The sequence below is a fragment of the Xiphias gladius genome, chromosome 24, assembly GCF_016859285.1.
Source record: "Xiphias gladius isolate SHS-SW01 ecotype Sanya breed wild chromosome 24, ASM1685928v1, whole genome shotgun sequence".
Lineage (NCBI taxonomy): Eukaryota > Metazoa > Chordata > Actinopteri > Istiophoriformes > Xiphiidae > Xiphias > Xiphias gladius.
In genome coordinates, this window is record NC_053423.1 from 4,495,032 (window position 1) to 4,624,255 (window position 129,224).

General features: G+C 40.5%; 5 protein-coding genes across 9 annotated transcripts in view; 3 read left to right on the forward strand and 2 right to left on the reverse strand.

Annotated features, from left to right (window-relative positions):
- Nucleotides 1-73, reverse strand: part of LOC120786926 (stathmin-like) — a 3,592-nt gene extending 3,519 nt beyond the window's left edge. Inside the window, exon 1 of one of the 2 annotated variants that reach the window (XM_040122719.1) lies at nucleotides 1-73. This exon is cut by the window's left edge and continues 18 nt beyond it. The gene's annotated coding sequence lies outside the window, so the exon portion shown is untranslated. The other variant, XM_040122720.1, reaches the window with a different exon arrangement.
- Nucleotides 74-18,208: 18,135 nt separating this feature from the next.
- pkib (protein kinase (cAMP-dependent, catalytic) inhibitor beta) lies at nucleotides 18,209-46,641 on the reverse strand. 2 transcript variants are annotated; one of them, XR_005706676.1, is made up of 4 exons: nucleotides 46,405-46,641; nucleotides 21,103-21,256; nucleotides 19,752-20,075; nucleotides 18,209-18,886 (listed from the first exon to the last, which is right to left on the reverse strand). XR_005706676.1 is itself a non-coding variant. In XM_040121567.1 (3 exons), exons 1-3 carry the CDS (start codon nucleotides 46,510-46,512, stop codon nucleotides 19,993-19,995), a joined length of 345 nt encoding a protein of 114 aa, XP_039977501.1. In that variant the 5' UTR covers nucleotides 46,513-46,641; the 3' UTR covers nucleotides 18,209-19,992. The 2 variants fall into 2 exon arrangements, 1 of the variants encoding a protein (XP_039977501.1); XM_040121567.1 differs by having other exon boundaries at nucleotides 18,209-20,075.
- serinc2 (serine incorporator 2) lies at nucleotides 46,233-59,463 on the forward strand. Its single transcript, XM_040121566.1, is given in 11 exon segments — nucleotides 46,233-46,386; nucleotides 48,006-48,167; nucleotides 48,511-48,664; nucleotides 48,667-48,697; nucleotides 49,757-49,836; nucleotides 50,576-50,713; nucleotides 51,259-51,428; nucleotides 53,011-53,101; nucleotides 53,270-53,432; nucleotides 56,378-56,593; nucleotides 56,691-59,463. Coding segments are annotated over 11 exon segments (1,383 nt in total). The 5' UTR covers nucleotides 46,233-46,347; the 3' UTR covers nucleotides 56,830-59,463.
- Nucleotides 59,464-60,204: 741 nt separating this feature from the next.
- Nucleotides 60,205-98,196, forward strand: hivep3a (HIVEP zinc finger 3a). Of its 3 annotated transcripts, none has more exons than XM_040122709.1 (7): nucleotides 60,205-60,269; nucleotides 84,517-88,742; nucleotides 89,137-89,318; nucleotides 91,661-91,830; nucleotides 91,915-91,989; nucleotides 93,356-93,975; nucleotides 96,882-98,196. In XM_040122709.1, the coding sequence occupies exons 2-7, from the start codon at nucleotides 84,897-84,899 to the stop codon at nucleotides 97,428-97,430; spliced, it is 5,442 nt and encodes a 1,813-aa protein (XP_039978643.1). In that variant the 5' UTR covers nucleotides 60,205-60,269; nucleotides 84,517-84,896; the 3' UTR covers nucleotides 97,431-98,196. The 3 variants fall into 3 exon arrangements, with proteins under 3 accessions (XP_039978643.1, XP_039978642.1, XP_039978644.1); XM_040122708.1 differs by lacking the exon at nucleotides 60,205-60,269 and adding an exon at nucleotides 80,390-80,499; XM_040122710.1 differs by lacking the exon at nucleotides 60,205-60,269 and adding an exon at nucleotides 80,390-80,499 and having other exon boundaries at nucleotides 97,061-97,213.
- An 8,940-nt stretch (nucleotides 98,197-107,136) lies between these two features.
- Nucleotides 107,137-110,655, forward strand: edn2 (endothelin 2). The gene is made up of 5 exons (XM_040121060.1): nucleotides 107,137-107,321; nucleotides 107,998-108,151; nucleotides 108,370-108,483; nucleotides 109,070-109,153; nucleotides 109,268-110,655. The coding sequence occupies exons 1-5, from the start codon at nucleotides 107,255-107,257 to the stop codon at nucleotides 109,350-109,352; spliced, it is 504 nt and encodes a 167-aa protein (XP_039976994.1). The 5' UTR covers nucleotides 107,137-107,254; the 3' UTR covers nucleotides 109,353-110,655.
- The last annotated feature ends 18,569 nt before the right edge of the window (nucleotides 110,656-129,224 follow it).

The following is a 129,224-nucleotide window of genomic DNA, read 5'->3' on the forward strand; positions in this document are numbered from 1 at the left end:
GCTGTCCTCCTCTCTCTCAGAATTTACCGCGAGCCCTCTGCGCGAGCGTAGCGGGCGCGCACATAAATGGACCAAAGCCAGTGCCGTCACGCCGTCTGCTGCCAGTCATTGGTTGAATCCCGACTCCCAGGCGCTTTAGGGAATTGTAGTTTTTTTTTTTGTTTTTCTTTTTTGACTTAACGTTTAGACAATGAAATATCTCAAATGTAGCCACTTAATGTTTATTTCTGCTTTGGACCTCAAACTGGGTGAAGCAACAATCCATAGTAATCTACTGGAAAGCAGTTTATAGGGAAAAAAACCACACACATTTGGGTTTTAGGGTCATTGTTCCCTCTTATGCTGATTTTTTTTCATGGCTCCACCCAGTCACTGATTGAGGATTTTGGAAGTTTCACTGTCACAAGTGGTTGTATTTTGGCACAGCCATAGGTTTTAATTAACTTTATCTCCCAATACTCAAAAATGTGTTTTTCTTGTTGTTACTTTGCTCCAGTGTTTGGAGTTCACTGTCTAGAACGATGTATGTGCAGAGTCTGGTACTCAAACGCTGTTTCCACATTCATCTCCTGAGAGTGGAGAGTCTTCATCTTAAATCGGAATTACTTACATGTGCTATAAGAATGATTTTGTGACATCAAAACTAATCGGGAAGCCGACATCGTCTCACTTGCAATTTACACATAGAAATGGACTTTTCAGTGTAGCAGGAGACATCTTGTGTCCAGTAGTTAAAGTTTTAAAATAAATATTAGCATATTCATAGATTCTAACTTTTTAAATGAGAGAATAGTAGAATTGTTAACTTAGTAATAATATGTTTTTTCGAGGGAAAAAAACATGCCACAAGTTATTATCCATAGTGTTTTTATATGTCTTAAAACATGAAATCTTGCAAGTTACATAGCAGCAAGCACAACTTGACATCATGTCAGGGTAACAGGAGTAGAAACTAGAATATATAAAAAACATAGCATAAAAAAATAAGGAAGACCTATTTCACAATGAAATAAAATCAAAAGGAAACCAATCCCATACACAGGACATTCTTAACTATGAATAAAATCTAAACAGGCATGATTTCTCTGTCCAAAAATGCCCCTGAAAGCGATCCCAACTTGAAAACTACTGAGCTTCCAAATAGAATCATAAATGCTGTCTCTCGCATTGCATTCACCCAGTCTTTTAAACCTGTGCTTATTTTCCAAAGCCTTCAAATAACTGAAAAAAAAACAGACTTTGATATATTCGATATTTGAAATTTGTCCCCTTGTCAAAATCAAATGGCTTCACATTTAGGGACTAGATATTGGAACAGTCAGTGAAAAGAGATAGTAAGCACATTCAGCACCAGAAGACACTGCTCTTGAGACAGACCATACAGGTTCAAGCCCCTATATCAGCAGTCTTCCACTGTGGTGAACTGTCCTTGATCCCTACCAGCTCTGACTGTGACCATGTCCCCCTTTTATGGGGGAAGGAGGGGAAAGAGGATGGGGTAGCAATAAGGAAAATAGAAGAAGATAGACGTTATCCTCCATTTAAATGCATACAGAAACTTGTATATTTAAACTGTGACATGAATCTAGGTGACAAAAGACTTCAACACAGGAACATTTAAAGATTTTTTATTGAAATGATGACATGCTGCTGTGTGCTCACGGTGCTGAGCTTCCATTCCTGATCCAGTGTTTGACTGAGACGTGCAGACAGCAGAAAGTCAACTGTCGCACAGGAATCTTTCGGGAGCATACATGCCAGTAGCATCAGCACACACAGCCTGAACTGTGTAAGTTAACAAAGCTGAATTAGCAATAACAACTGGTGCATGATTTAAGGGGAGAACTGCTGCATTTGGAGAACCACTGTGCTGGAAAGGGACTGTTGGAGTGGAGAGAGGTGAAGTTGAGGTATGAAATAAACCCAGTCCGTGAAAGGTGAATGTGAAAGGGGAAAATGTCACATTTACAAGATGTCAGGGCTTTAAAGAGCCACATGACAGTCAAAAACTGCATCCATGGAAAAACAGGTCCGCAGTATTATGTAATTTTGAAGTGAGCTGACAGTCACCCTTTAAAGGACTGGCAGGGTGTGGGAGCAGGGCTGAGAATAAGTTTTGAAAATGTCCTCAGGTGACATGGTTTTTCTGAACTTGGACAAAACTACTTCACTGTAGAACTCCTGCTTTTACACCCTGAGGCGATAACGCCAGAAAAACAGATCACAGGCCACAGAACCGGCTGGAACAACGGGAAACTCCCTCGTTTCAGAAAAGGAGTTGTGTTTGGTATTAGCTTTTCTTATTCCTGCTATCGCTGTAATGCCTCTTTTGTCTGTAAATGCTCCGAAATCAGAAATCCTGATCCTGGTCTCCCTTTGTTAAATGTTCTGTCGCTTTAAGTCCGATTAATTATCAAAGCTGTGGGCCGTCTATGTTGCATGGAACTTAAAGTATCTCTTGCGCGCTTCTTAATTTATTTACGTTCAGATCCAATCGGAACGCTAAACAGTAGGTTCTAAGTGATACCTCTGAGTCTTTGTGACTCTCTGCTCCAAAGTTTCATGCTAGGTATTATGTAAATGCCAAAGCTTGGATTGAATTTAGCTTCAATCGACCAAACCTGGAGTATTTGATTTGACTATTTTTAGCTTAACATTATTCTGACGACAGGAGGAGCAGATCAGTGTTTGTTCCATCACAGTGATGCTGTGCTGAAAATATTTGGAGCCACAAGGCCTACAGTAAGATCTATTTTTACTGTTGCCATGTGGATAGCATTTCATCTTGTGTTTTGTGTTCAGCGTGTTGAAGTCACTTTCAGTGTGATGAGGGAGACAAATCAGCCCGCACTGCACACTGGATGCGTGTGGAGACCGTGGGTCACCGAGTGAAGCTGCGGCCCGACTGATCAGATGGGTACAGACAGCCGGACTCAGTCCCATACTCGACGCCGGCAGAGTCACCAACAGGGCTGCATGGTTTCACAGTCTGAAGTGAAACATAATTACTCGCATCAGCCCGCAGACGTGATTCTTCATTCACCAAAGTTCACTGGTACAAAACCCCCCGAGTCTGGGTGTGAGAATTGAAAAAATAGCACACAAGGTGCCTTTGGGAACTGACGCTGCTGTTACTGCAGTTGTTACTGTAGACCTGCGCAGCGGTCAGCAGTGCGAGTGCAGTGCAACGAGTTATAGAGCATATCTGAAAAAGCAATAGCAAGAGTAAAAGTAAAAGCTTGTCTGACTGACCTCTCTGCTGTGCAAGTACTCTGTAGTACCTGAATACAGAAGTCATATATTCAGGGTCGGTTCACCTAAATCACAAGGAAAAAAATCCTGTTGGTGTATAGTCGTGACAAGGGCTGGGGTGATATGGCTACAATCACAATATTAATAAGAATATTTTACAATATCGGTATATATCATATACAAATATATGCAAAATTGCAAAAAATAGTGAAACTTATTTTCAAAGCAATAAAGTTTGTTCTATTGTTCTCTGAACTTTGAGCTCTTCATACAGTAAGTTAACTAAAAAACTTTAAAGAACTAATATTGCTACCTTTTGATTATAGTCTGTGCGGAATCATTAATTCCAACAATGTAAATTTTAGGATGATATCATCACCATATGATTCCACCAAAAGCTGATAAATGATAACCCCGATAATATTGCCTTTTGACAGTTTTAATTGGGACTATTTTGTCTGGTAGTGAATGTGATGAGACTGTTCAAAGTGAGATCTGTGGACAAGGGCATCGTTTCTAGAAAGACATGCTGCTGTAGAGTTTTTCAGATTTCACTTTTCTGGGTTTTCACTTCCATGATATTGTATATTTTATATAGACATATATGGTCTGTCTACAAAGCCCACAAGGGTACGTAGGCAAACCTTTGTTTTTCAAGTTTCCGGTGCACACCAGATAAATAATGATGTACTGTATATCCCTTTAGGGGCTCCGTATATAGCCATATACTGAAAGCCTATGCACATTTAACTACCTGTGAGGCTAGTTACTGGATAAATGAGAATATATGTTTTTTGGTGTTTTTGAGTGTGTTAATTACTTAAAATACTATGTTAAACTTCTATATTTCAAAAAAAGCAACAGATATTAAAAGGGTTCCTATTAGGAAATAGTTTGACAGCTAGATTGATACCAATTTCATACCTGTCTGATTTTGATGAAGCCACAGCCAGAAGTTGTTAGCTTAGCATAAAGACTGGAGGCAGGGGGAAAACAGCAGAGAAGCAAAGAGGTAAAACCACAATGTGTCATTTTTCCACCTCAGTTTTTGTATGCATTAAACATCCAGATATGACGTGTTAGTTGGCGAGCTTTACTGGTGCTGGGAGGCTGATTTTTTGAGGCCTTTTCCTCAAAATATCAAACTATTCCTTAAATCAGGAATGATTCGTTTTCGGTCTATCCACTACAGATGGAGCATTCTTACTGTAAATTAGCTTTCTCAGCTCAGCCATGTCTTACATTGTTATGCAGAATTATTTAAATTACAGTATTTTTCACCCATCAGTCGGAGCCTGTTGTGTCCTGCGTGTTCAGTCCCAGTCAGTTTATTGTGGCTGAGCTGCTCCGTCTTAGTGAAGAGGACCAGATGGTGTTCACGGCCTGCCTGATCTGCGTGCTGCTTCACGGGACAAAGATGGGCACATGAGAGGCAGAGACAGAGAGATGAGGAGGGCAGGGGGGCGCGCAGGAGGGCTGTCTGTCAGCACGGTCTAGTGGCAACACCGGCCAAAATTTGCAGATGTGTGTGTCTGTGTGTGTGGAAGAGGATTTGGTCTTGTCTGGGGGAGCAAGTTTTGGACTTTGTTTATGTGTCTGGTTGTGTTGCTGATTATCTTTTCATAGATTCAGCCTTGTGGCTGAGATTTTAAAAAGTCAGTTTTGGTATTCATGTCATTGCTTTGACTTGGGGAATTTGCTTGCTCATTTGCATTTTTTGATGAGTTTGAATCAACAGAACCCAAACATTTTCCTTTACTCACTTTTCCAAAAACAGCTTGGCAGAAATGATTCGTGGTCCAATCTGATCAACAAGAAGTAAAATCTGCTCTTGCATAGGTTTCTTCAGATATTAAGTTCTAGTTTATATGTTTACAAGAAGTTTAGCTTTGCCTTATTCATGCTGTGTCCTCAGAAAAGAGTTTCCTACATTATGAAAATATTGGAAAACATATTTCTAGGTAAAGAAAAATGCTGTCCGACGAAGCAGTGGATGGGGTTACCTGCATGGAGATTTCAAAGCTCTGTGATAAAAGAAAGGACAAGTGGTTGCATGATGGGGGAACACGGGGGGTTATGATTAATCTATACATCTCCTACTGGGCTGCAACTGTGTCCCACGAACACCAGCAGCAGCAGCTGATCCACAAGAAGCATTCCTCCTAAGACGGCGGAGGAGTGGGGCCCTCCTTTCAGAAGCACTCATCCATGCTGGTGTGTGCTGGCACTGGAGCTGGAAGCCTGACCCATTTTTAGTCCACACAAACACAGTGCGGGCCACCTCCCTGCTGCCCCCCCCCCGCCCACAGAGGCAGTGAGATCCAAAAGTTAGCAGATTACGGAATTCGGGGACAGGGAGTCCTCCATGTTTGTGCTGTAACTGTTCTGATGGGAAGCCTAGCTGGTGTAATGTTTGTCTCTGGGGTATGCAGAGAGGAGGCTGTTACCTGTGCAGGTAGCTAGAACACAGCAATTAGAAATATCCCCTTGAGGTTTCAGTATTGGAAGAGAGGATCAACAAAAACAGTGACATTTGCTGCTTGTGTTGAACGCTGATAAGGTACAAATTCAACCCCCTGAGTAACCAAAGTCTGATTCACAATGAACACAAAAGCCTTTTTTTATAAATGTTGCATGCAAGATGATACAGTATGTCCTCTGTTACCATGACTCGAAATCTATAGGGCGGCCATGTTTAAGTGTAGTGATAACTTTTATGTAACTGTGGGTTACATAATCACCAGGCGAGCTGCTCTCTTCCCTGGGAGCCTGCAGGCTGTCTAGAAGTGGTTTCAGCATCCCTGCCCCCACCCGCCATTGGCTCCGCATGTGTGTACTCCGGGCATAAGTGTGTGTGTATGTCTGAGGGATGGCTCCTCACGTGCAGAATGTACTGTAGAGATGTGTTGAGTTGTCAATTCGAAACAAGGGGAACGTTGTCATCTTTTTATAAAAGTTGATAATAAAAAACATTTACAATATAATACTGGGCAACATTTGTGAACTATCAAATATTATTGAACTATTGGTAACTCTTATTCTTAATCTTATTGTTTTTCTAAAGCAAGTACAAAAAGATTGTGCAAAGGTATAAGAAAAGGAAAACACCAGAGACACTCTTCCTGGAGTGAAGCCCAGTATGTAGCCCAAGACTGTAAAAAATGCAAGCAATGGTTAAAGCCTTCTGTCTCACTGTCGGTATTAGGCGACACAGAATGCATGCATGCATTAATTTTTTGATTGTGCACTTTACTCACAGAATCAGTTTATATTAGAGAAAAATAACACAATTATATAAAATAATATGACATAATGGGTCTTGTTAGCAGTGAGTAGCTGGATGGCAGCGTGGTTATAGAGACCAAACAAAGATTTATTTACTGTATACTTGATACAAAGACTGCACTGTATAGGCTATAGAGATAGAGAAAGATGGGGTCACAGTTTTGATTGACTGTATTATTCATAATGAATAAATAGGAAGAGAGTAGATTTGACCCATTAAATGGCATTTAATATAATATACATTTTCATAGTGACCAGATAGAGGCAACTGATGCTTTGGCTATCTTAGGGCCTTTAAAACCAATGTGCAAAGTATAGGTGAAAAAACATACAAGTGAATAATAATAATAATATTTTTTTTTATTATTACGTGGCCTACTGACCCTTGAGGTCAAAGCAATTGACCCCGTCAAGATCCACAGCTGCACGCCTAAGTTGCTGTGCCATTAGCTAATCCTTGGCCTCCCAATGGCCTGTCGCCACAACAGGCACACAATAGTCCTGTTTTGGGTTCTCTCCCTAATGAGGCCCAACAGATGGGACTCACACCCACTAAAATAGCAGGAAGGGACAGAGCCGAGCCCAGAGCGAATAATAGTGCGTGTCACTGTGCAGAAGTTTGTCAGCTCTGAGAGAACATCGACCAGGAACAAAACACTGAGCAGTGACTTGACATTAGCTTTAAATGACTGGATTAATAATGTATGCCAGCAGCACAGAGGATAATGGCATTATGTTGGCTTTGCCTCAACGGCAATTTTTGAAAGTAGACTTTACAAGTCTCGCTATAAGAACTTGGCCTTAAAACAGCTTTGATTGTTCCCATTTATGAGTAATCACATCTAATCTAAATGTTCAGTGAATTTTCAAATGTACACTCAGTCTCCAGTTACACTCCTAGCTAAAAGTAACCCTGTCTCACACAACGGTCCTGCGATAAATCATACCTTCGCACAGACTATAACGTTCAGTTTTTGTTCAAAATGTTTTGAAGAGGTGTTAATTAAACTTATGCTCATTTTGGAGGATGTAATTTATGTTGAACTGTTGAACTGTACTTAGTTATATTGAGAGTTGTTTCTAATAGTTCATCTACCTCAAATAAAGCAAAAACAGACAGTATATCGAGAAACCATAATAACATACAATGTAATATTAAAATATATTAAATATAGTAAACCCAGCCTTAATTTAGCTGAATTTTATATTAATCTCATGTTTGTGCATTAATTACCGAGCTGGAGCTGGGAGGCGATTGGCGTAGCTTAGCATAAATCCTGGAAGCAGGTGGAAACAGCTTGCCTAGCTCTCTCTACAGTTAAAAATATGCCTGCACTAAAGCTGTCCAATTACAACATTGTGTCCTGGTGGTTTAATCTGTACCCAAATGGAAAAATAAAATGACAGTTGGTGATTTTTTTATGAGAAGATACATGGTGTGTATTTTTTTGGAGAGCTTTGTGGTAATATTTGTCAAATCTGACACTCAATTATAAATCAGAGCTAATGCCATACGTATCTACAGCAGGACTCTCATTACCCCTTTATAACAACAATTTAAACTGGCTTTACAGTCTTTATGCTAAGCTAGGCTAATTACCTCCAGACTCAGGCTGAGAGTGGTATCGATCTTCTCATCTACTGTAACATCCGAAAGAGAGCAAATAAACGTATTTCCCAGAATGTTAAACTGTTGTGAAGTCACCCAAGTGACTGCAGCACATTGTGACGCTATTTGTGTTTAGCATAGTCAAAACAGTCCTTTTTTTAAGTCTTTCGTTCTTTTTGAAGGATGCATCGTTAAACTGATGTGATTTTAGATGATAATACTATTCGGACAATATCTTGGCTTGAAATGTTTACTCAGATTTTTCTTTGTCTTCCTTTGTATACATGTTTAGCCTCACACTCCATTACAGAAATAGCTCCAGCTTCTGCCATGATGATGCCCTTTCACACCTCTTAACTTCTAGTTTTACTCTTCGTTTGAAATTTCTTTGCTGCAAGTGAAAAGAATGTTCTGACACTAAAATGGGAGGAAGTCTAGTCTGCAAAGAAGGTGAAATGTAGAAGGTAATACTTTGATGTTCCCCTTTCATATTTATGCTTTAAATAAATATTTCATTCTGGTGATGCACTGACGTTTCCCAGTAATGTTTTGTAGCTGTCCTGGGCACAGCCTAGGGTGAAATAAGAGCCCTGCCCACTCGGGAGAGCTTGTTTTCAGCACAGTAAAAACAGTCTGAGCCCCAGAGCCTGCTTAAGGCCGGAGGGGTGGGGGAGATGCGGGGACGGGGACAGTGTTGAAGGGATGGGTTAGATGGATAAAAAGAAAGATGAAGAGAGGGAGGCAATATAAATGGGGAGCAACCACTAACTGAAAAGTGGTGCAGGGAGGGGGCATAGATGGGACTACTTGGTGCTGAATCAGAGCTTGTTACCATCACATAGCTCCTCTGGGACCGTGATGTCAGCCCCGGGACAGAGAGAGGAGGGGAGGCAAACAAAGGGATGAGAAGGACGAGAGGGGGGTGGAGTCGGGGAGGGAAAACCACAGGGGGATTGACAAAGAAGACCTGCAGAGATGATCCACAGATGGCTGCTGAAAGCTGCAGGCAAATACTGGATGTCAGCGGAGATGTATTCGTCAGCTACAAATCAGATTTTTCTCCCCATGATGAAATTATTTTTATGACTAGAATGATTTCTTGTTATTGATTACTGTTGAACTGGCTTAAAGAGTTGGTGTTGCAACACGTAATTACTTGTTACTGATTGGGAACATTGACATGTTTACTGTTAGATTGCTCTGAGGTATGGACTCTGTGGAAGTCTGTTTATGTGCTGGTGAGCGATAATCATAATCCCAAACTGGGCGATTACTGTTATACTGATATTATCCTACCAACATCCACTTATACAAGCCACATGTCTGCAAGTGAGACTCAGCTCAGTTCATTTCGGAGTTTTATCCTGACTGTCCAAGTGTTTTAGTGGCCCTTAGCTCTCGGCTCTCAGTTATGACACTGATCTCTTTAGCCAAGCTGTGGGCTAAAGTATATGTCCCGTTTGACTGTAGCTGACGAATGGAAATGAAATACAGGTGTGGAAGGAGGAACTAATATCTCAATCTTGACACACATGTTTGACTGCGTACCTCTAACTGCAAACATCTGCAGTCAACTTATGTTCCTACAAGTGTCGTCGACAGTAGATGAGGATATTTAGTATCAATTTCAATAACCAGAGTTGACATTACTGTAAGGCATGACAGGTGAAAATGGAAATATTGGATGTATTTGGTACTTTTTTAGGGTTTTCCCTACCATTATAAGATTTAAGCGCAGCGCCTAAACCAAATGAAACGGAAAAAACTATGCTCAGAGTTCTCCCACAGTTCCTCTGGAGAGAAAAGATACTGTATTGGGCAGAATATATGATATTTTTTTTCTGCAAATTAGGTTTGAAAAGTTGGAGATCATCTTATAGTTTAGGACTAGACAATTACACGTTCATTCATTGTATCAGATATTTTTTTTGAACAGACAGTGTACCTGTGTAAATACGGTCTTTTACAGAGTTTTGCATTATGGGTTATTTGTAGCCTTATGTTGCTAGGCTAATTAGTGTTTCCAAGTCCATCTAGGTGAGTCTTTCAGAGTTAATCAGCCTTAAAAGTGTTTTGTTAGTCCAGTTTCTGAAGGCTGCTGTAACATGTTCTGCTGCCACAGAGGAAAAAAAATTTCATGACGTGTGAAAACGAGTTCTTAGTGTCTCCCGACGTCATTACTGCAGAAATGAACCACGGAGAAAATCTATCAAACAGCCAAGAATCACAGCTCTCCCAGACGATGAGCTCAAAAAAACAGAAACCCCCCTCCCAGAGATTTTGTTAAGTAGTCAACGCCGTTACATTATTAGATGGCTATGGGAGGATGAGAAAATTGCCTTTCAAATCCATTCACCATAAGTCTTGGTTTACCAATGTTATTTTGTATGGCACACAGTGCGATCATTTAGAAAAAAAAGGGGAAGGATTATTTCAGGACACAGCGCTCACTTTATCAGTGAGCATATGTGTTTCGCTTTTGTTATTGCTAATGTCTGAGTGTAGCGAGGAAAACAACAACCTGTGCTGTGGTTTTATAAATAGTGAATTGATAATGGTCCAAAATTATGTGAAAATACAAAATTTGAATGCCTTGAATGCCCTCCAGGAGAGACTGTCTGAAGGTGTGCGCCATTATCTCCATTTTTAAATGATAATGCCATCCACCTCCCTCTATGACGGCCGTCTTTTCACTCTGCCTTTTAGTGTGACCTTTCGGATCAGGCATAAACTATTGCCTTTCGATGTGGTCGGACAAAACATCATATGATTGACTTCTTTTTGAGTATAACTCGACCCTTAGTTTCGTTCTTATATTGATAGATAACTAGTCAAACTGCAGCCAACACGTATTTTCAGCGATGCTACAGCGGAGCTTGACTCTATTCCATCGAGAGTCATGCATAGTTAAATTCATGGCAGAAGAGGTAGCTGCATGCAACCAAAAAAAGCTTTCAGCCACTCCTCTCTGCATCCACAAACTCCCATCTGACATGCTCAGGCAGGATCAGGAACACTGTCTGGGTACTGAAAAGCATTATGGGAAATGTAGGTCCTCATTAACTGAAATATAATTAGGTGAGGCTCTTCGAGAACATCAAGTACATTCTGTACTCAACAAACACCCGGGGGGGGGTTGTCGTTCCTTTGAGAGGGAACTGCAGTCAAGTTTCTAGGTAGTTAGCATGTTTTTGAGGTAGAAAACATAACAACAGCGCTAGTAGTTCAATACATATAGGCTCCAGCCACTAAAAATCTATAAAAGGGAGTCCGCAATCTATAGAGTGAATCCACTGACCTATTACTGTGCAGAGAGAATATTGATGACATGGGACAGGGACAGGGGCAGTTCTCCCTCAGAGGCTGTTGTTGAAGATAACCCATGAAGAACATACTTCAGCTGAAATTCAGAGGAGAGGTCAAGATTTGGGGACAGGGAAAGCCTTTCCCTTTCATCTGAGTATTTATTTATTTTTTATCAAGAATATGTTGGAGAAGAAGGAGGGAGACGGAGAAGGCCAGACATGACCGACCGCAGAGATAGCAGCACATAATGTTTGTGCAATGTGACTTGGTCTCCGTGAGAATGGGGTCAGGCTAATGCTCATTTCAGATTATTGGGAGAGAGTGATGCCAGGCTGAGCTGTCTGACAGAGAGTTTACGGAGGGAGTGGAGTTGTGCTATCCCACTGTGTGTGTGTCTCCGCCCAGTCACTGCTTGGGTGATGTCATATGTCTGTGTGTGTGAGCATGTGTGCGTTTGCAGCCTTGTGATCATCTCTGGACAAAGAACGAAGTCACTGCCAAGCTTGGATGCAGTGGAAGGAAGGGAGAGAGGAGGCAAATTCATAAAAACATCTGACGGCAAAAAATAAACGAGTTGACCTCATTTTAAGCACATTAGTTTGCTCAGTTTCATCCCCCCTCATTTCTTAACAGTCTTGGTATCTTCCATACATTGAGGATGGAGGATCAGAAGGATGTTTTGGCTGCACTTACTCAACTTGGTTGACGTTTGGCTTGGCACTCAATGGCCTGTGTCTGGATTACACAGCGAGAACGGTCTAATCACTGACTGTCAGTCTGTTAAACTTTGAGGCACAAAATGCTTTGAGTTGACTTTTTTTCCACATTATTAAAGAGGTCTGGCATTATTGTATAGTTTTCTTATATTCATGAAATCCAAGGAAAAGAGCAGCAGCAACAATATGTTTCTGCTGAAGAGATACATTTGTAAAAAATGGTCACAAATATATAGTTTCATTTTTAAAAAAGAGCTCAGGAATTTCCTAATGCATTTGGGCGCTGTAGTTTTTAGCAAATGTAACTCAAACAGGAGGATATAATGCAATTGTTAAGAACTATTTACAGCTGCTAATTAAAACACAATTATGATGTGAATACTGATGTGTTTTAAATAGTTTTTTTTTACAATGGAGCTCTGGCAAAGAGGAATAGATATATCAGGTTTTGAATACACACACATTACTTGTTATTGGGATACATTCACTGAAATTATTTTCATGAGACCTGTTAACATGAAGAAAAATCAATTATTTCACCAGTATTATGATTTCAATATGAGATGCCCTGAGGCTCCTTAATCTATGAAACTATTCCATGGGGCTTCAACAGAAACAGCACACGTTCCTTAATAATGATGACTCATGACATTTACGTCCACGGGAATCCCTTTCTTGTTTGTGGTTTTTTCCTTCTACCTTGTTGAGGGTCAATTGGACAAAACAGGGTGTAATTATAATGGAGATAAAACGTCAGGCACAACTCAAGAAATACATTTGAAGGGGAAACATAGAGCAACAAGACTAAAAGTCTTCATCCACGCTATAGCAGCTCTGTGAGGCTGTACTTTGACACAACAATGCTTTGGGCTAAATGCTAACATTGGCATGCTACATGTAACTGTTAATGTCAATACTAACACGTTGATATTAAGCAGCTATGAGGTTTACCATGTTCTTCATCTTAGTTTAGCGTGTTAGCATGCTAACCTTTGCTAATAAGCACACAAAGTACAGCTGAGGCTAATGGGAATGTTAGTAGTTTTGCAGGTAAGGTTTTAGGATTCACCCCGCGGGGACCATGAATTTCATGGCAATCCATCCAGTAGTTGTAGAAAATATTTCAATCTTGACCAAAGATGTGGACAAACAGACTGATAATGCCATCCTGTTAGCCATGCCGCTAGCATGGCTGAAAAAGCAGGCCAGGGAGCAACAAGATTTTTGTCTAAAATGGTATGTGGGTGACCGATGTCTAAAGACTAATCACTTGACAAAATAAGCACACATCTTCTTTATTTTGCTCCACAGAAAGGATAAAGGAGAAGGCTGGCACTAACTTTATTTTTCTCATTGTCAAGAAATTCCATTGAAAGACCAAAACCAACAATGAATTGATTCTACTAAAATGAGAATAATGCTTTTGAGAAGAAACATGGTGCAACATGTCTTGTGGGCCTGTGTCAAACGAGGTAATGTGAGAAGGAGGGTTCAAAACAGAGAAGAAAAAAACAACGTAAAGTATAAAACAAACAGCCGAGTGAACGTCTCTGAACAACCCCGATGCACGTTCCCCTATGTGCAGCACAGAGAAGCACCTTGCTGCTTTAAGAAGTATTGCGTGTGTATCCAAAGCTTCCTATCACTTAGTCCTCTGTGACATAGAGCTCCATTGTTGTCCAAAAAAACATAAAAACACAAAAATGAGCTACAATGAACCTGGAACCTGAAGGTAATTTTGGACAAATTCCACATACACCGTCCTGCTGCCGGAAATACTCACTAGCACACCAAACGTGTATTAATCCAAAGCTGAAAATAGTCCACACGGATGCTCTATTTTACTCCTGTTTTAGTAACATTTGTTAAAAAGTAGAGTGCCCAGCCGTTTTAGGAATTTACTGATGTACTGAGTGCCACAGACAAGATGGGTAAATCTTATGGCATGAGGAAACAGCATTGTTAGTCTAGGATTTGTTGACAGTAAGAAAAAAGTAGAAAAAATAAGATCCTTTTCCTTTAAGTTGAGATGAGCAGGTGTGGATATTTTGGTAGTGAATGATGACAAATTTAGCAACATTACCCTGGCTCAGTAATATATTTCCTCCCACTGCACAGTTTGTGTATATTCTCTCTCGCTCTCTCTCCCGTTCTCTTATGTCTTACATCTTTTCTCCTTCTCCCCATCTTTCCTCCTGAGGCTCCTGTGTGTCGGAAATGGCACGTTCACTTCCACGTGAAGGCTTTTCTATTCGTTGGGCCGCCTGCATGCTTGTCTGGCATCCTCTGCGACCCATGTTGGCACGGCTTTAGTGCCAGCCTCACTACCCACCCTCCCTCCCTTTACGTCTCCCCGACGCTTGCTGTCTCCTCCGCAGCGGCCGAATCGCTCTCTCTTCGGCCTGGTCACCGGCGGTGAGAGAGATAGAGATTCAAAAGGAGCGAGTAGTGGAGCACTTGAAGGGCTGTTGCTGCCGCTCATTCACTTAGCTTCGATTGATAACACAGCATTTGGAACCAGAGTACATTTCTGTGAGGCAGTTACTCAACCATTTCCTTGAGGAAAGCCAGTAGCAAACCGCTTATACCATGCTCTTCAATTATGTAAGAAGACAGAGAGCTTTCCTCTCCGCTGCTCTTTTGTTCTGCAGAATTAGAAACACTCCGTTTTGTTATTTTAGATCTATGAAAGTGTTTACACTCTGTCATGTTAACAGTGGAACAGATTAATGTGGATCATGGTATTTAGGGCTGGTAATTCACTACACTGAAAGCTATTTTTAGATATTGCTTCCATGTTTTGGTTTATTTGACTGTCTTTTATTATAAATAATTAAAAACTACAAGGTCCAATTTGCACTCACTTGAGGCTAACGGGACCCCACACCTTGCAATACCCAGCTGACATCATGCATGTGCCTCCTGTACTCACTGAGGACAAAGCCTTCAAATCAATTCTCTACCCTCCGTCATGCACTAAAAATGCTTGATTGCATACAGTGCAATAAGGCCAAAGCTTCTCTCAAGGCGAGGTTACCCTAGCAACAAGTTACGTAGCAGCAGTCTGGGCGAGGGAGCTACCTCAGAGGGGAGGAGGATGCCTGAGATTGGAGCTGGAGACTAACAGGGATATTTCAGCAAAAACAATCCTCAAAACGGTGACACTTTTCTGTTTTGCTTGAATAAATCACAGAGATTAATACATACATTTTAGATATGCAGTAGAGCCAGAGCTTTGTCTTTAAGAATTCATGTTTCTGTTATGCAATCGATGGACCACAGCATCAGCTCAGAAAACATCATGTATTACACACATGTGCTTCATTGCTCTTGTGTCTGCAGAGGGACAAAGAGCCCTTGGGTGTATGTCTGTATTGTCTCATCTCCTGTCTGTGGGGATGCTGGGACGCAGCCGGACAGGCAGCCTGCTCGATCAGAAAGGTTCATTCATGGCTTCCAGACAGACTCTGCACGAACGCGCATCCGTCATTATCCGCCTCCATCTCCACAGGTTAGGAGATGGATCTCATTTGAGGTGACTCAACCAAAACTAACTGAAAAAAAAAATCGTCTTTTTTTTTGTTGAATTGCTTCTCACTGCTGTACGAGCATCGAGACGAGACTGGGTGTGTCCAAGTCAAACTGCTCACTGGGTTTGACATTGAAAGACATGTGCAGGAATGTAAAACCAAAACCCTGAAGTCGCAGTTTCAGTCACCATAGCTATGTAACTTAAGGTGTTCATATTAATATTGCGGTAAAAATTATTGCATTGCAGCTATTTTCTTACCCAAAAAACGCAACAAAGACATTCTCCTGTTGGTGTGGAAGCTAGATGTGGGTTGCATGATGATTTAGTGAATGTCTCCATCTGCTGCGCACCCAGAGGAACTGCTGCATTATGTAACAGGTGTACTAACATGGCTGTTCTGGAAGGAATGAGGAGAGTGCATGTCTTGCCTTGTGCTGCCTTCACGTGTTCATTAGACTCTCTTACTTTATTACACTTTTAAAGATGTACAAAAAAAAAAAAAAAGACTGGTACCATTTCAAGTGCCTTTTTTCAGAGACAGTGGCTGTAATCAAACAGTGCAGAGCTATGTAGTGATTAGCAGAAGTTGAAAAGGTAGAAAAGTGTATAATTTATTTTTGTTATTTAATTTGCCACAAGCTTAATACATCACCTCCAGTGACCCAGCAACCACCACCTTCCGCATGGCGTTGTTGATGTATAACAGGAAATGTGCATTATCTCTGCATCATTACAGAGAAAAAAAAGGCTGGGTCTGATCAGCAGATTAAGGTATAACAAGTTAATTTTGCATCATCTGCTGTAGTTAACGTGAAAGAAGAAAAAAAGAAATTCCATAGTCCTGCTAGCATCCACTGGCTGCAATGATCATTATACCCAATATAAAACTGCTGGATGTAATGAACTACATAATGACAACTGTGAAAAGCGACGGGGGCCAACACATTCGAAAAGGGTTCATTCTCTGAAAAGCAGGAATATGCTCATCAAAATACATGGCAGCCTTTCTTAACTGAGATATCGGGGGTTCAAAGTTGATGTCCATGACTGAGAATGATGCTACAGAAAAGCTCACGGACCGTCTGAAATGGGAAGGATTGGTCCTCTGGTGATTATGAACACTGTTACGGCAATTTGTCCATTAGGTTTTGAAACCTCTTTTGTAGAAGTGACACTTACTAAAAAGCTCTGCACTCCAGAAGGTCTTTGACAAGTGCATTGGATCATGAGCTCTGACTGTGACAAAACCAAAGAAACAACCTTCAGTGTTGATCACTTGTACTCACTTTATTTACATTTACATTTTGGTGCTTAGACCTTCATCAGGTAAAATTCATGGATTTTACCGTGAAACCATGGCAAAAATTTGAGGGTGACGCCTGATTTTTCCCACAAAATTGCGGATTCGTGAATTTTACCTGAGGAATTTTACCTGAGGAAATGCGGTTAACAGTGAGAGAGATCAACAGTGTGCAAGATTCTTTGTTGTTCTTTCACTTGTGTAGAAGTGAAACATTTGGCCTGATTGTAGGACTTTGACCTGATGACTGAATGAGAGGAAATGTCATCAAGTATTAGCAATCCTCCGTTAATGTCAATATCAAATGTCATGTCGATCTGGCCAGGAACTGTAAAGATATCTTGCTTAACCCGTGTGCATGTTGGACAGACTAGTCCATCAACACCAGGTCCCTTTGCTTGTAGGCCTTAAAACACATGACTTTAAATGCCAATACAATACATTTATTTAAAAAAATCATCAAAACCATCATTATCCTCACTGAACACGCCGCCATCATTTTCGTCACTTCTACTAAAAGCGAAAATGAAACTACATTTTAAAAATGATTGCAGCACAACTAGAAATACTGGCTTTTTTATTCTACACGTTCTTCCTTGCTCTCTCAGACATATGTAGCGGCCTACAGAGGTCTGGTAAGTTCACTTCTTCCTAACTCCACACCCCCAGATTTTGTCAAACTTGCAGTCTTCAGTCCAACCCACGCGGACTCACGTCACGTCACTTGAGGACGTCTGTCCCTATGCAGCCCCAAAAGTCTTCATGCAACTGTTTTTCACATGTGCGCTCGTACGCCTCAAGACCTGTGCATCAGACTTTGATATGTAAAATTGGTGGAGCTCCCCTTTAAGTTTGGCTTTTGCTGATTACTCCTTCTCTACGTGCCACTTTAACTACTCGGGATGCAGGACCCATTCCCTCGTCAACAAAATGAGTTTACCATGGTGACAGCGGCTATAATGAATTAGGGGATTTATCAACTACTGGTCCACGTAGACAAAAAAAATATCTACAGCCACGCGTAGCGGCTCTGTGAGGCTGCACTTGAGCACAGCAGGCTAAATGCTAATGTCAGTATGATAACATGCTCACTGTGACAATGCTAACATGCTGATATTTAAACATATGTATTCCCAAATATAAAAGCCTTACATAGAAATGACGCTATGCAGCACTCAGTTGTATTTGTAAAGCTTGTGGGTTTAATATGGCAATTTTCACCACCAGATAGAATCAACATTAGGGATTCAATCCAGCCAAGTAAAATACAGTATATGCACCACTTAGAGATCAGGACACTACAAAATACACCTCTGTTTCATCAACCCCAAAAAAACGTTGATCATACTTCAGATAGACCATGACCATCATTTCTACTCGTGTACAGCATCCAAAACAGAGGCCGGGCAGCAGCACACCAGGCCTTCTTGTTGCATTTGTGAAACACATCCACATAAAGACACAGCCACCGGCAACAGATCTTCAAATAGCAACAATTACAGAACATTATTTCTTTGTGGTAATCATACAGATAGCATGTATGACACATGGATTATACTACAACACAGTATATATACAGTAGCAGTGAGTTGATAGCTGACAAAATGGACTGTCGCTGTGTTTCTTGCTCTTGGACTTGGGTCCTGGTCGCAGCTCTACTTATGTGTTGATGAGTGTGAACAGACTCTGGAGAGGCAGAAGGCGAATGTGCTGCCATTTTCGGCACTTGAAACACATTGTGGCGGTGGTGTTGCTTGATGCTTTGCTCCCGTAGCCAGGCGGCGAGCATATGCCATTGACACTATAAGAAGCGCTTGTGAGGTGCAAAGAAAAGCCCTGCTGAAGTTTAAGCAAAACTCAGCGCCCCTCCTGATGAATTGTAGGATCTGCAAAAGCAGGTTTGCAGAATGTTAGGAAAGTGTTTTTTCTTTTTTCATTTACAGTTCAAGCAGTAAAGATGTGTTATGATACCTCCTATTAAAACTGAGGAAATATCAGTAGCCCAAAAGAGTGAATAACAGTACTTCACAGAGAAAGAACACGACACACTTTTTTGGTTGTTGAACTGCCACTAGACACTTTTTCAGAGGTTTGGAAAATGAGACTTCTAAAAGCAGCCTTGAGCAGAAAACAAAAGGACATCACAGATTTTTTTTCCAGTATTACAACGAAGCAGTGTTGTTGGCAGTGGGACACTATTCTCTACAGGAATGTCTCAAGATATGGACGGCTCTTCCACATTATCATCTTGCACCACATGGACTCCTACAAAAAAATGGATCGAATCCCTGGTTGTTGTTGCTAGGATCACAACAGTCTGGGGAAGAGGGGTAAAAACTGTACATTTACAACGTAGATATACTGTACAACGACTGCAAATTGGAAAACATATAGTAGATAATACACATTAAGTGTAAAAGCATAAGTGAGCAAAGCAAAGAGTTCCCAGTTTTCTTAAATCTACTGTTTTCTTATGTCAAATGTACCATTTTGCTTCCTAAAGAGCTTTGAGCCACAGCAAGCTGCTATCAAAACCCCATCTTGCTAATGTCAATGTAAAATGACACACATCACTATAAAACAAAAATCTGCAGGAAATGGAAGGATATGGTACATATTACAGTTTGACTTATGAACTCCGGTTTTTCTTTAGTTTTAAATAAATCATACAAAAATAGTAGTGTACAATATACAATCTGTCATGGTCCCTTTGATTCTTAGTGTAGTGTCCACAGTGAGTGTATAACTCACACACACTCAGTGGTTCATAACTAAGTGACGTCTGACTCTGAGTCCCAGAAGGTCCTAAGCTCCCGGCTTCAGTCCTTGGGGAGTCGTCCGTCACTCTCCCTCCGTGGCTCAGCTGCTCCAAAAACCGACTGACTCTCCACAGATCATCACACTTTCTCCCATAGGTCGCCCTCGATCTCGCTCCTCATTCCGTCTCTCAGGTTGTCTCTGCAGGTCTCCGGGGAGGCAAATAAACAAGTCCCTACGATCCCTCTTTCCCCTCTGAGCTCTCCGGCGATGCTGGAGGCTCCTCCACTGTGGGTGACTGGGCCCCTCCCGGACCATCTGCGCTCAAACCCAAAAAGACACAATAAGAAATATGTTTTTGTTATTTTCAAGGGCAAAATGAAATAACTAGGCTATCTAAAGCCTTTGTTAATCAATACCAATAACTTATTGATTACTACAGCACTAGGTGCTGACCTGTCTTGCTTTTGAATCATTTTACAGCTGCTATTGTGGGAGCAAAGCCACTTTCAGATCCACCAAAAGTAGGATAGCACCAATTGCTTTAAAAATCAAGTGCGTTTCTCAAACATCTCAGACTAATTTGGGGCAATAGGGAGAAAATGCAGGTGTCCAGAACTCAAGATCACTGGCAAACAAGTGGATGCATACTCAATTTAGCTAGTATACGAGACACAGCGTATAAAGTAGTTAGTTAATTGACAGAAAAGCTATTGCGCAGGCACAAAACGGAATTGGTAAACACTCTGGAAGTAAAAATTTCAACTTACACAGACATGGGCTTGAAAGATTAGAACAAGAGTGATGAAGCCAGAATAATATGCCAGTCGCGATGAATTGGATTGGCCAGTTAGCCCATTCCCAAGTGGCAATCCTAGCTCGAAAATGGCCCAAATGCTTCTAACTGAAGCTGACTCTCAGACCAAAACAACTCTAAGTCCTCCTCCCCTAAATCTTTGCCATATCTGGCAGCCACATATGGAGCTGAGCTGGGCCACACTCAGTTAGCTGGTTAACTAGCAGTGTCAAGCCTGAGTTGGGTTTGAATTGGAAAATGAAGTGTCCTCATGTTAGATTTGGCTATTTCCTGTCTGAAACACTAACTATGAATAGAATGTATCCCAACAAGTTAGACCAAAATTCTTGGCAGGTAACCTTTCGCATACTCACGTAGTCAGAAACAAACAACTGGAGGAAACAATCGAAAACTGACTGATTTGACTGATTTCGAAGTGTGTATGATATCAGGATTTGCACTACAAATTCAATTTACAAGATGATTACAGGTTCAATTTGACTTGTGCTAAATATTGTAATAATAAAAAAGACAACTAGTGTACTTTACCTTTAAGGGACAGCTCAGCGAGTTTAAGAGGCAAGTCTCCAGGGTTTACGCCTGCTGGAGAGCCCAGGATGTCAGGCAGGGCATTTCGCCTCCCCGAGCGTCCCGAGGAGGCAAAGTCCAACACTGGCTCTACTTCCGTCATCTCAGGACCCCTCTACGGTAAAAAGAGGGAAAGGGTACAGTGTCAAAATTTGCCTGCCCTTGACAATAGTGCCCTCCAACAATAAAGAAATAGTACTTTGTGGTTAGTTTAGTGGTTCTTTAAGAATAATGACTCAAAGACCCGCCTGGTGTGTATGTGGCAATCTGGACTATTTCAGATTGTCCTGTTTGATTTGGCGACACCTGTAGTTACTGGTGGTAACAGCAAATGGGGTTTAATACTACAGGTCACAGAATTCTGGTGGAAGCAACACAAATTGTCATTGTCTTAATGAACAAAGTCAGGCGATAATTGGCCTTTTTCCGTAATTCTGTGAGCAACTGTGATCTGAATTTCTGCTGCACACGGCACGAGTCTGCAAACAGCACGGCACAGTGAAAGGAGTCAGTTACCTGGCTGAGAACTTGGAGGTGTGCAGCCTGTCGCCTGCAGCTCTTCATCTAACAGCTCGCTGTGGCTGCTCCTTCTCGTTCCATTACTTCTTGCTATAAATCCAACTGATCCACTGTCCAGAAATGCCCAAAGTGACCGTTGTCTTATTTTGTAGACACGTTTTTGATGAACGATAGCGGTAAGCGCTAAGCTCACTTAAGAACACATTGCATACTTCAAGGCTTTTAACGTGAAGCTGCAGCAGTAGCACGCGTTCGGTTTCCATTAGCAGTAACGTGATACAGCATTTTTTCTGGGAATGTCGCGACAGACACCCAGTTCGTAATACTGCTAATATATAAATATTGCAATAATTCATCAGTGGGCCCTCGGCTCGATCACCAGTGTGTTACATCATTCAGCGATAGATAGTGACTTAACAGACATTTATTTAAACGAAAATCTTTAAGATTGACGCTTTAAGGATATGCATTTGATATATTTTACAATGAAATAAATTATGGTTCACTGTCTAATCTTCATAACTATTAACATTCTTGTTCTTTTGCCCTTTTAGCAAGCAAGTGCATTTTAGCCCGATGTGTAACAGATTGACATAAATTACACAGGATTCAGGTTCTTATTTCTATAACCATCAAATTAGTATGCGTACTTTTGTCCCGTTTGCATGTAATGTGGGGAAAACCCCTGTGTGGCACAGTAACTAAGTTCTTCTCCAAGTACATTTTGAATGATCTGGTTAGCCTATATTTTTCTCTTAGCTAATGTTTACCCCGGTCATTTTGCTGACATCATTTTTAAATGATTGATTTCAAAACATGAACATTTTGGGTAATACAGAACCCAGCAGTGTCCATTTATCTTGACATGATGTACGTCAGAAAACAAAATATGCCTAATGTCTGTAGTGATTTGAACGTCAAGAGAAAAGATTTATTATTGAAGCGGAGGATGTGTCTGTCTGGGCTCATGGCAACCAGCAGCTGGGGAGTCGACTGTAGGCTACACTGGTGGCGAGCGAAATTACATCGCTTTTCACACACACACACACACACACACACACACACACACACACACACACACACACACACACACACACACACACACAGACAAAATACAGCGAGCCGCTGTTGCTATGGCAACAACACGGAACGCACCACTGGCAGGTAAACATATCACTCGAATCCATTCTCTCACTATCACACGTCCTCGTCCCAGTCTCCCTCTTTTGTTGTGTTGCTTTGCTTTAAACAGCCATACCATTCTGTCGAGCTAAATCCCATTTCCCATTGCTCTCTTTCAACAAAGGAATGGCATGTGAACTAATGTGTACTTGCAGCTGTAAACTCACACACATACACACTTGAACACGCACACAATCTAGCTCCCAAGAAAAAGGGCCAGAGGTTGGCTATCTGTTAGCTTCAAGTGCTATTATACCTCAGACAATGAGCTCATATAAGCCACAGCAGATCATTGTGGCCTATATCTTTGAATATCTCCAGAAGCATAACCATATTTCCTCCAGCACTTGGACATCATTGCATGTTGACCACTAAACCCATGACTGTGCACACAGAGGGAGGAGTGACTGCTACGGGCAGGACAATGTAAACAAAATGACATGGTTTTGTTTGATTGAAGGTAACAGACATAGCATTCTTGAACCTCAACATATAATTTTCAAATTAACTGTGCCAGCTATGATAACAATCAATGACTGATAGCATTTCTTTAACAGAACACACACACAGCAACCCCTAGCTTTACTGAAAAGGATAAACATACAGTAAGATACTAATAATTAATGCAGTAATGATTTATTGATGACAAAATGTTGTGGCACCTTTATAGTTGTGCCCATCTTTATCACCGTACCCCACTATATTTGTAAGTTTGACGGTTGTTTTTTTATTATTTCAATTTTTTCATATATTATTTAACTGATTCACCGTTCAATTACACTGTCTTTATTTTTTATTTCCTAAAATAAATGTACAAGTCCTTTTTCAAAGACTACACATTGCCAGGAATAAAAATCTTGGGTTTTAAATTCTGAAACCTTTTCATTATTTCTTAGCCTATATTTCTTTGTATTAAAGTTATATTTAAATGTACTGAGTCAAAAAAAAAAACTGTGATCATCTTATAGAATATCCTCCATAGCACTGTCACAACCCATACTGCCTATTCCTAATCTATGTCGTAGAACTGACGGTTCCGTTCAATAGCCGTACTTCCGCTGCCTCACTTCAGTGACAAGCTACCATTACTGTAGGACAATTGCATTTTACAGGGTTGGAAAACAGCATTGCCTTTATCCACATCCATTTTCTTAGCAACGGTGGGTCTATGAGTGTAACAAACAGTTCTGTACAGTCTGGGAACACTCCCCACTGGAGTACAAGACTGTCTATACAAGCCTGTATTTTGAATTTGAACAGATGAGTATAGATCGATTTCGTTTTCATTCTGGAAAGGTGGTTTTGAATAAACAGACAGCCCTAATCTATCATGAGTACACTCTCAATTGTAGAATGTAAACTCCCCCTGAGCTGCTTCATACCCCAAAAGGACAAGGCCACCTTGTCTTAGCAACAACCAGTCCAATTTCAAGTCTTTGAATTGAACTGCTCTGTAGTGAATTGGTTCGTAGTTGCAATCTTAAATTAGTAGGATTGTACTGTAGGCGTCCAGGGAATCTAGAACATTGTTTTCCTTTTCGGGGCCCACATGTCAAAGCTGCCCTTTGTCCTGGATTTGAGCAAGTAACAGAAAGAACACTTGGCACAGCTTGTCTCTTCTTCCTGCTTCTGTTGTCTGAACAGCTGATTATCAACGGAAAGCTAGGATTTGACCGTTAATCTGGATAATTAAAACTACACTTTGGGTGATATATTCACTGGCTGTAATGTCAGGTCTATATTGACCTTTTATTTAATACCAGATACAGGCCAAAAATCCCCCGTTGCTGATATGACAGCTTCCGGTAGGATGTGGGAGGATTTTCCTCAACAGCTTCAGGGTTTTCGTCTGTAAAACCTGCAGTGGATGCTTCCTCAGTCCACCTTAAGAAGCTGCTTCCGCACCTAAAAATTCTGTAGGCTTTGTTTTATTATCCACTGGTGATTTAAATGTAGCTTAGAGGTTTTCACTGTTTGTAATTTTTTAGGTAAATATTAACAGCTGAACATCATTGCAATACATCAGCTTAGAGTGTCAATTACAGCCTTGGAAAACCACCAAAAGTCTGGTCCTAATTAGGACATCCGATGGGTAACTTTCACTAAGCCGTCGGATTAAACATTGAACAGGCAGTGATCCATCATCTGAATAGATTTATTTTAGCTGTTAATCCAACAACACTTTAGATGGGATTATCTTGTCAAGAAAATTGACCTAGATACAATGATGTCCACACTGGCTTAGTCAGACACAGGAATAAGCCTCAGGTATGTTACACAACAAGGTCGAGCTATTAAAGCCTTTTGATGGAAGAACTGTCAGAGGTCAAGGGTTATTTGAATACTGGGTGCGCAGATGCTGACAAAAAAAGAGGATGAACAGGCCATCTTTCTGTCTTCTATCAAACTGCAAACATGACAGCTCTGCAATTTAATAAGATCTTATAACTGCTGCAAATTTCTACCTTGGCTATTTCTACGCATTGACCTCTATAATTTAGTATCAAATTGGACGTGTGCAGGTGAAAAAAGCCCTTTCACCAATGCCGTGAAAGGGCTTTGTGTTTAGCAGAGTAGGTACGTTGTATCGCTGAACTTAAACAGTCCATCACATTCAATGTTGAGGGGGAATTTTGACCACAACAGTGCAAAGTATTGTATCTGATCAACCCTCACAGTTCTCTAGACACTAGTGAGAGCGTCTCTATTCAGAAGGAGCCTTGCTGGCATCTTGAGAGAGCGCCAGCTACTCTGAATGAAAGCACAAGTCCAAGAACCCTGAGCCAGAAAGCTTGTCTCAACAGACATTTTCAGGGACAGTGAACGGAGGCTTTCAGCACCATGGACAGAGATGAAATGAGCTGCTGAGAGCTCCAGAACTTGGACTTTGTGCATCCAGGCAACCGACACAGACATGTTGTTGCTTCTGTTGTGTTTAGCAAATGTCAAACCCAGAATCTATTCAAGGCCGTGGCATGTAAATATTCCCCTTGGAATTAACAAATGCTACACACCTTGTAGAACATGACTGGAGACCTTTCATAGTTAGGATTCCCCCTTCAGCTGATTGTCTGAAACTAATGCACCAAGATGATCTTATATTAGTAAAGTTTCAACTCTTAGAACTGGTTTGGCAGCAATGGACGGCAATTTAACAGTAGTTCTCCATCAATTGTAAAAAGGTCAAAGTGTGTAGAATTTGTAACAAGTCTAAGAACATGAAGTAATTTTGACTGGGGTATCATTTGAAGTACCCGTATAAAAATGATATTTTTCAATACTTTACCATGAGTAACCTAAACTTTTTTTCCCCACAAAAGTTTTTTTTTAAAAGAAAAGTAGCCACAGTTTGCAAGTGTTGACTGTTCTTAAAACACAAGCAGTCGTACTGTAACCTTGCCCAAATATATTCTAAATTTAGCAAAAGAATGAATAAAATCAGAAACTTTAAAGTAAAGAAGAGTACGAATTTGACTGTACCAAAAATGTATCGGTTCAATACCTTGCCCTTATAACAATTCTCGGTAACATATCATATTATAATACTTTTGATTCATAATCAATTGGTTGTTAAACCTGGATTCATTCATATTTTGGCCATTTGGATGCAGCGCAACAAGCTATAAACACAAGACTGACACATTATCAGGTTATGGCTAAGCTGTTCACAGTTTCTCATTTAGATCTCCAGCATACATGTGGAAACATAAGCATTCATTTGGAGTCATGTTTGTGTCCACCTGATGAAACTGAGTCCAATATTCACTCTCTGTTTTGGTCTACACCAACTCTTGACAAATATATCTAGCTCTTTAGCTGCTAAATGCTCCACTACATTCACCAGCTAGCTGCTATGTCTGGGCAGGTAGAGCACATGGCTTATCTGAGCTTTTTCTCTAGAAACAGCTGCCTGCTGCTCCTGAAAACGCCACTGATGGAAGTGGTGAAAGTAAAACGAAGCACAGGAACCACAGAAGCACAGAATACCAAAACAATGAGTTCAAAGTTGCTAAAATGCTCTGTAAAGCTGACGAAAACTGCAGTCAGTGATAGTTGTCATTGGATTTGTCATTATGAATAACTTTAATAATACTTTCACAATACATGTAGTCATTTGATATATTATGAAAATAAAATATTGATTGGAGCAGGTTTAACATTTAGTTTTACTAAGTTATGAAACTGATTTGAACAAAATACAAAATTGCTAGTATTTTGACAGATCATTCTGATCAGCTTACTGGTTTCAGGCTTGTAATCGGGAACAATATCAAAACTATGACCAGTTTAGTGGACAATTTGAGATGGTTCAGTTGCATGAAAGAATCTTTTAAGGATTCAGCTGCTGTACAAAATAAATGCATAAACAAAGGAGGCTGAAAATGTCATGTCCATTACAATAATGGGTTATGTCAGAATAAATGTGACATGTTTTCTGCATTCACATCTCCTTGACTGATTGCAAACACTTGGAAACAGGGTTGTGTTCAGCAATAAATCAGGACAAAGCGCTGGGAAAACCGCTCCCTAAATGGGTCAGGAAAACTCTGATGTCTGCCTCTCAAGTCTCAGAAATTACATTTTCAGAAAGCCAAACACTGCAGTGACTTGAAAACAGAAGTGAAATGCACAATATAAGGCACGCCTTCTTTTTGCTGGATTGAAAATGTATGAGATCATGACACAAGCGAAACATATTGAATCAAACCAAAAATCTTAAATAAGTTTGGTTATCTGCTCAACTTTTTCCTAAAGCTTTGGGCTGTCTCTCTTCAGCAAATGAAACTATATGAACTCCCACCTACAGACCCAAATTCCATACTTAGGTCACTTAAGGACACCTGAGCAAGTTCCATTTGCCGAAGAAGGCCAAGCAATACGCTCAAAAGCCCCGGAAAATTTTTTAAAAAGCTATTAAGTAAACCTTGCATGTAGAATATTTTATGCTAAAATAAATATGTATTTGCACGAGGTTTGGTGTTATGGAAAGGATGCCGTGTTTAGAGAAAAGCACTAGACAGAATAAACACACAACCACCGCTGGCTGATGAAGAGTAAGTATAGTATAAAAGTAACTTACAACCTTGGGCCCAAAGGGAGAATCTCTCATCGAACAAAGGGACCAGGCACAATTTATAATTTTCTTGAAGACAGAGAAACCTAACATAGTTGGCTAATTGCCCAAAAAATATATAATATTGACCAACCCACAAAAATCATGCATTAACTTTTACACTGGAGTGTGTTGCATGCATCCTTCCATGTTAAAACACCTCAGTTATTATGGTATTTGGATATAACACACACCAACTATGACTAACACAGGATGCCCATGCTTTCAGTCACAATATGTCATGATGACCTTGCCTTACTTGGTAATCAATTTTTCTTGACTTCAGACTTCATTGTTCTTCTCTTATCCTTCGTAGGGCAACCCAATCTCAAACATCCTCCTTAAAATCCTACGGATACATATCCTCTTGTTGTGCACGTGTATATTTTCGACATTCTCAGATCACGTGTACAAAGGAGAGAGGTTTCAGCTCACTCCAGGTTAAACTCCTTTTATAGTTTTGACTTGTATTTATTTTCCAAAAAACTTCAACACTGTAATATCATGTAGGTCATAGAAGATACATCTATTCAAACGAATAACGGCATAATCATTTTCCTTACATTTCCTAATAACCCCAAAAAATAAATGATAACAAAATGATTCATACTAATTTTATTTTCAAATTGGTATGCTCTATTTTACAGGTCCATAATTTTCTTAAAATTTCTGCATAATTTCTTAGGAAGCTTCCTGGAAGAGATCTCATAAATGTGGTACTAATTAGAGGGAAAACGCAAATGTGTTTGAAAGAAAAGCTTGACTGAAACCCAAGTATATATTTATTCATTAGTCATTTAGTATATGTTGGGTTGCATTTAGACAAATTTCACAGTCTTGCACGTTCAGCTGATCTGTGTTGCACTATAACCTGAACAATACTGGATTTTTATCAATATCTGCGCAGCTATTGATATTTGGGTGTTTAAAAAACTTGTATAGCTAAAACTTATATCTTGATACATATCCCTTATATATATATATATATTCATACATACATATATATATATATACACACCTTTATATACATACATATATATGTGTATACATATACATATACATACATACATATATACACACACACACACACACACACACACACACACACACACACACACACACACACAATATTATATTGACTGTCTTGGGAGTCTACAGAATGAACAATGTCTCTATTAGCCCAATGATTTGCTTGAAATGTAGTTCTTTCCAGAAAATTTCTTGGAAAAACATCTGAAAGTACAAATTTTAAGTTTTAGTGTCATAATCATTAAAAACATGTTCAGGGGCTTCTTGGTTTTAGGTATTAAAATGGTTATAAAATCTTTACACATTTAAAATACTAGCACAAAATATAAGCTACTGGCAGTTTCAGTACAAAAATATCAGCACTGGTGCTGGCCTTTAAAAAGCCCTATCCATCAAATCTTAATTCTCTGTAAACAGGAGACAATGATAGATATCAGTTCTCGGAACCAAGCAGCCTGGCCTTGCCTACTGCCTGAGGCTGACCTCTATTCTTTGCTCATCAGTCTCAACACTAGCAGTGTGACCGCCAGAGAGGAGAAGCCACAGTCGTTGCACAGACTACAGCTTCACTATAGTCTATACATTACAAATCAGTGCATATAACACACGGAGCGTCAGTGATTAAATTAAACATTATCACACTTTCTAGTGATTTGTGACATTGTTTTGTTTAATTACAAATTGGCATTTGTCCTTGTGGATGTTGCATGTGCACATCTCATTCTCTGTTGTGCTGTCGCATTTGTTACCCTCGTGCTTTTTTCTAATAATAAGGAAGTAGGAAGAATAATTGCTTTTCCTCACCAGACAGTCTCACCACAGCAAATCCAAAACCTATATGTCCACCCAGGATGTGTTGCCTTTGTGCTGCCACTGTATCCCCCTCTCTCCTATAGTCATGGTATTACCAAAACTGTGGGGGTTTAGGTCCGAAAAACTGCCTACCCGCCTGACAACGAACCGCAGAAGAAATTATGTTTACACAGCTGGCGCAGACACGAGAAGTTTTAGATGAATAAATAATGCCTGGGATTAAGTCCCTTGCTATTTTTAGTCCCGCATACCCTGTGATTATTCCCTGTCCTTCTCCCCAATTTTTTCACTGTTACCTAAAGCTTAACATGCTCTAGCTGCCATGGAAACTGCACCATTGTCATCAAGGCAGCTATATAGTGGAGGAGGGGAGCCAAAGAAGACGCAGACTATCTTCATGCTGCTTTGGTATTGGTTTTTTTTCTGCTCATGTAGATGTCTCTTTATGGTAAAATCCAATTTGATGTTAAGATTAAGTTGTTGGATTGTTGCTGCAGCAAAGCAATGAAAATAATACAGAAATACAATTAAAAAAAACTGTTAGGAATGTGGAATGTAGGAATGTCTCATTAAAAAAATTATAAATCACTATTAAAATCGATTAAATAGAAAAATATGAAAAAAAAAGCATGAAATGAGATGGATGAAGTGCAAAACTATCAAGTTACGTATATGCAAAATGTAACCACTGAGAATATGAAAGAAAGAATATGAAGAAAGGAAATGGGCTTCATTCATCATATTCACATTAACAGGTGCACAGAAGGTCAAACATATGTGCAAATGCTGGAAGGTTAGGCAGGGCTCTGATATCAGCAGTTGATTTTCAGAAAAAATGTGTTTTTCTTTGTGAGCAGCAGCAGTAGGGAGAGAGAGAAGCAGAGAGGTGAGACTGATCTAATGAGACAGCGTGATCACAGCCTCCCCTCAGATCTCAAAAACATCCCAGTCAGACCCTCCCGTCTTCTCGGCGCAGATCTTCTTCCTCACTATGGATGCCTGCTTTCATGTTTCAGAAGCCGGTAGTCGCAGACAAAAATGCACCAGCGTAGGCTTTTACTCTGTTGATAATTGGCTGGGTGGGCGGAGGGTGGTGGGTGGGGGTTAGAGAGAAATAGCCAAGGTCTTGTGAGACAGGTCTGGCCATGTACAAATCTTTAATCTTTGAGAGGATTTCCATCCAAATAATCATTTAATTCTGTGGGAATCATTCAATTGATTGTTTGCTAAAACTCCTTCTCCAAGTAGCAATTTTCCAATCGTGGCATAGCAACTGTAAGCGAGGCATGGCAGGTCTTCCAAGCTTTGGATTTCCTGTCATGCCAAAGAGCTGTGAATGATTACTCTAGTGAGAGAGATACTCGCTGTTACAAAAATACAAGAGCTAAAGTGCAAAGAATGGAAGAAAACAGCGTGTTTGCTCTAACTTAAGCTGCAAGCGTTAGCATGGCTGGCAAACTATCTTACTAGTAACCCAGTCTTACTTCCATAGCCAGGGAACGCATCATATGTTAACATAGTTATTATAGTGCTAACATACTGCAGGTAGAGCAGATACGTTTGGTGGTGTTGGCTTATGTTAGAAAAAGCCCTGTTCAACACCAGAACCTGCACCAAGTGGGAACCAACGCTGCCTTGTCAGATTTAAGATACCGTTAGCCGCTTTGTCCTGCTCTTTATTTGGTTTGACAAAGTTTACACTGCACCAACTCCAGCCAAACTTGTTACTCGACATATCATTATATTTGCCAAACCCATTGGTTACTGTTCATTCTCAAGTCCTTGTCTCTGGTAAAAGTGAAATACTGTTTGTAAATACACACAATGAAGCATAAATGTGGTGGGTTTTTTTTTTTTTTTTTTTTTGCCAAAGTATGTTTCACTATAGTAAGGATCCAAACAGGATTATGTTAGAACAAGTAAAATTTTAATTTAATTTTTATTATTAATTAATAAACAATTTTAAAGGGTTTTTGCTTTAAAGGGAATCAGCTCTAAACATTAAGATATCAGCTGGAGACAGGAGTTTTCAGCCAACTCATGAAGTTAGCATTAGTTAGCTAGCTACAGCTGATACAGCAAAATCGATGTTTGTCAGCTAGAAATGTGAGCCCTGGTTTTCTTTATTCTGTGTGAAATTTTGAAAATTTTGGTTATTAAATCTGCCACGTTATTACTGTAATCTGAATATGTGACATGCTAGACTGGAAAGGTTAACAGGCCTAGCGAAAGGTCGGTTCTTCTCTCTTATTTTTTTATAATCTAAAAAACAGTGAAAAAGAGAAAGTCTCAATCCACTGAATACATAGTTACTGAACTTCAAAACTAGTTTCAAAAACTACCCACAACACTAAAAGGAGGTTACAAGCACTCACTGATAGCATTCAGCTAAACTGTTTACTGGTACATCGATCCAAAGAGCACCTGCTATTGCAGTCTTTCAAATAGCATCTAAAAGCAAACCGCCCTCTCTGTAATTGACTGCATTTAATGTGCAATAACAACAAGCCATTATACAAAATTAAGCCGACAAAGTGGCCTCCACGTCGCTAAATAGCAGACAGATTGAGCGGCTTTTCATAAGGGTCAATCACAACAACAGAGCACCCAGCTATTTACAATAATTAGCACACTTGACAAGGAGCCGTAAGGAACTGCTGGCAGGCAGCGTTGGCAGAGGCCTCAGGGATGAGCTGAAGCACAGAACATGTCAACTAAGAACAGACTGTTTTGGAGCATGTACAACTTTTATACTTCATGTTCGGATTCAGCGCTGATTATAACTAATCCCGACCATACACAATTGGCCCCTCCAATTTGCTCCATTAGAAAAGTCAAACATGAGAAAATCATACTGTCGTAACCCTTCAAGAATGTTCTACTTTTGCCCGGTGGAGGCTGCACATGCGACACCAATGTTGCCATTGATGTAAAGTCTAATTAGACTGAGTCAAAGTAAGCAGTACTTTATACAGCAACTGCAGAGATTTTGCGCATCAATGCCAGATTACCTGTCAATAGAAGAACTACTAAGCTTGTGAAAACAGCTGTATAATGTCTTCCTTGAGCTCTGCATGAGCTTTGTTAAGTCAGAGAAAATAACCCTGGTGATGTCATCAGGGTTGTCTTGGCTTTGGCTTGCAGAATATATATTTATAACGGAAAAACCTGCCTTACAAACTGGGGTGTGGAGTTTGTTAAGCATGGCTTACCAGGCAGAGGGGGTGTAACAAAATTACACTCTTGAGTTGCATAATGGGAAGTGTAGGATCCTGCCTCACTGGAGCTTCATCCATACCCGGAACTTAAAGTCTGAACTAAAAGTCTGGATCTCTCTGCCTTTGCTGTATCAAGTTTGACAACTCTTAAATCTGTCTCTTGTGAATTCTCCAACTTTATGGAAATGCAATACTAAATCTCTGGAGCACTCTCAATACCAGAGTGATGCCAATTATCAATCATTTAGACTGCAACTTTAATACCGCAAAGGATAATGAATTATTGAGATGGGCATAACTATAAAGCTCCTGTAAAAAGGGAAGTTGTAACTGCAAGTAAGTATGTATTGTGAGTGTTTTTGTGACATTGCATGCTGTATTTAGTAAATTAATTAATCTTCAATTTCAATCACACTTTTCGCCACAATTCACACAGGCATGCTGGAAAAGCATATCACTATCATTACTAAGAATCGTCATACTAGCAGCACCAGAGTTTTAGTATCCTATGATAAGGTTTTCTAATCTGACGAAAATGTATTTCCAGGGGAGACATTCAAAACATTCATTGTAATCTTTTGCATATTAAAACCTTGAAAATACTGAAGATCAGTTCACAAAAATTTCAGTCTAAGGCTTAATATTGTTGGGTATTGTGTGAGATTTTTTGAAACTGGTGCAAATATGATATCTAAGTTTAGGTACTGACACAAAAATAATATATTTTTTAGATAGATTATTTCAGATGTTTTCAAACTGTGAGGCTCGCTTCCCCAGGCAGGTGTGTGAGACTTAAAGTGGGAGTGCAAAAATACTGCCTGAGATGAATTAGAGTCAAAAATCGTACTCTTTCTCAAAGTCATAACTCAGTCCAATATGAACACACCCAATTTGTTTCAAAGTAATCCACTGATAGATGTCTGTACATTTGTGGGTGCATTACAAAGAAGAACAGCTAATAGCTAATTCAACATACTTTTAATAGTGCCTTTGGTGCACAGTGTCTGACTTTGAAAACCCCTGCATTACTTTGAAACATAGAAGTTTTTTTTTTTTTTTTTTTTTTTAACTTTTTTGTTTAAGAAAAGGTCTACCCCCATGCAGCTCTACAACAACAAAACGTAAAAATTGTGTAAAGCTGTCAAAAATTTAAGTCATTCATATCAGGAATCATGTTATCAAAGAATAAAACGACCAAAGTGACCAGACATTCAATGTCAGATTTTTGGTACTTCACAGTATGCAATACTTGGTGCAACAGACACATTTCAGTAAGCATCCAAAAAGTGAGCTTTAATATTCGTCCCTTGGACTTCGAGTAACAGTTAAGTCCATTACCAATTCATCTAACAATCATTTCATCAAAAAATAATGGAAAAGCCATTAGACTTCCCCAGAGCCCAACGTGTCTTCTTCAAAGTGCTAATTTTGTCCAACACCCCAAAACACAGAGATTGAATTTTGATATAAAACTGGGAAAGGCAGAAATCTTCACATTAGAGAAGACGCAACCATAGAATGCTTGGCATTTTTCTTTATAAGTGACTTCAGAAATTCAGAAATAAACATTCTGAAAAACATTTTTTTGGTCATTTGACTAATTGTTTCAGCAGGTTTGTAAATCATAACTAGTAGTGTCAGCCTTCAAAAGCCATATATCAGTTGCACCCTAGTACCAGCAGTAAGGCCAAGAGAATAAATCTATTTTATGCGTCACACATGTCCAATACATGTGTGACACTAGGACAGTGTGTGCTGCCATCACATCAATATTTCAGCAGAAAGCCCGTTGTTTTGAAGAGTGTAACCGAGGCTGTCCTCCACCCCGGGCACTCTCCGAACTAGACCATCATGTCAACAGCGATGCGGCCGGGGTGGCTGCAGCTGCACGTGCTGCTCATGCACGCTGGCTACCACTCATGGGCCTCTGGCCCTCTCTGAGAACAAGCCTGGCAAATGGGGCATCGGCTGAAATACACAAACATCAAAAAATTTGCCAACACACACACTGCCACCCTGCATCAGCAGAAGTGTCAAGCTCTTGTGTTGTGTTTGTGATTAAAGCCGCACTCAGCAATGGCGATAAAAGAGGAGCTGCAACAGAAGAGGATTTCATCTCTAACCGCAGAAACCCTGGGAATTCCACTTATGTATCCATCCTGTTATTTTCCAAGTCCAAACTTGACAGAAAAGGAGTGACATCCTTTTCCTTAACATTTCCTTCATCTCCTCCTGGGAATTCCCAAGGTGTTCTGTTCCACAGTTGGACGTGACAGGAATACCTCCGCAGGGAGGTGTCCAGGACCCTGATCAGATGCCATATCCACCTGAACTGGCTCCATTGGAGGCAAAAGGACTAGGAAGAAGGAAACCTGTGATGTTGCCCAAAAATATTCCAGTGTCATGTTTGGTCTCTTCTCCATCCGCAAGAAGAGGTGACTCAAAACTGAAGCGAACCTTCTTCAAACCTTCTTCGAGAACAAATACCACATACAGAGACAACTAAACTCACCAACATCAGATCTGCCTGTGGGGCTGCAACTATCAATTACTTTCATTGTGGATTAATCTACCAATTACATTCTTGATTTATCAATCAACTGAAGAATAATTTGGTCCAAATGATGTAAGAAAATAGTGGTCCTAACACCAGAGTTCAAAACTGATAATAAATTATTAAAACCATAATTGTATAACCATAATACAAAGGTGCATAAAAGTACACCTTTACAGCTGCAATTACTCATTTTTTGGACATTTGGGGGCAGTAGAACAAGCTCAAAAACACAGCATTTCAACTATTGTCAGCTCATAAAGTTGTCATGGCAAATGTGTTAGCAAACAGCGCTCTATTTACAGTAGACACAGAGCAACATTACCATTCATTTAGAGTTGTGTTTTTGTCAAACTGATGAATGTAAGTCCAATAAAACCGTAACAATTTAAGGATGTGTAACATTGGCAGGTGCTACTATAGAAAGGCATCTTCAGTGGAAACCCTGCTGGTTGGTGCCCACTGAAATGCAATTCAAACAGCATTTGCACCTCTCACCCTCTCACAGCCACTCCATTTGCCAATCAGCAGAATGAGCTCTTCAGATGGTTGATGTCTGACAAACCATTTTGAGATGCTCTGCCTGTTTCTGGGACAGACGGAATTCCACGCGGTAATTATGGGGGAAAAGGAAGCCGCTGATTCTATTGTGTGGTCTGATACACTGAAGAGGTCACTCATCTGTGGACTGAATGGATGCCTTAGGAATTACAATAAACCTTTTGTCTCCACAGAGGAACCCTCCCATCTCACCTACTGTTCCCTTCCTATCCAATCAGTACGGAGAGGCTGGCAGGAAGAGAGACGACATTGACGAACCACAGTCCTTTCCCATAGAACCGGGCAGAGGAATGCTGGGGGAAGTCTATTGAGTTACGCTGCCACCCCCTTGGCTCTCGACAGGCTGAGCTTTTTGGGAAAATGGGCACAGAGAGGTTGAGGTCAGACAGTCTAACACAGCTTCTTAGAGGAAACAGGCCCTCTCTGTTCCTATTATCATCCTCCGTCCTCTACATCTCTGCAAAACATCTCCAGTGTCTCATATGTTCCCCACACCCAGGTGTGGGAAAGAACTGACTAACATGTTTTAATGGCAAAGATAAAAGTAGCCATAGCCAAATGGCAGCTAGATATAGGTGAAAGTAAAGGGCAACGAGCTTTACAAAAGCACCAGCTCAGGCTGAACTCTTATAGTTCACTGGTCAATACAGAGGAATAATGAATGACTCGCATTTAGCCTGGCAAATTATTGTTTCCATCCTCAAAGTGGCAATGCCCCAAATCAATGGGAATTGAATTGGATGCCGGGTGGTAAAACTGTGACAGGCAACACTTGGCTGTCATTTATCTTGTTGCAGAGAGACACATTTCAAAAGTGAAGAATGCCTCTTCTTTCTTTCATTAGCAATTTTACAGAAGACCATAGATGTACAAAAGGCCCAAAACAACATGTGTTCCCCCACTTTTCATCTCAAACACATGGCACTCACTTACTTTCAGGGATATAAACATAGATTTCCACAAAACCCATATTTTAAATTTAACAAAAGCCAAATTTCTCAAATGCTAAACTTCGTCAGAACACAAGAACTTCAGTGAAATAAAAAACAGTCTTAAAGATGCACAATAATGGCCTGGTAATCTGTGTCAATTGCCATTTTGTTTCACTTTACTGTTGATTTTTCATGTCAGCCATTTTTTGTCTGGAAGGGTAGTTAGTTGTCTCTGTTATATTGAAATGTTGCTCTGGTGTCTGACTTTTGCCTTCAGTTTGTTTTTTGATCCAGTGGTTGTAAAAGGGATATGCGTGCTCTAAACTCTATTCAGTTGTCAGTTAGCACAACACCAGACCGATTTGAATAGCTGAACAAATTGGGCATGAAGGCAGCTACTCAAAAGTCCGAAATCATGCTAGCAAAATTTAAATTTAAATCAAGAACCATCACATTTGCTTTCGGTACTTGACAATATTTGATACTTGGTGCCACGGACAAATGTCAGTCAGTAAAACTACTGAGGTTCAATAACGAGACTTAGATTTGAGAAAGAAGTGTTGTTGGTTGGTAGTAATTTGGCAAAACCTTCCAATTAACCGAAGTCTGTTTCGCAGAATTTTGAATATTTCTTTTTTATTTTAGTCCAAAAAATGTCAGAAAAATTGTGTCCAACACAATTACCCACTTAAACTTGCTGTGATGTCTTCAAATTGCTTCTTTGCCTATCTATCTAAACCGAATGTGGAGCAAATTTGACAGATGAAAACCAACACAAAGACATGGTAGACTCAAATTGATGCCAAATTACACTGTGGAGCACAAATTGCGGCAAAGATGCCTCTGTGTGAGTTGAAAGTATTGAAACTGGCAGGCAAACTCCACACGCACAGTTGGTGCGTGAATTTCTAGCTAGCTCTAGCTAACCTCTGTAAGAATCAGCACACTGGATATCTGGGGGGAATAAACAAAGACTGAACCAACAGTTCTGCGATCAAATTCATGCTAATCACGCATAGCAAAATTTGTTTGTTCCAAAACCCAAAGATATTCATGTTATAATGACAACAGTGACATGAAGCCCTATCTCACATTTGAGAAGTTAGGAACAGCTTGAGTTTAGGATGTTTAGGATTTTTGCTCGATAAGTGACTCACATGATAAATTAGTTATCAACATTTTTGTTGATTAATTTTCCAATGATCAACTAATAAATTATTCAACTATATTTTAGCACTAAACTTGTTAGGAGCTTCGTTATTTGATACTGAAGCAGGATACGCAAATGGGTGTTGTACTGAAATATCAACACAAACAACATCGGCCTTTACAAAAATATCATACATGCATACTGTACACACTACTCAAGCTCTACTTGAATACACCCTGTTCATCTGACCAACATGGCTCTTTAATGAGGGAAACTGTTGGATAGGGAGGGAAGATAAGCTGCTCAGTAGTGTCGAGGCCACTCAAGATTAAACAGATTTTATGGGTAAAGCAGTTACCCGTTTACTGATTATAGTGGCAGACTTTGTTCCCTGTAAAATCTAAAGATAAGGCTGATTTAGGCTGTTCAGGAGGTTAGTGATAAAGGACTGAGCAGCCAGTTACGTCTGGCACCTCTGGGACTCCAGAATCAGAATGGGTGGGTGGAGGGCACGCGGTGCGATGTCATCATCTGTCTGCCATCGTCTGTGTTAACACACAGTGACATGAAGCCTGATTTCCAAGAGAGAGCGGGATGCGGAAGGAGAACAGATGATAGGAAGCCGGATGATTCACCCAGTGGTGAGAGAATAGAGCAGCCTGCCTGCAACAACGGTGTTAGCAAGGTACCTTCACTTCCCATGACTAAATATTAACTAAGGGAGTTTAAATATGACTGGAACTGATTGTATTGGCATGACTATAATGCTGCTGCTCCCCCACTGCACCATAAAAATAGTTTCATGGGCACATTTGAAAGATTTAGTATCTTGATCTTATTTCTTTATTGCTAATCTCAGCGCTATTTGGGTCCGTCCTTATCTAAAACGCTTCTTTGATACATTTATATTATGTTGTGGGTCAACTTAAAGCTGCACTAACTATATTTTTTATTAAGTCATTATGTGTAATGTGAAAACTGACACTCATAGTGACAAACCCACAGAAGGTTATCACCCACTTCCCTTCAGCTCTACGAAAACTTATGGTTATTGTTTTGGTTTTCCTACCCACAAACTTAACATTAGTTTCACAGTCATTGCTCTCATTAGCCTCTTTTCTAGCAACAGCAGGCTGCTGTTTTCCGGAAGAAAAGGTCTAATAAACCCACTTTACACTACCCACCCAGCACCCAAATGGCAGACAGACAAGATCAGAGACTAGCTGGTAAAGACAGAGGAGCATTTAGCAGCTAAAGAGCCAGATATGTTTCTCAGGGGTTGATTGACACCAAGACCAGGACCAAAAGAAAATTGAATTTAGGACTAATATTTCTCAGGTGGCCAGAAATACGACTTCAGATGACTGTTAATGCTGCTGTGTTTTGTTTACAGCTTGTTCCGCTGCAGTCACAACTAAAAAAAATCTTTTACTGCAGCTTTAAAATAATACCCAATCTATTTTTATGACATTAAATTGTATCTATAGTACATTTATCTGATGTCAAACATTAATGGTTGAACCTATAACCAGTTTATGAAATCTTTAACATTTATGTTCTTAACAGTTTTTCTAGTAGGTTTTTCCTTGGAAAATCGCAGGAAGTGATGCGTTGTTTGTTTTTTTTTGTTTCGCTTCAACAAAAGAAGAACTTGGAAGTTAGCATCAGCAGTGAGAACCAGCATGGTTGAACAGAAAGGCCACAAAACCTAGACACACAAATGTCAGCAAGATGAAAAATTGAAAGAAAATTTAAGTCCCAGTATTGCCCACACTGTCCGATTGACAGGTGATTACCGCATCACAGAAACAACACAGCAGCCGGCCACTGAGCCAAGACCAAGAAATGAGACTGATTTTCAAATTCGACCTCATGCAGATCTTCACCATAGGGTGAAATCATAAAATTAAAGGAAGGGCCTTGGAGCTAAACCGAATATTAAAAATAGGGAGGAGCTGCTGGTACCCCAGAAGACCCAGGCTTCATTTTCCTTACTTGACATTGTGTATCACAGTGATGAATCACTACAGAGCACATTCAAGAAAGCAAGACTACATGAAGACAGACACCCCAGCGGCGTTTTTCAATTCTCTGCTTTTTTGGGAACATTTTCGGCTTCAAATTCACCAAAGCATAGAGACTGCACACATGTGGAACTGGCGCCTGTCTGAATATGAATAGATGCTCTCCTAAGGATAAGGACATACAGGGGATAAAACACACACGCTCATGCACACACACACGCACGCACATATTAGACGTGTATACCCACACACGCACACACACACACACACACACACACACACACACACACATATATATATATATATATATATATATATATATATATTTTATTTTATTTTATTTCATTTTATTTAATTTTCAGCGAGTTTAGCAGATTTAAGGGTTTGCAAAACAACGTTATAGTTGGGGTCATTAGTTTCATCGGAGGTTTTAGTTTTTCAGTGTCTAATTTTGGCCTAAGCAGAAAATTATGTCTATTTCTAGGAATGCAGAGTGGTCCCATTTAATACACTGCACACCGGCACAAAATGGCCCTTAGCTTTTGCCCTCAGAGGCTGGCACTGACTGAACCAGCTAAACTACTTTTTAACTGCATTCCTACTGTAAATCTGACAAGTCGTATCGTATTTTTTCCCTATGCGTTCCGTGTGTTACCACAGACTCTTCTGGGTGGCTTCAGCTATTCCTTTTTTCAATGCTGGTTTTAGACTGGTTAATTTTGACCGTGGTTTCCATTTCACAGTTCACCATATCAGGAGCAGCCATCTGAAGGTCACGGTTTATGCACCTTAATAAACCAAGGCAGATAATCCAACGCTGTGAGCCCGTAAGGAGGTGACAGGCAGGTTGACTCTAGCCTACTGCCGTAGAATACCGTTAAATATTAACAAGCCTTCAGCTGATGATGCCACATATGTTTGTTATTGGCTTATAAGTTGATGACGGGGATTTGTTTTTCTGCTCCGGTTGTTGTTGTTGTTTAGATTTTTTTTTTTTTTTTTTTCAGCTTATGTGTTGATTCTTCCCTGCAAGCCCATTGCCTTGCTCCATTGTAAGCAGCAGCTTCTTCTCCACCGCTCATTCCTCTGCCTGCGTTCGGCGGGCCGGTCGCCGTGTTAGCGCGCAGCAGCAGGAGCCAGTCTTGTGTCCTACCTGTGGAGCAGAGCAGGTGACGGCGTATGTGCGCAACGACGGACACTCACCAACTGACTTCAGTGCGCTTCGCCGAGGGGGAAAAACCAAGGAGTCCGAAGCTGGGACTAGCCGCCAGACACCATCTTCTGCGCGTGCGAAGACGAGAAAGTGCGGAGTGTCAGGGAGCCCGTCCGGTGCGACGCATCACACGGCTTCATTACGGCTGAAGCGCCGGACCCGCGGCATAGTGGACTGGACGGCGCCGACACCGCACGAAGAGCCGAGCGCTTCACTGTGCGCTCGTCCCCAGCCGCAACAGGGAGGAGCGTCAAGGTGCACGCAGTTAGTCCGGAGTATACGGGAAGAGAGGGGATTTGGCCTTCAAAGTAAAAGCATTTAACTTCCGCTTTAATAAGGAAAAATGGAACATTACATCAACAATATACATATATATATATATATATATATATATATATATATATATATATATATATATATATATATATATATATGTGTGTGTGTGTGTGTGTGTGTGTGTGTGTGTGTTTGTACCAGGATTTGCAGAGAAAACAACCACAACAACTATTATAAGCAAATTTACATTACTATATAATCATAAATCGTATGAATATAGAACAGATTCTATTAATCTTTTATACCACAAATAACAATTACATCAAAAAGAATCAAATATATCTGTGAATAATGAAAATATTTTTCTCAGACCTATACATAATATAGGGTATTTCAGAATAAATTACCTTTACAAAGTTCAATATAATACCTTGCGTTGTATCATGCTCTGTATGCATGAGAGATAAGATCATTTCATTGATGGATTTTCTGTCTGACTTGAAGCTCTCTATGTACCATTAGTAACACAATCACATCTACACACAGAACATCAGGTTTTTCTACTTTTTCAGCTGGAAATACCACTTGCATAGTACAATTTAGTGTTTTCTGGGTGCTATTTGACCTGTTTCGAATATTCACTAATTCAGTGATTAGGAATACCCTGTAGCTCTTTTTTTAGTCTACTTTTTAGTCTAAATGTTACAATGATTATTGTCGTTATTACTAGCATTGGTGCTGGTGAAGTATTTTTTTCCTTTCGCGCATTTCCTTTTATTCTGAAGTCGGACTAGCGCAGTTTCCCGTGTAATTCACGTGGAGGCCCGACCGTCTTGCCTTGCCCCTGCTGCTCGAAGGTTCGTACCATTGTCTTTCTGCTAAGGGGTGTGCACCTCCTCTACTCAGCCCTCTCGGAAATGGAATCGCCTTTTCACCTGTCACTTGACCGAATCCAGCCGCCCGGTAATTTGTCCCCAGCCCTAAATTGTACGGACAGTGCATTCGATCAAACCTGGCCTCGGTATCAGTAGAGGGGTAATAAACGCTGAGGCACGTTGGTTGTAGATACTAGCACCTTCAATTAGAAAACCGAGACACGGAGCTGGAGTAATAGCAAAGCCGACTGGGATTAAAAGAAGGCGGGGGCTGCCTCGATCAACAGGCTCCCCCGTACGTTCTCATTGTTGTGTCCTGCTCGGACGATAAAAGCCGGTGACGAAGCGACGGGCCATTAGGGCGCTGATCGGCGCGTAACGTGCGTCACCGTGAACTCACTGCTACCAACAGGCCCAGTGATGGGGAACATACTGTACTTGTAATTCTACTCACCACTGAATATAGCACGTAAACAGAAAGGAAATGTCAACGATAGAGAGCGGCAGGACGGTGACTTTAACCGATATCATGGGACCAGAGGACTATTTGGACCCTGGCATAACATGATGAGGCTGTTACCTGATTAACGCCAAAAGAGCAGCGTGATAATGCTCCTTAAACCCATGCGTCTATTGGAGCCCTGATTCTGTAACTGTCGCTCTTTGGGCTGTGGGGAAATGAAGGTGCGCAGGAGCCGAGGCTTTGTCTTTGCACCGAGCCCGGTTACTCACAGATGCAGACCTTCCCTCTGTTTCTGAAGGTTAGATGCAGACAGATGGCAGTTTGCCCCCTATCGCTTCAAACTCACTGTCTGACCTTCCTTGTCACTCATGCTTACACACCGAGTGCTTCCTCTGCCTCTTACTCCTATTTTGCTCCAACATGGCCATAACATTTGGACACACAGTGACTTTGCAGTGGTCTTATTGTGGATGTGGGCCAGCGGTGCTTTTCCCTAAAACTCCATTGTTGGTGGCGGAGTCCGCCATTGGCTGGCTGGGTTCAACTTGCCGGCCTACGCACAAAGGATTCACAGGAGACAACGTGTGCCTGTAATCCAGCATTACTGTGTGGTAACTCTGTCTCATTCATATCCATGTTTACTCTTCACCGTCCTCTCAGTCGCGTCAGAGCTGTATTAAGTTACTGTTAACGCAACCGAGGGTTTTGCTGGTTCACATTTAAGGCATTCAGCTGGCGAAACATGGGGTGCCGCTCATAACGAAGGAGTCAAGCGGGAAATGCAGTGTATTTGTCATGATGGCACCGGTTACTGACTGACTACTTTATGAAAACAATGAGTTTTTGTTTGGCCGCTGCGCTGGAAACGGATACACCAGCCGCCCCTCTGTCGTATTTCTGACACACAGAAGCTGTTCGCTGCCCCAGAATTCTGGGATCGTACCAAACTTTCCGTCACCACGGGTAACGACAGGTGTGACTCCATCTGCCAGGATTTGCGTTCCAAGGAGTACAACGTCTAAGCTGATACTGTTCTGCTGTGAGGTGTACGCTGTTCCTCTAAACATAACACATCTTCACACAGTTGTACGTTGGACATTTGGTGAAACTAATTGTGGTGATACTTAAAGTTTGCTGCGTTCATTTGCATTCTGAGAAGAGTGTCGAGAAGAATCCTGAAGTTAGTTAACTGAGTTGAATGTCAGATACCGAGTATCTGTCTGCCACGAGCTACCGGTCCCATCAGACCAAGCAAAGCTGCAGCAACAAATACCTCACATAGTTTATTGAACTGAACTAGTTATTCTTGAAAAAGCTATGCAGCCTCGTTTTAAAGCAGAAAACAGACCTTTCTACTGCAACAGTGATACAGTCCATATTGGCCTGTGCACAACTCCCGTGCAAAGTGTGCTGGGTCTTTTAACAGAACAGGGTTCAGCAAGAGACAGGCAGTCAGAACGGGCAACCAAAGCAGAGCATACAGTTTGTTGGCAGCCAAGGGTCCAAAACTGAGGCGAGGGTAAAAGAAGCTTGGTAGACAGGACAACTAAACAGCAGGCGAGACCGCTACGGCGGGGGTGCCCCAACTGACAATCTGGTGGAGCATTATGGGTAAGGGCAGTGGTGGAAAGTACAGTTACTCAGTACTGCGCTTAACTACAATGTTAAGGCACTTGTTTTTTGCTTTAGTGTTTCCATTTTATGCTACTTTACACTTCTACCCCACTTAATTTGAGAGGGAAATGTTGTACTTTGTTCTCCACTTTATTTTTCAGACAGCTACTGTACAGATACAAGATACTTTTCAGATTAAGATGTTTCATTAAAACAGCATATGGTATGAAATTCAGTGCACTGTTAAAGCTGAAAGCAGTGGTTCCCAGAGAAGATGTCCACCCCATGATCGGCTTGTACGAAGCAGCAGTGTCTAGATGTTTCAGATGTCTACGAGTTGTTAGAAGTTACACCAAAGAGTGATTTCCCAACAGGTGGTTTTATTCAAGCAACTGTTTGAGGCCAGAGAGCTCAAATTATCCAGCACTTCACAACAAGCAAAGGTAAGAGAAAAGTCCAAAAAAATGAAAATGGTACAATTGTGTAGCCGAACTTTATTTTTCCTTCTTTCCGACTCCATTTTTCATTTCATGACCCCCCAAAGTTACGGCATCAGCACGTCAGTCCAACCGCACTGAACAGAGTCAGGTTTACATGGAAAAACCAGTACCCTCAGTCTTACACTGCTGTATTCATTAGTTTAACAACAAGTTATACAGAATGGTTTGAATTTTGTGCAACAGTCCTTTTACCCAGGCGCACTACTTCCACCATGGTTCTGTGCCTGTAGTTTTCTATAGTCTTTGGCTTGCTCGTTGCCTGTGTTTCCCATACGTAACCAAAGAGAAGACCCCCCGCCCCCCGCCCCCGTGACCGAGTCCTCTTTTAGAGGACAAGCAGTATGTACGAATCAGAGTGAGAATGTTTATTACTGATGGAAATAAAAGTGGAAATAACATTTTAACAATAACATGAGTAATAAATACAATAAAGTCGAATTGCAGTAATCTTTGCCATACAACATAATAGGCTTCATGTGTTTTTCGTTTTTTTTTTCATTTTGTTGATTGTTTAGAATTAATTGCTTTTGCTTTCTTTCTGTAGGTGACATTGCGAGTTCAATAAACGATGTCGATGAAGATAATAAACTTCGCCTTAAAAAGTGTATGTGGTGGTAAATGATTGGACTTCGCTTTTGCGCATTAACACGCGATTGGTCAAACCGTTGGAGCGAAGACTCACTGACCCAATCACAGTCTGGGTGTTGGATCACAGCAGGCGAAAATAAAGGCTCCTGATGGTTAACAGCAACGCCCTATGCAAAGTGAACTCGCAGATGTAATTTTGTCGGAATTTACCCAAACAATACTGGAAATTGAGTGAATTTGCCGTAAAAAACAACAACAACAACAAAAAACATCGTCAACCCAGACGTTGTCTACAACAACAACAACAACAACAACAACCTTTATCATCAACACTCCGTTGACTCTTTGTACCCCATAGGGATAATGACCCCAAAATACATAAATGAACAAACTGAGAGAATTTGAGGTGTCAAAGTAGTAGTGTAAATGCAGACATGGGTTAAATCTTTTATTTTGAAGGAAGGAGACGGATTTCCGTCTGTTCTTTTTAACTGACTTGACGTCGCCACTATAACTTCGGTGTCTTCCTGAACTTTTCTAACGTTTCCGTTTATTTCCATTGGACGTGTGAATTAAGTCAGTATGGGTGCTTGTTTGGCAGTGAGTTCCCTCGCTAGTTGTGTGAGTACATACGCCTACCGGTCTCGTTGTTACTTTACGCAACACGTAGACTTGTGATTTCTCACAGTTTCGAGGCTTCATGCGTTGCTCTGGCCGAGACGTTAGCGTAGCCTGCTTCAGTTGCATGTTTTGATATCGGCGACATGACGTCAGTTGAAACTAGCCATAGGGACGTGGTTTACGGCTGCCTCCCGGCGGGTGTAGGCACACGTCCCGAGTGGCACCAGATTCGGTCTGGACAGCTGAATACTACCTGCCGTTAAGTAAACCAGGCAACACACTGCGTGGGGCTGTTGTGGAGCTGTACAGAATGTCAGCCGTCCTCCCGTCGTTTCAGAGTTGTGATATGAAGCATCCCATCAACGCTTAAAGCGCTTTACGTGTATACCCATCAAAAAAAACAAACGCCGAGCTATTGCGTGAAAAGCCTTTGGCGAAATTACGTGAGGCAGTAACATGTAAGGCGGCAGTGAATTGTCAGATTTCGAAATATGGCTTGGTGTGACAGTAGGGACAACTCTGTGCTGGTCTTTCACTTTATATATTAAACTAAGTTTGACAATTTCTACAGTCAACAGGTAACGGGAACAAACTTTTTTCGCTTTTGTCCGTCAGACCTGTTAGATCTGCAACTGGTTTTCCAAGAAGGCGCTATTTCCGGGTTTCACCCAGGATCGTACGCCGTCGCCCTTGAATAGTGCGTCACACTTTTTATTACTCCTTATTTATCGTCATTATTTAACAAATGAAGCTCAGTTTCTCAAATGTGAAATGGTGTTTTAACACAAGGAACCCCACCTAAAGTTATTATACAAACCGGCAGAATTTTGACCTAAATCAGAAAGTATTAGATCCCAGCCCTCAGTTCGGTTTGTACCTGAAAAGCATTGAGGTTTGATACTCAGCCTTTTTCGGTGTTTTAAAATAAAACTTGTAAAAGGCTCTTTATGTGGGCACCGTCATTGGTAATATCCCATGTTATCACTGTGAGTTCCTTGTGATATTCTCAAGTAAACAGAGTATTTCTTTGTGCGGTTTTCGCCTTGACTGTTTAAAATTGACTGTTAGAGGTTAGGATTAGAGGTTTTTTTTTTTTGTTTTTTCGTTGCCAAGGCTGTATGGCATGGGCCAGTCTTTACCATGGAAACTAGATTCTTCTCGTTACGGCTGCAGTGTTTACACCCAAGCTGTGTGTGTTGTAATACTCCGGTTTAGTGAAGGATGGTCGATTTGAGCTACAGTCTCTGCCTCAGCGCCTCACACACACCTCTCAGCGGTCTGCATCTGAGTCGTGCAGGAATCCTCTGTGATCCTGTTCGCAGTGCTGGATGAGAGACGGAGAGAGGGAGAGATTTGTTGTGATGGCAGCTCTAATCGCAGGCCTGACTACTGCCACTGTGAATCATCATTTATCTCTGCTTTTCTTGAAGCATGCAGAAGGAGGAAGATTGTTGTGCTGACAGCAGACACAGTGTTATCTGTTTGCCCCCCCCCCAGTCATTGCTAGCCATGCATGCATTACCCTGATTATCCCACAACCCAGAGCCCGGTCCCTGCATTTCATAAAATATCAATCTGCGTGAATGACATGCCAATTGCTTCCCTCGCCTCCTCTGCAGGCGTCCTGTTTGTGCGGCTCAGCCCCCTGCCTCCTGTCATCATGCTGCCCTTCAACGTACAACTCCACCATGAGCCGGCTGGCCTTCTCCTTCCTGCTGCTGCTTGGGACTCTGGTGTCTGTTGTTATGATTCTCCCAGGCATGGAGGAACATCTTAAAAAGGTATATATGATAAGACCATATTAGATCAAATTTAATTATCCACATGGGGATGTGGTGCTGTTGCATCAGGTACTGTTAATCATCTCATAAGGCCCAAAGGTCATTAAATCTTTCTGAACCCATGTCATTTCCAATGCGAGTCAAAATAGGAAAATAATTGAGATTGCTTTCATAAGGCCTTAACCCAGCAACAGTGATATTGTAGAGCAGCTGGACAGGATGATTGGATTATGTGTTTGTTAATTTTCTTCCAGAAATCCAACAGGAGTCATTTCACTTGACCCAATGTAATCCTGGTCTGTCTTCAACCCATTCTTTCCCTTGTATGCTTTCATGTTGACAGATCCCAGGTTTCTGCATGGGTGGCACAGCCATACCTGGCATAGAGAACAAGGTAAACTGTGACATCATCGTGGGCTACAAGTCAGTGTACCGCATGTGCTTTGCCATGGCCTGCTTCTTCTTCCTCTTTTTCATCATCATGATCCGAGTGCGCAGCATCATGACCCCCGAGCTGCCATCCAAAATGGGTTCGTACTACACCTTCAGTACGCCCTCAGTACAGCTCTGTATGATGGGAGAACGCTGCACTCTGGTGGCCAAACATGGGCACTGCACTTCTTCAGATTATGTTTACAACATGGGTCTCCAACCCTTTTTAACTCTGAGAGCTACTTTGAAGAAATGAAAGTGGCTGAGAGCTACTTGCATTAGTTGCATTTATTGACATATCGTAACAAAACACTGAAGTTGTCACACATCAACATCCAAGATTAACATTTTGTACCAACATCATCTGAAACGCACATCAGGAGCACATCACATCAGTGTCACTTTTTGTGTCAGAAATTGACATAATTCAGTCAGACCTGAACACACAGACACGATGCACATATATTTAGGTTCAGTGTGACTCACACTTTCCAAGAATGCAGTTATGTCCGATGTCCATTGCAAATAAGCGTCTATAAAGAAAGAAAAAAGAAGCTCCAAGTAATCCAGTGACAGCTGTCAGTACATCCAATGGTACATAGCAAAGAGGAACTTATAATAGCTCATTCGGGATACTTAATTTTCCAAAGTGTAAACAAACATAGCCAAAAAAAAAACAAAAAAACGGGGCTCATGTTGTAGACCACAGCATAACTCACTTAATCCATGGCAACATATTTCCTGTTTCTTGGAAAAGTTTAGTTTATATCTGTTCATATAAGTGAAGACTTTTAACTTCAGTGTAACATTAACCAAGAGAGCTGCTAAAACTGCACGTCGCCTATGGCTTACCTGACGTAAACAAACCTGCCAGCAGTGCAGCTCATTTGACAGATAACTGTTCAACAAATAATGATTCTATGTTGGAGAGGGGGTATGACATCTATTTATTTGGCTGCATTTGGAGCAGATTTACTGAGTGAAGTTGTGCTGCTTAATGATTGCACTATGCATCCATGGTTTGTACATACTGTAGTCTCTGAACCTTTGGGTGAGCCACTCTAAAATGTGTTGGAGACCCCTGGTTCACACTGAGTAAAAAAAATTATTGTTACTTTCATTCATACTTAGAATAACTTTACTTTTTTTCTTCTCAGTTTCTGGTTCTTCAAGTTCCTGGTGCTGGTTGGCATAACCGTGGGAGCTTTCTTCATCCCAGATGGCTCCTTTAATACAGGTAGGAAGCCAGGACATGTGTATTAGAGCGGAGCCAAATTTGATTGCAGTTCTTTTCATTGCCAGGTTTCATTTTATCGAAACCCTCCAGCAGCTCACACATGTTCAGACAAATAAGACACTACACTGCCTGGTTCAAGGTCAGATCTGCGGACTCTGAAGTCAAAAATCAAACCTCTGTAGGTCATCAAAATTTGTTTGTACCAAGTATCAAAAACAGTTGAGTGCTGTTGCCCAGATTTCTACTTTTTTTTTTAACTTGTTCTTTTATCAGAAAGTCCGTGATGCAAATCATAACTTTCAATTTTAGAAAATGTAATTTAGGGAGAGTATTAGTACAACTGTTTGTGGTCAGATAGCCTAAGTTTTGAGAGCTTTGGCCTCTTTTGTGGAATTTTTTCAGAGAAAATTAGTTTCCTCAAAATATAATATTAAAAGAATTGGGAATCTTTGCTTAGGGGTACCTGAACTCAGGTATCATCAATCAAAAAATATCAAACGATACCCAGCCCTAGTTACGGTAAGACTGTAACCAGTTTTTGAGGGTCAGTGCTTATGCTGATTTTGAGGGCGCAAGTGCAGGATGCGTTCAATGTGTTCTGTGTTCCGTCCTTTCGTCTTCACGGTAAATAACCACTCGTAACCATCAAATAAAGTTCCTTTAAGAGTTGGTCCTGAAAATCGATGCCTCTGGCACTGCATAGCCAGTAACCTTCTACGATTTTTCCCTCTGGTCTCAGTGTGGCATTACTTCGGTATGGTGTGCTCTTTCATCTTCATCATCATCCAGCTCATCCTGCTGGTGGACTTCGCACATTCCTGGAACCAGTCTTGGCTGGAGAAGGCAGAGAACGGAAACTCCAAGTTCTGGTTTGCAGGTAGAAAGACCACATACTCCCCATTTAGCTCAGTAATCCTTTAAGTGCAAGTTCAAAATGTAGGGTTTGTCCAGTCGGGTTTTGAAGGCCAGTACCTGTGTTTTTGGACTGAAGCTGCCAGTAATTAATAGATTAAGTATATCCGCCCCGTTTTTATTCCAAAAATTATATTCCCCTTGCAATTTTCTCACTTTAAAAGAACTTGTCACCCTGCAAGAATTAATTATACTTCTGTAAATACATCATATTCATGTATATGTGGCTGGAATATTGAATTAGTTAATTCAGACTAGGGTTTTTGTGCAAGTGGAGTACTAAGACATTATACAGCCAATACGTAATTAAGTGTAGTTAATTACACTTCAAGAAATACACCACATTGTCTTTTAATGGAAAGTCCAGTGTTGCATAGAAGTAACAAGTGCAAACTATCTGATACTTTGATCAGACTCCAGTTGCCTAATCCTGCTCCGCCAACCAACACTTTAACCATCAGGTTTCATTTGTGTAATGATTTATACTCTTTGCTCATGTTATTTCCGCAGCTTTGCTGTCTTTCACCTTCCTCCTCTATGCCTTTGCCTTCACTGCTGTCGTGCTCTTCTACGTGTTTTACACCCAACCGGACAATTGCACGGAGCACAAGGTCTTCATCAGCCTCAACTTCATATTCTGCATCATTGTGTCCATCGTGGCCATTCTTCCTAAAGTTCAGGTAATATAGACTTATGTGTATATAGGTATTTAAGGACTCAAGCTACTAAATATTGATATTTTGTTCCCTAATCCTACATGTATAATAGTCTATCCTTGATGTATGTACTATATACAACAAAACTGAGTACACACCCTGGTCAATATCACTCAAATATTAAGTTATTACAAATCCTGTCAGTTTTTTTTTTTTTTTTGTGGTCAAAACTCAAGTAAACTGAAGTCAATTCATTAGGGAGATTCCGCTGTTAATTTATTTTTAAGTTTTTTTTATATATATCTTGTACGTCTGCCTTTGTTTTTGATGAAAGATTTGATCCTCCTGGGCATGGATGATACCAGTCTTTCACAAATCTGTGGAGAGATGTTCTGCCATTCTTCACAGATGATTGTTTTCAGCTGCTCTTTGCTGGAGGGGTGTTGTTGCTCTGTGTTCCGCTTTAAAATACTCCAGAGCTGTTCTATCAGATTTGTGTCATGTGACAGAGTTGGCAAGGTCATAGTTTTCTCTTTATTCTTTTATTTTACAAACTCTTGTGTGACGCTCATGCGGCCAAATCAGCACACTCCCACCTCCATGTTTCATGGTAGGCACGGTCCATTCACTGTAGTAGTCCTGGCTAGGTCCATGTCAAATGCTGGACCCCATCTGATCCGACCAGTTTATATTGGTTTCATCTGACCAAAGAATGTGCCGCCACTATTGTTCATGTTGTTTGGCAAAGTTTAATCTTGCAGTTTTGTGCCGTTTTGTGAGCAGTGGTTTTCTTCTTTGACTCCTTCCGTAGAGGTTGACTTCATGCAGTGTCCTTCACACTGTCTTATCACTGAGACACCAGTTCCCACAGATAATTCTCGTGCCAAGCCAGAAGCACTTAACCGTCAGTTTTTCAATGCTAGGTTGCATGAAAAGCAATTTGTGCATGACGCCATTTTAAGATGACAGCTGTGCCTTCTGTAATCGGTAGTATGGGCTCTTCCTATGCCTCCTAACCAATGCTGCAGCTGCGTTGCAGCTACTGATGCTCTTGCACCCTCTCCCATCTTTTTGAGGATGCAGAATCTGGTTTCTTACTTGTTCAGGCAATTCCTTACCATGCGGAGCCATGCTGCATCAGAAACAACACAGGCCAAAACTGAGAAAGATGTGGGTTGTTTTATAACCTTCTTCATGCTTAAATGGAAATCACAGGTGTGATCAAATTTGTTGCTTCGAGGTTTTAACTTTGTGACCCGTGTTTTCAATGTCGTCTATCTGACCGTTTTGGTTTTGATTTTACATAAGATCAATTAGCCTACACTTCAACTTAAAAATATTACAATTATTGTAAGACAATACAAATTTGAATCATTTGGCATTTAATGATATTGCACTGGGGAGCACTCAGTTTTGTTGTATATTGCATATTATTAATAAAATGAGGATACCAGTCATTAAAAGCTAGTAATAAGTTAACATTTGATCTAATTGTGACCTTTTGTTATCTCAGAGAAAGGACAAAATGACTGAACCAATGAAGAGAGTTTTGTTTTACTGGCACAATGGTTTATTTTCTGACTCATCCCATGCCATGTCTTCACAGGAGGCTCAGCCCAGCTCAGGCCTGCTCCAGGCCTCTCTCATCTCCCTCTACACCATGTACATCACCTGGTCAGCCATGACCAACAACCCCAGTACGTTTAATGAATCTGAGTCACAACACATCTGCATTTTATTCAGAATTCGAACCAGATTAACTGACTGTTGTTAAAACTTTTATCAGAACTACAAGCCCCTGTGGCTTTAATAGTCACTTGTCATATTGTCAACTGTTCACATTTGTTTGATGTTTCCAACCTCAGACCGGCAGTGCAACCCTAGTCTGTTGAGTTTGGTCCAGCCCAGCAGTGCAACTCCACCCCCAGGGCCTGCTCTTCCTACCCCAGCCCCCGGAAATGTCCAGTGGTGGGACGCACAAGGCACCGTGGGATTGATCATTTTCTTGTTCTGTACTTTTTATGCCAGGTATTTGATTGTCACTGCTGTACTGCTTTCATGTAATCACAACTGGCCTTTACGAGAAGTAGCCATGTTTAGAAATAGCTTAAAACACATTTATGTTATGTATACATTACTACATAAGTTGCATCTTTTTGCTGCTGTCAGAAAGCTCACATTACCACCAGAAGAGGCGTGAGTTCAGTTTAGCATGCAGCTTTTGTCAGTGCGGGAAGACTGCAAAAGTAATTGCGTATTTGGAACTGCTATTGCTCAACGTTTGCAAAATGTTGTAAGGTGAGACTGATTTCTGTAAGAGAATTACCCAGATGAACATAATGGAAGTTTATCTTATTTTTTCTATCTTTTAGAAAGAAACACTGGCAAGAGATACAGGAAGCTGCTTGGTTTCAGCTTGTGCTTAGAGTCAAGTAGTTACACTTTTATACTTTTCACTTGACTCAAGCTAGCTTTAGAAAAACAAAATGAAAAATATCAGTGCTTATTTTGCATTTTGAAAATGTATGTAACTATTGTAAATACACTCACCTATATAGATACTGTGAAAGCATGAAAACTCTCAATCCACGGAGAAATGCACGCAGCCTGTATTCAGACACTGTGCCTTCAAATGAGATGTCAGGACTTCCGTAACTTAGTGATGTCACAACGAAACAGTGGCCGCCCACAGCCATGCCCCAAGTACAACCCTACAGGAGCCACCGACCAACCTTGGAGGATTTGGTTTCTCAGAGTGTTTACCTGAATCTGCTATATTATTATTCCTTATTTTGCTTTTTCATCGATCTCTATCAAGGACCGACTTTTGCTGCTGTTTTGTTCGGCCTCTCCAACAATCTTCTCAGCTTCTTATTTTTTTTTTTAACACTATTCTTCGACCAGTCGTTGGATTACTTTAATCTTGCTGTTTTAAATTCAGTTTTTTATCAGTCGTGTGGTTTTTTTTGAGTTACACTTGGACTGAAAACCAGCGATCATTATGGCTGTGTGCGTGGACCGCAAACTTGCTTACTCACAGTTCAGGGATGGCATCCAACGCCTGGAGTCAGAGCTCTGAAAAAAAGGATAAGCTGCTTGACGGCTTTGTCTCTGTAGCTGCTGCCCAGACAAAGCAATATGCTGTCCCAGCTGCCGGATCACCAACCTCCAAGGGCTCCCTGATGGTCTCGGATTCTGTGGCCACGCATGCTCCCCATGGCTGGCCTGCGTACTGGTACCGTACCGGTCCTCCCGGAGGGGTCTAGCAGTCGAGGAGAGTGAGCTGGAGGCAGGAGCCACGAGATCCACCACTCCTGCATTGGACGTAGATGCTGCAACATGGCGGATTGTCACCCCGACGTCGCCAGATGATCCAGGGGTTTGCGCTGGAACCAGGCCCAAGGCTTTGGTGTATAGCTTCACACCAAATCCAGCCAGAGCATTTTAGTTTGAATTTTACTGTCTGTTCAGATCATTTCGCTGACTGACCGTTACCATTTGGATTTACTGGTGAGTTACAATATTAGGCTACAATTTGTTACCTGTTGTTGGCTTTGCCATGTTGTCACTCAGAAGACAGCCAGGGGCTCTCAATTTCTCTTCTGAGCCCCTCTGGTTCTTGCTAGAACTCCAGAGAGAAGTGTGAGAGAGGAGATTTAAACTACAATCAGATGCTTTTTGGTACTTAAAACCACAAATATATCTTCCTATGGATATCAAAACTTCAAATAAAATGCTGGAAAAGTGTAAAAAATGGGACCTTTTATGTTCACATCAAACATCAGAATGATGGAAAAATGTGATCTCAGGGACTTTGACTATGGCATGATTGTTGGTGCCTGATGGGCTGGTTTGAGTATTTCTGAAACTACTGATCTCCTGGGATTTTCACACAGAGAGTCTCTAGTGTTTACTCAGAATGTTGATTAAAAACAGAAAACATCCAGTGAGCAGCAGTTCTGCGGATGGAAACACCTTGTTGATGAGAGAGGTCAGAGGACAATGGTCAGACTAGTTGGAGCTGACAGAAAGGCTATGGTAACTCAGATAACCACTCTTTACTACTGTGCTGAGCAGAGAAGCATCTCAGAATGAACAACACGTCGAACCTTGACGCAGATGGCCTACAACAGCAGAAGACCACACCGGGTTCCACTCCTGTCAGCCAAGAACAGATGAATGCTTTAGTGGGCAAAGGCTCACCAAAACTGAGTTGTTGAAGAGGGTAAAGATGTAGCCTGGTCTGACGAATTTGAATGCCACAGACTGAGTATTGTTGCTGACCATGTGCATCCCTTAATGGCCACAACTTCACCATCAACACCATCTTCTAATGGCTACTTGTAGGATGATGATGCACTATGTCACAAAGAAAAAGTTGGATGTGGTGCAATCATGCCAACATGGACCAGAACCTCAAAGGAATGTTTCCAAAATCTTGTAGAGTCAGTGCCAGTTTAAACCGAGGCTGTTTTGAGAGCAAAGGGAGGAACTACCCAGTATTAGTATGGTGTTCCTAATAAAGTGCTCAGTGATGGTATATGCTCATTATGCTCATATTGTCCACCTATATTTCATGACATGACTTTGCCAAAATGATAATGTATATCTGTTTTTTTTTTTTTATAAATTTACAACAGGAGATTAGATTGTAGTTGGATAGTAAAAAAACACAACTTTGGATATAAATGTACCAAAAGGATGTAACAAAGTTTTTCCAGCATTAAGAAGTTCCATAAGTAGACAAATATCATGACCAAGTTGAACCTGGAAACAAAACTTACTTTAACTTAATTTAAACTTAATTAAGAAGAATTTTCACCATGCAAACTAAGAAAAACAAGGTTGTTTACGGTCATTTTTTAAAATTACAATTAAATGCAAATGTCTGAGGCAGATATTTCAGATGGTGTCATGTCCTGTCATTTGCTACTGTATGTCAAGATGAGTCCTTGTGCTCTCAACCACCACAGTATCCGCTCCTCCAATAATGCCCAGGTGAACAAGCTAATGCAGACTGAGGAGGGCCACGGTCTGACCACCAGCGACGACGGCGCCATGGGGGAGGACGGAGTCCGACGGGCGGTGGACAATGAAGAAGAGGGAGTCACCTACAACTACTCCTTCTTCCACTTCAGCCTCTTTCTGGCCTCTCTCTACATCATGATGACCCTCACAAACTGGTACAAGTAAGTGTCTGTTAGTTGTTCTTCTTGGCCAACTCCTTAGACAGGCTGACTTTCCTCCAACACTGACTTCCCTCTGACTTTGTTCCTGGCTCACCAGGCCGGACAGCGACTACCAGGCCATGCAGACCACCATGCCGGCCGTCTGGGTGAAGATTGGCTCTAGCTGGCTTGGCTTGGCCCTCTACCTGTGGACCCTGGTGGCCCCGCTGGTGCTCCCTGACAGAGAATTCAGCTAAAAACATTGAAGTCTGTCAGCATTGGTTGATAGCCTTTTGCTACCTGCACCTTGAGGAAAGTTAGCTTTAGCTTCAACTATTTCTTCTCTACTGTTTGATTTGCTCAAAACTCCACATTTAAAAGTGGAAATTGAAATTGTTATATGCTTTTGTTTTTACCTTAAGCCATTGCACATGTTACCTAAGAGTTGATTTTTGTGGCTCAAGCTGAATGTTCAGTTTTGCAGAGTCTGATTTTAGCTTAAATCACATAGTCCAGTTTTTCGCCTCAGGTTATTTTTCTATTTTTCTTCCACTGTTACAAAATATTAGAATTGAGAGCACTACATGCCTTTATAGAATAAGACCAAATGATTTTGATGAAATTGATGTTTTGGCTTTATTTCACTACATTTACGTTGCCTTTGTACTTTTTTTTTTTTTTTTGTAATTGTTCCCTTTAAATCAGTTTAAGTTTATGGATAGGTGCTTTCCAAATTTCTGAGATATAGTTTTGCTTGTTCTGCATTTTTATTGCACAGCTTTGTTCTAGTGCCCCATTTCATAACAAGAGGGCTTTATTATATTTTGCATACAAGCTATTTGGAGGGACCATTTTTGATATCTTTAAAAGTTTTTTATGAAATTCAGTTTTCAGTGTAAAGTTTCTTCCTCAACATATGTTCACTTTTCATTATAATCAATAAAGTTGACGTTCTGTTTAATGTCTTTAGAGTTAGGCAGTAGTTCTGTCCAGTAGGTGGGGCTGTTGTCCATCAAATTAGACTGTTTCAATTGGGGAGAAATGCCAGATTTCATTATATACAATTGATTCTGACATATGAGGTGTAAGATTTCTAAACATGTATAGTGGCTTGTTCTTTTAATACATAATACCTTGTGAATTGGTCTGTATTATTCAGAAACAGCGAACAAAATGTCATCAAGTCTGGTCAGCAGGTATTTCCAAATGCTTCACTGCCCTCCCTCTGTTAATCACATGATCCTACTAAATGTGATTTATTGTGTTCCTACTACGCAGGATTCCCTGGTGCCAGACACACACACACTTGGCAAGTAATGTAGAGGGAATGTGCTTGCCGCTATCACAAGATCAGCATGAGCAGAGGGGCTGAACACAGCACTTCATTATACTTAACAATATTCATTCAAGGCTTGTGTTGGGGTAGAACGACAAATGATCGGTCTCTAAAGTTGTGCTTGGACATCTGGTAGCATATCCCATACATTACACCCGCAACATTACTGTGCACACTTTTACCCACGCAGTAACAATATCCTATTTTCTCACACGCATTTGAGGTCTCCAAGCCTAAGGCAAAAATAACTCTGGTTAATTTTTCAGATTTACGCTTTAGAGTCAGCTTGATAACCATTCGGAACTGCTGTATCATTTCACTTCATTGGTCAGTCTGTCATTCTCTTCTTCTTCCGTTGGCTGTTTAGGAGGGTTATTTGGCCCTAACTGATGAGCAGGTTGCTACGTTTTTTTTGTCTCTTCGGTCAAAGAAATACTCAGATTCAAGAGTTCTTAGCCTTCTTTTAACTTCAAACTTTTAGTCTTCAGCACCAATCAATGCTGACTCAAGCGACATCACTTGAGGCAATTTATCAGATTTTGCCCAGCCTCCTCTGGAACCACAAAAGGCTTTTTACAGCTTTTTTCACATATGCAGTAGAACTCCCCCCAACACCTGGTAACAGACTTTGATGTGTCAAATTGTTGAATTCCCCTTTAATATACCTACAAATCTCTGATTGGTTCAGCTGTTTTTCCAACTGGAAACAGCAGTCAGTGACAAACTCCAGACCTATTTGAGTTACTGAAAAGGGCAAGGCTCGGTTGGAAAAAAGGTGATGTCACATACATCTGTGCACCGATTTAAAATTGAACAGCATCTGACTTGGGATCTGCATATTAGGAAGCATTCAGAGACAGTTTTCCCTCTATGCTGTTAACATATAGAAAATCAAGCAGGTAATTTAGCACAGTGACCAGTTGTGTCAGGAATCCAACGCTGGTCCAGTTCATCTCTGGAAATTCAGCCTGACCATGCCTGTAACACTTGGCTTTTTAGTTGCTAATGATATTATATGTTGGGACAATGGCAATCCTGCTGCACCTTGAGACTATCTCTACACAGTCAGGCCACCTATAAACAGTATATTCCTGGCTAAGGTTGTGATTTGTCCCACATTGTTATGGGTGACACTGAGAGTGGTAGTCCCTGCGAGCGGCCTAATGCTGTTATATAATTCAGAATGAGTCTCTGACCAGTTGCATAAGACAGTTATTGGGGGCTCATCACGCTTCTCTGCCTGTTGTGGTTTGGAAGGCCGGGCCCTGCTCTAGGGGACCCTCACTGTCATCATCCTCTTCACCATCATCAACAGCAACCACACCTCTCCTCCCCGGAGCGGTTCAAAGCACCTGGCAACCCAGGTGGAAAAACAAGCTAAATGGAGCCCTGACACATGAAGGTTTTTAATGGTTGGCCCCAGTAGTCTTCATTAGACAACTGTATGAAGATCCTGTCACATTTGTTATCACAGGTTTAATTGTGCGAGGACAAAAGTAATGTCAGGATACACCCCATAGTCCTGGAAAATTATGACAGTGTGTTCAGATATTAGAGGGAATGTTTTGCATTTTAAATTTCCATAACCAAATCAATAAAAAATAAATTATACAATCAAATATGTGTTAAATAATTGAGTACAACTCTCCTGATTCTGAGACCACATTAAGAATGAGATCATGTTCAGCCAATTTAAAAAAAAAACTAATTGTTTTTATGATTCATCTTCTACCTGTGCTGCATCTTACACATTATTTTTAATGTTAAATTAGACCGTTTTAGACTCTTAAAACTCGTAATACATATTAAGAATCTGCCCCAGTCTGACGACTTCAAATTTCTGTGTGAAAAACAACAGATAACCTGATAGTAATAATAATAATGGCAATAAAATGTATGAATGATGAAAAGACAAACTTAAATACCTGTTAGAATCAGAAATTAGCGAACGGATTTCCGGGTTTTATGTATTTTTTATTTGTAATGTTACTGTAAGGGGGCGGGGTCTCGCGGTAGTGCGCGTGGGTTTGAGGCACCAGAGTGTTTGTCTCGCGCTCCAGCTGTGGCGGGATGCTGACAGTAGTCAAGCTAATATGAATACGGCACATACAAACCGGAATCTCGGCGATTCAGTCTTCAGAATAATTGCGCAGAAATTCGTTCGGCCTTTTTGAAATACATTTACGGGTGTACTGATTTACATGATTCGTGGCACTATATAATACATTGTTTATAATAATAATTGATTTAAGTGACAGTACCGAACTTAGTTTATTGTCATTTAAGCTATTCTGTCATTGTCACATCTACCATTTTGTATTCATTCATACATTTGGATTTTATTCTACATTAACAGCTAAAGTACGTTGTTTATACTTGACCACAAATGCTTCCTTATTTTAGCTTCACAATTGAAGGGCTGTGTGACTACGTACGTTGGCTTTTGTTTAAAAGGTGTACCCGGAAATGCAATGTTTTCTGTTTACCGGGTATTAACAGTGGGGATGATAGCGCGGTAGCGAATTGCGGCACCAACTTTCGGGAGGATTGGGGATTCTTCTCGCGACCACCAGAGCATCCAGACTGGACCGCTCACGTTATTAGCTGGTAACAACTGGGCTACTTCTCTGTAATACTCTGGTACGAAGCAGAAAGCTGCAGCGTTAGACGGCGATATCAGCTGCTGGAGATGTTATGGTAAATTAGCATAATTACTGTTAACTTATGTTCCGTGTGAGGTGGTGCTGAAGATGACATTATCAAGCTAGCTAGAATGAAATGTGGCGTTTCCGGTAAAAAATGTAACTTTCGGTAATCAAGATAAGACGCACAGAATAAAGTTCTGACCGAAAACAGTTGGCTGGGTTTTATTTAAAACAGCAGTTAAAGCTACGTATACGTTGACAAGATGACACAAAGACAGGAATAGCGTATATTGCTTCAGTATTTCAGCTCCACTACAATTTTGTCAACGCTTCAAGGCTTGTACCTTTCTGCTTATACTTTGAAAGCCGCATTTGAAAATTTCCTGTCTCGTCTTGAGGAACCTCGGTCGACTTGACGAAGCTTGTGAATCCGTGGCCGCACCGCAGAGAAGTGAAGTTGAGCATCCCGTAGGTAATGTAAGCTAATACATGGTGTCAGCGAGCCGCTGTTGGACATATTGTCGTGTATTTGTAGCCGTGCTTTACTGCAACATTTTACATGGGGTGGCAGGTTGGCTATTATTATCTGGAGTGTTTTTCTTGTCGTTATTTGATCAGAACGGTGAGATAAAATGAAGCTAACGTTTAGGTGAACCGCGTAACCAGAGCTGAGAGGGAATGCCCCCCCTCTTTCTGTAATGTCTTTTGGCTAACATGTTGGACGGCTGTTGAGCTACCTGAACGGGTCCTGGGCTTGCCCATGCCCCAAACTGGCTCCATTCATTGTCTGCGAGAGGGAGGAGGTGGTGGCGAGCTGCGGCAAGTGTGCCAGAATTGGACATACCAACACAGGAAGTGCATGGATTTCAGGTTCAAAATAAACGTCCTGAATTTGTCTTGTGTAGAAAATGACGACGTGATTGGGCGTGTAGGACAGCCGAGGTGGTGCTAAAATACCTTACTTAAAATACAGAGCGGCACTATGGCTGAAACACTGGCAGGAGTAGAATCGCTTGGTTGTGTGATGCAGTTTTATTTTGAAAACAGTGTATTTGGAGGCTTCGGTGTTGCTTTTAGCGTGACGCTGGGTATAGTAGCACAACTGTATGGTTCGGTGTGTGGCACGATATAGAACAACTGTAGTAGTCTGCTTCTGCTCCACACGAGTGCTTTGTTAATCGGTCTCAACCCAGCACTTTGCTGTGGCTTGAAAACACAGGGGTGCAGGTTTTTTTTTTTTGTCTCGGATAATATCAGCTAACGCCTGTTTATCCAGTTACTCCATTTTAAAATCCCCCAAATGAGGCTATTTTGTAACACAGGTGTATATCATCTTCGGTCGTGGCCTGTGGTTATTGTTTGTTGTTTTTTTTTTGTTTTTTTTAGTCGGCGGCGCGTTATGTTGCACTGGGCTACAGCAGCGCTATGCGCCCCTCGGTAGCAAATCGAACTCCATTCAAAAAAATTATCGCACTTCGATATTTATTAATTGGTCGACAAGCGCACATGGCCGTTAAGAACATGACTTGTACAAGACGCCCTATACATTATTGGTATTTTTTTGTAAATACACCGTTAAGCGACACCAGCGCTTTAATCTTCCCATTTTTATTTAGTCCAGTCCCCTGTCCACTTCTAGTCTGGTGGAAGATCATTGTGAGAATCGGCGGTAAAGGTGTGCATTTACTCATTTTATGATGCCGAACGTACACCTAGATCTTCAGTATTTGGAAAAATACTATTATTCACGTTTTTAAATACATGCGTCTGGTTGAGAAGCATATTTAGACATGAATATGTGGTTCATTCGGAACGGAATTTGGCGTTGCCGTTCGCCACACGCAACAAAAAGCGAAAGCTATCGACCCCGACAGTGCCTACACTACGCCTTCCTGCTGCTGGGACATTTCTGCGTAACCTGCTCCTTTTTTTTTTCTTTTTTTTTTGTGGTCGCAGGATCAAATCGCCGATAATATTACGTAACTATAACTGAGCTTAAATTGGTGGGTTGCTTTGGGTGTCAGTGAAGCGTTAACGTCCGTTGCTACGGCGGATTTCGGCAAGATTGGGGATTTTTTCCTATTTCTGTCCCGATTGAAATAATAATCATAAAATAATATGTATGAGGATGTGCCTTCAAAGGGCAAGAAAATGCCCGACTGTACAGATCAACTCTGCAGCCCTAAAACAGTCAATGATTGCAACGATTGCCAGCTGGATTAGAGGGCATCTGAGGACAGCTGTGGCTTGCAACACTGCTGTGCTGCAAAACACTTGATACAACAGGGCATTTTGCATTTCCTCAGTGTGAACGGTTTATCATACGTTTTAGAACAAGCTAATTCTCCAGTGGCACACAACATTTCTGAGCACACAGCGGAACAGTGACTGCTGACTGGGTATTTGATCCTTATGATAAATTGTCTATTATGCTACCAGCTTGGGAGAGAGGGACATCTGGTCCTGAATAGCGCTGGAATAATGATTATTTTCCTTAGGGATTAACCTATGTATCTTTTTTTTTTTTTTTAATCTTTAAAATGTGGGAAAAAATTACTCAAAAAATGCCCATGGCAAGATCCCAGAGCCCATGGTGCTGTTTTTCAAATTTCTTGTTTTTTTTCTCAACCAACAGTAAATTATAGAAGCTAGAACCCATGACTATTTCGCTTTTATTTTCTTAATAAATGATTAAAATAATTAATTGATGTTTGATTTTTCTACCAACTGACTAATAGATTAATCATGTTGGTATGAGATTTAATTGATCATTTCAGGCTCGTTTAGTGTAACATATGACACACAGCTGAATTCTGTGAGCCATATGTTATGGGCATGTATTATCAACTTTCTTTCCTCTTTTATACGGAGTGAAACAGGATGATATGAAGTAATCACGTATCACAGATAAACGGATTCACATTAATGACTCAGGCCTGGGTGAATTGATTTATCTGTCATTACTGTTTTACAGTGAGGTTGTACAGTTGCAGTAAGTGAAGTGCTGTCATCCTTTAACCAGAAATTGAGGCTGCCTCTTTGTGTGTCATGTTGTCCTGCTGTCTCACTCTGTAGTGAAGGGGTCAGATTTTCGTCATTCCTTTGTCAGACTGCGTCCTCCACAGGGAATTTCTTTCCTCAAGGAAAAGTCTGTGGCTGTGACTGTGGTTGTTTATTACCATTTTTTTCTCCCAGGGTTGTCCATCAACTTAGGAAGAATGTAGAGGGGACATAACAATCTACTACTGTATGTTCAAGCAGTCAGGTATGATGCTGTGTACCTGCATCACTAACTCACCCGGATCATGAACAGGAAGCAGTGCCTGTCATTTGTTGCTGTAGGATTGCTGGTCAGGGGAACATTGACCTCATGTACCTTGTGCAAATACAACGCAACATTTTTGAATATATTCCTTAAGTCACAAATCTGTCTGTTGTACCATGAATATACACATATTTAAAGGGCAATCCACCAATTTTACACAAGATCTGTTTACTTGTCATGAGAACTACTATCCAGTGGGTGGAAACAGTTGTGTAGTGCTTTTTGTGGCCCTGGATTAGATTTCTAAAGTGTGAAAAAATAACCTTGACGATGCCATCAGAGTTAAGCTGATATCTCTTAGCAAAAAGCAGGTGTTACAAACTGGGTGCTAGAGTATTAAATACATCAGCATTTAGCAGGCAGCAAGGGTCTAACAGTGATGCTATTGAGTTGCATTGTGGGAATTGTAGGATCCACTTTACTAGGAACTAAAATTCGGGATACCTCAGCTTCTGCTATATCAATTTTTGGAGAACCCGATACCTGATAGGATACTATATATCTTTGGGTTTTTGAGTAATTGATGGAATTTCATCACCTTGGACTCTGGGAAACAATGCAAATGAATCGATGGTGAAAATAATTTTTAGTTGCAGCCCTAATTGATTTAGTGGTTTTCCTTGCATTTCTCAGAGATAACCTATCAGTAAAGTGTTCTCCTGTCTTCTTCCTGGCATTTCCTGTTGATGAGTTTGAACATCCTAGGGTGTTGTTCGCACAAAAGGTAAGGAGCCAAGTGTTAAAAACAGCCATTAGAAAAGCTCTTGTGAACTGAATATAGGTTCAGTCATTACTGTTTTATATCAGTTAGTGATGAAAAGTATGAAATTGAAAATGTATTTTCAAAAAATATTAACAACTGCATTTTGCCAGCATTTTTATCCCAAGCTCCATGTGTACCAAGCATAAACAAAACTATCATCATCACCATTATCGACACTGTAATTCTCTCTGGTTTGTTATGGATCCCTGTAGGTTAGAGTTACCCCTAACGAGCATAATGTTTCATGGGTGCTAAAGTAGGAGCATAATGGCCTTATTGTGGCACTGATAGGCCCGAAGCCCAAATGGCTTTCACTGTGTTGCCACTGGAGCCAGAATGGTGTGTGTGGTTTCTTTACACTGGACAAGAGCAGCATGGCTCAAAAGGCAACCAGTCTCAGCGTTAACCTTGCCCGGCTCATAACACATACAGTGGTGGTATGGTAAACATTTATGCGGTGTGCAGAGTCTCAGAGTGTGTCCTGAAGTCCCACAGCGTGCTGTTGCATTATGAAATGGCATACTCTCTCGGTTTTTGCTAAGGCCTTGTCAAAGGTCCCAGTGTTCAGTCAAGGGCAGTAGAGCCCAAAAGGACAGCATTGATATTCATACAGCTTGTTCTTATGGAGTCAACAGCGGGCACCTCATCCCTCAGGTGTCAGTCATTTCAGTGTCCTTGGTAGCAGGTGAAATGTGAGGGCACTTGTATCTCTGGAGCTTCACTGATGTTGTCCATATCAGTCTTCCAGGCACCAAAATGCCAAACAAATATACAGTCTGAACTTCATTGAAACATAAAGTGAACAGTCTTCCATGTGAGGGAGTGGAATTGTATTTACCCGAGAAGAAAAGTGGAATTGTCCTTTATAACTTTGCCAGACTGGACCCTTTGAAGACAGTGTCTTCACCATTCTACATTAAAACTGGTAACTGGTTTTAATGTTGTGGCTGATCGGTTTATTTTCATTGTTGATTAATCTGCTGGTTATTTCCCCCATTAATCAGTTGATAGTTTGGTGTCAGAAAATAGTGAAAAATGACAATAACACAATAACCCAGAGCCATATTTAACTGTCTTGTTTTGTCTGACCAGCAGCCCAAATTCAAACATATTCACTTTACTATCATAGAGCATTAAGGAAATCTGAAAATATTTAGTATTTGATAACCCAGTTAAGTAAATTTTTGGGGACTTTGGTTTAATGAAATGACTTAAACAGTTAATTGATCATCAGATTTGTTGCCAGTTAATTTTTGGTTTTTCGACTAATCAATTAAACTAATCATTTCAGCTATTCTCTGTTTGTTGGTAACAAAAAAGTATTGCAGTTTGATACCAAGTCTTATTAAATATATAAACTCTATTGTGTTTTAATGTTCATTTGAAACACTATCAGTAAACAGCCAATTTGAATGTGTCCAAGTATCTTCATGGTCTTGGGAGGCCAGTTTAGGATATCACAATATTAATTCTGATCATCCACTGCAGTTTAAATAGGAAGTAGGAAAAGACCATTCACCATTCGTTATAATGGTTACAGTACATATTGCTGAACTTGCATTGCTCTTATTGGAACAGATCTCTTCTCAGTGCAATATATCATCAGACTCCATGTCCTTGCCTCGAACGTTGAAAAGACAATTTTTTTTAACTCTAAGCAACTCCAGCAGCAATAAATCATGGATTCCTTGTGGAAAACCTTGTGTTTATGATTTAAGATGTGTCTTGTAACCAGCACTCACATGCGAGGTAGGATGTGTAGTGCACACACACATTCATTCACACTTAAGTAAGGGTAACAACATTTCAGCTAGTCATGCAGTAGGGGACCCAAGGGTGGCCCTGGTCATCCATCAGGAGGACTTCCCCCAGCCAAAGAGGCACAAGCTTAAATGTCAGAACTGCCGTAAGCGAACAGATTTCCTCCCTGCCAGCAACCGGCCGAAGACAACAGGAGCGGAAATTGTCTCTCATCCTTGTTAATGAAAGGATGCACTCGCTTGTGTGTGTTTGTTTGTGTGTTTGTTTACATCTTGCCTACACATTTGCTTGTACACAGGAAAACGTGCTGGCAGAAAAGCTTGCACGTGTGTTTATGAACGTATCCTCGGGTGTTAGGTGTCATGTTTACAAGCAGTGTGTGCGTACGTGTGTGTAGCGGTGCGTGGGAATCAGAGCATGTGTGCACTCGCTGCGAATTGTTAGGCCCTTGGCCGAGCTGCAGCCCTCTGCTGGAAGGGGTTGGATGCCGTCAGTGACCCTGGAAGCGAGCGTATGGACCCAGCTTGGGTTACTCTGCAAGGTGGAAGGGCCTCTGGTTTCTGTGACCCCTGTGGAGAGAGCAGCCTGTGAGGCAGAAGGCCTGTCAGCTGCAGTTCTCATTCACAAATCACCTAGTGAATGCACAGACATGCACACACACATACAAACACACACACACACCCCTGCTCCCTTGAAACATTTAATTCAAGCAATGTTAAAATTGTATTTGGTTGTCATTATTACAAATCCTTTATGATAGTCAGATACAACAGCGATTTGCATGAGTGTTTTATTACTGCTTTTACATACTGCTTTTAATATATCATAGGTTTCATAGAGGTTAACATCCACTAGGCCTTCTCCAGGTCAGATATTTTGGCATGTCCAGTGCACACAGTAACTAATAATAATAACAACCCCAGGTGGCTGGTAGTCTGCATGCTAGCTCACTGGGACACTTAAAGGAGCAGAGCCATTTATGTTATTAGTGACACCTGTGCTTTACCTTCTATGACACATAAAAATGTCTTCTGTGAAAAAAGTCCAAACCAGGCCTTCTCAGTCATTTCTGGCCTGTTTTCTAAGTCACAAATTGTCTTGTTCCTGTGTATTTTAGACCTGTCAACTTTTGTGTGACAATGGCTGGTATTTAGGAAGCTTGTGATTTGTAATAGCAGCACGCCAAGCTGTAACCCAAGAAGCAACATTAGCGTTCATTTGGAGTCTCGTATGTGTCCATTTGATAAATGTAAGTTTAATATTCAATCTTCTTGTAGCTGTGGTTGTGTCTCCGCTAAAGGTTCACCTGCTTTTCGCTAACTTTATCAGTAGTGTGCAGTGCGTTTATAACAGCTTTTTTCGCAGAAAATAGCTGCCTGCTGTTGGACATCAAGTTGATGAGAACAGTGAAAGTGAACCAAAACAGTAAAGTGACCAAAACAATGAGGCTAAAGACACTAAAATGCTGAGAGGAATGGCAGAGTTGGTGATAATTCTCTGTGGGTCACTGAGAGTCATTTGATCCCTTGTTGATATAAAAATATTGATCACAGTAGCTTTAACATGGTGTAGAGGAGAAAGTCTTTTAGAGAGCAAGGAAACTGACCAGAGTGATGTCCACAACACACTGTGTTGCCTCCTCTCCTCTGCTTGCTCCTGTTGACATTGTTATTGTCGACCAAGGTCAATCTTATCCGAGTGGAGAGAGGACTACTGTATGTGGTACTAGACCGCAGGCTTTTGTATTATGTAATAGCAGTTATGTCTGTTTTTCTGGATTTGTCCCATAGCAGGTCTTTTGTCCATGATCCCCCTGTGATAAAGACTGCAGCGCAGGTAGATAGCCTGGTTTCACACAGAGCTACTGCTGACTCAGCTGGTACCTACAGGTAGACCTTATTATCATTGGCAGACACGTCTCAATTATTGCTGCATCGTGAGTGTATGTCAAAATATTACTGCTGCCTAAAGTAACACTAGCTTCTCCTTGTGTCTCTGTGTGGAAGATACAGATACAGATATAGATTCCTGGACAGGCAGGCTGTTTGGCAGACAGCCTTATCCCTGTCTGTTGATTCACTGTTGGTGAAATAAGAGAACATATGGCTGTTCTCCCCCCGCATTACATCACCTTGAGATCGAAGCAGATGGGTTAGCATTAACAGTCCAGCTCAAGGGAAAAAAAATTGATGTGTTGTATCTGAGCTGTGTTTTCTGCAAAAATTGGCCTGCTGGCCTCAGAAATGAACTGTGTCTTAATGAAGTGAATGCACAAGAGGTCAGCGAACTTTTTTTTCTTTTTTTTTTTTTTTTTTTGCTTGAAACGAAAGCAGGCTGAGATTTACTTTTTTACTCTGTATCCTGCTTGACCCAGTGCACAGCTCAGCCAGATGCATCAGGCTCAACAGTGTTAGTATTGATCCATCTGAGTTATATCACATCATGCAGAGTTCCTGACCATTGCATGCATTCAGGCTTCTGTGAAGAATTTGTATGTGGTTGTTATCAGCTATTCACCGGTTTCAATTACTTTCCTGATCTAGCCTTTCTCTCTGGCTCTTTTCATGCACTGATGCACCATTGCTCTTATATTGGTACGGAGTTGGTTTGAAAATCTTTCTGGCATCACAACCTCAGCCACTGTCTCTTCTTACCAAGCCGAAACACTCTCATTAGAAGACTGTTTGAAATCGTAAAACTGAAGTATTGCAAGAGCTGGCTATAGAAGCTCAATACCTTTGGTACAGACCAAAACATGTATCAAAAACGGTCAAGTACCAAAATCTTTATTCTTTGATCAGACAGTTCCTCATTTTAATCCCAATTTTGCAATTTTTTGACTATTTGAAATGGGCAAAGGTGTTCTATGGCAGTTTGTGTTAAGACAGTACTTCAGATTCGAGAATGAAAGTCTGTGTTTGACTTTGTAGTTTTAGAAAACAGTCCCAACCCAAGGTACACTTACTAGCTTCTTCTGGAGCTTTTAATTGTATCACACAGTCATCAGCAGATGGAGTTTGCTCAGTTGTTGTGGAGACGGACAAACTAGCTTTCCCATCCATGTTCGCTGCAATTTAAGTGTGAAGGTTTAATCTTGACCTTCAAAATAGTTTCACAAAACAATCCCAAGTCAAGGTACACTTACTATGTTTTTCCAGAGATTGCTCCATGAATGAGAAGTCCTAAAAGTGCTATGTATTAAATCACAACTAAGGTCTTTATTTGGAATTTAAACTTATGTTCAATTGAGGTAAAAAAAAAATGAAATATTTGAACTGAAATGACCGATGCTAATTCAAAATTTACAGTCCATAAGCGCAAAAGACAGTTTGAAGTAGTTTGCCTCGTGGTCCAGCAGAGAGCGCTCTTAAAAGTCACTATTAGCTTGACCCATTGCATTCCATTTTTAAATATCAGTAAAGTAAGCTAATGAATAAATCTACTAATAAGCAAAGCCATGAGGATCCGATAATCGAGACACCGAAGGATCTGAGATACGGTGTGTTGGGAGTATTTTCGTTTCTACTCCGTAGATGGAATCCTAGGGAATCCCCTGGTAGCTGCAACCGAAGTGGCAGCGGAAGCTCCAGAAATGAGTGGAGCAAAGTGAGCTGTATAACCTTGTCTTAACTGCCTACTTTTGACTGTATGAGTTTGGTTGGAATCATTTAAATGAATTGTTATTTCACAGTACTTCAAACTGGACTTTAAAAAAAAAAAAATGACAGCCATAACAGCTGCTGAGTCAACAGATTCATCCCTGTGACAGCTGAGCATATTCCCTCCACCGATGATAATGTGATCCAGTCGAAAACTTTGGAAAAAGCTGATAAGTGGGCTTTAGGTTGGGATTATTTTGTAAAACAACCTTTTAAATGGTTGTTAAATGAAATAGAGTGTTGCAGAGATGCAAGTTTGAATTTCTTAAAGTAAGGAATCTAAAAAAGTATCAGAACCAAATCTGAGATATACTGTATATTAAAAAATTGTTATAATTCTTAAACATAGGTATTGCATCTTTCAAAATGCTCCAGCATCCCAAGAGCCACTTTCTGTATCAATCATTTTTGTGAGAGTTTTTAAATATCATAGTTGCACTGAAATACAGTTGTGAATATAGCATCCAAAATGCTATTATGTTTGTCCGATAGAATCCAAGTAGTTTGTGTTTGATATTCCCTGAAGCTAGAGAAGCAAAACTCCCCTGATGTCATCAGGTATAAAGTCTGGATCTGCTGAGTGTAAAAAAGCTTTGGAGAGAGCGTTGGTGGGGATTTCCTGCTGCAGAACTGATATTGCTTTTGAATGAATCCCATGTCAGAGCAAACACCTCAAACATGACTTGTGTTAGCTAGTTTTGCCAATTCCACATGTTCGGTAGTATGAATCTTTCTTCTTGCTTTCTGTCTCCAAGAATTAATTGTTCAAGTTCAGAAATATTGATTCACACAGACTTTAGAGATACAGCCTATTCATTTGACTGCAGGTGTAGCGTGCAGTCAAATGAATGTGTCAGTATGACTTCATCATCGTAATGGTGATGAGTGTATGCAAACAGTGTCACAGTTTCAGCCAGTGGCCGAAACCCACACTCACACCCTGAAACCAAAAACGCTCGCAGAAACAGCCTAACTTAGATGTGGGGACAGATATAGCAAGTGGCTGGTAATTTTTCCTATAATTAGCATTTCCACTCAACATTTTCAACTTGTTTTCTCTCTGCTTGCACAATGCCTCCCATTCTATGGTTCTTTGTGCCTCTTTCCTTGTTCCTGATTTGGTTTGCTGCTGCTCTAAATATATTATTTCCCACTTTTTATAAATGAACTCGTTGTCAGTGAGTCTCTGAATATTAATATCAATATAGCACTATTTTTCTTTATAGAGTGATTACCCTTGGTTTAGCTATAGGACATACATTGCTGATAGTGAAGTTTGAAGAGCAGAAAAGAAATCTGAAGTATGTGTAAGAATGATGTCAAAGAGAAATTCTGTTGCTTTAACAGCAAAACTAAAAGGATCAGAATTATCATTTTAAAGTGTGTCACTATTTGGTAGTCACATGTACAGTATGTGGCTAATTATATGAACCCTTTCCTCTGGTGTTCTAAGGCCATGAAGTTTTGACTTTTATCAGCCTGCGTTGCTGTCCAAGGAACTGCAGCAACATCAGCCAATGTCTGGCACAACCTCCAGCGGCCTGTAAGCAGGGTTTTTCCTGGCTCAAAATAGGGCTTTGGTGGTGGACCACCCGTGCAGATCAGTATGTGTAGCATGATTGACTGAAACTGTTAAGGGATTGGTTAACGCTTTGGTGGTCCATGCTGCACATTTGTCAAAGCACATCAGCTTCCTGTACATTTTAACAAAGATAAGGAAGCATTTGTCCATATTTATTTATGATACTAAGGCATTTGATTGTAAATAAGATACATGCAGCAACATTCTATACTGTATATATAATGTTCCCAAAAGCAGCAATAAAAATAAGCCACATAACGTATTATTGACGGAACTCAGAGTCACATCAGACAATCGGTTGGAGTTTCACTGTCAGATGATTAGTTGGCGGACATTGCTTTGCCTACAAACTTTGAGAAAATGGCAATATTGATGGTGTGTGTCACTAATACTCAGACTATCTGATAAAAACAAAATTCATTGATGGTAAAAAAAAACTGCCAGGTACAACAAAACAACAATTAATAATCCATAAATACTAACTTTGGTGGTCCTAGATTTAACTTTGACATCTGGCAAAAAGTTCCTGTACATGTGACCAGGCAGTCAAAAATTGAAACAAACAAAATCTAAAATAAATGATCACACACTGCATTGTGTTTTTCACATCTGACATTTACCTTTGAATATTGCAGATATCATCTAAAGTAATGAATGAAAATCAATTATTAAGCTTTTGATGTGGTGTGCTTAAAAGTATAACTGAGTGATTCCAACTATTGTTTACTATCAGCAAGTGTTAGCTGTTTATCAGTACTTGACTACTATTTGTTAACTCTGGTAGAGTTTTTTAACCACAGAAAGACACGAGTCATTGGCTAATTTTAAAATGAAACAAAAACAAAAACAAAACAAAAAAAATAACGACACATTGCAGTTTTACAAGAGGTAATGTGCCAGGCTATTTCTTGGCCATGAGCAGGGACTTCCTGGACGTCTTGTCTTCATGCAGGCTGAAATGGGTCCATCTCTGGACCTCACATCTGGGGATCCCAGATTTGTGAGGCAATTGGAAGAGAGTAGGGTCCCCAGACATGAGGTGTGGCGCTTCCGTGGGCAGGCTACCTCTTTCCCCCTGTCATTGTCACAATGGCATACCTTGGATTAATCAAATCCTCTATATTGTAAAAATACATTATGAATGTTTTTAAATCTTATGTATTTGGTTTAATTTCCCTTAAATGAGGACCAAAATTAAAACACTAACAGTCATGCCTTGGTACACTGAGCAGTAAACTGGCAAATAAAAGCTAGAAATCCAGCAAAACAAGTAATTTACTGTATCACCATACAAAGTACTATGCAATAGGAAAGTACTTCACGAATGAAAATGTATCAGTGTGCATGGTATGTAGAATTGGGATGGTAGGTGTATTATGGTCACAGAGATGTGGTGCACAGTAAAAAAGTTTATTTATTGCACCCTGAGTACATACACAGGCCTCTTTGGTCCATAAAGGTACAATTGTACATACATGGAACTAGTATGTTATTGGAACATTTGGAAGTAGGGTTTGAACCAGCACCACCCACCACAGCTGAGCTCTGCACAACATCTGTCAACATAGTCTACTGTTGGGAAGTCAGGTTGTCCAGCAAGTGGAACCTTTTTCTGTTCAGACAGTTTTTAGAAGGCTATTTCCCTCCATGGATTGTGACAGCGTAGCCTACTATGTGTTGGTCAAACTGCTGTTTTCTGTGGCCACTGGGACAGGTTGAGGTTCAGAGGGGCATCTGTTCCGTTCTGGTCTGTGGTTGTATGGTGCAGGGGGGGTCTCTGGTCTGTCTGTGGCTGGTCGTCTGGAGGGAGGCAAGGGGACCTGTGGTTATGGTTATATGTTGGGATTTATTGGCTGGGTTTACACACATACTGTATGCATAGGCATGCAAAAAGGTACACATCAACCTTTTAGATCAAGACACACTTATTTTTATAGTCAGGTACACACACTGTACATGAAAAAGGCCCTCTTCTTCTTTGCTTTCTATACTTGGAACCTACAGTCTGGACTCCTACAGGCGTGTTTTACATGAAACGTGCAGTCCCACATTTTAAATTGACAGTGATAATCCATCTCAGAGGTCATAAAGTACTACAGGCTGACTCGGTGAAGACCACCCTGTACAGTCACAGGTTGCATCAGTGACAGATTCTGCTGTCTCTGTGATGTTAAGGGCCATAGGTGAATCCCTGGACTGCTGCGATGCTGTGGAGGACACTGCCTATGTTTTCTCTCCTCTGACAGATGGCACAATGCCCAGAAACTCCCTGTGTGGCACTGCAGGATGGAGCCAGCACTGTCCTATGCTTGGATGCTGCTGCTCACATTCCACCCAAAACCAACCAGGGTCAGAACAATGTATTTGCCATTATGGGCCTTTTAGGTAAAATCAGGTTTGGACTGGTCACTGTCGTCATCCTCCGGTTTGATGGAGGTTTGTCACTGACAAACCTCCATCAAAGTGAGAAATCAGCCGTCAAAGTCAGACATCAGAGTCAGAAATCTCCATCAAAGTCAGCCATCAAGTCAGTCAGATGTCTAGGAGGAGAAATGATTTCCTTCTGCTGTTGTTGGGTTTAACTCAACTATCTTTAAAACCTGAAGTTAAACTTATATAATATATATATATATTGCTAACCTACCTTAAAGCTGCTTTGATCAATATTAACAATGGACAAAATCACTAGATTTAATTAAAAAATTCTCATTCATACTAATATCCTAATGAGAAAGATCAGCCAGCTCTGCATTTTCCCTAATTTCTATGGAGATTTTTAGCATCTTTCAGCTGATTTTTTTTGGTTTTACAGTGCGTAACTTTACTGTCACTCAATAACCAGCTTTTCAGTGAAAAACCTATAATAAACCAACACACAGCACCACACAAAAGACAGACAAAGATAGCAATTAGCTACTGAACATAATGGGACATTCAGCAGCTAAAGAGCCAGATATTGTTCCCGGGAGTTAGTGGAGACCAAACTAAAGCTAGAAGTTGAGTTTATATTGGCCTAACATCCGTCTGGTGGATAGAAACAAGACAACATATGTTGCTCTGTGTCTGGTGGATGTGTAAACAACTGTTGTGAACATCAACTTAATAAGGTGATAATATGTCATTGTTTTATTTACAGCTTGCTGCACAGTCCTCAAGGGGCCAAAAACAAAAACAAAAAAGCAAAATTGAAATAAAAATGAATGACACTTTAAATAATTTATTTCAATAATTTATTTAATATACACAGATTAATACCAGTAATTGGTTTTAATGATGTTTTGATATTTGTCTTTGTGTGTGTGTGTGTGTGTGTGTGTATGTGTGTGTGTGTGATACACAGTGGCATGAAAAAGTTTGCGCAGCCCTGGTCAAAATATCTGTTACTGTGCATAGTTAAGTGAGTAAAAGATGACCTGATTTCCAAAAGGCATTAGGTTAAAGGTGAAACATTCTACATTTTAAGATTAGTGTATTATTTTTTACTTTTTATTTTTTTTTAAATATATTTTAGGGTGAAAAAAAGGAAAGGAGCACCATACAAAAGTTTGGGCACCCCAAGAGATTTGAAACTCAGAAAACTTTTATCAAGGTCTCTGACTTTAATTAGCTCCTTAGGTCTATGGCTTGTTCCCAATCATTGTTAAGAAAGGCCAAGTGATGCAAATTTCAAATCCTTATAAATGCTCTGACTCGTTAAACCTTGAGTCAACAATCAGCAGCCATGGGCTCCTCTAAGCAGCTGCCTAGCACTCTGAAAATTAAAATAACTGATGGCCACAAAGCAGGAGAAGGCTGTAAGAAGATAGCAAAGTGTTTTAAGGTAGCCGTTTCCTCGGTTCGTAATGTAACTAAGAAATGGCAGTTAACAGGATCGGTGGAAGACAAGTTCAGGTCTGGAAGACCAAGAACCCTTTCAGAGAGACCTGCTTGTAGGATTGCTAGAAAGGCAAATCAAAACCCCTGTTTGACTGACAATGACCTTCAGGAAGATTTAGCAGACTCTGGAGTGGTGGTGCACTGTTCTACTGTGCAGCGTCACCTGCAAAAATATGACCTTCATGGAAGAGTCATCAGAAGAAAACGTCTGGTGCCTCCTCACCGCAGGATTCAGTGTCAGAAGTTTACGAAGGAAAGTCTAAACAAGTCTGATGCATTTTGGAAACAAGTCCTGAGGACAGTTGAAGTTAAAATAGACATAGACATTCTGGGAGCAAACTTCAAACTGTCTGTAAAAAAAAAAAGCTGAAAATTTTTCATTTTCAGCTAGACTGGCTTCTACAACAGGATCATGATGCTAAATACACCTCAAAATCCACAATGGACTACCTCAAGGGGTGCAAGCTGAAGGTTTTGCCATGGCCTTCACAGTCTTGACCTAAACATCATCAAATATCTGGCACACAGCTGGTTTAATGTGTTCCTTGACATTCTGAAATGCTTCACCGAAGTTGGTGCGCGAAATGCCTCTGCACAAAAACTTCCGATTTGCAAGCTCTCTTCGTCATCTCTGGATGGCCTTTAACGCGCTTATGTATGCACACAGGTCTGTTACCAGAACTCTTCCAAGAGCACATAGCTGTAATATTAATTTTTCAGAACTCTCCATTCCATTGTCCAGTGTGCTCTCCATAACCATCGAGTTTTCCATCACGTTAATAAATTCATGGTTTTTCCTTCATTTGACTGGCGCTGTTTTAATTACGTTATCTTGTTGTGTCCTCTTCTTCTGCAGTGGTGTAATGGCACCTGACTGGAGACTTAGCGCCAGCTACTGCTTATCTAGATAAACCAACTCCTTATACTCACATAACAGTATTGGAAGGAAACGCACATAAATTCACATTTTCTTTTGCCGATTCTCTTAAAGTTCGGTTATAATTTGCGAGACCTTTTGATGGAAACCCGACTTGTGTGTTGCTCCATCCATGTGTTGCTTGGCAACCATTCTTCTAAATGTGTTTTAAGAACTACAATGCTTGGCGGAAGAAGGAGAATGTGTTATCAATACATTATTGTATTTTTTGTTGCTGTGAGTTTATTTCATGAAACCTTGAAAAAATGAAAACACAAGGGTTTCCTGTGAAGCAGTGTTGAGAGAGGTAAAGTGCTTGACCTGTTTTAAGTGTGACTGTTCATAAATGGTGATTTTTACATACAATCTTTTGTCATGTTGAAATTTTACAGTAGTTAGACAATAACAAGTGATGCAGTGGTAAATAAAAAGATGGGTAAGGTAGGATGGTCTGTTGGTGAGTAAGTAAGCAACAGTAAGTCAAAAAACAACAATACAAATAAAACACTTTTGATTTCAGAAAAGCAGTAGTGTGTGCTTTTTCCCTTAAAAGAGCTTTTCCGCCAAAGGTTTATATCGGCTTCAGAAGCAGGGTAAACAGTATATTGCAAAAAAATGGTGGCTAAACTCAAATCAGGCAAATTTACCCTCTACATCTGCATCTTTAAAAATAGCCCATCATTTCTATTCAGGCACTTCTAAATGTTAATGTATTGTGTAGCTCGAGGTACAAAATGAATACAAATACAAAGCTGGTTTAGAGAAAAGAGGACAGTATTATCTTTTTGTTTTCATCCCTTTCTCATCCTACATTCTAACAAGAAGAAATATTTCTGTTGAGGAAATGTGTTTGGTAGCATGATGTTCACAGTATGACAAGGACATCCAGACAAGCCCCAGCTGCACAGAGGCAAACCTGCCCTGTGAACGAGTTCAACACTGGCAACTCTGTCACCTACAGAAAGGCTGACAAGTGGAGTAAGACCAATTTACTGTGCCAATATTAATCTTCATGTCGTACTCAAAAAATATGATAACAAACCAAAATATGTGGAAAGCAATAACCACCTTTATTTTCAGCAGATCTAGGCCTCAGTAACCAGTAATTTGTCATCAAGGTTTTCGAGATGTTTTTTGTGAAAACTTAAAATAACAAAAACATTCCTTGCATAAGTTAAATGTACGATGTTAAACATACCTAAATACAGTGAAAAGGGCTTACAGTGATCATGTCAGGGTCAAATTGACCACCATATAAACGGATGATTATTGTAACCTTTTTTTTTTTTTTCCTTTATTCTTCATGCAGATTACCATCTAATTGACGTTAGTATATTTATTGCATTATTAATCAAGTAATGAAATGGATAGTCTCGCTATTTATTGAATTAAAGATAAAATAACATAAACTGTGCTGTGGCACTGTCCTGCTTCAAGTCTAATTTGAATGGTCAGGGTGAAAGTATTACCCTCCTTTCACGCAACATACCTGCTGCTGTGAGAGTGGGGACGATAATTATGCATTGTAAGAGTCCCAAAATGCGAGTAGAGCAGGAACTGGAGGGCAAAATAACGAAGCATGGCGGTCTGAGTAGAAGTAGATACCATGGTGCAGGAGTGCGTATGTACACAACCACTAACACACAGTGAGCTGATGGGAGAGCAGGAAGGGACAGGCGTTACACACTGGAAGTTCAAAAATCAAAAAGGCATATGGTAGCTTGTAGGAGTAGGCTACAACAGTTTTAAATTCTTTTTCCATATGTTGTCATGTATGAAGAGACCCAAAATGAACACTGTAAGCGGACTACTTGTTTACTATAAGCGAATTATTTAAACAGAATTTGTATAGGAATGATTCTGTCCTAAGCTTTTTGATCCATATAAGTGGTTGATCACTGTAAAAATGATCACTATAAGCGGTTACCACTGTATTTGCTGTGAACGACCAGGGGCATTCTGCAGCACGTATTCCAATTATTTTCTTGCAGTGATTGCATTTTTCTTTGTCACTTATGGATATTACAATATGTTTGCTCTGGGCCACCATATTGTCACCATATTGCAAAGACTGTACATGCATACTGATGCGTGTATTATAAACATATATATATATATATATATATATAATGTCTCTCTTCACTTTTATATATTAAGAACCAAATCAAAGTCAGAACTACTACTCATTACTTCTCACTACTACTGACCATGTTTATTTTTCTTATATTAAACACTCGATTTCAATGTGGGAAGATTTTATCACCCAGTGAGGGAAGCAGAGTTCCTAGGTGTTTCCAAAAACCAAATAATTATCGTATTTCTTGGCAAACTATTATACGTTCTAATCCAGACCTTAGCCGCCAAGAAATTGGTTTTATGGAGTTGGCTCATCAAGATAAACAACTGGGGGTTGGTCGGGTAATGTAATTAAAAGAGCACCAGTCAAAATTCAAACAAATGCAAACCATTTGGAAAATGTGATAGAAATATGGCAATTACTGTTTGTTTACATATTCCTCATCTGCACAAATATTTTTTTTTTGTCTTGTAATTTTTCATTTGTTCAGTGGAATGGAAACTTCAGTGGACATTGAAGTCATGTTTCATGTATGATATGATTAATTCCTTGTTTACACTGCACATTTTGCCTCTATCAATACACCAATTTTCCACCTCAGCCAAGTGTAAAACCTTTTCTGCAATATTTCAACTTTGTTTTCATATTTTCTGCATTTCCACTCCAGGTTCTTTATGCACAAATTGCAAATGAACTGTTTTGGGAGGCATACCAGTAGCTCACCTGGGCCTGGGTTCGAATCAGGCCCGTACCCTTTACTGCATATCACGTCCTGCTCTCAACAGTCGCTGTCAAAAATAAGATAAAAAAGCAGAGATGCCAAAGCAAAAAATCTTAAAAACAGGTGGTTAGAAACACACTTAGTATAGGGAGGTAGTATTCTAGATTGATATTACCGTATATCCACGGTGATGAAGTAAATCTCACAGGAGCTGGTGACTGTTGGGGTTGGATAATTGTCTAAATGCTGTTTCAGATGCTTTATTGACAAGGATAAAATTGTCTATCAGCGGCCTTTATACAAAAATTTCATTATCAGAGCTGGTTTTCACATACCATTTTCAAATTAGGAGTCCTAGCCACAAGGACTCTCTGTTGCCTGGTGTAGGATGGACACCCTGGGCTCTCTTCCATTCCCCTCTTAGCTTCCCCTTTTCACGTCCAGCCAGATGAGCGGCTGACCGCCTGCCTTCATCCCACCGGCTGGTATTCCCTCAATGCTCCACATGTCTGCAAGCTTTCAGCCTGCTGAAAAAAGTCAGTCGGGGGGGGGGGGCCCATGGCATAAAAGAGCGGAGAGTGATGTCAGAGTTGCCTGGACTCGTTTCAGCTGGCCCCCTGGCAAGAGCATGAACACTTGCACTGTGGTGCATGGACATTCTCCAGAGCTGCTCTTAAAAACCGAATGCTTGCGCCTTTCTCTTTTTTTCCAAGCGGTTCCTTATATGTTTTCAGATTTTCCAAAGCTTTCTCAGAAAGCGGCAGCAATAGTTCTCCACCTATGCTGGAAAATGAGACGTGAATGGGTAAATTGTGTTTTAAAAATATGAAGTAACGTCCTCTACCCTCTTTCCCAGTCAATTTAAAACACCGACCACTCACCCTGCCCCTGTAGCTCTCACCGCTTTGCCAGCTGTGCAGCCTGAAACCGCTGCCAAAAGAAACACAGGCTTACGTCAACTTCCAAATAAGGAGCTTCTACTTCACTTTGACCTGAAAGAGAGACACTAAGGGGGGGTGTATGAAGGAGGTGGAGATAGACAGGAGGAGAGAGCGTCCCCTCCTCCTCATTCATACGCATAATATACTCAGCTACCTGTTTGTCAGCCCAGTGCACGTAGAGCGGAGACTCGATTACCCCTCTCTCTTCACCGTCACTCTCATTCATCCTTTCTCTCTCTCTCCTTCTCTTCACCTCTCTCTGACTGTCCCTGCTCTCCCTGTTTCTAGTCATTCACAATAGGAGGACATCACCACTTGCTACCAGGTAAAAAAGCCATTGATATCTTTTTGTCATCTGCAGTGATTTTGATGAGTGTGAGGTGATGTTAGTGACGTTATGTGAGGACTGGGGGATTTTCTCCATACAGGTCTTTGCTAATGCAAAAGGCTGCTACATCAATGAGCCCGTGAATGGTGAGAAAATCAACAATCATTTGTGGAATCATACTCTGAGCAACAGAGACATCTGAAACGAGCTGAATATTGTAGCCATTTTAGACATATGCAGACAGTGCAGCTTCTCCAGTGAGGGTGTTTGTGCTTGTGTGCGTGTGTCTGTGTGTGAATGAAGGAGAGGGAGAGTGCATATGGTGTGGTGTTCGTGGGCTGTAAAGCTCACAGCTCAGACTAGGAGTGAATGAGCTCGCTGTGTTATGCATCCAGCCTCCTATGCTTGGCATGTCCTCCTGTGGACTGGGGAGTGTACACGCACACACGCTTGTGCACACACAAACACAGAAGGATGGCTGTGCATGCGCTGACTCCCAGAGGGTTCTCCTCCCCTGTCCCCGGAGAGTGCCGCTATCAGGCTGCTGATGAAGCTGCGCTTTCTGACTTGACAGCATTGCTAATGCTCAGCTGACATAGTGGTGGAAACACAACAACGGATGAGGGCATTCACGGTGTTGCTTAGGTCAGATGAGTCTGCAAGATGGTGATCTAGGATGGTGGTGAAATAAATCCAGATTAGCATGTTGTATCATGGTGTTTTATCAAAAAAATTTCAATGAATTTCCCACTTATTGCCTCAACATCCGGATGCTTTGAATGACATTGTTTCAGTTGGAACCTCATTTTAGAAGTCAGTTATATTCCAGTTAATATACATATTTTTACACATGAATTTGTTGTATTTCCGTTTTGGAATACTGCACTATTTGTTTTTTTTTTTTTTTTGAAAATGTAGCTATTTTAGGTCAAGTTTATAGGAAAAAAACAACAAAATTGTGTGGTTGAATAATTGAGAATAATTCATGGAGACTAGTCCAGTTTTCTTTGTCATCCTCATGTATGCATTTTCCTTTCTGGTTCCCCCTGAAAGAACTGAGGAGTATCTGTGTAATACAAATTCAAGACTCCCAAAGTATTGATTTTCTTTTGAGATGTGTACCATTCTCTCTACAAAAAGCCGTAGCTTCTAGGAGGGAGGCACCTTCGCCTGCCTCACTCTCTCCCTCTCTCTCTCTGTAGTCGGTGAGGATGCTGGAAGATAAATTTAGCCCTCCAGCTCTCCTTCCATCTGCTACCACATGGTTTAGGGCCGTTACCATAGGAACCACCGCTGGGTGCCCATTAGCGTGACAAGAGGAAATTGACAAGATTTTTAAAAAGCCATTTATACAATATTCTCTTTCTGTGTGGTGTGTGAATGGATGCAGCATTTCACAAATTTTTATGACAGTTGTATTTAACTTAACTTAGGTGTACTCTGCAGCTTGTCACTGTAACTGAAGGCCCACACTGCATATATTTTCAGTTTTATATTGTTTCACTGTATACTGTAGTAACCCGTTATTGCACACACTGCACAGCTCACTGCCTAGTGGTTAGAGACCCAATCAACTATTTTCTCTCTATAGGCTTGCTATAGGCTAATATTCATGGATGAGACATTAGCAGGAAAAGCACAAGTATAATTAGTTGAACTCATGATGGCTGCATTCAATTAAAGTGTGCCAGTGCCATGAACCTGCTATGGTGCACTCTGACTCACTGGCATGGCTTACTGGAACGAGCCCCATTATCGACAATGCGACCACAGACAATTCAGTCAGAGTTGCGGGTGCATTATGCTAGTAGCGACTAATGTAGCCAGGTAATTGCTAGCCTGAAGCACAGTCGAGGCGGTGAGATTTTGTAAGGTTATTTCTTTCTATTTCCACACCCACAGATTTTTTTCATTTTCAAACTTTTAGTCTTCAGACTCAGTCAACGCTGACTCAAGGGACATCAATTGAGGAAATTTATCAGAGTTCACACAGCTTCCTCTAGAGAAACAAAGGCTTTATACAACTTTTTTCCCATATGCAGTAGAACTCCCCAACTCCTGTAATCACACTTTGAAGTGTAGAATTGGTGGAGCTTCCCTTTAAGAGGAAATGTACTGATTTTTGATGAAATGTTGCTATAGAAAGACTTTGATATTCAGTTCTTACTAAATGTGTACTAATTTGCCTTAGCAAACAGCTGTCTGACTATAACACTCAGAACATTACACCTAGACGTGTGTTTTCTAGCAAAGCCTTGCAACGGTTCACCCAGGGAGAATCACAGAGGCTGAGAGCCAAGGACGGGGAAAACAGGATCCATGTAGAGAAGAGGGCTGAAGGGGAAAAAACTGCCTGCCAGGTTCATTTGCACTATGAGAGATGCAAATGAACAGTCTTTAGTTCACTCTGGAACAAGTGTGACATATGCAAGTGTAAATGAGCAGATGCATTGCATGATTTTAATATTGTCACTAGGTTTTAGGTACCATTTTTGTACTTCCAGTGCTCCATTTGAAATTTATTTTTCTCCAGTCACTGTCACCCTCATGCAGAGTATGCAGGTGCTCCACATGTCTCACAGTCTGAGTTCCAGGACATTATTTTCAGTGAAACAACAGAGTCCCTGACCCTCCTGCAAAAGTTCTTAGTCCAGTTACACTACCTGTCTGACCTACATTTAGCACTTAGTAGTCTCACTGCAAGAGATTTAGGGCTGTGACATCTAGATGGTCTTCTGCAAACCTCATTTATCACATTCCTATATACAGTATGATGACTGCTTTTTGTTTTCAAGAAAAGTATTGGTTTAATATTCATACAATACTGGCATGTATACTGTTCCCACAACTTAAACCAAAGATGGTTATCAACCTGTTATCAGTAATTTGGATAGAATCCAGCTTCTTTGCCGTCTTCCACCAGAACGTGGGTGTAGAAACCAGCTGGTCAGTGTGTGGGATGCCTTGTTTACTGTTTCAGTATGCTGGCACAAAAGAACACCGGGAATTTTCTTCAGTATCTCTACTGAGTCACCTTGTGTTTGCGCTCACAGCTAACAGCCATCTCTGGCCTTCATTTGGCTTGGCCTTTTGAAGTATCTAAAATCAAAGTTAATCAGTGAAAATGATCCATACTCTATAAAGTAATGAAGCAGGTAGAGCCATTCACATGTGCTCTAAAGCTGTAGTATTCAACTGTAGCACTGTCTGATGATCATCAGACAGTGAAGGAAGCATGGTCTATTATTGGATGACACAACATGTCAAATATTAGCATTATTTAGAACATGTTAGACACTGCCAGGTTCACATGCCACAGCCCCTTAGTTAATCCCAGTGTAATTAATTATGCAAAGAAAACTTAAAACCTAAGAAAAAGAGGGTGCTTTTACTTCAAGTCATTTTGATATGAGTAAGGAGGTGTTACTGTAGTAATTTTCATTTACTTCTGGGAATGATGTAACTCCCTCCTCAACCAGGAGGATCTTGTATTTCCATCTGAAAATGATAAACTCTTTATTGGGCATCTTTTTTTTGTGTGTGTGTATTTGAGCAGGTAGATGTGACTCATTTTATGGGAGTGGGTGTAATATGTAATGTGTTGCTGTCCAACAGAAAGACATTGTGGTCCACGGCTTTGAAATAAGTAATACATGCTTGATTAGAAAAAATTGAAGACCATGACAATTACAGATTATGCTGTTATTGAAATATTCCTGTCACAGTCTTTGGACACATTTCCTCTCTTAGGGAATGTTAGAAAAATCATCTTTTTTACTTGCTGCATGCTTATATATTTTTATACAAAAAATATTACATAAACCATTCTAATTTAAAAGTATTCAGCAGCCCGGGGAAAGTGAAAGCGGAATGTTATGACACATACAGTGATTACGTAAGACATGAAACATAAATATCCATATTAGGAAGACGGTGGTCAGAGGGTTATCTGTGTCTCAAAACTGAATTGTACAGTATGCAGTATTCTATATAATGAGTTGTTTGTCCTCACAGATCTTCATGTTGAGAAGACAGAAGAATCAGATATTGAACTGAGTCAACTGAACATCAGACTGTGTGCTTGGCTGACTGCTTCATGATGGGATACTGTAGGTCAGCATGGCAGAGGATCTCCTCCACAGCACCTGACATATCACAGCTGCATTGTTTATTGCCACCATTCTACATTTGATGGTATCAATCTGCGGTCAAAAAATAAAGTTTTAGTAAGAAAAGTGAACGATATGAGGCTCGACCATCAACTAAAGTGGATATAATCTGACAGAATTCACACATGTTAATCTGATTACCCAGTTAATGATTTGGCTTGAACTCTATAGCCTGGCACAGGCAGACGCATCCAACGTGTCTACCTGAGGCTGTCCTTCCATTTTATGGAGACCTTGCATAGTCGCCTGACGACTGGGGAGCAGTCCGGAGATCAAGAACATTGCCAACCAGAGTCTCCTCACCGAGGCCTGCAGCCTAAATCTCCCTCCCAGCCCCGTCAGAAACAGCAACTTGGCTCCCCAAAGCCCCATGGCACACTACAGCAAACCAAACAGTCTAGAAGACAGCATCCTGAACGTAAGCGTCTCAGGCACCAGCGGCAGAGCACTGCCTCAGATACAGTGTTGGAACACAAACATGAAGCAACCACAGCAACAAAAGCAACCACAGTTTCTAGTTTGTCACCAGGAATCCCACCTTCCTCAGCAGAGGGCCCAACCCAATCTAAACCAGAAACCACAGAGGGCACCCCAAAACAGAAACGAGAGCGTAAGCCTCAGAGACCAGGAAAATATGTCTGCACTTACTGTGGCCGTGCATGTGCAAAACCTAGTGTCCTACAGAAACATATTCGCTCTCACACAGGTGAAAGACCCTATCCCTGTGCCCCATGTGGCTTCTCTTTTAAGACCAAGAGTAACCTATATAAACACCGCAAATCACATACCCACAGGGTGAAGGCAGGTCTGGCATTTGGGGAGCCAAGATCTTTAGAGGAGCAAGTCACTGAGTCAGAGGATGAAACCAGACAGCTATCATCAGCCTGTTCTCATACAGAAAGTGTAGCCTCAATCAAGAATCATGAAACAGACAGGGCCAAAGATTGCACAGACAGTAATGATGACTCCTATGCAGTGAAAAAGAGATTGGCCCTGCGTCTAAGTAGAGGGAAGCATGGCCCTCAAGATTCATCTGATGAAAAAAACTCATCTCTAATTTTAGGTAGTAAAGGCAGTACAGAATCTGGCTATTTCTCTCGCTCTGAAAGTACTGAACAGTCACAGGACAGTCCTCCAAACACAAGTGCCAAAAGCTATGCAGAGATCATCCTTGGCAAATATGGACGTCTCGGACACCTACAGAGGATGTCTCGTCATCATAACCAGCAGCCATCTGGTCAGAAAGACAAAAGCATCCCATTCACAGTGCCCAAGAAGCAAGTCATTGACCACATTACCAAACTTATCACCATCAATGAGGCAGTGGTGGACACTAGTAAAATTGACAGTGTAAAACCCAGGAGATTCTCACTCTCCAGAAAGAATAGTTCAGAGTCTCAAAAGAGTTCATCTATGAAAGATCCTCTTATTCATAGCCCTAAAGTTGGAGATCTGGGCTATAAAAACAGTGGCTCCATCACCATGGGGGTTCCATGTGAAAAATTTCATCATCAGTCGCTAAATGTGGAACAGCCAGCTGGCCAAACATCCACCTCCCCTCTGGTGAGAAGTCACTCAATGCCATCTGCAGCTAGTTCATTTGACGCCTCCAGTGGTTGCCCCAGTAAATTTCGCCTAAGTCAGTCCTTTGATGAACAACAGCCTTCTGGAATCCAGGCATCCCGTCGTTATGGGATGCTAAGACGGCAGCCAGCTATTGAAATCCCACTTGGTGCCGAACTTACAAAAGAGGAACATGAGGGTTCTCATTCATTTTACCCTGACAGGGTGACCACTGTGCCTGACCACAAGCAAAGTCAACCCCAGCCATATGAGTGTGAGGCCTGTGGCACTGGATGCAAAGATTGGGAAGGTTATAAGAAACACAAGCAAAGCCTGTGCTTAGCACATCATCCTAGAAATGAGGTGGTGATTAGTCAAATGGAGTTCTCAGATCTAATTAACCATGCAGTCAGAGCAGGAGCCTCAGCGGTGCGCAAAAGGAGGAAAGAGGATAGTTTTGAATTTGATGACCCCTCTTCTCCTTCATTACTTTCTCCTGCCATCTTGTCAGGGCAGTGTAAAGATGAAAGCAGTGTAGCTCATGAGGGCCCCAGAAGACCCACACTGCAAACCTGTTCAGTAATTCAACATACTAGTTCATTTGAAAAACAAGAATCTTTGTGCAATGAAAGTCAAGGCGCAGAGGCAACAAAAAACTCTCCACCACATGAAGAATATCAACTGGTGCCTCTGAAACAACCCCAACAGTCGACAAAACTAGCAACCCGAAAGCTGGTCCGCCAACACAATGTTCCAGAAATACTTGTGACAGAGGATTCCAACATGAGCACAGAGACCTCAATGGACCCAACCTCCATAGCAAAACATTCAGAGAAACCTGATGAATTTCAGTGGCCACAGAGAAGCCCCTCTCTGGCCCAGCTCCCTATTGAAAAACTTCCTCCAAAGAAGAAGCGCTTACGTCTAGCTGAGGCTGCTCAGTCCTCAGGGGAATCAAGTTTTGACTCAATATCTCTACCCCATAGCCCTAGTCAGGACAGTAGTGCATCCTATGCATCCAGTCGTTCCACATCTTTTGAGGAGTCTAATAGACCAGACATGGAAATAGCAACATCATCACCACTGAGGAGATCAAGAGCTCCTCACATGCTAACGGTGCCTGGAGTGCATCAGCACAGAGAAATGAGGCGCTCAGCATCTGAGCAGGCACCTCATGACCCTCAACCAAGTGTCCTAATGGCTGAGACTCGCAGTAAGTCTTTTGACTACAGTTGTCTGTCCCCTGAGCGCTCTGCAGTTGGCTGGAGGGAAAGAAGAAAATGTCTCCTTATGAGACACACTGCTGTCAGAGATCCAGATGAGGAGGAGGAGGACCAGTGTACCATACCGAGCCATAGTCCTGAAAATGTCACGACTTGCACATCTTTTCAAGCCAGCTCAACCTCTGTTTGCTTCAGTAGGTCCCCTACTTCTCCTTTATCAGGTGACACAGTCTTGCGTAATCCAGTTAGATCACAATGCAAAGAGATCTTCTCTCAGTGGAAACTTAGTCAAAATATTCAGTTAAAAGGCAGCACAGAACCCTCACTTTTTCATGGTCCATCTGTAGATCCTGTAAAAGAAAAGGCCTCACACATCAATACAGGAAAGCCCCCTCCTCAAGCACCACAGCCCTATCCTACACCTGGACCATCAGGTGCAGCCAGAGCTCGCTACCTCACCATGTCTACAGGGCTGAAGCTAGAGATTCCCTTACAACATGATGAATATTCAGAAATTCGAGTAAGTCACTCCCACATCCATCACTGTGTCCCTCACATAATTTCCAGTGTGGAATTACTGAGGCCAGTCACATCTCCTTCAGTAGCAGTGCGTCTCCAAACAGACACCCTCACCCCAGCATGTGCCATATACACCACGTTGTCTCAGTCCACCTCCCCTAGGCCCCAGGATGCTTTTTCACCCAACATAAGTATTCCAAAAGCTGAATACAGAGACCACAGGAACGTAACTCCAGATTTTCAGTTGTGGTCAGATGATGGCCTGAGATTATCAGGCTCAGGGGGCAACAAGCGTATGCTTTCCCCTTCAAACAGTATAGAGCTCCCCCCTGAGTCACAACAGCAGCAGAAACGAGTAAAAGAAGAAGAAAGAGATGTTGGATGTGTTGACAAGGCATCGGTGGACCCATGCAATCAGGAACTCAAACAGGAGAATAAATCATGTATACCAGGTGTTTGTTCTCCCATAACACATGTTGGACCGTCATTCCCCAGTCTGCTGTCCAGCACCTGTAATAGCTGGTGCTATTTGAATTACATTAAACCAAACCCTTCTACTCTTGATGAACAGAAGCCCTCAGTGTATTCATCATGGTCCACTAGCAGCTATAACCCTAACCCACCTGGCCTCTCTAGCAAGATGGCTCTCTCGCTACTGCAGTGTAAGCAGAGGCTCAGTCCCTCCATCTACACTATATCCCCCATGTCAGTAAGGACAATTGAGTCAATGGAGCAAGAGGACAACAAGAGACATTGCTCCACTGAGGTAATTACAGCACTAACCACTGATTATAATTGTCTGTTAATCTATATTATAATGTATTATTAGACCAATAAAAATGTGGGACACAGTGGGCTGAGAGAGGATACATGACATGCCCACACTGTTATTGTGTTTAATTTGATTCACAGGTTTCCCTGGCATTGTATACATTCTTGTTAGGTTAGAATAGCCTTTTGCTTTTTGCTAACTTTGACAGAACTAAATTTGTCAGTGAGACGAGTATAAAAAACGATCAATCTTGACACGAAAAGAAGAATTTCAAATAGAAAATAAAGATGCTATAAAACACAATGTTCAATCAGAATTCCCAATTTTTGTCTCCCTGGGCATGCTGGAGCAGAATTGGTGAATTTGCCCATGTCTCTCTCGAGTGTAGGTCTACAACAGCCAGTCGTACTGCAGAGACCACGAGGGACCAAGGAAGGGACAGCCATCAGCAGATGACAACCAATCAAACAGAGAGGAGGTGAAGGAGGAACAGAAGAAGAAAGAGGAGGAGGAAGTCCAGTTGTGCTCCAGAAAGAAACAACCTCATGAAGTTTGGATCTCTGAGGAGGGGTGAGTATGGCCTTCTAACAGCTCAGCTATGTAAGAAGAAATTAGCTGATAACATTAGTTTTACTGGTGACTGTTGTCTTTATTAATTTTGATGTAATTATTACTTACAGCGTTGAAGGCTTGCGTCACAAAGTATGGAAACTGTTGTCTGTCCACCATGTTGGAGAGGCTAGGGGGTTGGCTGTCTGCACCAACAGAGCCCGTCTGTTGTGGGGCTGAAGCCAGGAAACTACTTAGCTTCCTCTGCTCATGCAAAGATTCATTTATACAAACCATCACAGCCATTCACACGGAGCGACAGCCCATTTCATTCTCCCACACTGATACCAATGAAATGAGTGGAGCATCTACATATAGACAGATTTGCATATAGCATTAGTCATTAAAGGAAGCCTGCCAAATGGAATTGGATTGGGCAGATAAATAGACAAATTGTATATAAAGAAAAATACTGGGGTCGAGGAATACTATTGCTCTCCCAACTGGATTAACCAATGATTTTGCTCAGGATATAAAACAGCAGAAGACAGTGAAAACTTTCAATCACAATTTCCTCAAATTGACCATAATGTATGACGAGGAAGAAGCAGCAAATTTTCACATTTGAGAATCTGGAACTATCAAATGTTTGCCATTTCTGTTTGAAAAATTACCTGAACGATTAATCGCTTATTAAAATAGCTGGCGTCCAATTTTCTGCCGATTGATCGATCGATTGATTAAACAACTAATCACTGCATCTCTAGATACAATGATAAAATTGGAGGGAGAACAATGTATGATATTTCTAGCCCTGAATTAAGCCTGTCAGGCGTACTAGATGTTTATTAGGCCATTGGGCTTATTAGGCTACTGTAGGTGGTTCTATGTAGTAAACTCAAACTCCTGGATCCCGCTTTTATTATTTCTAAAAATTTAACTAAATGAACACTGCTTGACACCTCAAACAGAGATCCAATCTACACTTTGGCAAGTGGCCATAACATTAGTACAATAACACACCCTGAGGTTTCCTGATATAGAAAATAATAGACTCAGTGAGGGAAATGCATTTTTTTTTGTTTATTTGTTTGTTTGTTTTTTTGTCCCAGCCTTGTATTTCAAGATGCCTTGCTGTGTATTACCCCTTAATTGCTATTTGAACAAATATTCTTTTGTATTTTATTGAATCGGTTTGAATTTGTTTAGATACAGTTCTGTTATTTATTTCTATCAATTGAAGCACACACACATCTTCTCAAATTAATTTGTAGTGAGGTTAAACTAGACATGCTCAGTACTTTTGATACCCATCAGAAATAAACACTGCAGCAAAGCGATGCAGGGGTGTGCAGAGAGGTGCCATCTGTGTGTCTCTTTTTGGTTTGGGAGTCTGTGAACAAATCCCTGTTGTGACTCATGTTGACACTCATCACAGCCTCCCTAAAAGAGTGAGTCATACTCACGCCTGCACGCTTTCCCCTTCTCCGTCTGTGCAGTCTGTCTGAGCCACAAAAAGACAAAACTGAGGCAGAAAGGTAGTTGAACATTTTTATTGTTGGCATGGGGGAAGGCAAGGGCATGTACACTCACATATTGGATGTGAATGGGTATTGCAAGAAGAGCAATGAATATGGTAGCTTTATAGTGTTGGAGTGTAGTGTACAGGCATAGTGGCAAAGTGTTTCTCTTTCATTAAGTTTTTTTTTTGAGACTGTAAAAGCCACCGTTTATGATACCTGCAGCGTTTATCCAGCCATGAAGCCTGTAGTGGAAATAGAAGAAAAAACAGCCGATTATAATCAGAACGATTGTTTATCGTAGGAATGTGTTTTCATTTAATGTGTTTTTTTTTCATGCTTATTTGGAGCAGCAGCTGGTCTGGGCCAGGGTTTCCCTCCCTCTCTGAGCTGTTTTTATTGGCTGGCTGCAGCAAACCCCGAACCTTGGGCCACATCGTAGGCTCCCCCTTGTTTGGACTCAGTGGTGGTGTGAGCTGTGATGGGGTTATAAGGCAGTGGGGGGGGTCTGGTTTTGGCTTATGAAAGCAGGTCTGTTAAAGCTGAAGTGGGTGCCTCGCTGAGAGACCCTCAGTATACATGGAGGCTGGGAGCCCAGGCCCAGCTGCCTTAGTGTGAGATCACTGTGTAGTAAAAGCCAAACAGATAGCGTACTTACACTGGATAAATACCGGCACTAAAAAGCTGCTTACAGGTGCTGAAGTGCCTGCTGCCTGTCTGTCAGCTCCAGTTACACTCATATTGATTGTCACTATCATCTTGAGAGGAGCAGCATCAATAGACAACTGAAAGGGAAATGCTCTGTGGACCAAACTGAAACCTCTTGCTCTCTTTAATCTACAGATCAAATGAGAAGTATGGCATTGTGCATGGAGGAGGTGGAGGGAAGTGCCAATGTGAGGATTGTTCATTTCACCTTAAGAATACCAGTGTGCTGCAAAAGGGCACCGACGGCTCCACAGAATCCCTTCCGTGTAACTGCAGTCACTGTAACGTTGCTTTCAAAGCTAAAGGTAAGATAGAAAATGAAAAATACCAAAACAGGATTGTGATCCTTCTGTTCTGTCAGTTTCTTAGTTTCTCCTTTGTATTTACAGGGAACCTCACCCAACACCTGACATCTAAGCCACATGGAAAAGAAACCTGTTGTTGCCCAGATGACAAAGATGAAGGTATGCTATGTTGTTTATCTTTATGACACTGCCTGAGAAGTTATTGTTTTAAAACACGAATATCCGTGACTGAGAGACTGACTGAGTGAGTGAGTGAGTGAGTGATAAAGTTACACCATTGGTCAGCCGAATGCCGCGTGACAGAGTGCTGAAGTTATACCATTGGCAGTCTCTCTTTCAAGATGAATGGACGCAAACAGTTTCTTTTGCGTCATCAGGGGAGCATTTACAGGCAGTGTTGCCAACTTAGCGCTTTTGACGCTTGATTTACCGACTTTTCAGACCCCTTTAGTGACTGTTCTTCACAAAAGCACCTAGTGACAAATCTAGCAGCTTTTTGGACAAACCTTAGCAACTTTCAGTAGAAGAAAGTCGCCAGTATTGCCCCGTGAGTGGGATGTTGGGCTATCCCTCCGCAGGCACACCTCCTCACAGACGTGAATGAGCATCTAACTTTCTCTCAGAGTGATCATTTTACAAGTAAATATAGCCGAAATCACAGCAAAGCCATTGTCTTTAACTTATTTGTATGATGATTTTGTCAGATGACGGTCACGGTTATAAACCCAGGATTTTAGGGAGCATTTCTGATGTATCACCAAAGACCTTTTTTTTCTCCCTCTTTATGATAAAAAATATTAAGAGTAGATTTCAAATTCAGTTTGCTGCAAATGTTTGGACTGTTATGGAAAATGATAAAATGGGGAAACCATTAGAAAGTTTTATTTATTGCCTTTGATAAAGCAGATACAGTGCATTCAATTATTGGCTTTATTTATTAATAGGTTACTTACCCATTAGTTATTGGTGACCACTCACAGTTAAACCCACTGCTGTAACTTGAAACGCAAGAATTTTCCTGTTTGAAGACTTGAATTTCAACATTTTACATTTATTTGAAGTAAAATGCAAACATTGGTTAGCAGCATATCAAGATCTAGGGCGTACAAGTTATAAGATGTAAGACATGTGGGAGAGGGTCTGATACGAGAAAACATGGGAGAGGCTCACATAAGTTACACCCAGGGAAAAAATTTACTCAGCCTGCAATAACTGGTCACAACACAGCTCACTAATGCCTGTACATTTTGATTTTATTTTCTGGACAATTGTACACATTGGTGCAGTGAGGATATTTAAGATTTCAATAACACAAAATGAAATTTGGAGTGTTTCTATAGAATTTTATGCTTCAAAGGGTAGAAAAAAATTGCCCAAATTAGGAGAGTTTCAGTTGTATGTGGCCAATATCAGCTTAGTACACTTGATATTGAATTGTTTTAACTAAAGAATTGAGTTGGTTGCTAGAGAAAGAAAAGTGGAGGGAAAGCAAAATGTGTTCAAAAGTGGATTTTTCCTGTTCTAGGAGTCTTTGAAGACCAATCAGTTCACCCAGATAAACAAAAAGATCACCAGTTCTCTGATCTGGGGAGAGTTGGACATGATGAGGATGACAGTTCAAAGGACAAGAAAGGTAGATGTGAAGACAACTGGTCCAAGGTGGCTGAAAGCTCTCATGCTGCCTCCTCTGATAGTGAGAAACCTAATTCAGGAGGCCTGCCGCTGGAGCCTGAACCCAGCCGATCACTCACTCACACCTCCAAGGATTCTACCCAGAAGAACTCGGCCAGGACCAGGAGGGCCCTGTTTGCCCGCAGACGCCTCGACGCTTCAGCAGCGTTATCCTCCAGAGGCTCCCATTCTCCTAGTACTCAGTCCTTTACTCCACAAAGGGAGCCGTCTCCACCACGTAGCCCGTCGCCCAGGCCTCAGCAGTCTCCTGCTCCTCCTTCCTCCGTCTCCCCATCCCCTTGTCATGTCCCCACCTCCCCACTGAGACCAGTCTCCCCCGTTAGACTTCTTTCTCCTAAAATAGTGCAATCCCATGGATCAGACTCCTCTGGGCTTCCGGGCTCCCTGGCAGACACCTCTGCTCAGTGTCAAACCTCTCTTGACCCAAGGGACCGACCGTCTACAGCAAGACTGGTGAGTCACTTCAGCTTTTGCTTCAAAGAACATGGTTACATAACGTCTGTTTACAGCATTTTGATTAATATTCTACGAATAATAGCCATTGTTCTTTTGGGTTATTTCTGTTTGTGTGTATAATAGTCTGGATTTGCTGTGTTTATGGTGTGTGTATAATTAACATTGGTCAAAAAGTGGCTTTTGTTCAAACCGCAGTCTTCACTCACATGTGACTTGATCCATCCCTGTTAGTTTAGCCTACAGTTTTAAATAAAGCAGCATTTGGCTTACAAAGCTAATCTTGTGTGGCTCAGTTAAATCCCAGTAAGTCAACATGTAGAACTAATATAGATAGGCTGGTACATATGAGGTTATTTTAGACTTGCACATTTATTGGAAAAGGAAGGAAAGGCAACTCTCTTGTTTTATATCACTCAAACCGAGCTTACAGCTCCCAGCCTTAAAATAATGTAGGAGAGCTCCCAAATAGACACAACATGTTTTGCCTGGGCAGCCACTGATAAAATGAGAAGCAGGCCGATCGTTAAATACCAAAGATGGGAACCACATGTTGATGACAAAAACAACATCTCAGTTGAACCGAATTTAAAAAAAACAAAAACAAAAAAAACAAAACATGTCTACTCCAAACTTGTGGTTATGTTATGGTGTGACCGCACCTCTTCCTCTTCACTCTAATGTACGTAGGTCTCATAGGTGGAGATACTGATTCACACTGTCTACAGGGCTGTTTTTCACATCTGCACACATAGACATTTCTCTTCACATTCGCTGCATCTGTAAACTGGGTGTATTAGGAAAAAGGGAGTCATTTTTATTGTCTAAATATTTGATGCGTACATGTATGACCTTCTGTAAACCTGTTACTGTGAATGAGAAAAGTACAACATTTGACTTTCTCTATGTCCTTTCTCATGTGGATTTTCTTAATGCACCTATTTTTACTAATTTTAGTATTTGATTATGTTTCAATATTATTTTGCAAACCATTATAATATAGTAATGTCAACTGTACTCTTAAGTAAGATACTGTTACCGTATCTTTAATAACCAAACGTAAGGGATTTTTATCAAACAATGTTATGAATTTATATTGAAAAAGATGTTTTAAACTCTAAATATTAATGTTGGTCAAAACTTCAGGCACTAAGGCACAAATTAATTCATTACTGCTTTAAAATGTTAAAGACATGTTGGCATTGTAATTTGTGTTACCTGTAAAGTGAGACTATGTAACTTTTGAAAGAGGAAATAACACAGTCGTTGTTTCCAAACTTTAAACTTGAATTCATAAGCACTAAAACTCCCCCTTGATCAATTAACTCTAGATAGCTATTGCTGACTTTATGACTCTTTTCTAGACTACCGTTGTCTTCTGACATGTCCCATTGGAATGATTTTAACACTAAATGAAAAACAACTAAACACAAAGTGACATGTTTACTATATTTATAAATGAAGTACAAAAAAGTGTTTTCAATTCATTTTCATTTATGTAAAATTGAGACAAAGACAAGATTCTGTAAAAACTATGACAATATTCATTCATTTTTTGTCATTTAAAACAGGATGCAGTTACAGTTTATGCATATTAATGCATGAGGAAATTTTAATTTCACGCCAAGCCTGAAGGGGCACTGGGTTACAAGGATATAAAATGCACTATTAAACAGGACTTCCTCAACTGTTTCCAGGGCTGCGAATTAAAGTTCCCATGTGTTTTTTGAGTGGTTCTTAACAGTACTGACATTGGTCATAAGTCGTCGATACAAGATACATGAAATCATTTTAAAAAGTTGGTATTCTCAGTAAAACTTTAATTAATTATTTAGCCATTAACTCCTACATCAAATCCTTAACTGAGGATCCTCACATCGCAGGTGGTCCCGTTTTTTTTCCCAAAGTTGGTGCTGTCGAGTTGTTCCAAGAAAAATCTGTTGAAGTTTGTAGCCCGACTCTCTGGAAGTCCACAGAAAGTGCACTTATGGCTCCATGTGGACTTGATGAATTTTTGATTTGGACAGCCCTCTGCCCTTGCGGACTTCCCGGGAATGTGCTTATTACTTCACTAAGTCTGCAAGTGCTGGAGAGTCCAGACATTTGGATTCAACCACAGTACTTCACCAGGAGACGTGTTTGTTGTTTCCTGTCTGTGGTCCCATTCCACTTGCTCTCAGGCAGTTTGCCTCATAATGATGTCTTTAAAGAGTAACTTAACAGCAGTCGCTCTCTGGTCTGTTCACCTCTGACCACAGACAGCATCACTGCTGGGGTTGGATGTTGTCAAAAGTGTGCTTTGTTGCACCTGTAACCACACCCAGTATGATGTCACGGGGTCCTGGAGTACACCCGTGCATTAAACCGTAGGCGGTTGGCGAAAACAAGATTTTTCAAGGGGTGTTGAGATGCTCTTTACAACAACTGACTCGAGAATCAGAGGAAATGAAGGGAAATTCAAATTTGCCATCTTCCTGTAATCACTACTTATTGCCAGAGTGGCCACACAGTCTCACTTTAAAAGGGAATTTAGTAATAAATGAAGTGCCTGGACCTGTATTCAGATTTGGACACACAGACATTAAAAAGTCTTCTTGTAATATCCAGTATGTGCTTTGTTGCGAAAGACTGAGGCTTTTTAACCTCCAGAGATAAACCTGTCTTTTACTGCTTAGTAACTCATAACACCTCCCCAGAGCTCAGCTTTTATAAGTTGTTTTGTCCGTTCCAAGGCCAAGTGATCATTGAGTCATTGCTATTGATGTATAACATTAACAGTTGTTAATCATTTAAATCTGCCTCACTGGCATTCTGTCTCTACTGTATCCTCCTCAAGTTACTGCTGTACTGACCTAATTTCCCCCGCAGAACCATTCAAGTTTCATTTCCTCCTGTTTTTGTCGTAGTCTGTGGAGGAGGTTGGTCTGACCAACATCACCCCACTTCCCACGCGGCTTCGGGGAGCCCACAACCTCCTGAGTCACCTCCCTCTGCACTCCCAGCAGCCGAGCAGGGCCCCGAGCCTCCTGATTCCCATTGGGGGGATTCACATGATTCAGCCAAGGTCCCCCCTCCCTCTTTACAGCCTGGTGAGCAGCCCTGCAGCAGCCACAGCTAACCCCACAGGTGCAGGGACATCCCGGAGACCCAGCGACGCTTTGAAGGGAAGGTTTTCTCTGCCGCAGCGGCACGTCCCGCTCAAAGAGACGTCACCCAGCAGCCGGGCCAGCCCGGCGGACCCCGAGGCATTAGGGGAAATGTCCGGAAGCAACCATTTGGACTCTCTGTTACAGACAAAGAGTCAAGGAGGCTTCAGCGTCCAACAACCGCCGAGTCCCAGGACAGAGGCGAGGCATCCGGAGCTGAGAACAGACGCACACGTCACAGAGAGATGCGTTTACCCCGAAGCCCCCCAAGGCCAAAAAAAGACTCCTTCCTCCCAGACACAACTCTGATAGGAGGGAGAGTCTGAAGGGACAGTGCAAAAGACTGAAAACCAGAGTCTGTGTGTGAGAATCCTACACCACCACTGGTTTCGACTCCGAGGACAAAAGGCAACAGCACTTGAGCACCGCTTTTGAATGACGCTATTATGTAATTATATGAATAATATATATAGACACTATGTTAGATATGCAGTATGTTTTGTAAATTCTTTTTTTACCCTCTTGTTTGATGTCATCCGTGTTTATTTATTTATGTGCTATTATGCAAATTCTGTACTATATGCAAAAACAGCTGGAATGAAAATAGACAAAGTTTTAATCAGTTCCCCTATTAACCCCTTTGACAGCTCTAATATACTATTGCTGTGTTAATGTACTGTATTACCCAAATGGATATAGAAAGGTACTACAAATATTTATTCACCCCGACCAGTATTTTGAAGTGCAATTTTACGTCAGGATTGTGGATTGAAATGTCATTCTTAAAGGCTGTGATTCTTCTAATTATTATTTGTCAGTTTTTTGTTGTTGTTCTTGTCCTCGCTTGTGTTTGAAGAAGCAGAGTTCCGATCAGCTCCTTTTCTAAGATCATTGAGAGAAGAAGTTTCGGATCAAGACGTTTGGAGTGCACTGACAAATGGTTTGTTATCCAGAGGAAACCTGTTTCACGTACATGGTAGCTACGGTACAGTTTTTTTCATAAACAGATACATGTATTTTTGTGTTGTTGCTTTTATAAATGATACAATCACTGTCATTTTCATGTTTACCATTAAACTTCTCATTTTTACAGATTTATATTAAAACTGTGGTGCACGTGTGGTTTTTGAGTCAGTTACAGTGACGGATGCATTTTCAAAATGTAAGGACATGAGTGTAAGTCAGTGGCTGTCTGGAAGGTAGGAAAGCCACTTTTAAACGCGAGAAGCCCTACATTATGTTCAAGAAAATCATCAAGAGAGCAAATGTATGATATGACATACATATGATTTGTAGTAAAAGGGTCAGGTCACCCAAATTACCCACATTTTTTCACTTACCCATAGTTGTTTCCAGCCATGGATGGAGTTTTGGTCTTATTTGCACATGTTTTGTGATGTTTAAGTCTCCAACAAAATACTATGGAGGTGAGTGGGATTTCACTTAAGGCTGCTCAGAGCACTGAGAAACAGCAGTGTGTCTTTCAAGGAACAACATCCCTGTCTCACAAAGCAGGATTAGTGGGCCGGCCAGCTACCTTCGGGCCTGACCCTGGCTTTTCAGTCTCACAAAGGTAGCTCGGGTTAACAGGGAGCTCAGTTGCCATGGTAACCACCAATGCAGTGAAAAGTCCGTCTTGAATTAGCCTAACAAACTCAACCAGGATTCATCTGTTTCATAATGCGACTCGGAGCTAATGTGAGCAGACGAGGTGAATTGTGGCTTATTTCATGATGTTGAAACACAGACCAGAGACATCAAGCACTGATCACTGATTCAACAACATTTAAATTCAGTGTATTTAAAATCAAATGTTTGACTGAAATCCTGTGCAGATACGATTGAAAAAGATCTGACCTTAGATTTGAATGACCCAATAAGTGCAGCAGTTGCAGTATAATTTTCAGCTATTCCTGTCGCTGCTCTTCACATTCTAGTGCTGTGCTTAGTGTTTGTCACCTTTAAATTACCGAATCATTATTTTTTACTGCTGCAACGAATGACTCTCCCAAGTGAGTCAATCATTTCATCGTGTTCCGGCTTTGCGGCTGTTGCAAATGACTCGGTGTTTGAAGCCCGGCCTCTTCCACGTGCCCGAGCTCATAGTTAAATTGCAAAAGCCTGTGTTGAACAAGTTGAACTTGCTCGGTGACACAGACTGGTCACTTTGAGGAATCCAAACAACACATTGGAACTACTGTCTACTCAAGAAATAGTCCAAATGAAAACCTTTCACAACGTGTTCTGAGGATTATTCAGAGTGTGACCATGTTGATTTTGGAAAGGGATGTGCAGTTGAGTTTTTCTGTTTTTATTTCTTTCTTTTCTTTTCTTTTCTTTTTTTTGGCCGCACTACTGACCTTATAAAGAGCTTAAACATGCAGTAGCCCTATGTGGTCTTTTAAAATCATTTTCAGCATATTACAGAACAGCGGACTTTTCAGTGCATGTCCTCTGCAACGACAGGGCAAATAGTTGTATTTTCTTAATATACTGAGCCGTATTTTTCTCATGTCTTTTTTTTTTAAATTATTGTCCTTTGCTTTCTTTCATAATGTCAAGGCCGTCAGGTTTCTTTATTTCTTTCTGCTATTCTTTAAAATTCAGTTCCAGGTAAATCATTCAGATAAGCCACATCTTATTTTCCTGAAAGCTGCAGACACTGTGTTGACGAATGTGGCACCACCCTGTGGCTGTGGCAAGGTCGTGCTGAATGTTGACATATTGTCTCCAATCCCGAAAACAATCTTCTCACTTAAATCCCATTTCATGCTTTGATTTTGTTGTATTCCATTGTATTTATTCTTGGGTTTTTTTTTTTTTTTTTGTACACGTTATTACTGACATTTGATCCTCCTGTCGTCTGCTGTGCCGTCATCAAGGCAGCTCATCTTTGTTCCCCAGAACTGAAAATGACCCATGTAACCACTGGGTGGCAGGAGAAAGCCTCTTAAAAGTCCATGCTGGTTCGTGCTGCCAGAGGACTGAAAAAGGATGACTTCACACATTGAAGGTATTGGCACTCACACTGAAACCTTCTCCTGTACTGAATTATCCAAGAGATGTCGGCGGGGGAAGGGAGAGGTTTATTGTGCATTTTAAGTCTATTGTAATAGAAACCACAGAAAGATGATGTTTTATATTTGGCGCCATGATTTATTTGTTGTTAGCTATTGCTGTGTATCCTCTTTTTTTAGCAGCAGTCTACACACGACTTTCCCAGAAGGTGGTGGAAGTATTGAAGTCGATGGATGTCAGGGTGTCCAAAGTAACAGAAATAACAAGAACACTAAATACAGACTCCCTAGTGTTGTGTATCCTCCACATTGTTGTTAATAGAACTAAACCAAAACGGTAACCAGATATGATGTTTTTCCGAAGGAGGAGTGCTCTGATAAGGTTCTCTAGAGGAGGAGGTGCGAACCACGCAATAATTTCATGATGGAAAAAATTGCAGGGGTGTTTGTTCAAACATCGGTGAACAAAGGCTTTCTGTCATTTAAGAAAAACCCAACAGACCAGACTGACCCAGCAGTCACCATAGCATCTGATAGGCAACAAGAAATATTCCTGACTTCGATTTCATGTTGGCAAAACTAGCAAGATGAAAGACCAGAATTTGCAAGCACACCCAGCTTGCCCGTATTTGGCCTTGTCATCGTTATACTGATAATTATGGCAATGAACTGTGAGTACACAGGCTCAAAGAGGACATTTTATTCTGTAACTGTAATTTAGATACATCTCAGAGAGAAGATCCTTGAAACCCCCTTAAATACTTTCATTTTTAAATGTCCTATTTTTAAATGGATTCCATTTGAATGTGATGTGAGTTAACTGAAGTTCAAGGGCATAGTAAAGCTCTTACAGTAGGGCTATTTGGAGACGGACTGTATCTTCTACGACAGACTTATCATTTTACTTCTACAGTTATAATTCTTTTTTATTATCCTTACAAGGATAATTACAAGAGAAGTGTCTATATGGAGCTGATATGACTAGTAGATGAATCTATTGTCTATTGACAGAAAATTTATCAGCAACTATATTGATTTGATTTGAATAGATCCATGGTTTCAGTCACTTTTAATGAAAAACGCCAGCCACTCTCTAACTCCAGCTTCTCCAGTGCGAGGATTTACTGCTTGTCCATGTTTTTAGTGACTACAATAGGAATGTCTTTGGGTTTTTAGCCTGTCAGTCGAACAAAGCAAGACGCGCAAAGACGTCACCTTGATCTCTGCTCCCTCTTCACTGTTTTCTGACATTACATGGACTGTTTTTCCTTCATTTCTTTAAAACCGGAGCTCACTGCTGCTCACTGCTAGATGTCTGTTACTTTGGCCGTCCCAAGCAAGTTAAGCCTCAGGTGGTCCGCAGATATGGAAATAAATGAAAGGACTGCATATGAATCATTGTGAAATAAAATGTATTGCTTTCCTCTTGTGTGAGGGCGACCATATATTTAAGCAGCACTTATTGATTCAAAGTCAGTCCTGCTGAGAAAAGATAAAGGCAGTAAAAAGCATTCAGTCGTCTCAGGTTTTAGCTTTTTAAATTTGTTTTATCTGTGATCTGTATAGACAAGCTTTTGTTTCATTATTTATTTGTTAAGGATTTTGTCCTCTGTGTTCAGTTTTTCTGTGACCTCTGTACCTCCCGGTAAGATAAAGTTATTAATTTTTACATTTTTTTTGTTTCAATGAGGTCCAGGTGCGCATGCTTTCTCGAGAGCTTTTGACCACGCCACATGGCCTTCCTCAGCAAATGGAACTTGCTCATTTGTCGTCATGTGACCTGCAATAAGTACAGAACTTCAGTCACGTTCTAACTGGTGGTCACATATGAGGGGAGTTTGTAACCCCTGACACCCGAGTGAGTCCCAATTGCTGAAGAAGCCTGTTGGATGTGGTCGAAAGCCTCAGAAAAAGCTAGTATGTGAACCTTGAATTTAGAATTCCTATGGTTCCACCAAATTGGTTAAATTTCCTCTGGCTGTCACCTTTTTGTATGGAAGATGGGGTGTGGTCTGTGCCAAACGCTTGTAATGTAGATACGTTACTGTTAGGGAAGTCCAGGTAGTGTCTAACCATTGGGTAGTTAACATTCCCCATGCGATTGGCATATTTGTGCTCTGCTAGCCTGCCCCTGTTCTTCCAATGTAAAAAAAACTTTGTGACTGGGACATTCTAGCTGATAGATGACAAACAAGGTTTTGCAGTTAACGAAGTGATTAATGGTGAACTCACTCTGAGATGTAAAAAGCCATAAATATCTTGGTCTGTATTACATTTGTGCAGTGGTTCCGTTGAGTAAGCCCGTAGGAGCACCAGTTTATCCTGTAGAGTAGGACATCTTCTAAAACAGATTAATGGTGGCTCAGGGAAGATCTGACTGAGTATCCCATCACTCTCAATAACACCCCAATTCCTTTTTACTGCAGAAGCATCTCTTTGTAGTAACGCTTGTCGGTCCAGGCGTTTGGCCCCAGTGTACGCTTTGTGTAGGGTAGAGTTTTCTACATAGCCTGTTCCTGAAAGCGTGACACCATTTTGTTCGATTAGGCGTCAGACTCCTTTTCCTGGTCTCAAATTCTCTGCACTCATTGGTACTGGCCATAAGGCAGAAGCTGCAGATGACTGTTGGTTGCAGACAGGTGCGGCACACACCCCCATCACCCATACCAAATACACAGACTGAAACTGTCTCACTGTAGTTAGTTGAAGAGTTTTGGTCTGTGTATGTCCTGCTGGCGGTGACGCTGCTCTCAAAAAATGCATCTTCTCATCGGGGGGTTTTGCTCACATTCTTTACCTTATTCATATCAGGGTGGTGTCTGTATGAGTTTGAGTCACTGTTCAATGCTCTTCTGTTTACTTACAACTCCACCGACTGTTGCGAAATTTGCTTCCTGTCTTCTATGCATTTATTTGTCCCTAGAAGGAAACACAGACGACACGGAGGTGTTTTTTTTTCTCGGCTGTGGCGTCACACTCCCGACGATGGTAATGAGTCAAAACAAAGCCAAGATGCATGAGTCCCGATGATCTCATAAAAACTGTGTTGAAGTTAACTGACAGTTTGCGAAGCACTGTCCTCTTTATGCTGCATTCACATAATGTCCTGTGCAGACTGGAAGGAACAGGGAAACCTAAATAGCAGGCTAGCCCACAAGACACAGCATTCACAAAGCCTGAGGGCGCTACCTTTGATGTTTTATGTATTTGGAGTGGTTTATTAAGGAGCTGGTGACGTTAGCTGGACGTGCTATGCAGCTAACGTCAGAGCGTAGGTTTTGCTGTTTCATGCCACGGTTTCTGGATTTCCAGTTGCATAAATAGCCTTTGACAACACATAATTAACTTTTTTTAACGCTGTCCTGAAAGTGTCTCTGTCACAGCCCATTTCTTCAACCTCATTTAGGAGGAATTTCTAAGGATTTTGCAATCATGGCTCTGCTATTTGTTTGTCATCGCGCCATCTCACATTCCTCTGTCGCCCTCTGCAGCAGCCAGAAGTGGGAAATAGATAAGGGCACATTTTTTTTTGACTGCAACTGCCTTGTCTGGAGAAAGCAGCGGGGGAAAAGGGACAAGAGGGAAGGGGAAATGAGGGGGGGGACCTTTAGATTGAGCCCATTCCTCCAGTCTGCACCAATGAACAAATATTTGCGCTAGATGAGTTTTTTTTTCTTCACTGTAACGAATCATTGGTCGAATGCCCGTCTCTCTGCATTGTGACATCCCTTTGGCATTTCCCCTACCCCTTAACCCCTGTAAACTATGACCAAACACAAACACACAAATATGCATGTTTCAGCAGTGTTTTTTCCTGTTTCGCTAGGTGTTTCCTTCTATCTTCTGTGTTCGCGCTGGTGCGCTGATGTAAAATTCCTCAACATTTGCAAGATTTTCCATACTTTGCTCAAAGTTCGTCAATGACCTAAAGAATTGTACTCCTTCCTGGCACTATGTGTGGCCTCTTGGTCTGGCTTCTTCCTCAGTCGGTCTTCCAACCATTCATGGTAAAGAGTGTGTGAAATTCATACATTCGTTTATATGCTTGAAAAATGACCCATTTTAATGTCAGGGGAACTTTGCCTTTGACTTTCAGAGAGAATACATGAATGACCTGACTTCTCCTCCACGATTTCCCTCTACCTCTGATGTACTAGCAGAGGTAGTGGAAAACATCTACATGTATTTTCACAATTTTAAAATGTAAGTTTCTGGTAGTGCTTGATCAAATAAATACATTTAGATTTCAGATGTCAGATTGTCCCTTGCTTTGACCGTGTCTTTGTCTGAGTTTCGTAAGTCTCATTCCAACTTCACCCTAATCCCTCCATCCTTCCCTCTGGTGTCCCTGTTATCAGATGCACAAACCGTGTTAGTCCCTCATGCTTCTACATGCCTGTGGATTTGCGTGGTATAATCCATCGTATAGCTGATAAGGGGAGGGAATACCTGAGGGCGTTTGCATGACATACTGCAACAGTTTGGACCGTGTGGGTGGCCAGGCCGTGGTCAAATCCATGATGTTTGTGTTTGTCAGTGGTAAGAGATAGTGTGTGTGTGTGTGTGTGTGTGTCTGTGGACTTGCACTACATGCATAGTGACGTGTGTGTGGGTAGCAGAAAGCTGATGCGGCAGGCGGCTGGATATCTCTTTACAAAGGTCAAAGCATGGTACACACTGAGATATTGTTTGTGTGACAGTACAGGGCCATTTGAGACAATTGTGCCATGACCTCACTTTCTTGGGGGGGGGGGTCTCTCTTCTTCTACTTCATCATCCTCATATCATCTGTGTGGCACATGCAAACCCTCTGTTTGTTTCTATCGTTTCTTCTTCTGCCGCCTCTGGCCTCATCTGCATGCCCAACGCCACTGAAAAAAAAATAAAATAAAAAAAATAAAAAAGGAAAGAGCGCACCATGACCTCTTATAACCCTCTGCCACTTCTGAGTGATCCATAAAAGTATTCTGAAAACTAGTTAGTCTGCATGACAGACTTCTGCCTGCTGTTTTAAGTCATTTGGCACTTAGAGGCAGTATATTCATAATGGATAAATACTTACTTGTAAGCAGATATAAATGCTTTTTTAAGTATTTATTAATGTATTTGTCGTCAGCTATATCTCCTCCTGTCTATAAACAAAGAATGAATGACCGACAAATTAATACAGTTGGGATCATATTTATGTCATTTATATATGACATTTCATCATATTTGTTTGCTGTATTCATTTATTATATGTAAGCAGTTTATTAATGAAGGATTGATTTAGTTATCTATAAATACTTCTTCACTCTCCGTGACGGCTGAGCAAACATCCACCGACTTGACCTTGAGTCAAGAACTGTTTGTCGAAACCACTGATTACGGAGTCAAGAATGAACATTCAACTTCAACACGTTTGCAGGAGTTCTCATCGCATTTCTAAATACTTTCAAAGCCGCCTGTCTATAAATAGACGCCAGATATTTATAGCAGGGGAAGTACAGGAGAAACAGAAATTTCGTTAACGGTGGCTCAGTTCCACCATGTGTCCCAGTAAGTTATTACAGTGACTCAGCATGTACAGTATAATACCAGGATGCTGGAACTAGCTCACCTAGGTGGAATGCAGTTGTTTTTATCAATTAGCCCTGTGCTTTAACAAACCAATATGTCTCTTGTGAAGAATGTCTATAATAGGTACATGCAAATAAACGGGTGCTTTTTTACTCACTGTAAGGATTTGTTTGTGTGTGCTTCTCATAATTGTCAGTATATATGGTTACAGCTGTGTTATTATCAATCAGTCATTATACATCATTTAGTTCATAGGAAAAGGAATAATTATTGACAAATACATTGAAATATATTCTATCTGCTTAAACCACATTATAGTTTGTTATTAAACGTTTAATAAGTGTTTATATGCTGCTTATAAATGCTTAATAGGGGGTTAAGGTAAAGTGTTACCATTCATAAGTTATTTCATCTTGAAATTAAATCATTTTCTTTCAATGTTCTGAGTCAAATTATTAGACTTTGGCTTATAATAATCAGCCTTTACAGCAAAAGAATACTTATATTAAAGACCCACAGCCTGGCAGGACTGTGTGTGAAATTGAAATTTTATTATTTTAAGATCCTTTTTTCAAAAAATCAACAAAATCATTAGCGTGTGGTGGGGTTTCACTCAGTAGTCTTGGCTTAGGCTTAGTCTCTTTCTTTTTCTCTTTAGCTCATTTGCTCATTTGTTTTTTACCCTGCCATAGTTTGTCTCACATTCTTTTGCTTTTTTCACTTCACCCTTAGACATGTCCACACAGACTGGCAGAAAACACACACACCCAATTTGATACACCAACATGTGCAAACCAACGAACTTCCCCTTTTTTTTTTTTTTGTATCGCAACTTAACTCTCATAACAGCCCTTACATACCACTGTTGTTACTGCACCCAGATTCAACTATGGTAATTGTCTCGGATTTTTTGTTTTGAAGCTTTCGTGACCATGAATATACACTACACGCCACCTGAGGTGTGGCATGTCAGTGTTTTTCAGCTTTTGTCTTTCACTTAAAAAAAATAGTCTTTATGTTTATATTTAATATCCCACATATGCTGCTTAGATACTTTTGGATTCTGGAAAGGAAAGAGTATAGAGCAAAAACAGTCATTCTTGAAATTCATTGGCATGAGAAGAACGCTTTGAACTTACTTTAAAGACACTGAAGAGCAGCAGAATGTGCTGACTCTTCAATCCAAAAACACTGACCTTCAAAAATCTGCATTACTGGAACCATCCTTACATTTTGTTCCTGACCTCCTTGGCCGGTTGGAGGCAGTGACAGAGCTGAATGTTAAGGTCGGGGGGGGGGGCAGGTGGAGTATGTGTGTGTTGTGTAACAGCACTGATCTGCATAGAAAGATGTGGGCGGGGCCATCATGATGTCAGCCATGGGTGGGTAAGTAGATGGTGTATAAGTAGATGTCCTGGCAGGGACATGAACACAAAGCACCTGTTGCTGCTCTACAGCCTCTACACACAAGACCTGTTAGACTTTTCAACACCTCTTGGAGTTAGTAAACTGTCTGCTGCTGCTTTTGCACATCACAAATTCATCACAACACTGAGGATGATGATGGATTCCTTCATGTACAACACCCTAACTTTAATCATCATCTGCATGGCTCTGCAAGAGGGTGAGCAACTTTTCTTTTGTTTCTTAGGATTTTAGAGTGTTTTTAAAGTAGTTTTGACGATAAATTAAACATTTTGTGAGTGAATTCCAATTCAAAATTATTGACCTGCTTTAAGAATATATTAATTTTGGCTGTTCATGTAATAAATTACCAGTTCTTTTTTGACTTAGGCTGGTTTAAATAAAGGTTTTAGGGGTATGGTTAGGATGTGTTGTGTACCAATATAAGCAGTGCTGCAAACTTGCAAAATTACAGAATAATTCAGCCAAAACATCAAAAGCTGGTGTACTGCAGTCTACATCATTTAATACTGCAGACTTTGAGCATCTGCCAATCACCACAGAAAGAGCTGATACAATACAAGAGCTGGGTTCAGCCTTCCAGTTAATTTGATAAGTAACCAACCTTCGATTGAAGTGTTATCACACTCTTAGCACAGCATCACTGATACAACCACTTCTGGTGAACTTGCAGGATTGTTTGACTTGGATTAAGTTCCTTGATTTATACTATGACAGGTTCCACTATAATCACAACCACATTTGTTTAACTGCACCGCTGGGTGTTAGCCTGGAATGTGTGTTTGTATTTACATGTGTTAATAACCAACTGCAAAGTCATGCCGCAAAGGATTAGTAGGCGCTTTTTAATCTCGGGATCCTTTGTGTTTTCCTAGGTTGTGGACACCCCTTATCAGATCGGGCAGAGCTGCCAACTCACGCTCCACTTTCACGGCATGTCAGGACCAAACGCTGCTCCTGTAACAGCTGGGATGATAAAGAATGCATCTACTTCTGCCACCTGGATATTATCTGGGTCAACACGCCAAGGTGAGTCTGCTGAGTACTTCAGACATCTACACCTAGCCTCAACTCTAGCCCATAACCCTAAGCCCCAGAAACGGACCCTGACCCTGACCCTGACCCTGACCCTAACCTTGGCACTTGCCCTAACCCCCAATAGCACTCAGGGATTATTTCTAAACTAATCCCAGACTACTACATACTTTGACCAGTGTTGTCCTGATAAATTTAATTTGCCTTTACAGTAAACTCCTTCCGTATGGTCTGGGAAATCCCCTGTCTCGCCGTCGCCGTTCAGCCGACCGCTGCAAATGCCTCAACCCAGCTGATAAATCTTGCTCCAGTTTCTGTCATAAAAGGTGAGCGTTTCCCCCCCGCCCTACTTTTCTTCCTTCTATCTACCGAAACCTTCAGCTAAGCAAATCCTTCCCATCATGTACCCTCCTTTGGATGCTAGATAGTATCAAATTTGCTTGTTTGTCTCCTTGCAGTGTCAGTCAAGTGTGACAAGCCTGAACAGTATGTTGATGTGGAGGATAAGTCAGTGAGGAGGCGAAATGATTCAGTTTGTGACAATAGTGTAACAGTATGAGGGTTGCAGTTACAGTGGCGTGAATGGCCCACCTCTCCTTGAAAGCCTTAAAAGAAATCAAAAAGTGCTGCTATTTTTGCTCAAAGGAATGTTTGTTGTGTCTATGATTTATTGCGATCACTAATCTGTCAGAATGGACTAGTCATCATCTCTAGATGTTATCCGAGGTGGTGTTTTGTAAGGCACGCCCTGCATTTCTGCATGTGAGGCGTCCAAAAATATATTGGTTTGGAATTATAATAAGATTGCTTAGTCAGCTCTGAACTAATTTTGGTTCAAGTAACGTAATAATTGCCTGAGGCTCTGTGAGGCTTATGTCCTTATTTTAATGCTGTTGTTATTTCTTTCCACAGCTCTCAGAATCCATGGACTGACGTTGTGGGCCCACTTGGAAAATCTGATAACATAAACAGTAGCAAATTGCTTGCATCGTTCAGGTAAATGAAGGAGAATTTACGGATCAACCTTAAATCCATATTGTGCTGTCTTTGATGGTCATTTCTAAGACATCTTAAGCACCTCTGACCTTTATTCTTTTGTTTTTTCTACAGATCTGCGGTTAAGTCCAATATGGCCATCGCAAAAGACAAGAAGGTGGCTGGAGTCAACAGACGCAAGAGCAGAACGAGGAGGTAGAGGACTGAATGAAAACCAGAAACGGTTCAATCACCATGAATTCAATCTCATGGACAGGAGACTCCTCCAGCGGCCTTCAATGGCAGCACCAGGGTTTTGAAACATGTCTTACCAACTCTGGGGATGCAGAGATGGAAAGATGGAAGGGACAGGAAGCAGGGGATCAAGCATTTGATCAACAAAACAGAGCTTTGGAAGACTGGCAGCTGCCCAATATAGAGGCCCTATGGCAGGAGCAATGTTGGTTGGAGACGTTCAGAGTCATCTCTTGAACTCTCCTTGAACTTTTCTGAACTTAATAACAGTCTACATCCAAGGAAGGATCTTTCAAAGTCAAGGACGTGAGAACTGACTTTGGAACTAGTGGGCAACCACATCAAGAAAGGTTACAATGCCCCTTCGGTAACCAGTTATTTGGTTCTTTGGGCAAAACTCTGGATTGACTCATCTACAAGGACAGTTTTAGATCCACCACTCACCCAGACTGAGGATTATAGGATCATTAAGAATTCCAGAGTCATATGAACTATAAACTGTCCTTGAAACTATTCAGTCATTGCTGACTTTTAGTTTGGTTTAATATTCCTCTGTATCAGAGCTGGAATCTGCTGTCCTACCTAATGTTTACGGCAAATTAGCAAATAGTATTTCAATTATGAAGCTTACTTGAAAATGGCAGCGTGAACACTCCTGGCACACACTGCCACAGTGAAATGAAGGTCATCTCTTTGCGATTAATCTAATAAACAATTAGCTTTATACAACGTCCATCGTCAGCTCTTCTATACACACATTTACAGTATACTTTCTACTAGCATAACAACTACATTAGGTCTATTGTCCTGGCTCAAGTGTTCCTTGCATAGCTTTTGTTTAATGTTTTGATTGAAGATAAGCCAGGAGGTTTCAATGATGTGCAGATTGCCAAAAAAATTGCAACAACTGTTTTTCTACCCTGACATATGTCCACGTTACTTTTCTGTATAAGCTCCTGGGAAATATTCACCCTTGATTTGTGCTATGCACTTCAAAAACTATTTATCCATTGCCCGCACATTTTCTGTGCCATGAATCCATTTAGTCCATCTGCCCTGTTTGACTGCAGTCACCAGGAACTGATTGATAAATGGAAATATAAACAATGTAACAATGGAAAATATTCATCCCCAATGCTGTATACGATGGATAGTTTACCAGCTTGGAAGTTTACTGTTGAATGCTGAATGATGGAATTTATTTATTCTCTAACTTATTCAGAGATGTATTTATATTTGTAGAAATGATGCAATTGATTGTATATGGGAAAATAAAAGTGCAAGAAAGTAAAAGTGCTTTCATTATTTCATTTTCATTATTTTATTAATGGTATTTAATTGCTGTGTCACATATCTTCAGTTACAAAATGCATGTTCAAGCAAAGACCTGGAAATATTTGAACTATTATTAGAATTTATTCAACACTCATACGACACAGTGTGCACTAGAGGGATCACTTCTGCTTTTACGATTAAGTTTTTGCATAAAATACTGAATTTACTCCTGGAACATACGTAGGTACTGACACTCTACACAACATACTATATCAATTTAGTCACATTTGGCTGATGAACTCGGGCCATAATTGTTAAAAACCTGATGCCTGCCAGACTTAAACAAAGAAATGAAATCGCAGTTTAGTCTTTGGGTGTACACCACTCACTAGAGATTTGAATAATATTTAAGTCAGTGAGGGCACAATACAAGAGAAAACAGACAAAGAGAATGTAGGTGAAGGGTTGGACTAGCTTGATCTCCAGAGCTCCCACACTGTAGCTTTAAAAAAGGCCTAATATTGTCATGACTTGATGGAGACGATTTCAGTGTATAAATGATATCCAGACCTTCCCAGAGGAGGGAAATTATTTTTCCAAATACTCCACTGAAGAGCCAATCTGCCGTGCAAGGGCAAACATCATAGACACAGTAAAGTTGACTACCTAGCTTAAGTATGTAGCAGCTCCAGCCTCTTATTTAAGGCCGATCTGAAAGTGTGGTATCGTTCTTCTCTTAACTCTCAGCAAGAAAGTGAACAAGAGTATTTCCCAAAATATCAAACTAATCCTTTTACAGTATTATAGCACTTACCTAATTTTTACCTGGGTGCTAAATAAAACTCTTTGGCAAGATAGGATGATACTTTAGTCCAACAACGTAATTTGCACCTTTTCTATTCATGTTTTTTTCTTCATACTGTTCGTATATAGTGGGAATTAGCGACTGGTATTGTTGAAGCGAATGGGGCTGCGATAAACATCGTAGGACTTCAGGATGCCTTCACAACTAACTTGTTTGGTTCGATTAAACAAACCCTGGTGAGTTTGCCCCTTTAGTTTGGTTCGTTTTGGGCGAAGGGGGAAAGCTGTCAGTCAAACTCTGATGTTTGCTAAACAAGATCGAGACCACGTGGGTTTGTTTGTGGTCCAAAAGCAAATGGACAATAATCATATGATATCAGGAATGGGAGTTTCTGCTCAGTTCAGCTGAACACAAACATACAAACGCAAACAGTCATGGTCATGGTGCGATCAAATTCACACGAATGACTTGAGGTGAATACTCACCCGCTTTCGTCACTTAAGTGCTGTGTGACTTGCCATAAGTCACCACAATTTGATCTAGATTTCGTCACTTGGGTCCTATTGATGCAGCGATCACGCGCTCGTCACAGAGTAACTTGTCAGTCTGTATAACTTCATGTCTACTGGTCTTGGTTCTTTTGTAAAGAGCCAGTGTGCACATGAACTGGACCAGAATTTTGGAACGAAATGAACCAAACCACAGTTGTGAAACCGCTCTCGGACAATTTACCTGCCATGTCAACAAGATCCAAGCACACAGTCATGTTTTCTATTCCTCCTCGCTTTGCAGGAAATTATCCGAAGTCCAGGTGCGTGGCTTTTGTGGCCTGTTAATTTATAACAGAAAGACAAATTAAGTAATTTACATATTGAAAAGTGGCTCAAATATCCAGAAGCTGCTATCTGCTACGCCAGCCTGCTCCATGTGGCAAATCTCTCCACTTTCTTTGTCAGTGGTAAAAGTGTATAACAACTGTCAGTGATGAATGTTGACTTTATTGTTGGTCATTCCTGAATCCGTGCTGTTGCTGAAAAAGACTAGAGTAATAAACAAAAAACAAAAAAAGGGTTTAAAGTGAAATCTGTGAGAAGTAAATGGATTTAGGTGTAGTTGAAGTGGAAAGTTTGAAGAGTAACTTCAGTATGAACCAAGGCTCTAATCAGCACCACACTGAGTTCTAGGTATAAGCCTATATTATTTAAAAATGTTCAGGGATTAAACGGCAGTGGCCACCTCCTGCATGTTGCTTTCCATAAAACCCCTTTTAAGCCCTCACTTCAGCCCGATTCTGCAGAAAAAAAAGCAGGTGAGTCTGCTTTGAAGTCGTGCTTGGCATTTACCTGCTGAAGAGCTGCACAGTGACTGCTGAGGGGCCGGGAGAGCAAAATGAAAACAAGCGCGTGGTTACTACACATGGGATTTCTTTCTCTGTGATGGAACGTGCGGGGCTTATCTCTTCATGGTGGGTAGCCTGTCCCCTCGTTGCTCCATAAGATGATGTTTACTTTAGATAGGCTATTCTGTGAGAGGAACTCAGAAGGAGCTCGGAAAAATGTTTATGAAAGAGGATGTTGGAGACTATTGGCTTCCTATTATCTACAGGATATCCTTGGTTATAGGTGTTTAAGGAATGGCAGATAATAACAATAAGTGAGGTGTTTGCACTATTCAGATTCGATCACATCTTAGTGTGATGGTTTATTGCTTGTATTTTTGTGACGTGTGTAGTGGAATTGATAAGAGTTTTTGTTGGACTAGGAGTGGAGGGATTGTGGGATGTCAAAACAAACCGGGCCATGCACTGCTAATATGCACCTGCGTCTCCATTAGTTCATGTAGTGACTTCCCAGTTATTTACCCTGACGTCAGTATGAAGTCTCAGACCCCCCAGTGTGCACCACGGAGCGTGAATAGCTGACTAAGAGTGTGGAATGAAAACAGGATGCTTTTTCTGCATTCCTCCTGAATTCCTTTAGCACAGGAGAGAACCGGGAGAGGAAAAGAAACAAAGGGAAAACAGGAGCATGTCTACTGTTTGCGCAGGGAACTGATATGAGCTGGATGGAGGATTGTGATTCAAGTCGTAATCAAGCTGTTGTCATAACACTAGTTGCATTGTTTTGCTTTGTTTTAGTCCTTATTTGATGTTATTACCCTGTTTTTCTCCTCAAGATTCTGGTTGATGGTAAATCATTATTATTTGATTGTAACTGTTGGTGAAAGTCTCCCAGGGCCCCTGTCTGTTCTTTTTGCATACACATATTTAGTTGGGGCAGTGTTACTCACTCAATCCCTCCCTAACAATTAATACCTTATTTGACTGGAGTAGAATCCACACCAGCAGCTGTGTGAGGCTGCACTTTGAGCTGAATGCTAACGTCAGCGTGCTAACATGCTCATAATGACAATGCTAACATGCTGATGCAAAGCAGCTCTAATGTTTACCAAGTTCACGATCTTAGTTTAGTGTGATGGCAGGCTAACATTTGCTAACTAGCGCTAAACACCAAGTGCAGCTGAGGGTGATGGGACTGATGCTACTGAACAAACGGAAAATTTGAACTAATGAGGACTCTAGATGAAAAGTTAAGGAATCTCTAAATTCAGTCTGATTCATCTTCTGGATGATATGAATGGCAGTGCAAAATGTCGCGTTGAAGATATTTCAGTCTGGACCAAAGTGGTGGACTGACCGACATTGCCATCCATAGGACCATGCCACTAGCATGGCTAAAAAGTCAAAAATAAAGAATTTCAGATGTTGTAATCCAATGTAACACTAATATTTCCACAAAAACATCATTTTCACAATAGCCAAAAAATTAGGAGTCGATTTAGCAATGTCCAGATTTGTGGACATAAAAAAAGGGCGAACTTGAATTATAACATGGGCCAACTTTATATGACACTTTTTATTATTATTATTATTATTTTTTAGTTTTTGTTTCGATGCCTAAGAAAGAAAATGACTTTTGGTACAGATAAGATTTAGCGGGATGGGAAAAATAAATCCCTCAAACAGAAACAGGATTGCAGTTTCCTGCATGTAGCAAAGTGCACTTTTATGATTTAAAAAATTAAAGGAAAAGTTTAAAAAGTTTTATGACATTGTGTACACACTAAAAATTCTTGCCACATCAATTGTTTTTTTGGCTGTTGCTGTTGCACAGTTCCAGTCCAAACAGGCTGCGATTACAGTAAGAGCCGGTGTCGGTACATTCCTCCTCTTCCTGGTTTTGTTTGCAGGGACCGGAGCAGCTCGGGGACAGACTGGGGACAGACTGGCCTATCAGCACCGCCGGTCCAAAAAACTCCCGCTGATACCAAAACATGAAGTCTCGCCATAACCAAGCAGCCAGGACCGGCAGGAAGGAAGCAGGCTCGGTCAGGGGACAGAAGGAGAAGTTGTTTCACTGCATAAATAGGTAACTTTCCACTCATTTTAGAGCAAGTGTCATGATGTCAAAGAACTCGCTTGGAGTGAATAAACACTTACATAGCTGTTTTGAATAGTAGGCATTCCTGGATGCTTCCTCACCAAGTTCAATGGTTAGCCTCATCAAGCAGCATTAATCATTGGAAAACCAGAGTGTTTAACAGTATACAGTATGCATATTTAACAGTAGACTGAATGTGGTCAGTATTTCCTATGTGAGATGACCTGTCTGTAATTTTTCTTCCAACAATGGCTTCAGACATTCCTTCCCCAGCTGCAAACACACATCTCTTATTGATACAACCTTGCTGGCATGCCCGTACTGGATAACATTCTTCCCATTTCGGTGTAGATTGTCATCACATCTTCTGTGTCCAGGCACACGTACACCAGATATATGATGATAGCCGCTCACAGTGCGTCTGCGTCTCACACTGCGACAGCGTAAACAATCCGTGAAATTCTGTAAACAGCCACCGTCCTCTCTGCGACACAGCAGATTGAAATCTTAATGTGCCATTCAGACACTCGCCGATGTTCGTCTGCTATCTTAGCAGGTACAGAGCAGGCGGATACGTGATGAACTGTGGCAGATCAGTGTGAACGAGGGCGACGGGACAATGTTAAAGTGCACGTCCACTAGGACCTGATGGACAAATACTGCGTAGATGGCTATATGAATTTATCACTAGTGCAAGAATGTGCAAATGCTTACCGCAATCCTAGCTGTGTCACATCAGCACACTGTGTGTACTGATGGCACCCTGTTTTGGTCCTCTGGAGCGATGATTTACCGAGTGGGTCTCAGCGTTTCTGTCGGCAAATAAGTTAGGTTACATTTTTGAGGACATCTTCTCTTGACTGAAACCAGGAGATCCACCAACATTCGACACATATAAGAGCGAAGTTACTCCAAGAAGGCATGCTGACGGTTTTCTCAAGCTTTCGGTTTTACTTCATTCATTCAAACCAGCATCAGGAGCAGGCAGAGGTGATGAATGCCGGGTCTGCCAGCTGATTGCTCGGTTAGGCTGATGACGTCACAGGCCTACGCTGTAGCAGTAGCAAAAGCAACTACACAAATTCACAAACAACCCAAACAACATTATCAGCTGTGAAGTTGTTCCCTGAGGTCTACGGAGAGTTCTGTTTTGAACTATTTCCAATCAGTTCAGTTTGTCACAGCTGGACGCCAGTCAAGTTCTAGACACGTCTCAAGGAAAATTAAAGCAAACAGGAAGCACCTGACCACGAGTTGGTGCCACAGCAAAGACTCTGAATACTTTTGTAAATTAGAGATTTAAATTTTTGATTTTTTAATAAATTTGCGAAAGTTTCTAAAAAATGTTTTCACTTTGTCATTTTGGATTACTGAGTGTAGATTGATTGACAAAAAATGGCAGTTTTATCCATTTTAAGTTAAATGAACAACACAATAAAGTGTGCAGCAAGTGACGGAGTCTGAATACGTGAGGACCCTGTAGAACTCCCCAAAACCTCTGAACAGACGTCGAATAGCCTAATAAATACGAAAACTGCACAATTTTTGAGTTTGGTGTTGGTGGACACTGTCGTCCCACACTACAATATACTGTAAAATTGAGGTAAAGCATAGTCAGCTAAAAAAACCTTTTTTAAGGACTTCTTTTATTTTACTTTTATTGGGTAGTAGAATGTGACAGGAAACCTGGAGGGAAAAACAGTTTGTAGGAATTACAGCTGAATTTACATCAAGGATGCGACAATTGCTTTGGATGCATCCTACGCTTACTGGCAACTGTTTCAGTGCAGCTTTGTGAAGGTGAAGAAAGGATGTGTTTTGCATTTCCCACCTGCACATGCAGGTCATGCAATAAGAATTTCTCTCTCCATTCTTCTCCACATGAGGTATCCACTCAGTTGTTTATTAAGTGCTTCCTTACCTACTCACACCATTATGTGGGCCATAAATCTTCGACACCCTCCCACCGTTTCCAGCCACAGGGAGAGAGAGAGAGAGAGAGAGAGAGAGAGAGAGAGAGGGAGTAAGTGAGCGTTGGCTCAATGCAAAGCAGTGTATCTGTTCAATAATCATACTGAAATGGGCCACAAGCAAAGCTCACACTCCAGCAGGCTGCAACCTCCTCGCCTCACACCTCATCTAACAAAACAGTGCTTGTTTGCTCAGTGGAGGAGATTAAACATTGTACCATTTCCCAGAAGATATTATCTTTGTCATCTGATGCTTTAGTACAGAAAAATCACTTTCTCAAAAGGTCAGAAAGAAGTGAATGTCAAAAACAGATGTGACGGTTATAGATGGTTTGACATAGATTCGTTTAACTTCAGATAAACTGTTTGGCATTTTGATTCATATCATCCCGAATCGGTAAAGGTGTAACCATGTAAATATGGGATTTTCCATGTTATCCCTGTGATCTGTGAGGAATGCTGTTTGAAAGTTGATGACCCAGGATGTCATCCAGGGTGAGGTTATTCCTGACAGACGCAACTTCCCATGACAGAGAAACATACTAATATGCTAATAATAAGAAAGAAGTGGATTGCTGAGTAACTATTGGCTTAGGCTATGAAGATCAAGTGTGTCGATGTAAATTATGTGGAATTTTTTTCTCATTTGATGAATGTAGGAAGAAAGTATGAAAGTCAACTGTTTCCCAAAAGGAGAATGTAAAATATGATAGTAATGTTATTCTATAAAATTCTATTAAAAAACAACTATCCATTACTCTGTCCCTATCTGTCTATCTATCTATCTGTCTAGCTATCTATCTGCCTGTCTGTCTATCTATCTATCTACCCATTTGTCTATCTATCTACATATCTATCATCTATCTGCCTGTCTGTCTATCTATCTGTCTGTCTGCCTATATATCATCTGTCTGTCTGCCTATATATCTGTCTATCTATCTATCTGTCTGTCTGTATGTCTGTCTATCTATCTATCTATATGTCTGTCTGTCTGTCTGTCTGCCTATCTATCACCTGTCTGTCTCAGGACAGATTTTGTCACAGTGATAGTGTCAAAACTGTGCAAGATGCAGTCACAAAAGTTTGAAGGTTTGTAGTTGGGATCAAAATGAAGGTCAAGGGGTCACGCTATCCCAGTTTCAATCATTACCATCCACTCTAAGACATCAGTTAAAACCACAGAACATCTTGTGATGGGATCACACGGTTAAGCATAAAAGTCCCTTCTCTCCTGTTGTGTGGTTTTAACTGCACCACACACACTGATTTGGTGTCACGGCTGGTGTGATCCCATGGCGAGATGTTCTCTAGTTTTCTATTAAAGACAAAAACCTTTAAAAACGACTGGAATTTATGGCCTTATTTTTAAAAGAGGCTCATCACGTCCTAAGACAGCTGGGCACTGCAGTTTTTAGCCAGCGTTACTCAGCAGGAGTTACAATTGCATTTATTGGGGACTGTTTTCACCAGTGGATTGATGCACAGTTGGTCTTCTAGTGAGTAGTGAGTTTCTGGCAGCAGGACGGTGTGTATGGGAGTGAGTCAAAAAAAACTACAGAGTGTGTATTCATGGTACTAACGGAACACGTCGCCCAGTGGCAACAGTTTGGCTCACTGATGTGGTTTTATTAGTTTTTAGACAACAATGCAGCTCTATGGCACAGAGGATATCAGGCTTTGATACACACACACACAATACTTGTTGGTAGGAACAATTCATTCAGTACATTGTTGTGTTTGGTCTTTGCATGGGATTTGTTAATAATGAAAAAGAAGATTGTCACCAGACTTATCCTTTAAAGTTAGAGTGATACACAGTAAATAAGAAAGTTTTTTGGAATTTCTAATTTCACAAATTTTAATTAATTATGACTGCTATAAATGCATATTTTAATATATATGAGCAATACATAGACAAAAAAACATTGATGTATTGCTCATATATATTAAAATATGCTGTGCCTCGTCATAGCAGGAAAAGCACAGGTGTAATTGATAGGATTAAAGATGGCTCTGTTCCATTAGGTGACTCCATACACAGTGAGCCAGCATGCACCACAGCAGCTCGCTGGAACTGGCTCCCCTGAACGGAATGTAGGCATCGTCTGTGTTATAACTTTCACTTTTTCTGCCACGACATGTCAACATGTCTGCTGTAAAACCAGTCCATTACAATCCCACACACAATATTCCAGGATGATAAAAGTTGTTTTTCTCTTTTTCCCAGTTTTCTGTTTGTTGAATACTGACTTAAGCACTGTACCTATGGTATTCAGTGATGCAACCAAAGTGCAGTATCCACAGTTAAGCAGCTAATCTCCAAACAATAACAATACCTTAAGGTAATATGTGACTATGATCCTCAGCAAGAGTGTAACTAATATCTCACACATTACTTTCTAATCTTGTTTTAATGATAGCCGATTTCTTCTTTTTTTCACGCAGCCTTTCTGCTGGCTGGATTTTTTCCTGTTTTAACATGTTGTTCATCCAAAAATGTTGGAAGTAAAGCCATTATACAGCCTTCTTCACAGAGGAATGTAAATTCCATCTAAGTCCTAGACACTAACATGTCATCATTGTACATGTGGAGGAAAACTGAGCTTAAGCCTGAGAATGTTTATCCCCATATAAACATTACACACACTAGCCTGCTCCTCAATCTTATCAGTCTACACTGTCACAATTTCCATAACTTCAGACAACTTTATTTTATTTTCTAGCCTAAATATATCTGACACTCTGCAGATCGTTGGGTAACTAATTATAGTCTTAGGAATCTCCCCTAAAAAAAAAAAACTGTTGACTCAGACAACCTTTTTTATCAAGTTTCCATGATGCCTCTATGCTCCCATCCTTAGCGGAGATGCCCAGGATGATGGCCTTTATTCCTGATGACAGGAGAGGGGGTGGCAATAGGAAGGGTGGATCCAGCTGCAGTTGACAAGCTTGGTCGAGAGGCCTATCCAACGGTTGGTCTTGGAATCTTAGACTCAGGAGTAGATTCTAGGGCAAGTGAAGTCTGTTTCCCCCTTTGATACGTAGTTCACCTTACCTTAACCTGTACCTAACCTTATCCCTAACCCTAACCAGTCGTGTTTTATGATGCTTGACCTGACCCCAACCCTGTGGTCACCCTAACCAGTTACCTGGTTTGCCTAATACCAAACCCTGGGATCTAATTTTTGCCCTTTTCCAATCAGAACACATCCCTGAAAAGCTGGATGCTAATAATGCCTATTGGATGACTGAATTTTATTGGCAGAGAATGTATTAAAAGTGTCACTATCACAATGAGATAATCTTTCCTTATTTGCCAGGGTTGTTGGCAAAAGGAAGGATTTCAGAGGATGATATAGCCTGCAGAGTCAACAATGGCCTTCATAATATGACCTATGCAGCTAATGACAAAATTACGTTTTTCCGAGACTAGTGGATTAGTCAGCCTCTCGGCTATCTACAGAGCCTATTTCAGCTGAAAGCTGTGTAATAATGAGATAGGTTTCTCCTTAAATATGGCACAGAGCCAACATCTTATCTCCGCAAACAGCAAGAAGCTCCACCGAGTCACATTTTAAATGTCCAGTCTGGTCTGAGAGATTATGTGATACATGACAGGAGCTGCTTGGAGTGACAAACGTAGAGAGAATGATCACATTATGGAAATTTTTCATGCTGACTGATTCACTTAGACTGTTTGAGCTTCTCGGGTAATAAAAATGCTGAAAAACCCAGTTTCAAGGTTCTATAATTGCTGAAATAAGACTGTTTTTAACATAAGTGGTGTCTTTTCAACTAATTAAGTGACTTTTCCAGAACGTAACATCTGATGTTGATGCTCTTCGGTCCTATCTGAGGGCTACATCAGACATGCCTTTTGTTTCCAAATGATCCTGTCACCCGTCAGAGTATCAGTCAGCATAAAACAACAACAAAATGCATCTGTTCCTATTTTACCTTCATCAAAAATCCAGACAAAAGATAAAACTGACATGAAAACTGCATAGGAAGTCACAGTTCGGGTGAGCTTGCATCATGTTTGATTTATATCATTCCTTTGATCCCTTAAAGATTGTAATATCAGCCTTCAAGTTCATAGGCTATCAGAGTTTTTCCATCTTCCTGTCATTTCAAATTTCAGTTTCTCCTATCTCTGTGAGCCACATCTTAACCGAGCTAATTTTTTAAAATTTAACTTTCCTAGGGTGGTTTGGTATTGTCAGACTGAGACAGGATAGCCACTAGAGTGTCTGGTGCCTATTTCTTTTTGAGTGACTTGGATGAGAATGTAAAGAGAGATGCCCAGAATAAGAAGGGTTCAGTTTACGGATGCTAAGACAACTTCAGTATCCCTATCCAACAATAGCATCCACATGATTTCCAGTGGTGTGAAAGAATGTATTATCCTGCAGACACCAGGTGCTCAAAGTCAGACACCACACCCATGTACTTTGTTCTGTGATAACGTCAAATTAATGTGTTTATTCCACCACCGGGAGCGGGAGTTGCAAATGACGTGGTGAAACCAGACATAATACCTTGTTTGTGTTCTGTCAACTGGCGTTTTGTTGAACTGACGCTAAAAGATTAGGTATCACACATTTTTATTTTCACTGAATAAACAACTGCAACTCACTTGTCTTCACACATTCCTGCCCCTTTCATTTAAATGTGTTGCTCTTATTCTAGTATTGACAGTGTAACATTTCATGCTGCTAATCTGTATCTCTTCTGTTATATTTTCATATCACACATATTTTAATACGTTGTCTTTTCCCCTCAGAATGCTGATGTTTTGCATACATTCCCAAGTCATCCATGATGGACACTTGAGTATTTCTGACTTCATTCTAATGAAATGTACTGGTGGAGGAAGTATTCACAACCTTACGAAACACAGCATTAAAAGTCAGAGTCTTACATCTCTATACATATATATCTATATCTCTATATATATTTATATATATATCTCTCTCTATATATATATATAGATATAGATATAGATATATATATAGATATAGATATCTCTCTCTCTCTCTCTATATATATATATATATATATCCATCTATAGATAGATAGATAGATAGATAGATAGATAGATAGATAGATAGATGGCCTATACCTTTGTTGTTTTGGTTTTTCGGTCTCAGCTCTCATAGTTTCCAGATATAGGACATAACTGTTTCCAGAAAAGAAGCTCTGATAAACAAACTGTTAGCTATTCGCCCAGCACCACACTTTGTGGAGCATTTACTCTACCTGTAAAGAGCCAGATATTTCCCTCAGGAGCTAGTGGAGATGAAAAATGGAGCAAATAATATTGCTCCTCCTATGCTGGATCTTTAAATAGGCATCTGTTTGCAAACAAGTTTGCCATGAAAACTTAATAGATGATGCCAGTGTTGTATTTACAGCTTGCTTTTGCAGTAACCAAGTGCCCAAAATACCAGTTAATGCAGGTTTAATTAAAAATATGTAAGTATAATTAGCACAATGTACTTAAGGTATCAAGAGTAGCTAAAACTACTCTGCGCATAAAAGTGCAGGGCCAGGTTATGCTTGAAAAGAAACAACAAAAACTACTCAGAGTGCGCAAAGAGTTCAAATACTTTCTCGTCTACACACAACTGCCACAATGGCCGTGTGAAATGAGTGCGAGATTCAAACCATCAGTTTCAGAAAGTTACCACCAATTCCGTTCTGATGACACGTACTGACAGCCTTACACTGTACTGATGCATGAATACAGTACATTAGTTGCATTTTAGTGGTGTAGTTGGTCGAAGTGGAGCTCATTTTAACTCCTTTCTATGCTGTTGAATTTGTAATGTATAATCAAATTTAATAAGCTTATCATACAGTACATTGTGTTTGTTGTATCATTTCGCTGTTTTTCTGCTTTAACAACCAAGTTATCCTGTAGGGACAGTTAAAGCCTTTCTAATCTTATTAGCTTCCACTTGACTTGTCACAACACTTGATGATGTAATGGCTACCCAACATCTCACAGCACTTGATGATGTAATGGCTACCCAACATCCCATTTAGACAGTACGTTAGTAGTACGGTATAATGTGGCCTAAATTACAGTGAAATAATCAACAGATTTACAGTTTGCTCTATTGGATAACAACATTATTAGTCTATTTCAAAAGGTATTTCAGTGTTGCCCGTTACAGCTTGTAATGAACCTAATTGATAGGAAAATGGTTTTCAGTGACATTGCAGTCCATCATGTACTGATGTTGTCATGCAGGCTTCAGAAGGTCAGTAATGAGGGTTACAATCATGAGTCAACCATAATCTGTTTTTCAAGGTAGCTAGGCACTGTCTTATCTAATGTTTTGAGTGAGCCTGTGATAGGGCTGTTTATAATCAGCTTCTGTGTCCACAGTGATGAGCTTATTGTTTTCCTTTCAGTTTCCTGCAGGGTGACACAAGGGAAACGTAGGCGGCTCTATTATCAGGTCAGTGGTTTCACCCTTGCAACCAAATATAACTCACGGTTTTTGCCGTTTCACTTTATCCAACTTCATATTATGGTTATGAGTGGAAACTAATTCCCACAGAAAGCATGTCCAGCGTGGGTCTACTATTGCAAGAATGTATATTACACATCACACAAGTATTTTTTTTTTCCTGCAATGTGCAGGCAACAAAAAAACTTTTGGCTTTAATTAACTCCACTCAAATGTATTATAGTATATTCTGTCCTCCATGTTACATGCTCGCATTACTAAAGTCACTGTGATTAACATGCAAGCAGAACAGACAGGATAGAAATGCTCCCATGAGCAGTCCAACAGGTGGAAATGTTTCGCTCTGAATTCATTTACAGACAAGTCTTTGCTTTGGCAGCAGTGGGAGTCTTTTATAAGTTACTAACTGCTTGAGTTAACATGTGGAAGCCGGAAAATTATTACAACACTGAAAAAATATAATTGTTGGTTATGAAATCAGTACAATTGAGCATCACTAAAGAAACCAATGAAAAAGTAGATGAAATGTACTTTTAGTAGTACATTTACTTTCATCAAAAACATTGGATCAATTAAAAAAATATAAAGCTTTCTTTTGGATTAACCTGTTCAACAGTGTATGAAACATTTAAAATTAGCTCCACCTCTACCAGTTACAACCTGTTCATTCATCTGTAGCCTTATATTAACTCAATAATATGGATAATAATATCATAATTTAAAGTGACACATTCAGCAGGGGGCATAATATGTGTAATATCTACTTTTGATACTTTTAGTTCATTTTGCTGATAATACTTTTGGACTTTTACTTAAGAGATATTTTGTATGCAATACTTCTGCTTCTGCATAATATTTCTATATTGCAGTACTGATAATTTTACCCTGGTAAAGTATGTGAGTATTTCTTATACCTCTAAGTACAGCTTAGCATGAAAATTTGCGCTACCTGTTATGTCACATTCAATTATGTCACATAACATTGCCAGGTTTTGTTGACTGATTTTAATGATAGATGTGCCTGGTTAAATTAAAAAAATAGCTGATGAAAAAAGGAAGCTAAATAACTAATAAAGTTTTGCTGAAATGTTTTAGTTTTTGTTGTTTGTTTTTGGAATGCTTTTTAGCTTGGCTGTTAGCTTAGCTGACCTTCCATGTTCAAAGTAGCCATCTTTTTTTAGCTCTGTGGTTTCCCTACATGCCGTTATTAGTGTTACAACAAAGCGCTAACCACACTGCAGACAGTGTATTTAATACATTTATTTTTCCAAAACTGCTACAACAGAAACATATCCCAGCATACACACGGGCTGAAGGCAGGGAAACACGCTGATGACCGGGCTGACACATTTAAGCACATTCATGCTTGTATGTGTGAGAGGTTTAGTGTCTTCCGTTCACCTGAAGTGTGTTGTCTTTTGACTCTAGAAAGCAAATGCATGCAGACATGGAGGAGAACATAGACACTTTACTTTGATCATAAACATTAAAATTTTGTTTCTGTATGTTTCTGTATGGAGAACATTGATTTCTCCTGGCAAAAATCCTATTAGGGATCAATGTTTTGCTTCAGTGCTGACCACAAAAATGCTAAATCTGATTCATGATGCTGAGTGGAGCGCAGCATAAAATTCCAGTGAGCCATCCAGTATCTATTAATCTGTAATGTTCTGAAATCTGACAGATGGTTGAGTGAGTTGAGCAGATATGAATCAGGGCCTTATACTTCTTATTCAGCCATAGAATTTACGGTCAGATCGTCCAAATTTGTCGCAGGAAATGAGCGTCTAAAAAAGAGACACAACAAAAGATGAAATATAATCCTGCCAACTAATTATAAATTTGAAGAAGTGGGTGAAGCAAATCAAACGGCACATGTATTGTGCAGATTCTATTCATCATGAAATGGTCAGACTATCTAGCTTATTTATAGTTAACCTTTTCAGGGTTCAGAGACCCAGGTTTCCTCTGTTTGTTCACTGTTTCTAAGTTTAATATGAGGGTGTTCCATGCAAGATCACAATGCTGAGTGGTAAATTATTCTTTTAAGAGGAAATGTACCCATGAAGGAATGTTATACATGATTAAAACTGAATCCGCCTTGTGGAAAATCACTAGAAAGAGAGAGAACATGTAGCCTACATTATGGTCGAGAACAACGTGTTTCTGTGACTACCATATCTACTAGGGATTTTACTGTAAGGTCAGCCCGTTGGAAGTGTTGGGCCTATGATCATGATTCATAAATTATTAACCAACTTATTTTTGCCGGGAAGCTGTGTTTTTGCAGACTAGTTCCCGATTTTTTTCAATTTCAGTTTTCCAGTGATTGTGATGTGATGATGAGTAATGAAGTGAAAACACAATGGCAGGTCAGTCTGATTATCAGGCTTGTGTTTTCAGGCATGGATGAAGTCACAGAGACAAACTGAAATATCATTCATTTTACTATTTAGTTGGGGAAAAGGTCAATTTTAAAATGTGCTTGGGGGGCTTTTTCGATTTAAGTCAATTTAAAATGTTTCTAAGAAGAAGAAGGAGAAGTTAGTTGTTGCTGAGGTTTGATGAATTCTAAGGGGATAAAAAGGGACTGGGCACATTGATTGATATGCAGCCTTCAATAGTGCAAACAGCCCAACATTTGGACACCGCTGTGTCTATATCAGAGTCAAAATGGACAAAGCCAAGAGAAAAAAACAGCTGTATAGTCAACCTAGAATAGGTATACAATTGTCATTGGATAATCGGTTGAACAGGATTTCAAATCTATTGGATAGTTGATCCAAAGCTGGGAGTTGCCATAGCCAATGTCTAAGTGTCACACCGCATGCACTGTAATCCCACTGGAAACTAAAGAACACAGATACAGTACATCTAAAAGTTACAACGATAGAATACATAAAGTACAAGTACTGCATCCATCAAGTGTAATAAAGCAGCGGAAACACAACATCAGTTCTTCATTTAGACCAAAAGAGGTCAGTGAAATACTGTATATTTATCTGCATAGCAGTGAAATGTCTATGTCACCACTTCTACCAAAACTTTAATGACCCTGCAGACCCATGGTTAGCCTGTGCACACTGTCAAGCAATAGCATAATCCATGTTTTTTGTGCCTATTGCATTTTTTTATTCAGATATGCAAATCTTTAATGTTCTTTATTTGTCCAACATAAACAAGACCACAGAGTCATTTCGGCATGTAGACAACATGTGTACAGTGCGGTTTATATGGGATTTTATGGTTTATTTTCTTACCAGTATGTGGATGTGTAAAGATGATAAGAAGTGTACATTTGATTATATTACAATACTGCGTAAGATACATGAGTTTAATATATTTCCATTAAGCAGTTACCCTGAATTCCTTTCCTTTTGTCGTTCACTTCTAATGATCTAGCCAGCCACAAAGGCTGAAGCTCTTGGCAAGCGACCATCACCACCACCACTCGCTACGGGCAAGAAACTACGTTGGGCAGCAAAGGAAAAAAGTGACAGAAATAGAAGCAAAACAAGAGTTAACATTGGCGTTGTTTTTCACTGCTGGAGACAGCTCTGGTTGAGTAAAGACATGAAGTTTGAGGCTCAACTTGACACATTTCATCTCAAGTGTTGAGTAAACAGCTGTTAATGCTAACGTTGGACTATGTGGCGATAGCAAATACTTACATATAGCACCTTTAACCAGCGACCCAGCAAATACACTTAAGAATCAAATCATAAAAGGGCACTATAATTAGATATTGTAAGAGGGTGGAAAGCCCTGTCTGGGGCAGTAAGGCTACACTGGGTCCACCTAAAGGTCACCAGCAGGCTTGCTTTTGTCTGACTTTTCCTTCATACCCAACAGTTCGTCACATGGAGAACTGTTCAGCAGAGTATTGAGCATAGAAAACAACTCCAGACTGGGAATGGCTGTGGCTGCTATTCTCACAGCAGGCAGCACTGTGTGATGTGTTTACTTCCTAATACCAGTCAAACAAAGGGCACATAAATTTTTATCAGAGATGCATGAATTGAACTGCACCACTATCAGCTCTGGCATCGATGCCTTGTTCTTGGATTACTGCAAATATTATTGAAGTGTTCTAAAAAAAAAAAAAGATCTGAAAAGTCTGTTTTTGTCTTTCTTTCCCGTGTGTTTAAATTTGAATAAGAAATGTCTACTTAACATCACAGGTACACCCTGTAAAAAAATAAAAATGAATTTAAAAAATCCATACCTCTGGGAGTAATTAGTTTTGGGATTAGATGAAGGACATTTTAATCATTTTTGGAATGAGTTTTTCTTTCCTGAGTCGTCCAGCAACTTTACATATACACTCAGTGACAGTGTTTTACCAGCCCAGTAGATGGCAATCTACTATGCCACTCATCTATGATGTAGCTACAGTCTACAAACACATGTACTGCACTCATGTCATGTAGTTCAGCAAATGACCAGAAGAGATCACAGTCTTCAAACTTTTAAAGTAAGTCCCTTTGCAGACAAATGATGTATGACTTGCTCACGTTTCAAGGAGAGCAGATAGGGTGCAACTCAAAATGTACATAGCAGTGTACCTGTAATGGCCATAAATCAGTCGATTTATTCTTTTGCATCTTGATTTTTCCCATATAAATTGTGCAAACGTTGTCCCTGTCAGTGTTTATAAAAGAAAAATATCTCTCCCTGCAGCTGCAATCAAAAATATTTCTGTGCATGTACAATGAAAGAAAAGATGACAAATTGTATCCTTTTGTAATGCACAGACATAACAAGAATATTCCAAATCTGACTTAACCTCCCTAGCTCCTGTTTTAATGGATATATTCAGCATAAAATGTAAAAAAGAACATCTCTTACTATTACTAACACAATATTTCTCAGTTACATTAATGTTATAAAATCCATGTATTTTCTTTAATATTTTCAACATCCCACCAGTATTTGCTCCAATCCCATGCAATTAAATTGGACTCAACAGCTACAGAATTTTTCAGAGTTGTTTTACAACCTGGGACAACTGGCAGATCAAATGGAGCAGAGAAATACACTATATGTTCATTTATGACCATCTAGCTGTGCTCAAAATGTGTTCAACAAATATACCTGTTTCAAGACATCTTTTCTACATTGGATGTTTTTGCACTGAATAATCATGTGCGAGGGTTTTACTTGTCACATATACAAGCATTATGTATAATGAAATGAAGTGTGTCATAAACATTAAGGCTGTGCAAAGAAAATGTCTGAAAAATAAGACTAATAAAAAAGAAATATAAATGTTGGTATCATTAGATTACTTATGATTATTATTGATCCTATTGCAATGTGACAATGACTCCTCTTTATATCAGCGGAAGAAACTCCTAAAGCCAAGTTTTTTCCCCTTGTGACAGGACAGACTGCTCACCTGGACTTTTCAACTGGATTACATTATCCACCACATCTGTTATATTTCAGATTCATCTGTTGATAATCTTTTAAGTACTGTCTGTATATACTTTTACCATGTGTATATATTGTATAAATGATTCTTAATTCATATAAATATTCGGGGTACAGTTAATTCTATTCAACAACCATGTGCCATCCTGCACCTTACTGTACAGCTTTTGCGAATATCAACCGATGCACTAATGTACAGTTAATTATGGTATATTACTATCATTGTATAGTGTAATTTCAGCACCTAGTAAAGTCTAGTTACGGTTCTATCTTTAGTCTCTATTCTAGTTTTATTTTATTTTATTTATTTTTATATTTCATTTAGTTTGATTTAGCTTTTCAACGTACCTCACTGTTTTTCTGATTTATGCGAAGTGGCTGCTGCAATTTAATGAATTAATAGACTAATCTATTTATCTATCTTTATTTGATATA

Excerpts from the sequence above, each read along its gene's own strand:
- pkib (XM_040121567.1), bottom strand. The coding sequence starts at position 46,512 with ATGCAACTGAAGCAGGCTACGCTAACGTCTCGGCCAGAGCAACGCATG. Across the intron at positions 21,257-46,404 it reads GTAAAGTAACAACGAGACCG|AGGGGTCCTGAGATGACGGA; the intron begins GTAGGCGTATGT and ends TTTTTACCGTAG. Across the intron at positions 20,076-21,102 it reads CGCTGAGCTGTCCCTTAAAG|ATGGTCCGGGAGGGGCCCAG; the intron begins GTAAAGTACACT and ends GTTTGAGCGCAG.
- hivep3a (XM_040122709.1), top strand. The coding sequence starts at position 84,897 with ATGGAGACCTTGCATAGTCGCCTGACGACTGGGGAGCAGTCCGGAGAT. Across the intron at positions 88,743-89,136 it reads AGAGACATTGCTCCACTGAG|GTCTACAACAGCCAGTCGTA; the intron begins GTAATTACAGCA and ends TCTCGAGTGTAG. Across the intron at positions 93,976-96,881 it reads GACCGTCTACAGCAAGACTG|TCTGTGGAGGAGGTTGGTCT; the intron begins GTGAGTCACTTC and ends TTTTTGTCGTAG.
- edn2 (XM_040121060.1), top strand. The coding sequence starts at position 107,255 with ATGATGATGGATTCCTTCATGTACAACACCCTAACTTTAATCATCATC. Across the intron at positions 107,322-107,997 it reads CTGCATGGCTCTGCAAGAGG|GTTGTGGACACCCCTTATCA; the intron begins GTGAGCAACTTT and ends GTGTTTTCCTAG. Across the intron at positions 109,154-109,267 it reads AAATTGCTTGCATCGTTCAG|ATCTGCGGTTAAGTCCAATA; the intron begins GTAAATGAAGGA and ends TTTTTTCTACAG.